General features: G+C 40.7%; 1 long non-coding RNA gene across 1 annotated transcript; it reads right to left on the bottom strand.

The window, feature by feature from the left end:
• Window positions 1-1,527: 1,527 nt before the first annotated feature.
• On the bottom strand, window positions 1,528-116,606 carry LOC110363080 (uncharacterized). The gene is made up of 14 exons (XR_010473361.1): window positions 113,967-116,606; window positions 109,906-113,482; window positions 101,669-102,892; window positions 98,991-99,140; window positions 89,879-96,396; window positions 86,009-89,266; window positions 83,471-83,638; window positions 79,053-79,163; window positions 41,618-55,502; window positions 40,483-40,608; window positions 29,786-39,650; window positions 7,530-25,012; window positions 2,919-4,961; window positions 1,528-1,857 (listed from the first exon to the last, which is right to left on the bottom strand). It is a non-coding gene; the product is annotated as an uncharacterized LOC110363080 (long non-coding RNA).
• Between the last annotated feature and the right edge of the window lie 11,328 nt (window positions 116,607-127,934).

Consider the following 127,934-nt stretch of genomic DNA (forward strand, 5'->3'; position numbering starts at 1 on the left):
AGGGATATGTTAAACATTTATTGTCCATGCCACAAATAGGATATGTGAAGAGATACAGATGGCATGAAAACTCAATCAATCCCAGTCTTTTTAATAATAGTTGAAGACTCCCATCAGCCTAGTGAGATCCACTTGGACTGAGATTATAGTATGAAAAGCAAAAAAAATGACCAAAATAATGGCTTTAAGAAGCAACATTTTCACCAGCTGTTTCCCCAGAAATTCTTAAGGGTGACAATTAGGAGATGCAATTACAGCACACCTGCCCATCAGCCAGCACTAACCTGGCTCAGGATACCAGGACAGACCAGGCTTCAAGGAGGACCCAGGACCTGCCTTGGGCACATGTGGCTGCTCCACATCTTGTGGAAGGTCAGCACATCCCCAGACACGAGGTAGCACGGAGGGGCTCAGTGTTTTCTGGGAGAGCTACTGTAAATGTCCTGGACTGTGGGTGCTGCTTTTTCTCAAATACTTCCAACTGTGGTTAAACGTCCAAAACAAGGGGAAGAGCTGCTGTGCAGTTTATCTGGAATCTGGTGCTGTCATCTCTCCCGGGGCACGTGTGCTTGCCAGGACCGCGAGAGCAGGCTGTTAACCCAGCCCTTGGAGGGGCGAGGAGTACTTCATGCTATATCCTTTTAGCAGAAAGGGGACCACATAAATGCCTTCTTAACTCCCAGTTAATCCACAACAACACTGCTGGTCCGTTTAAATCCACAAAAATGAAGACGTGTGAAACCATAAAACTGAGGTTCCTTGGCTGGTGGCGGGGTTGGAAATGGTTCAGAAGGACCGTGTGCTTTTTAAGTTATGTGTTTTCTGACCGTGCCCTTGGTGCTCCTCTGAGGAGACAGCCAGCCTGACCTCCCTGGAAGCTTTCGTGCAGACCCACCGTGCTCTTTCCCTTCCACAGGGAGTGGTTTGGCACTGAAAACCTGACGCCCAGCGAGCCAAATGGATCCCCAGCTATGTGCACAGCCACTATTATTTCCTTTGACTTGCTCCAGAGCTGTCCCAGGGGCACTATACTCTTGCCAAGAACCCATGACATCACTTATATTATTAATAATTACAATGTATTCACAGATGGATGGACAGATGGACACTCGTTGTGCTTAAAGTCAATACCTCTGCTTTCTCATCCCTCCTTCCCACACCCCCAGTTTTCCCATTTACTTATCTATTCCCTCCCAGGGAGGAAAGGTCAAAACCAGTAGTAGAATGAGTTAGGAATATTCTTCCTCTTAACTAAACAAAACCCACATTACTCAAATGACTCTTCACTTTTCACTCCAAGCTCACATTTGCTCACTGCACAACCCTTTCTTAGATTGTATGTTTTTAAGTTCTAACAGAAAGGAACTGCAAATCTTTGTTCCCTGCCCTGCTACACCACTTACAGAGGAAGAAAGATTCTGCAATGAAAGCTTTCCAAAGGGAAACACAGAGTAATAGCTACAGAGAGCCAGCCCCAGCCACCCTCCTCCTTGGCCTGTGTTATTTCACAGTGGCCAAAAGTTTGCTAAGCCTTTGCAGAGCAAACAAGCAGAAAGACCCGGGTCCCGATGGGTCGTAAAGAGCCTGGCTCCTATTTTTACGGCATGGAAAAGCATGGGGAGGGGAGGGCTGGAAGAAACGGGGAGTGATGGAGACAAAGTCATACCGTGAGTCAGCGCAGGGGTATGTGCTCACTTAGAAAGTTACGCTCTTTTGTTTCCCACTTCTCAGGGGCCTCCAGGAAAACGCTGTTTTTTCAGCAGAGTGGTGGTGCAGCATGTGGTTTCACACCCGGCTCAGGGTTTCTTTGCTGGATGTCACGGAGGAACGACTGTAGATTAACCCGGGGACTGTCACCTTCAGACACATAAAGGCAGTTAGCGAACAAAGAACAGCACAGTGCCTGCTCCTGGGGGGCTGACAGCATCTCGCACTGTTGCCTGCCCCAAGCACAGGTTGGTCCCGTCGCAGCTCCAGCTCAGAGGACATTTGGACTGAGCTCTGCTCCCCTGAGCACCCAAGGAAACTCAGCTCCATCCGTGGTAGGTAAGAAGCCATATGAATTGTCATTATGCCCCAGGGGTGCAGGGGTGCAGGGATGAGCCAAAACAACCCCCTACCCCAAGTAAAGGCTTGGTAATTGTTTCTTGACAAATCTCAGGTTTAGCACAGAATTTCACTCTAAGGAATTCAAATGGGGTTTTTTTTGTTAGAAATTACTTGAAAGATATATCGTTACATTATAGTTACATTTTTTGCACAACAGTTTCTATGCTGTCTCCTTCTCAGACACTATTCACACACACACACACATCCTCTCCTTAAAGTATGGATTAACATCCATAGTCTGCCTGCAGACCATTGCTCCATAGTTTCACCAATTAAAATTACCGTGTATATATCAAAGAAGAGCAGAAAACATGAAGCGTTCACAGAACCTTTACAAAGTACCATGACAAGACAACATCAACTGGTCAAATATCTGCAGCCACCTCATTTCTGGCCTGGAGTGTGCATTAACCCAGACCTAGGAGGCTTTGGAGGAAATACCTCTCCATAGATACATAGCAATAGTAGATGCCTGTGGGTGGGCATACACACTTGTGTGTTGTGGCCAAATACTTGTTCCAGTGCAAGGTTCCCAGCTCCCAAAGTCTGCACCACAACAAGTCAAGTCCCACTAGGTCTTGTACTGGCTCCCACGCTTGCGATGGAGAGCTCCATCTCAGGGAGACAATTAAAAAAAGCAGGCAATGAAGCAGATTACATCTTTGCTCATTAAAGAAAGAAAATTCCTGTAAACCTGCACAAGCTTATCATAAAAGAAGTATTTTCTTTCCCCTGACAGCTTTTGTTCTGAAAAAAAATAATGCCTTGCATACCTCAAAAGCAGACAAATAAACAAACATCTGAGTCACCTTGGGTTTTGGGGTGGTTGGTTCTTTTTTCTTTGCCGACTGCTAGGAGCCTTACGGTTTTCTCAGAGCATGAAAATAAAAATAATATTTTTTATTAAAAAAGGAGACAACTTCAGACTTGACAAAGCTCTTTTTCTTAGTATTGACAAGCAATCATCATCTATCTTACAAATGGGTACTTGCCTCACAGCACATTTGTGCGATCACTGGATTTCTGGTCCTTCGAGAACTGAGATAACAAACGAATCTTCACTGGCTTCAATGATTTCAAAGCTAATCAGAAGATAAAAAGGCTGGCAGGACAGCTGACAATACATTACTAACCAACAACAGATCTTTGCAGGACATTTATGTATTTAAATTCCGAGCCCGGGGAAGCTCGGACACAGGTTTATGAATACAAGGTGGCCAGAACAAAACAAAGCCAAGCAAGTAACAGCTCAGCATGGACACTTGTAAAGGCATCTGGGTGCTTCACCTGGACCCCACATGGTTGCACAAGGCTGTGCCACCATGATGGGACCCACAGAGTGATGCTGTCTGCCCCAGAGGAGGTGGCAGCTGCACCCATATGGGGATATTGCCCCCAAAACAGCCCCCTCAACACCAGTTTCTGAAGGAAGGCAAGAGAAGTAAGAGATGGCAAATCCCAGTCACCCCATCCAAGGGCTTCCAGAATTCCCTGAGAGAGAGAAAGAGCCCCAGGACCAACATACTCGCATGACACACCAGAGGAACAAAATATATGGCCCTTCCCATGGTCTGAGTAACCATGGGAGGAGGAAAATGTCTTACAGATAACAAAAAGAAACTTGGATAATATATTGACAACTCAGGTAATTTCTAATTTCATAGGGTATCTTCCTGAACTGTAACTTTCTCACAGGAATTCTTTTTCCATGCCAGTACCTGAGGCCTAATGTTCTCTGTTTGTTTGTACCATGCGGTGTGTAGATTTCAAACAAGGATAAGGGTTTAAGTCCTGATGCTTAATCAAGCACAGATTTTTATTTGTCATGGAAGCCCCAAATTACTCTGCATTAGGGTCAACAACCAAACTCCCATCAAAACTGGCTCTGCAAAAGGCAATGGGCTGAATGTCCACCATTCTGCCACTGTCTGTGTTAGGGACCCAGTTTTTGCCGGTAAAAAAGATCAATTTAGGTATTCCTTACAGAGCAAGGTGGACTATGGTCTGAGAAATACCTCTGCAGAATCTGCTGCTCTTTCTTTTACCTTTACGAGGACCCATAGCAGCAATGGGTCAACACAATGATCACGGAGGCCGATGGCAAATGTAAATGCTCCTTCAAGCTTTTACTGGGAAAACTTTTAAACCCACCGATAGCTCACTCTTCAAAAGACTTTGTTTTCCAAAGCAAGTGCCTCTGCATGTCTGACCTGAAATATGAGCATCTATATATAGACACCAGTCATCGAAAGTAATTACTCAAGTCTCCGTCCAGTCGAGGCGCTGCAAAAGGAATAGTCTGTATTCCCCAGCGACGGTGTCAGGAGGCTGCTGATAATCCTCATGACTTGGAAGGGGAGCCCAGTGAGAGGTGGTGAGGGCATTTGTCTCTGCCTTTGATGAGGGAACAGTTAGTGAAGACGAGCTACGATAACCTCCTGACTCTAGAAAAATGTTAAAATGTGGCTCAGCAAGAATTTCTGATTGTTTTACTTTACCTCCTGACTCTTGAGTTCAAAGCGGCGAAGCCGTTTCAAAGACAGATGAATATATTTAGATTTTTGGTGGCTGATTGCAAGTTTCCCAAAAGCTTACATATTCATCCCAATGGGGAAGAGATCGCTGAGGGCAGCTGTAATTGGTCCAGAGGTATTTGGATTATCTGCGGATTACCTGTTTCTTGATGCAAAGAAATACCTGTCAATTTGCTCGGCGGGGCTCGGGAGGAGTTTCGGTGGGAGACCAGATATCATGACAAGCTCTTCTTACACCAGACCTGCCCCATCACGTCTACTTAGAGCCACTCCGAGGGGCTGTCACACGGCTCCTCTTCCCTGACTAAATCTCAGCTACTGAAAAGAAAATAAATGGCATTCAAACTGTTTATTACCCACCTCAGCAGCCTCATGGTTCTCCTCGCAAGGGTTGGCACTGAGAACCTGCCAAAAAAGCGTCAGGAAAAGTACCACAGGGGCTGATGGGCCGGGGGGGAGCAGCCCTGTCTCCCACCTAACAGCTGCTCCAATTTATTACATTTTAGTCTTCGGTCAACTTGGAGAAAAAGGCTGAAGAGTGAGTTTCCATTACAACATCCATCATCTTATCAACCTTATTTTTTGCGATATTTTGTAAATTACAATAAATTTGCTTTCTTCTGAATATTCAGATGCTTCAAAAGGTACCCAAAGGATGCAATTAGACCCTAGGGAAATATGCTATTATGTGCACATATCATGTTTTGCATAGGCTTTCCAGCATCTACATAATTTATGTTTTTCTGCATAATTTCCCCTTTTTATGTTTCCTATGTGTTTGTGAGATAATGCAGAAGTCAGTTCTCTACCACCAAAAATACAGAAAGAACTTAAGTCTGTATTTTTACTTCACCCAATCTGCTTTACTTCCCACAAAACCCCTGGAAAAACCCCTGGAGAAATCCTTTCATATGCACCAAACATCAATGCCTGAGGAAAAACCCAGAAGGTCGAGGCAGCTCTCTGAAAGGAACCAGAACCTTGTCCACTCCCGTATTCATCTGGGCATTTGGAAGGGCCTCTGATGGATAACGTTGAAATGGTAAAGCTTTTAAACTGTTTATAATCCTCGTTTCACGTTTGAAACATACAAAAATAATTCTCCGAAACTTTCAAGTTGCTTTTTAGCTTTGCATGCCAGCCACTTGCATCCAAGCTTGCTTTAAATTAAAAAAAAAAAAAAGGAATAATAGTAATAAAAAGGAGAGTTTTCAGTCAAGATGAAGCTGAATTTGAAGCCTGCTCTTCTTTTTAAACTCTGTTGGTTGGAGTTTTTTGTTCGTGAATTTTTCATTTATTTTTTTTTAAAGGAAATAATACTGGGGGGGGAGAATTTTGCAGGTGAACCCACAAGCCAGTAGCCCCAGGCAAGCCTGGCCACAGGCTGAGCCTCCATCCTAGCTCCTAAATGTAGATCCTCCTCTTCCCTGGGATGCAATGAACAAATAGTCGACTGGAAAACATTGTTTAATATCTTCAGCTGGATTTTTGCTGCCCTCTCTCAGGTACCACCCAGGGATGATAATAATATCTGCCCCTCATCTTTCGCAATCTTATTTTTAAGTGTTTGGAAGAGTGAACCTTTCAGACTCAAACCCAAAAATTGTAAAACAAAGAAACACATAAATCACATATTCTCAAAAAAAAAAAAAAAGCCAAAAAACAAACCCTAGCCTAACACAAATAACCACTCCAGGCCCTGCATGTGAAACTGGGAGGAAAAGCCACACTTCCCTTTGTACCTTACTCAGAATATTATGGAGTATTCCACTTATTTAAAACTCGCTCCTAAGTCCATGTAAAATCAGTCATGGACCAGCAAGGAGACATTATAAGTATGTTTTCTTCTCTGCAAACCATGACAGCCTTCAAATTGCCAAGAAAATAATGTCCCATGCGAATAAAAGAAAATATTTATGTTGTGAAACCCACAGTGTGAAACAGCAGGAATAAAATAATCTGGTAAAATTTAAAGAATAAGATTCTTTGTAGAATACATAAGAGAACACCTGCTGCTTTCCTTATTTTTTATTTATTATAATTAATATGTTCAAACTAAGCAGTATGCAGATGTATAAAAACAAACAGCTGAAAAAAAATAATTAATACTTTTCATTAAAAAGTTCATTTGAAGTTGAGAAAATGTATGATTAATTAATCACAACAGAATCTGCTTACTTAAAAGCCTATTGACATATGTTTTAAAATCATTTGTGTAATTCAAGATAACTAGCAGCAAGGACCACGCACGGGATGTTCTCCTGAAGCCACCAGCCCCTGTGAGCGTGATAATCACTTGGTGGAATACAACTTATCTTAAGATTAAAAATACAGAAGTACGGAAAAATGTCTTTCAGAGAAGATTTCATTGTGCTTCAGCACCTCTATCTTCATTAATCAAACACAGTCCAAGCTCACCCACCCACTCCCCCTTCTCTATTTATGAGTAAGCACACAAATGCCATATAACCAACCCTTACTGATAATCAATTTCCTAATGAGATGAAGCTGAAAGTTTAGATGGTAAAATTCACCAAAGAGGAATGGTGAAACACACTATGCCAAGCCTACGTTTGCTGTGGTTATGATGAAGGGGAGGAAGATGAAGTAGTTAAAATGATATTTCTTGAGGAAACATATTACAGGTGGGACAGACCATGACGGGTGTGAAAGTGGGGTTCTGGAGGGGGCTCACAGACCTTTGCTCATGGCGTGCCCTTGGCCTCTGCATTTGCGTCCTCACCACATATTTTCCAAGCTATGAGTGGAGCAATTTTTTTAAATTGCCTCTCTTCACACGATGTGCAAGAAATATCCTACTTTTCAGCAGCACCTGGTATCTCAGGAGAGCAGAGAGCTGTTTATTCTAAAACTGTTTGGCCTCACCTTTGTACCACCGTAAGACGTGGAGCCTGTTCACGAAAGCATCGATCCCTTCTTGTTCCTGTGATATTGCTCTAATCTAGAAATACAAAGAGCCTCGTGTCATACATATATTGTATTGCGTTTCCCGGTGGAATAGGGAAATTAAAACAAAACCATGAGAACACCATGGGATGAACAGCGTCATATTCTCCACAGACAGAGGTGGGGGCTCAACATGGGGCTCAGCTGCCCAAGAGGTGTTGGGTGCCCCATCTGCTCCAAGGCTGGGACAACCCCCTGCTTGCCAACAGTCCCAGAGCAAAGCCGAACCGATCACCAACTGACCCTGAAGGTGCATAAATCAGAATTAATCTTCCTCAGGATGGGGTGAAAAATATAAAGTATGAATGAGAAGCTGGAAAGGAAGCACTTTCCTTCGCCCCTCTCCTTCCCAAAGCACTTCATTTCTGTCCTACCACAGTGTCAGCATCCAAACCAGACCTCAACTAATCATTGTCACGCCAGAAAATAAAAATCCCTTACAAATCCCTTCACGCAAAGTAAAACAAATTTCAAAACAAACTCTTTTGAGCAGCAACTGCCATGAATATTGGATGTAAAATCCCCACACACAAAAAAAAAGCACACAAAAAAACCCCAAACAAACCCTCCACACTCAATACAGACAAAACTAAATACAACAGCAGAGTCCTTCAGTCTCCCTGTGATTCAAAAAGAACTGTTTGGTTATCTGAAATACAGCTTAATTTTCAAAAGAATTCCAATCTGACACTTTCTACCATACCCCTTTTCAACTTTTTCCAGCATCACCAGCATGCTAAAGTACTTTCCCTTCTGAGGTGTCCAACAAACAAGGTGGATGAGAGGTATTTTCTCAAAAGTCAGGGCGATGCGAAATGAGAGAGAAAAGAGGAGCATTTCCACCAACACCAACCAGAAGAAGGGGAAGGTCCTCCTGTGAGCTCCATGCACCTTTCTTCCCGAGATGGAACATCCCCCAGGGCCAGTCCCATCCTGCTGCTACAGAAGCAATGCTAAAGCACCCATGGAGGCCTTAATATTTTGGTAGTGTTGTTTTGGTTTTTTTGGTGGGGTGTTTTTGTTTTTTCAGCAGAACTTCATTTCACTTGAGTTTGGTTTCCACTCGTAACTACTGGTGGAGACCATCAGTGTTCAGGAGGCCCCAGCATCACATACTTGTCACTCAATATCCCACCTCACCACCATGCTCATGGAGCACACTCCATGCATGCACACAGCCTCTCTCCTCACCATAAAAACCTCTTCACTAGAGCCTCACACACATTACCGGGTTGTTTCATTTATTACAACCCGCCACCGAAACTGCGCTCTTAAATAACAGCTTGTACAATAATTAAACGTAGTAGTAAGAACACTGTTAAAATCAATGACCCAGTGCATTAGCAGTTTAAACACACTTTAAGTTGACTGGATTATACCAACTGCAATCTGGGAGAAGTCGAGTAAGTGCGAATTGTGCGGATGAGTGCCCAGAAGCTGCATCTCCATAGGGCTCGGGGTCCCCCAGCAAAATCTTCACCACTTGAGTGTTGGTGGGATGTACTGGTTCTCCATCCACCTCCTGTGCCACTGCTCACAGGCTGGTATCAAAACCAGCTTGGATACACAATATTATCACCACAACGTTGAATATGTACCAAATACTATGACCATTAATGCCAACATTTTAAAGCCACAGAGGAGCAGCTCCTCTTTCCCTTCTGATGAGAGTGATGCTCTAAACATCCAAAATGAAAAGCGTGGAGGAATGAAATGCAATGAAAAGCATAGGAAGCTGTCACTACATTTTCTTCCGCAATCCTTTTTTCCCCAATTCAAATGTATTTGCCCCAGTTGAGACCACAATCTGTTCACTTTTTTCTCCTGAAATCACCAGAGTAAGAGGGTTTTAGGAATAGGGAGGATCTCAGAAAGTTCGGCTGAATTAAATGGAAATGGGGAAAAACAGAGACATGTGACAGGTAATTGGTGGGCTATATATCCAAATAAATGATAACAGAGCAACATAAAATAACACACGACTTCAAAGCAAAACTGTGGAGAATATGCAACAAACGTGAGCTCATTTAAAGCCGCTTGATGATAATTTTTCAGGTTAAAAAGTGAATAAACTCAAATATTCTTAATTCTTTCAAATAAGAATAAAGGCTGGAGAAGCAGAAACAAATTCTTCCCTACTCAGACAGCAAGAGAGCAGTTTCCTGTGTTACTGCGGAATTAGGAAAATAACAGAGAAAAAGTCTACAAAGGAAAAAAAATATATGTCCAGGATTATTTCTTTTCCTTTTTCAACAAGTTAACAGTATTAAACAAACAGAGAAAGTTGTTTAGAATCCAAAATTCTATCAAAACCTAGAAAAAGGACCTTTGGACCACTTCAACTCTTCCCTGAAGTGAGAAGATTTATCAAAACTGACCTCTTCTCATGGAAAACCCACTTCAATCAGCTGTAGGGTTTCGATCCAAAAGCATTTGCCAAAGATTCCCAGGCTAAAATCCCTAACCTTAAAGCACATATAGCTATATGTCAGCGTTAAGAAACAATAGCCAAGGGGTTTAACAGACAGATATTTCCCCCTGATTTTTTTGGCATATCGTAGTGAATAGGATTTACGATACATGGAGGAATACCTATGTATGTTTTATGTAATGTACACATAAAAATGTATTTCTTTGTTTCAGGCTGGTGGTGGAGAGATCCCAAGCAGTTCTGACCTCTGCTATTTACAGAGACCTTTGCTGGCAGAGCATGTGCTCCCAAGTACAGCAAAGAGATTATTTTCTCACTCAACATTTTTATTTATAATATTACAAAAATAAACGTGACATATTTAGGGGATGTGTCATATTTTAAACAGCTCAACCAAGGCACATTTAGGACTTTTTATTTTTAAGGTTTGCCCTTTTAAAAACAGAATTTCCTGAATAGTTTTCTACGTGTAAAAATCCATCACAATGCTCAGTTTTTGTATAACAGTTAGCATCTCCAAAAGCAAATTAATAGATGCCCATATTAAACTTATCGGAACCAAAAACAGTACTAAAATTCCCTTTTACAGCACAGAATCATGCAGCATCACTGAAACTGAGACCCAGCCAATCCAAAAAGGAGCTGAGCAAATGCACATTTTTCTCAGCAAGTTCTTACACCCATCCCCACCATAATGCATCAGCCAAAAAAAATCCTGTTTTTAAGTCCAACTTAGCTGCAAATAGTTCTTATGCTTTATAAGAAAAGGTGTCTCATTTACGTCTAAGGACCAGTGTCAGCGGCGCAGGGATACAGCAACCCTTCAAGTGCACAATGAATATTACGTTTGTATTTTGGCAGGTGCTGAAGAACATCAGCACTTCTTCTGCAACGGCAAGGGAGCAAATAGGAAACAGGTTTTGGAAACTGCATTTCCAAGAATCAGCGGGGTAAATTCCCCACAAACTGACAAGAAAGTGCTTCTCACAAATAGGCTGGACTAGGGCCACCCTTTTACCTCAAAACACCTTTCCTCGTTAGTTACATACCTCGTAACTAATGGTGTATAAAAGAGTTGACTATTTTTAAAGTATTTGTGTAAGCGGGTCTATGATCAGGTGTACTAAAGCCCATGAGTGTGTCTGCTTCACTCCCGTCCCTGCCTTTAAAAGCCACCAATGTTGACATTTTCACTTTTTTTCCTTGGAAACAAGGGTGGTTTAACAGCTCCTTGTGTCGATACTGGCAAACCAGGGCACGCGGGAGTTCGGGCTAAAGCCCTGCTGATGTTTCCTGATCCTGGTCTTTAAAATCATCAGTACGGACACGTTCAAGAGATACTCAATGTGTAATGATGACTGCCCAGAGAGGTGGTGGATGAACCATCCCTGGAGACATCCCAGGCCAGGCTGGACGGGGCTCTGAGCAACCTGAGCTGGTGAAGATGTCCCTGCTCATGGCAGGGGGGGCACTGGGTGATCTTTAAAGGTCCTTTCCAACCCAAACCATTCTATGATTCTAACTACCAGCCAAAATCATTCAGGCAGTATTGACATATCACATAGATGTGATATCTGACATACTCAGTGTTCTTAAAAAATGAAATAAATGTATTTATTACACTTTTTAAAATGTAGCAGTTTTCTAAAACCTAGGAAATGCAGAATCATGGTCTTCTCTGTTCACTGTCTTTCAGCAATTCTTGACTAAATTTGCACAGCGTCCAGCAAGGCAACGTCACCCTCTTGGCTTTTCCCGCCTGGCAGCCTCAACACTCAAGCTGGGACACGCGAGTCAGGATGGGTCCTTGTCTGGCTCATCCATCACCACTGGGAATGAGGATCCTGCAAACAGGCTCATTGCCAGCATCCAGTGCTCTGACAGAGGCCATTTTGATTGTGACAGAGAATTGCAAAGTCTTATACATCTACTTATTCAGTAAATCCTCATCTACATCCATGTGGTTGTCCATTGTTAATGACACACCTGATGGAGAGCAGCTCTGTGCAGTTGTGTATATGAGGCTCCACGATGACCATCGCTGTGCTCAGAAAGCCTGCGTGGTGCAAAATTACCCATCCTCCTCGCTGGTATCTTCAAAATCACTAAAAACCAAAAAATTAGTTTAAAAACAAAAATTCTAACAGATTATTTAGTGCAAAAAAAAAAAAAAAAGGAGGAAAACTATCACAGGTGGTGATGACAGATGTGAGAGCCCAGGACACCTGGCAAAATACGAAGTATATTTGATTACTGGTATGGATGCTTCTATGGTATTGACAGTTCAACTTCTACTAAGCTCTTTCAATAGTAAGAAGTTACATAGAATAATAAAAAATTTGAATTATAGATGATTTTTTTTTATTATCTAAATCACTGCAATGAATAGGAGCTGCTGTGAGGGATCAGCTGGCTAAGCAAGGCTGCAAAATTCCTTCAGTAAAACAATGGCAGCAATTAAATGTTTAAAAACTGACCATCACTGTCAGGTCTCAAAATGGATGCATAGCTGCATGAAAGACAACACCTATACATATCATAGTACAGGGCGAAAGATACTATATTTCCAGGCACTGATTTTAAGTGATATTATTACAGTTAATTAGTTAATGCTAACTAAGTTTTATGATATTTTTTTTTTCTCTTACCCGGTATTTGAAGATTTTTGCCTAGCAGAGTTTTAAGGAGAAGCTGGTGGTCCCCTGGCTGTGAAACCTCAATCTGGACAGACCCTTCGTCCTGAAGGTGCCACCACCCCCTCCAGCCTTTCAGATGTCCCATATGTCCCATTCCCACACAATTCAGGAAAGGAGATGGTTGTGATGACTTTGCTAACTCAATCTCACAAGCCAAGGAAGAACCACCACCGTCTCAGGATGCAAGTTAATGCCCGGTTTTGTGCAGAGGGAAGATGTGTGGTGACATGGATTTGCAGAGAGATGTTTTGGCACATACCAATGGCTAACAGGACCCTTGTTGGCTATTTTCAAGCCATAGAAAAATCACAGTTTCTTTTCCTCTGAACCCATGAATTAAAAACAAACAAACAAAAAGAAATAAAGAAATAAAATAAAAATAGGGTTGTGAGTGAATTCTGCAATTAATGCTTGGAAAACTGAACAAGCACTGAAAAATCTCACAACCTCCCCAGCAGCAGGAAAGCTCCGGCTGTTCAAAATGGTCATTTTTCCCCACCACCTTCCACTAAAGACAGTCCTCTGCGTCTATGAAAGAGGTGGACAGTCCACACTGACCTCTGAACAAAGTAGAAAAAAGCTCTTTATGGCAGCAAAGACATACAGAGACAGTAACTAAAAGCACGTAGCCCTTTTTTTGGCCAAGGAAGCCTTCCTCTATCATCTACACTGTGAATCTGGGAAGACAGTTTCTATCACTGTTGATAAAATTCCTGTCCATTGTGTTGCACACGTGGAAAGAAAAAATAACCAAAATAAACCAAGGCCATTGTTAAACCTTCCATGAGATGTATGGATAAAATAGGACAGAATGACAACCCAAACTAATTGCTTTCAGTACAAGCCTTTTCAAGGCCAGTATGTCCAGACAGATTAATTTATCCTGCATTTATATGTACCTGTAAGTAAAAATATGTAATCATTTGTAGGTGCCCCATCCCTGGAGACATCCCAGGCCAGGCTGGATGGGGCTCTGAGCACCCTGAGCTGGTGAAGATGTCCCTGCTCATGGCAGGGGGGGCACTGGGGGAGCTGGGATGGTCCCTTCAACCCCAACTATATTCTATCATTCTATGATCATGAAGGCTTTATGTTCAGAATACAAGCATCATCTCACAACACCAGTGCAATTACTATTTTTAGGAAGTTTTACCGATCTGCAGAGGGAAGAATCAAGGGTTTCATCCAGATAAGCACATGAGGAGGGTTTTTTTTTAAAGAAAAAAAGTGAAAGCCCCAGAAATTCTGCTCACCAGCTTCATCTGTCTGCACCTCTGTTAAGAGCAAACAAATTGTTCTTCATATAGCTCCAGTTTCACCCTTCACCTCCTGGAAGATCACAAAAGAAATATGCCATGGGTACCCAGGAAAACTCCCATAGCAGTTTATCCGTACCAGGTTCAACCTTTTATTTTACCTCTCTGAAATATAGACCAAATATGAGCCCTTGCCTCATACAAATCTTCTACAAATCTCCCTTTGTTCAGAGCCTTTAGACAACAGAGAAAATTTAACACAGTAAATCTCCAGGGAGGAAGGGCAGGTGGAATGGCCCCAAATCAACAGAAATAAAGGTATTTCCAGGTCACTTTTCTGCATCCATGTCCACCCTGTTGCCCCCAAGGGCTGCCCACCTGGGCCTGGAGGAGACCAGAGAGGAGGACGGACAGACAGGTGGACCAACCACCCTCCCGCATTGGCCTGGACATCAACAACCTCCAGCTCTCAAGCAATCCTCCCACTGCAAAGAACAGAACTAAAATGCGATATATTTCTACTTTAAAAAAATTAAAGCCCTTGAGCCATCCCTCCCTTTGCAAACCAGCAGGATGCTTTTCTCTTTTATGCTCTAGAGGGGTTTTTTTGTGTGCCATGAATTTGCATTTGTTTGTCAGCCTAATTCTAGCCAGATCTATTTGTTTGGTTTTTAATATGAAAACCCTGTGGTTGGTGGAAAAGTCAGGAAGAGAAGACATACTTCAATTCTTGTGGTGGTGTTGGCCCCTTGGAGAGTCATCTTCTGACTTGCTCTAAGTTCCTTTTCAAATAAGGAGGCAAAATGCTTCATTTTTACATCACTCATTTGACCCAAATTGTGCTTTACCTTATTTAATTCACAGGTTGACAAACACAACCCACCACTCACACTTAGCAGGGAAAACCCTCCTTCATTTTTATGCCACCACTTCTTCAATTAAGCCATAGAAGATGCTTCTAAACCCCGTCCTTTCCAGTCATTACCTTTTCCACCCAGAGACCAAATCCCTATCACAAAGGGACACTTGGAGGAGCTTGTCCCCTTCATCACCCACATCTCAAACTAGATCCCAGTGGAAAAAACACTGTTTTTTCCAAGTGTGGGTGGAGGTGATGGCACCTCCTGTAAATCAGAAATTATCTACTAATTCTGGAGCATCTTTTATTCTAGAAGCCATATGTCAACACAATGGATATGAAAGGTTAGCACGAGAGAGACAAATGCACAGAAAAACCATTTACAAACAAGGACTACAAAATTGCATTACCTATATTTCCCTTTATTTAAGTGCATTTGGAAACACTGGCCCCAAAAACAAGTGTGTTCAACAAGTCACTTTATTGCATCTGTCTCGTTCCTGCCAACATCCCACTTGCAACTCCATCTCACCCATGCACAGCCGTTCATCCAACAGAAAAACATCTTGTCATGCAAAAACAAGCTGTGATTTTTAAGCAATTTGGTAATAAGTATTTTCCAGGTACTAGATAGAGCCTCTGCGCAGAGGAACAGCCACTTTTTCACCATTCACTGACAGATGACATCAAATTAACAATAATCAAATCAGTGCTTCAGCTGGTGCCGAATTTTTAACTATACACCCATACTATACATTGCTAAAAGATGGCTGAAAAAGAGAAAAGGCAGAAAATAAGGAGAAAGTAAATAAATTAAACAAAAAAGGAAAAACTGCTAATTATCTCTGAATAAATAATTATTTTCTCATCAACCTACCCAGCACAAGTGTAAGCAATATGTATCCTATATTTTCACGTGGCCACGTTAAGCTAGTTGAATTGAACCTGCCACCACTATCTCCTTTGGTCAGCTTTCCTTCCCCAGCCATGAGATTTTCAGGATACCCACGGCTCAGCACACCTAATTTAGAGGTGGCAACAGCTACTGGGATAAATGTGTTTAGTAAGAAAAAATTATTGCCCTAAATTCAAACTTTTCTGCCTCTTGTTGTGCTTTTGATGCTGGAGGGGAAAAAATAAATAAACAGAATAAATAAAAAATAAAAATTAAAATAAAAAGGAGAGAGAGAAAAAGATCTTCTTTGCCTTGCAACCCAGAACTTGTCAGTTCTGCTGGTGCGTTTTCCTGTCTCAAGGACTCTGTTTGGGGAAAGATTCTCGTCATCGCCCCATAACTCTTCCTGCTGGCTGCTCACCCCAATTCTTTTCACGTTACCTTTACTAAACCCTTGGATGGATGAGCTGGAGTAATACACATCAACCTGGATGCTGACTTTTTCCAAGACAAATTCTCGTTTGATCTGTCGCGTGACCGTTTCGACTGATTTTTTCCCAATGTATTTGGGGGAATTGTGTCTCAGCTGATCAAAATTCCTCGGAGGTGGGTAACAACACACAAGACCATTAACAAACCACTGCTAGGAAGCCTCCAAAAGGATTTTAAATCCTTAGCACAAGGCTACAAAAAAAAAAGGCAACAACACCTGATTTTGAATTGCAGCCTCCCCAGATAAGCAATAAGGATTGTGCGTTGATTTTCCTGTAGCCGCAATGAAGAAAACCCTTGGTCTGCACTTCCCTGTGCAGGAACACAAAAACAGCACAAAACCAAAACCTAGGTATACGTAAGGGTTTATAACGACATTTGTCTTTTTCTTTCTTTTCCTTTTTTATTGCTGAAGTCAATACCGTTGTGTTTGCACCCACCAGCTCTGAACCGGGCTCGGGAAGATTTTACATAGGGAGTAGTTGTACCTCAAAAGGTTCCCTGCTGATGGCTGCAAGCAGAACTGAGAAAAAACTGGCAAGAAAAATATCTGCAAATATTTCAATGGTTGCCAAGTTTTGTAATGTTATAGCAAGTGTGACTGAGGCTGGAGATTTTCTTAAAACCTGTTTTCACAAGCAGAGATTAGAAGAAACTAGCAATTAAATGAGAATCAGAGCCTTCCTTCAGATTAACGAGAAAATCAGCAGTCCACATAGCTGCAAAAATTCCTAAAAACATGTTCCAAATACAATATATGGACTGAGAAACAGGAGACAAACATAAACAATAATCCCACAACCACGACCCAATTATTTGTTACTAACCTGATTTTTTTTTGTTCTATCAAATATTGTTGGTGGTTCTTTTCCTTTAATTTTTTTGTAAGCAGTTTGGCTTTTGTTTGCAATCTACAAGGATTCACATAAAAAAAATAACAATCAGCCCAAACACAGCAGTTGTTTTATAAAGAAACTTTTCCCCAAGAAGCAGAAATGAGGGATTTACATCTCCTATTTTCTTCTTTTGTGTACAAGGCTTGTGCTTTACAATTTATCAGATCTGTGTCTTTGAGGCGCTAGGATTTCATGACCTCTCCATTTGGTAAATGTGGAATATATCATCTTTGACCTGCATGCAAAGATAAAGCAATACTTGGAGCAAGTTAGAACTGTTTGACACAACAGAAAACTGTCAACAGTCGAGGAATATGCAATATCAGCAATTAGGACAATTTAATGCTCACAGAAAGAAAGGAAACACCACACACAGAAAAGTGAGATTTATCAGGCAGTTAATTGCCAACCATTTAAATTTAAGAGTTGGGAAACTGTCATTTTAATTGTTACTGCATTATCCTTCATACATTTTCACGCTCATGTAATGTAGGAATGGCAGAATGACATGACACATTTTAATTAAAACACAATTATTTGTTGATGACTAGATCTATTCAAATAGTGCCTACTTCTCAGTACCTTTTGCTGTTTTCTTCAATGGTGAACAGCAGCACATCAGAAAGAGGAATAGCTCTAATGTGGCATATCTTTTTTTTGATACATACTATTTCCTTCTCTTTATGAGTTTCCTTTCTTAAAGCTCTCTCTATATCTCTGTAATGCTGTAATTTGCTCTGCAGAGGGTGATGCAGTAACGATATTGTAAAGCCACTAAGTAATTCACGGCTCTCCTTTAGTTACTGTATAATTTGTGACTTTGTTTCCCTCTTTGCCAACCAAACAAGGAAAACTCACCCCAATCTTTCATTTGTTCAAACTGAGCACAAGAGCCACCATTAACTTTCCATAACTGCCATTACTTTTTTTCCAAGTCAAGCTTACCACTCTCAAACACGACATGAACTAATTCAAGCTTTAGCAGTAGACCAGCTTTGAGCCAAAACAAAAGAACCAGGTGGGTTCTGGAAAGATCTTTCTCCATATGAATGTACACGAACCATTCTGGTTGCCCTTTCTCACTTCCCTTGGTGGCTTCTTCCCTCCCTCCATTCAGAAATCAGCTTTAGATTTTCTTCATGAACAGATGAAAGGGTAACTTCAAAACTTAGCAGCAAAACTAACCAAAACAATTTTTAAACTATGTCCAAAACAATATATCTTCCTTGTTTCTGAGCTGTAAAGGCAGAGAAAAGGAGGAGCCATCAGAATTTTAAGCAGTTTTTTCTCACTTAATGTGTTATAGAGTGCTTAAAAGAACTTTAGTATAAAAATACAAATAAAGAAAAAAACTTACAGCGAGCAGACTTGAAATCCAACGTGCAAGCAACGACGTCTTTGATCCCCAAGGAAAGAAAAAGCTAACCTTAATCCTGTCCCCCATATTTTGAACCCACAAACCAAAACTCTTAATTTTGGTGAAAAACACATGCTTTTTTCCATTAAAATGTTATGGTTTGCCTATGATATATTGAAAGGAGCAAGAATAACAGTAATTATTTCCTCCTTTACCTCTTGCATTCAGAAGTCTCCCCAATGACAACAATACTTGAGTTCCATCCCTTCCATATTTGAGTGTATTAAACTCTAATTAAGGACTTGTTCCCCCTAATTAAGAAAGATACCACTACACTCTCCTAGTCAATCAGGGTAGTGAGCAGGTCCTACCCCTCTACGCAGAGAGCAGCACATCAGCGTCGGCACAAAAACCTCAACTCTTCTGGCTCTAAAGGGCTTCATTGCCACAAACTGGGAATTAATGGAGCGCACAGCACAAAACTGGGTACCAAAATGAGCATCAGCTATGGAGGGAGGTGGCATCCAAAATATTCATTGAGAAGGGAACACCAGCAGCACATGTTAGATCAGCAGACTGACAAGACGTACCTGAAACGCTGGTATAAGTCACACAGTTAAAGGTCTAGTGGGCAAGTGAGCTCCTCATCACAAATCCAGTGTCTACCAGATGTAGATATCCTGAGATATTTAGGAACTGGGAATTGAAACTTTACCGACTATGCAAAAACCCTGAAAATAGCAGCTGTGGAAAAACGTGACATTAATAAAATTTCCTCTAAACCCATAATATTTTCCTAATATTAGACTTTTTATCTGTTGACAATTTCAATATCCTTTCTTCATTTCATTGTTCTTTCAGTATGGTAACACGTTAGCCTGGCATGTTACTAGTATTTAAAAAAAAAAATAAAAGATTGCCTGTAAGAACTTTTGATCTCAGGAATAAAATTCCAAAGGAAAATTACTTAGGTGAAATATATATATATATATATATATATATATATATATTTGGAAGCTCACACTGGAATTTCATCCCATATATCTTTATTTTTGGATAATGAGATTTTTATTCCTTATATCATTCCTTATTTTGCACTTATTCCTCTTTTTACATGGTAATTTGCCGGATTCTTTGGTGATCAATGCCTGGAAAGCCACCCCAGGCAGCAGCACAGCAGCCTCCGCCCTGCGCTCCAACCTGATTCAAGAGCCAGAGTTATCCGACCTTCACATAAATTCAAGGTTTTCTCTGTAGGGAAAACATTTATGAATCTATAGAGCTATTCTGGGGTAAATGATAAAATATAACTTCCCAGTGACTCATATAATCTCTTTCAAACTTGTCCTAATTAGGAAACAGGTAATTGTATTTGCTTGAGAGGTGACAGCTGTACTATAAGGCAAAAAATGCAACTTTCTGCAGTGGCTGCAAACTATTTTCCCCTTCTGCTCCTGCTCTCCCAGAGAAAACTCAGGAAGCCACAAAACAGGTGTAAAAATGGAACATATGCACATTCCCAAGACCCAAAACGGGTCTTTTTCCAAGATGATCACAGGTCCACCGTGTACCTGGCAGCAAAAACCTGCAAAGGGAGCACAATGCTGCAGAAACCTCTAAAGGCATCGAGGAGAAGAAGCAGCAGTTTTCCAGGATGATTGGCAAGAGGCAGGTTATCTTCAAGCTGTTGCCAAGGACCGGGACATAATTAGATGTCAGGCGCGATTCAGCAAATGCCACCAGCTCCCCTTTCCACTCCAGCCCAGTGCTGGGGATCGTTCCGAGCATCGCGCAGGCACTGGTTGGGAAATTCTTTGCCTTTAGGCACTAATTTTAAACTCCTCTCACCAATCCCGTGTCCGGGGGTAGGCATGCAGAATTTAGGGCAAGGGGGGAAAAAATAAATAAATGGGACATGGGAGAAAGAGAGAGAAGCATATAGAATATATTAATTGTTGAGATTCACAAAGGGGAAGATAAGACTATACCCCAGCTGCTTTTAGTTATCAATACGGTTTTGCATTCTCCACGTGCCGGTTCGCCAAGGACTCTGTTTCCATGTGCAGAATACGCACCGAGAGATGATGTGTTTGCAGGGATGGCATTTCTTAAAGGAAGACAAAAGCAATCAGTGCTTAATATATAAAAGCCTGACAGTCTATATAGGGATAAAAAAAGAAACGACAGCTCCCAGTATGCAAAACCTGTGGAAAAGCTCTTAGTCTTACCAGCGTGAATGGACAGGTGTTGAATACTACCTAAAATCTGGTTATATACATTTACTTCAAGCTCCACTGAAAATTATCATGCAGGACATGCTCTTTTCCTGAGTTTATTTAATTTTAGTGTCTCTTCAGTCACTGATGTAAAACTTTCCCCGTATATTCAAAGAGCTGAATGGCTTGGCTGGGATCTGCAAGATTCCCTAGTACAAGTTCCATTATCCAGCTCTTTTGCAGGAGGAAAGGCTTCCTGCTGTAGTTGGGTGGCGTATTTTGGGGATATTTCCTAGTTTTCAGGCAATGAATCTAGGGTGCCTGAAAAGAAATGGTCACATAAATATCATCTGAGGATTAATGCCTAATAGGAGCATGCAGAAACACATGCCATTTTACCCAACGGAACATTTGTTTTTAAATTATGTTAAACTTCCTGTATTAGAAAAAAGGGATTACTGGAAAAAATACTTTTTTAACACTTCAGGAGGAAAATGGTTGTGCTAATTGGGATATTACATTGTATTTGTTTGGGAGGGATGTGATGTCACAGTTTCTCTTCATTACACCATACCATACTGTGAGCAACCCACTCACTGGTCGTGCTGCTGCCTAAATTATATCTCTTACTTGAAAAGAACATAAGATGTTACCTTTTACTTCATGCACGCTGTGCAAATGATCACAAAACTCTCTTTTGCAACCCACCTTGTGACAATTAATATGATTTGACTGAAGGTTCACCCAAGGTTACATGTTCTTTGCCCCTCTTTAATAGACATTTGAACTTCCGCTAAAAGATATCTAGGGTAATTCCCCTGCCAGCAATCTCCAGAGCTGTCTGGGGAGACCGGGGTCTCCTGCTGTACCATTTCGGATAATATTAGCCCCAACAAGGATGAGACACTGTTTAAATTCAAATGAAGAGATTATTAAAGACCCTGTTCTGCAGGGAAATGGGAAGAGGCATTCCAGCCCAACCAGTAGATGTGTTAGCTGGGACCACACAGGACACCGAGGCAGGAGACTCCACTGCTGCCTAGCTTTGTGTGCTGGGAAAAAAGGAAAAATAAGGGAGGGGAAAAATACCCACTTTCCTCCTCCCTGCCTCCATTTTGCCACCGATGAAGTGGATGAAATGACTCCTCTCTTTGTGCAGGACAGATGTTGGCCATAGCGTAATGGGCAGGAGGGAATGACCGGTGGTGCTGGTGGGGAGCAGAAGACCCCAGACCCACCGTAGACACCACTGAGGCTGTACATTGATTTTCACCCATCACTGACCTGCAGCAAATTGGGAGTTTTCCCCCTGTGCCTCCTCAGCAGCAGAATTCAGCCCTTTGTCTCTTTGGTATTAATTGGGTAAAAAAATAAAACCATACCTGAAAGGACTGGTTTGGTTCTCTCTCAGCATCCTCTGTGCTCCCTTTCGCACCCTTTTTGTCATCCATGTTGTCTCCACCGCCCTCACTTTGTGGTTTGTAGGGAAAATGGTTCGCTGTGGCACTAGTAGTCACAAATGCTTCAAGGAGACCGTGTCAATGGGGGGCTGTCAGACGCCTTTGGCAGCACCAACCATCTCCACCACTTCATCGAGACATCGCTGGAACCTCCTGGCCATGGAATGGGCTCCAAATCTCATGGATTTTCACCTAAACCATCCAGGTTCACTATTCAATACAAGTATGGGCAGGGGAGAGAGCAGAGATGATCATAATGCTTAAAATTAAAAAAAAAATCAAAAGCAGGAGTTGCTTATTTCTGACTATATTTAATTGAAAAGGAGAAATATGTCCAAATGATTCCCCCATCCCGTTTCTGTACTGGCTGAGGAAGGAGAACATCACCCCCAGTCACCTGATGGATAATGCCAAGGAATGTTGTACCTGAGCAAAATCTTTCAGAGAGGCTGGTAACTAGTCACAAGTTTTAGATTTTTCACTGTGCAACTGTGGATTTGACTGAGATCCTTCCAGTGGTTAAAAATGGTCTCTAAGCAACAAGCACTAAAATGTTTTCCAATCTTTTTATACTTGACCCAGGATTTGTGCTGAGTTGGATGAGTAAATACTGGCATGATGTGACATTCTTGTTATTTATGTTCCATCCAAATAAGTGGAAGATAACCTAGGCAAATTTCCATTATCTAATTATAAAAACCTTCTCATATTCCCATGAAACTAATTTTAATTTGATGAAAAACAGACAACTTGGAAATGGATTTCCTACGATTCGAGTGATAAGATTCTTTCTCAGTATGTTCTCAATTTACCAAAGATTCCAAAATTGGAGATCTCTATTAATAAACATGGCTGGTTGCTCATGCAGTGACTTTATGTTATCGCAAAATATATATATATATATATATATATATATAAAAGGGAAAACGATTTCTAGACTTTGTATCTTCTCTGCTGCATTTAGGGGAAGGAGGGAAAGACCACACTGTGCTTTATTTTCAAGAGGGAGCCAAAGCAGCTGAATTACCCCACACCGGCTCTTGCAGAAATCAGATGAAGATCCTGCTTTTTTAGAAGTTCCTCGTGCCGTGTGAGGGTCACACGTGTTTAAAACATTGATAAGAATTTGACAAAAAAAATTGTCTGTGGAGCACTAAGAAAGAAAATTACAGCAAACGCGTTATAATCGCGATAGGCAGGCAATGTACCGCAATGGAGAAAAATTGTGGTTTGATCCTTATTTCCCATTAAGGTCATAATCCTGCAATTCTTGACACGGGAAAATACCATAATAGAATGCATTGCACAAGCAAGAGTTACCATGCAGACTACCAGAGACTCTCCTGAAACTTCTGCCGTGAGACAATGTGTAAAAACAACACGGAAACCTCAGCTCTGTATCCAACACACAAGTTCAGACCCAGGTTTGACCGCTTTTCCTGACAACTAAGCCACACAACCCCCCGATTTCCTGCAAAATCTAAGAGGAAGATCAATTTAACTAATGATGTGGGGGTTCTGTGTCCCCACGGACTTCACACATATTATTTATAGAATGCATTAATATTTCATTTTTCCCATCCCTAAACAGTCTTTGAGGGTGAAAAAAAGAGATAGCTTGAGACAGGTAACATTTTAATTGAAATTAATGGGATTGGTTTGATTTCACCTCTGAGAATATAAAAATCATTCATTTCTTTTTTGTCATGAAAAGCTTCTTTAATTCTCACCAGTACCCTGACAAGTACGACGAACAGTGGGTCACACTGAGAATCCACCTCCTGCCTCTCACTAACCTGCGCTGCCCAGAGCATCACCCTCCGGTTCATGAGAAACTAACGCAGAAAAAATGCATAGATGATGAAAAGGTAGAACTAAACCCCTGCTTTTCCTTCCTTTTTTAATGTCGGTTATTGGTCTACATGGAGAACACCATCCCTTGGATCAGATGGTGCACGGGCAGCTGTGTTGCCATATTTTCAAGGCTGCCTGTCAATGACTTTAACCCCTGACCGGGAACAGTAAGTATAAGTAGTCTTTATGCTACCTCTGCGTTGGGCTAGACCTGGGCTGCTAAACATGCCAAATTAATGTGCTGTACAGATTGCTGTTCTCTAAAGGCTTCGCTGAAGTGTTGTTGGACCGTTTACAAGAGGTTTGCCAAATCGCTGCAAAACTGAGGTATTACCAAAACCGAGAGTGCCGGCCAGCGGCAGGAATCATTTCATTACTCTCCTTTTATTCATCCCCTAAATAGTTTCATGCTGCCAAAGTAGGCGCATGAACCTCTTTGCTTTAATTTATCTTATTACTATGTATTTTTTCTAGAAAGCGCTAGCATGGGACTGTGTTTCCTAAAGCACCTGAAGTTGCTTAGGCAAACAAATGCACCGGGGTTTGTGCTTTGAACTCATTTCTGTGTTTGAAAAGCTGAGTCAGTGGACCTCGTGCTCCTAAGTCACGTAAGAGCTTTGGAAACCTCACTAAATCCTTTCACAAGCTCAAAATGGAAAACAAATGGCCCACCACCCCTGAGCCCAGGTTACCTCGCAGCTCTGTCCTCATTTTCCTCCACATGCCCTTCTTCTCACTGTCCATTATGAAAAATTGTCCCCTTTTCCATGAAAATCTTCATACACTTTACAACCTTCATTCATACCACAGCCCCAAGGGCAAGAAGCCGCGTGGTGCCGTTGCTGAGTTGCACTGCACACGTGAATTCATTCCCAACGCAGAGGAAGGTCTTGAAATTGTTTCTATTCTACTGCGATTTGTGAATTATAAATGGGAAAGTGAAATCCAACTCATAGACAGAGGTGAGGAGCAAGTAAAATCCCGCAGAAGCTGGGAGTAAATAGACAAGTCAAATATGGTGTTCTGCCCTTAGAAAGTGTAAAGACGGCTGCAAGATTCACTTAAAATTTCATTTCATTGCCAGCAAATGACATTGAGTATAAATAGGAATCTTAAAGGATTTTCTGTTATCTTGTTTAGACCTCTTTTGTTTATTTCTTTGGGAAAACATTCGAAATACACATAAAAAAGATGTCAGGAATTACCTGTGAATATCAGCCTTTCAATTTCTCTGTCATTCTCACTCTGCTTGTTGGAGTCAGGTTGGACCCAGGACACAGCTCACAGCTTGTTACCCCAAAAAAACAAACTAAAATGATGGTACAAAGACCCTCAGCATAAGTTTTTCTGCTTAAGTCACAGACCAAGCTAAACTGGCTCCTTTCAAGGAATTAATAGATAATAACAATGAGATGCCTGCTTCTCATTGTGACCTATATTCAATAGGGAAATACTCATCCCGGTGACACGTGGAGTAGACACCGGCTTGAAAGGCTCTGCTACAGCTGTATTATTTTTCACCCAGGTGCCCAAAGGATCTTCCTTTCCTGCTCACACCCAGTGTGGGGCCACCCTTTGTTACATTAAAATCTGCTTAATATTGGTTTTTTATCATTTCACATCATGGCCATGGTAATTGCACCCTCAGGAACAAGGCTTCTTCCTGCGGATGCTTTTCAATATTATTGGCACCTTCCTCATTTGGGGACCCGAAATGATCCTTTTTGCATTTTCCCCGTGAAATGACAAACACGGCTGGTTGTGGCTCAAGCACTATTTGGAGCATGACCCTCTTGGCTCCTGGTGTTATCCAAATTAGATTTTGATCTTTGTCAATTAGGCTTTGCCACTGTGGACCTGCTGTGCCATTATCAGGAGAATCACTGTCAGGGTTGGTAAGTCAGTGAACTTTGGAAGCCTTTTTGCCACCTTCCAGGGATGCAGCATTGACAATTAACACTATTTAAAAAATAATAATAATTAAAAAAATTTAAAATGTCTGCTCGCAACCTTATTTTTGGGAATCTTTGCACTGTTTGTCATTAAACCAAGCATCACTTGCAGCACGGAGAGCTCTGCCTTCCCATGGAAAAAAAAAAAAAGAAAGAAAAAGCAATTTTAATTTCTGCAAGCAATTTGGCTTTCCTTTTGCTCCTTTTAACGTTCCTGGCTTTGTAACGTACCCTGCGATGTGTTTGTCTGGGGGCCAGTTTTGCTTCTGGGGGAAAAAGAATAAAAAGTGGCCAACTGAACAAAAAAAGATGAATGCCAGGAAATCTTCTCCAGTTGTCACACAGCAGGGCTGGGACGCTGCTCCAGCCCAAGTGTTTTGTCGGCTGGTTCGTCTGGAGCATTGAACTGGGCAATAAGTGGGGGAATGTTGGACGTGGCATTCGTACTGGCCTTGTATCTGGTCACCTCCCGCTGCACCACGTGCCTCAAGCACCGTTGCAAGTTGTTCAATATGAGCAGATCGACTGCCAAAAAAACTTAATTTTCATTCTCACATTTGAATTCTGGCTCAGCATCTCAGTAATGTGCGACTGTACTGAGTTGCACTGCTTGGGACATGGGATCCACTGCATGGTCTGAGGGGAGGGAGGTGCCTTCCTTGCACAGACAAAAGTGTCACATGCTTCCCAAAACAGAATTTTCCAGTGGGAAATGCCATTTCATAGGTTTTAACACCACTAAGAGCCACAATGATCATCAGGTCTGACCCTGTGAGCACCAAAGGTCGATGCTTTACTGAATCAGTACCTGTCTTGAATCACAGCATCTCAGAAAAGCTACTTATGAGCAAAACCTGCCCAGTTCCTACAGCAGTAGTAGCAAAAGTATAAAATCAACAGACAGAAATAATGTGCAAAAGTATAAAAACAACAGACAAATAATATACAAAAGGAGAAGAAGTTATGGGATAAACATGGAATGCAGGTAAAATCCAAAGCCTGGTAGTGAAAAGTGCATTCAGGAAAAAAAAACACAGAGGAAAGTATACCTAATAGTTTAAAAATAACATCATGGAAAGGTAGGAAGAGGTACAACTAACACAAAAGCTAGAAGTGTTACAGCGTGCAGAATGCAGCTCAAACAAGAGGAATATCAGTCGTTTTCAAACTCCAGAAAGATATACAATTCTCCAAACTTATCAAACTTACAGTGAAACACTGGGAAAAATACAAAACAGATATAGAAAAGTACATAAAACATCACAATATCACAAATACATAAAACAAATAAAAATAAATATGTCATATGACTATATTTACTTCCTAGTCCTTCTTATACTGGCTGGCTGAGTTGTAAATTGAATATGGATGAAAGAGAGGGTAACATATCCTCAGATTTCAAACATAAATATGTAGTTGTAAAACCAGAACAACCCAGAAGCACATATGCCATCCACCTGTCTACGAGAAGTGAATATGTCCTCAAAACACACATACTTTTAACACGAGACATGAAACATTTATAGCTTGCGAGGGGAAATGGTCCGAACCTTCCTTCTGGGGGCAGGACCTACATTTCCTTGTAGGACACTGGATTTTCACCCACAGGGCTCCTGAGTTTTGCTGTTTCTGACATAAAGGGCACGTTTTGGAGGTGGAGAAGTCATTCCCCAACTCCATGCCGATGAGTATGCCCATGTTGGGATAAAAACCCTCCAGCACATCTCTCTCCAACATCCAGGTGATGCAGCTTTTGGCAATTTTCCACTTCCAATAACAACGTGGGGGTTAAATGTAACATCAGCTTTCCTTTTCTTTTACCACAACCAATTCGAGGCCAGGCTGGACAGGACTCTGAGCAACCTGATCTGGTTGAAGATGTCCCTGCTTATTGCAGGGGGCTTGAACTAAACGACCTTTGAAGGGCCCTTCCAACCCAAAATATTCTATGATTCTATGATTACTTTTTCCAAGCTGGACCCAACCTTTCCCGCATGTTTTATATGCAAGAAGTAAAAGACAAGGTGGCTGGAGTAGAGGAACCATGTGCAGGCCCAGCAGCTCAGCTTCTTTCACAGCATCTTTCTTGGGGATGCTACTGTTATTTAATGATAGGAAAAAGAGACCATGCATGAATCATCCCTGAAGGGGTTTAAGAGACATATAGATGAGGTTCTTAGGGACATGGGTTAGTGCTAGAGTTAGGTTATGATTGGACTCAATGATCTTAAGGGTCTATTCCAACCAAAATGATTCTGTGATTCTATGAACTTGGTTGGGTTTGTCCCTTGCTGCCCCATTAACCAGCAGCACTGGGGGACTGAAAGGAGGAGGTCAGGCCCTCAACCTCTCCTCTGACCCACACACACAGCATTTGTGAGAGCAATGAGGATGGGAGAGTTTCTGATACCTGCCGGGTGGGAATTAAACGTGGGAAGAGCGCCGGGAACTTACACACAGGGAAGCTCTGGATAAACAAGCAGATGAAAAGGATGCTTGGAAAAACAGTTGCCTTGGATGGGAAGAATCAATTTGAGGAGGACTGTTTACAGGTGAGGTTGCAGGAACGGTTCGTGGTGGTTCGGGGTATTATCACCTCCTTGTCAGTCACTCGATTGTCTCAACCAAGCGAATTTAGCTTAAAGTTTCCCATATTTTGCCTTCAGTTTTAGTCAGAACAAAACCTGTTAATTTTTCTGCAGGCACAGAGAGCAACAAAACATTTTTTTCATGTTTTTTTGATACTAAAACCAAATTACCGGTTCTCAAAGACCCGCGCTTTAGAAGGTAAAAATTTCACATTACAGAAAATCTCATGAAAAGAGTAAAGCAAGGCCAGATTTTGAAGAAACCTGGTTTAAAATTGATCAGCTTATTAGGGTTTGATCCAGTGCACTTTGGCATTGAAAGGTTTTGGTCCAACCCTTTAAAATACACACTGCTCATAGTTTTCTATTTCTCAGCTTATTCAGCGCATTTAAGAACATGTACTAAGCTGGCTTGGCTACAAATTAGCTGGATAGAGAAAGCCAGCACTAGATTTTTAGGATGTTTTATTGTATAGCCTGTCTAAGAAGTGAGGCACAGATTCTGAAGTTCATATATCATTTTACAGGATTTATTTATTCCTTCTTGCCAACACAGCTCCAAAGCCCAGAGGTCAAATCCTACAGCTCTTGAAGTCCATAGTTTTGCCACTGACTTCACTGATGGCATAATTTCAGGCATGAAGACTAGGTTCTTGCTTGAGGTTTATTTTCTTGTTTTAGCTGTGCTTTTAGAACCCTTCCAAAAAAATCTCTATAAAAAAATATAATGAGTATTCATATAAATGGCATTCCCAACTCAAAAACCAACTAACTATCCAAAAAATGTACCCAAGGAAATGAACGGAAACATACATCCAAGCCTGAATTTGTCATCTCGTGCTCAAAGTTTATAGCATGGGTTTTCAAATCACCTAATGAACTATCGCAATACACTGCTGCACTTTGCATTCTTCAGTGTCACGAAAATGTGTCTTACCTTCCTGGCTTGCTCCAGCCAGCACAAGCAATTGCGTAGGATGACAACACGAGCCTTTTGTCCTTCTTAAATCCTATTTATGCCCCACATCATGCTCCAAAGTGACCAGCGGACCTTTTGCTGGCCCCATGCACAAGACCGCTGTCACCCAGCATAATTCCCACTAAACATCCCAGCCAAAATAGTATTTAAGGGGTGAATGTCTTTCCAGATATGGATATGGACAGATGAGAATAATAAATGCAGAGTACGACTCATTAAATGTAAAGCTTATTTTCTCACACACCTGCAAATACTTGCGTGGATCAGTTCTGGAGAACAAAGCCAAGTTAAAGGCAACTTCCAAATATCCAAGTGGAACTCATTAACGTGGAAGCCGAGACTTTGCCTATGGCATACAAATTGAAAGAAAAGCACCTCATTTAATGGAAATAATATTTTATTTTCATTTCACGTATGTTTAAGACATGTAGAGCTAAAAAGATATTGTCTGTTGCATAACAGAATCTAAATTAACTAATGTTACAAAATTAAGATTGAAGGACATTGGCTACTGTGGTTGGCCCTGAACCTCCTTCTAACTGGCTTTGAAAAATGCTGTAGAAAATTCTTTTAATGATGTTTGGCCTTAGGTATTGAAATACACACCATTTTATTCCTCACAGCATCCTGCACATGTATCCTGACCCCGATATAGCAGAGAGAAGGCGATGGCAATTTGCAAGGACAAACTCACATGTCCACATACACACACCCGTAACTCTGGGGCAGGATGAAAATGTTGTCATTATTTAAGGCCACCACAACTTCTACACAATTTCACACTTGCTACAGCAACTGAAGCTCTACAGCTGAATTCTACAAGAGCAGCATTTTCTGGCTGAACATAAACCACAGCCAGTGGCAGCAGATGACTTTGAAACACCAGCCCTGAATAGGTTCAAAACCCTCATTTCACCGCTACCAGTTCCATGGGAAATTTCTTGTCGCTAACGCTGGCAACGACCCACTGTCATCAGCCTCTTTTGTCACCTACCCTCAGTCTGCCCATCCGTAAAACGGAGACTAAAAGACCTACTTTTCTGGACATTTGTTCAAAGAATGCTTTGGATGCTAACATTTTAATGAGTCAAAAGTGATCGCTTTAGAAAAGGCAAGTTATTTTACACTTGCTTAAATCCCTGGTCTTCATTACTAAAATTCTTCTTTACAGGGTGCATACGCACACACATACTTATATGTGTTTATATACACTATCTATATGTCTGTGCACACTTAAAAATGCATATTCAGACCTCTGTTAATCTAGGACCATGCTAAAACATAGGATTAAGCTCCAGTTCTAATTCTTTTTCTGCATTTTGCTGATAAACAAAGCTGGATCTGCTTGTATCTGCTTGAACTCAATGGCAGCTCAGCAGCAAAACCAATTGTAGAAATGCAACATCACAGGCTACAACAAAACTAAAATGACCTAATCCTGTTCCCAGCAACTTCAAAAGACCGGATATTTATGGCCACATCCTGGCCCATGCTGGGTCAATAGGGATTTTGCCACTGACTGAAATGAAACCAAGATTTTGAAATAAGGACCTGATCCTCCGATTGATTTATGTGATCTACAGGAACAAATACCTCCTGAGAAGATAGGCTGATCTGACATCATAATCATAGCTATACAAATATATATATGTATATATATATGTATATATTTTCTCAAATGACTCTACAACCCACAGGATTTTTTCTTTTCTTTTTACTTAAATGGGAAGGAGAAAATCTATATCTTGGAGAGTGAAAAACAAATTAAAGGTTCTTGAAGGGTGTTTCTTAACATTTACCAGTTTTTTTCCCCACGGAAAAGATGAAAAATTAGCTTGAACCCTAGAGCTTTTGGTCTTTTGTAATCTTTTCCTTTTCTTTTTTTTTCCCCCACAATGAATATAGATTTTCAATCCTATATACAGAGATTTCACATATTTAGATTTGAAAGCTTTCTTATTGTTATATGAGGCTGTTTTAAATTAAAAATGCATATGGGACTTACCTGTATAACCAAAATACAGCTAGCGTTCAGGCATAAGCAAACACCATATGAATCTGAGTAATTTTTGGATATATATAACAAAATAATCCCGGCATCAAGAGAAATACTGTGCTGTCAGGCTCCCCGTGATAAGATAAGAATCTTTGCTGTCTACTTCTATTAGGCTACAGGCAGGAAAGCATCTGTGGTCATTAAGGGAGCTTTGCCGTCTCCCATCTGGGTCTCATCAGTGCCTTCCGTGTCACACGGGACCTCGGGAAGTGCAAGAGGACAAGATGCTCCATCCATTGGCTTATATATATATATATATATATATATATGTATATATATATTTTCTTATTTTACTGCTCTGTGCTACTCTTCCGAGTTGGAGTTTGCTTACCTTACCTTGGACTTGTCCCATCACTGTCTCGTTTATGATTTTTCAGGCATTCAGGTTTCCTTTCCCATTCCCAATTTCTGGGAGTTGTGCTCGCAGTGAATAAACTCCTTTCTTCACTTATACAAGGGCTACAACACCCAGAAACCTGGTGTTACCGCTGTACAACACCAGGAACAGGTGCTGCTTTCAATGGAACAAAACAGCAAATTCTAAAGGAAATATTGTATTTATCCATAACATATTCTAATAAGGCTATCATTTAAATGACTTCTGAAGTGCAATCTTAATATCAACAAGACAGAGAACTGAAACAACAACTGGTTAAAACAATTCCAATTATCAAACTGTAACAATTAAAGTAGCTAAAAATAACAAAATTTGTACTTAGATATTCACTGTTTACTTTTTCGCACATTCTTCAACACTCATTTCAAATACCTGTTTTGATGAGAATTCCTTTTAGAGGTTTTCTTGCAGGGCTACTTGTGGAAAATGAAGATCAAAAAGGTTAAAAATTTAGAAGAACCTATGAACATTTGTGAAAAAAATACTTTAATTACAGTATTGCAGCTACAGGTAAATAACTGAAAACCAAATACTCTATAAATAGTTAATGGAAGTATTGTTCTCTTAGGAAAAAATTGACAGATGTGTTTGCAATCCTAACTCGCCTGATTCACTCAAATATATTCATGGCTTTGGTGGTTTTGATATTTTCATAATTTTTGCTTTTGAGGAGTTCCTGTTGAAATTAAATGACTGTTTATGTGAGTTTTGCCCAATGATTCAAATATTTGAAGAGAGATACACCATATTCTTCCATTAATCCCCACAAACAACCTCCCAACCAGACCCACGTCCCACAAACACGCGAACCTGCAGCAGCGTTGATGCCGCTGCAAATCGTGTAAGATGAGACCTATATGAAAAGAAAGCAGATTTTTTCCCCTTTTTTTCTTCATGCATTATTAAAATCGAGATTTTAAAAATTAAAACTTTATTTTTTTCTCCTTTAAAAAATGCAACAGATGTGTGCGAAGACAAAGCCGGTGTCTGCACTACCTCGTGGAAGCCGTTTTATAGTTATGTTAAGCAGTTACCGGAGGAGAGCGCAATGGAATGACTGCATGGATCTGTCATATGTTAATTAGGGGAATCTGTATAGAGCTAAGTTTTATAACCTTGTTCAATTTTAAGAGGTTCTTACAGTTACTGAATGCATTAAAAACCAGAAAATGTTACAGGGATTGTCCATTGAATTCTACACACTGCAAAGCTCACTTGTTGGGCCTGTGGACAGCGCTGATTTAGTTTTGCTATATACCTATATGAGCACAACAAGCAAAACAACGGTATAAAGCTGTGCAAATCAGAGTCGGTGTAAACCACAAGACACTCAGCAATAAACCTTAATTTGACTGCAAAAAAGCAATTTCTAAAAGACAGCTCTTGACTGTCTCTGGTTCCTCTAATCACATCTAATTATGGATAGATATGTTTTGCATGTAAAGCATCAGGAGACATGTTGCATGTTCGGTGGTGAATCCTGGAGTTCTCACTTGGGCAAAATTCCCTCTTAAAGCCGGTTTGCATTTTGCCTCAGAACTGCAGGTCAAACCCTGAGAAAAAGAGCTCTTGGTGAAATTCCTTAGGTAAGCAGAGGGATTGCCCTGCGAGCAACAGCAGCAGAGAATGAAACACAGTACTTTTCATGTGGTGGTTTGGTGGCTACAGCAGAAGTGACCACATTCACTTTATTTTACTCAGAGGAGCCATCTAATTAGCTTCAACGTGGCTCCTGTCCCTGCAAGCCTGGGGAGGGTGTGCAAACCCTCTGTCTTCTGTCTGAGCCATTTCCCATGATGGTTGGCCCTGCAAAGGGCAAAGAGGAGCCACCACCACCACCACTGCACAGGGCAGCAGATCCCCCAGCACCCCTATGTACCTCCCCAAACCAGCTGAGGTGCCCGGCAGAGGCTGGAACAGTTTCTTTTCCACTGTTCCGCAACCAGGCATCCCAAATGATCGTTTAATTCCCAGCTGGAGACAGAGATTTCGCAAGGAAGCTGGAGGTCAGGGCAGAAGCAGGACCTTCTCCCCAGGATTGACTGCAGGATACTCTGACGAGCTGCAGGGGGACCTCGCTGGGTCTCCATGGCCAACAAGGCTGGAGGAGGCAAGAAGCAGCAGAAAGGAGAAGGTCAAACCTTGGGATTCACCACCCACCCCAAGGGACACCCAGAAGCGTGGGGTCAGTAGCAGCACATGCCACTGGTGAGGAGGGAGGTGGCCACAATGGGAATTATCACTGCGTAATTCCCAGAAAATATGAGTTAATAAAGACATGGCCTAATTAAATCCCATGCTTTGCTCCCTCCCTTCTCCAGACAGTGCAAATCCATGCAATTTTTAACTTCAGGGCAGGGAATCCTCGATACTTTTCCCAAAAAATAACCCCAAAACTTCCCATTGAAGCCTTTCTGCATTTCTGCAAGCTGGGGCCTGCAAGACCTTTAGGTGAAATGGTCTGAATAAGAAGATAAGATAACATCAAGCAAAATCAACCCATGATCAAAAATTTTTTGTCATGTAGTTACTTAATAATTATATCAGAAATGGGCCAGGTTGTCTGATTAACTGTTCAGACCAGAGCAACCAGACTTGAATGAGCACAATATGTTAAAATTAGTAGGGTTGAGTACACAGATCAGGATAGTGATTTGCTGTGGAAATTTCATATATCTGAAATACATTCTCACAACAAATACAACTAAGATTTGGCTCACCACCCTTATTTCGGGAGATTTAAAATGTAACAGCAACAAATAACATGTTTTCCACAAGAAAAATGTGAATCAGCAGCTTGATCTGTTCCCAGTTTTCACAAGCAAAGACCCGTCTATTATAATCTTGTTTTTCTCAGCCATAAACATAGTGTGAAAAGAAAAAAAAAAAAAAAAGGAGAAATTTATGTTGAATATGGTTATAGTTATTATTTCCCTTCTGGGGATTTATTAAGCATGTGTTAGGAGTTTAGGTATAAAATGAAATTGTTTTTGCACTACATGGATGTCTTCTGTGACTATCTGTAAAATTTCATTAAGGTGTTAGGCTTGATATTGCAGATCAAAGTAATCCCAAGAGATTAAGGAGACCCTGCTAATTGACTGAGGTCATGTACCGCACTTCCCACTGGCACTTTGGCCTCCATTGACAACAGAGGAGCAGCCCCATCTCAAAGGACCATTCTATAAAAATACCATTTTCTTTATCTGTAGTCCAGTTTTCACACTGCTATAATAACAAGGGATTTCATAAATCCAGGTGGACTGATTAGAGTTTTGAGTATGTAACTTTTTGAGTAAAAAAATATACATGATACTTTTGAACAATTTTGACATTTTCTCTTACCCTTTAAAACTCACGGGAACATATTGCACGTTAGGTGTTTAAGAATAAAAAGTGTCAGCATCTATAGCAAGTTCCATCATTCAAACTTGGCACTAAAGAGGATATTGAAAGCATTGCTGCAGACCATTAAAACCAGCTTAATTTACAACCAAAGACATTGTTGCATGAAGTGCCAACTTGGTCAATAATTAGGGCTTGGAATATATATCCAGCTATGACAAGAGATAGTTCCTAAAAACCTTTCCCTGTTGATCAAAACATACAATATATTACTCTCATTTGGACAGTCACCGTTAGCTGCATATTGTGATATTATTGAAAATTATGGACTATCGAGGGGGCGTGGTGAGGAATTATTACTGCTGTCAGCAGGATTCGTGAACGCGTTGCCGAGATATGTGCTCCCACTTGGATCCTACGCTTTGAAATGTGAGTGCCAGAAAACTTGGAGGGAATTCAGAGAAGAACTATCAGAAATGAAGCACAATTTGGAAAATATGGCTTTTTTCTGTCTACATCATGGGAGAAGTAAGGAACTCATAGCCAATTGACCAGAAGTTTAAGGGTAAGATTTACAGTTGCCCGGAAATAAACAGGGGAGATCAGATCATACAGCTCATTAATTTAGCAGACTATGAATAAAGACGACTGACAACAGCAAGTTGAGTGAGAAAGGTGCAAATTAGAAATTAGCTGCCATTTTTAACTCAGTAAGTTACATACCAAGTGATTTTGCCAATGTTCTTTCACTAAAAGGCTTAAAAGCAAATGATTTTCTTTTCTTAAAAAGAGTGCTTTTCCAAAAAGATTTTTAAGATCTGATTCAATGATTGTTTTTCCTCAAGTTTATCCAAGTTCTTCTTGAGAGGAAGATTCAAACTTGAGGCAATGTCATAAGCAACGAGTTTACTGGGTACATTTTAATGACATTAATGGATGTAACAACCACCCTTCCATTCACCGGATGAAATCCTCATCTAAGCGGAAGAATAGTAGAAGGCTTATGACATACATAAAATGTGTGTCGTTTGCATGGAGATGAATTTCAGACTTTAGAAGCCAACAGAATCACATTTTCCATTATGTTCACCCAGCAGAACGGATTTCATTAATCAGCCTATCATCAAGGGCTCAGTCCTACCACATTACTCACACTAAGTAATACCTAAGATGCAAATAGGTCCACTAAAGCAAAGGACGCATCTGGAGAAGTTGTGTCATTCTATAAGTAAAGGTGCTTTAATGGACTTTGAGAAATCCCTAGTTTCACAAATGAAATTCTCGTACCCTTTCAGCTCTTCAGAAAGGTCTTGAATAAATAAGCTATTCAACAGAAGCATTTAATCGCCTATAGCACCGGGGAACTATGAAAAAAGTTAAACTGTTGAATGATATACCTGATGAAAACAGGTAAAATTTACCATATACAACTTCTTTAGCTCAAACACACAGTTCAAAGTTCCTTTTCTTTCAAAACTTGATTTTGAACTCCTTAAGCCACTATTTTGAGTAAGACACAGGAAGCCTCAAGTCCTAGTAGTACGGGAAGACCTGGTGTAGATGAGGCTTTTTTACTCCTGATTCATTGGAATTCAACATTCTGCCAGTGCTTTGATGTTCCCTATACCCATTTAACCATCCTGTTTGGTGGGTAGGTTAATCCATGATAAGTAATACCTGTCCTTATATGGAATAAAATTTCTGTTTTCTATCTCATTAACAATTCCCTGAAGTTGGCTGGATGTTATATTTATATCCTAAACAGTACCACTAAGTTTAAATGACCAAACTGACTAAACAGAGCATGAGAAATCCCAACTTTTGTATCGGCATCACATTGCCCTTTGGTAAATTCCAGGAAGTTTTTGACCTACCTTTTCTCCAAATGCAAATGCAAACTAAAAAAAAACCTTATTCTTTCCACTGAATTGAGTACTTGCATATTATTCCTTGCAAAATGCCTAATAGATGACAGGTGGTTTCTGTGCCTTTTCATACAGGAGGCTTATTTGTTGTTTCTTATTGCGATCAGTGGCATGTGAATCATTTGAAAGACTCTTTGGGATAAAATGTGGAAAAAGAATGATATATTTGTTAATTGTTGTCGCCGTTCTTGCTATGATCTTTGGCAACACCTGCTGGTGGTAGTATGCAATGCTGTCACCATTCTGCATATATGCCTTCAACATATAGACCTTCATCAACTGGCCATGCAATCACTATCCAACTGCAAAGAGCACAGACTCCACGGGCTTAAAAATATCAGGTCAAGTTCACAAGAGCATTTGCATAGGCTTTACAGGCTCAAGCACTCTTTCATATTAAAATGTGCCTGATTTTGTTCATCAGTGCATCTGCTGAAATTTGTAAAAGTTGCCATTTTATGGAAACTTAATCCAAAGAGACTTTTGTACAGAATCTCCTCTGTACACTTTCTAGTAACAAGGAATTTTAAGCAGCAAGATAAATAACATTTAGGCATCTAATAAAAACTGTCTGGGTGGTTGTTTTTTTTTTTGGTCTCAAATCTTCTTTTTTACATAGTACAGCAGCAAAGCCTTGTATTGTAGGTGAAGGTCTGTAAATCTGCAGTAACTGAAAAATAACAGAAGGCGCAGCAGCATTCTTTATGTTAGTCTATATTGATCGGCTCTAATGAGCACCAGTGGAGCTGTAGCTAATGGTGGTATGTCTGGTGTTAAGGGCAAATGTGGGAGAAGATTATCAACCCAAGGGGTTTAACAGTTGCTGGACTGCCCTCAGCCCTCAGGGCAATGATGCACTTGAGAGGTCACTGTATCAAATGAGGGAAAAGATTCAGCTTGTGCTGCTGGAAGAAATGCAGCAGGAGCCGGATTTTAGCCGAGACTACAGGCATCAACAAAACACTTACACTTTGCCGTTCGCTTCCTCTCTTCTCCTTTCCCCAACCACCATCTACCTAGCGTTGCATTTCTAATTAAGAATCATAATAGAGGCGATCTGGTAGCAGAGAACCACTCCGAATTATTCAGGTTTGAACGTGCCCACGGACAAAGTGGGCACCTTGGCGCAATCAGTGCAAGGGACTCGCGCAGATGCCGAGGAGAATGACAAGTTATGGTGCAGAACAGTTCTACACCTGATGCCTGTTTATTACCTGGGGGGGGTCACGCTGCCATTTGATGTGAATTTGCTTGATTTTTCATTCACTATGTTGCTTGCCGCCCCCTTCCGAGATCTGAGAGGGACGAGATGAGTGACCACCAGAGCAGGGAAGGCCACTGGGCTTCAAGGGAAAGTTAACTGGCAGATACGAGAGAATGCTTGCAGTAAAATGTTAGTGCAGAAAGGAAGCTACAGGTATTCAAAAAGATAAAAATGAACTGAGAAATGCCTTGAGGTGTATGGCATGTTGCACATTCTATGCTTTAATAGCATAATGGAATAATTTTAACTATGTGAGGCTCCAAAACACACCAAGAAGGTCTGTTGAGAACCAAGCAGTGAGATTTCAAATATTTATCACTATAAATACTAACATATATATAAAACAAGAAACAGAATATATTACTTAATGTTGTAAATAAGCAAATTAAATATTACCTTAGTTCCATTATGCCACGGTACCCTGTGGTTATGGCAAATTATTTATTAGGTCTTTAAAAATTCTAAGACATGGATTCCACTTGTTCCTTAGGGACCAATGATGGGTCAGATTATTAAAAAAATCTTCACAGTTCTAATTTTTTTGCACTTTTAATATGCAATAAGGCTGAATCTCACATTCTTTGTTCCAGCCAGGGATTTTCAACCAGAGTTTTGCCTGAACAACAACAAAGCGAGTCAGGATTTGGTCAAAGGCGAAGAATATTTCCTACCACTGTCAGCAAAAATAAGGCTTTCAGACTGTTATCGGGATGTTGACACAAAAATACCTGAAATAAGTGGAGCAGGCACTAAAGCTGGCATTCACACTCACTGGGAGCAATGAGGCTGGAGACGCTAAGAAAGGTTTTCTGCAAAGAAGCAGGAGCTGACACATCCGACGCTCGCTGCCTGATGGGCTCCAGCTCTGGGGTTTTGTGTCTGCCGGCTCCCACCACTGTCCATTAGACAGGCACCCGCGCCAGGGATGCTGCAGCCACAAGTGACACTAATGTGCTCAGCTGTTGACACCGGGAACCCACAGAAAAATGTGTTCATACCTGTGGTTGCATGCATGGTTAAAATGTGAACCGGTCCGGCAAAACAGAATGAGGGAGCGCACATCCCTGCCGCTTCTTCTGTCCCCATCCTCACGCCTTGTTAATGCTGAAATTTCCAAATATCCTAGCAGGAAAAATAAAATAAAATAAAATAAATAAAAATAATAATATTTTTAAAGTACATCCTGAGAAGTATTTATGCATTTCCTGCTGTAGTTTGAATTCATACTTGGTTTTGGCAACACCACGCTGCTGCTTTACAATACAAACATGAGTGCAGACTGTGTGTCCAACTCACGACATTTATTTTCTGCAGACTTGAGTTCATAAGCAGCTTGAGCGGGCTTTCTAATTTACACAGTTATTGAGGTTTCTGCAGAGGAAAAGCGAGATTCCCAGCTCAAGATGAAGCAAAGAGCAAGATAGCATGTTTCAAGTGAGTGCTCACCCTCTTCAAATACGTTTTATCTCAAGATATTTAAGCATGTGCTTTTCTCCTGCTCATATTTCAGTCTGAAGAGCTCAGGTACCCATGTAGAATTGGATACCCAGAAACACAACAGACTATTCAAGTTTGAGAGGCGGGACCTTGTTTTCACTCATGGACTTCTCTAGTACTCTAAACCACTTTGCACTCTTTGTTATTGAATTTTAGTTTCGGACATATTTTAGCTTAAGGTCATAGGTAAAATTACAGATGCTGTTATTGTTCTAATGATAGAAGGCACAGTCAAATTCTCATCCATATAATAGCAAACTCTATAGTGTAGAAGGACTATATTCAAAACATATTAAAACAAATTACATTCTCTAGGCACTTAAGTGAAACATTTTGTCAAAATGTTTCTCTGAAAGAATAATGTGAATAATAGAACAAGAGCAGTTCTGTGATGACTTTTTTCTTAAGGAGACTTTGCAGTTTTGTAATACATTATTTAATTTATTTTGTTTCATACCTTTTGTTCTGAGTGTCTGCGATCTGAAATCAGCTTCTGCTGGTTTAGCTGAACTGGTGAGTAATATCCAGGTAAGAACCAAGCCTTGTTGAATCATTCGATGTTTTTCTTTCCACAGCTGTATCTCTTTGGTTTGGGGTAAGTTAGAGAGTTCATCAAAGAAGAAGAAAGTGGAAATGCACATCACAGCACTGGCAGGACAATGGGTCTATATGGGGCTCACGTGGGACTCTGCTATATTTACCCATATCATGGATGTTAACTCCAAAATCCATTTAGTCCCATTTCTGAGGATATGAAAGGGACTTTATGATAATACAGGCTAATTGGGACAACATAAGGGTAGGATCTTGCTCCGCAACAAAACTCCTTCAGAGTTTAATGATGCAGGAGTTCAGCTAAGGGACCTATCTCAGTTTTTTTGTTTTTTAATATTATTGACTAGTCATTTTGAAATGTTTGCTTTGAAAAGGACACGCTATTTATTTTTTCTTTCCATTTCAATATCAAAAATACAAGATCTCGCTCTAGTTCAAAACAATAATCCATACAATGAATAATCACTCTGTCATATAACAAGTTTCCCTCTCTCAAATGAAGAAATATTTCCAGCTCTGGAGATTAAGTAACCACAAAATCTACTCTTTTACCCATCAGTCTCAACAAATCCTACCAAGTCATTATAACCTAGGCAGTAAGTAAAATTTTGCTGGCATATTTTTTTCCACATGTATTTCAACCACTTAAATGAAATGCAGCTATTTCAGGGGTTTATAGGAAATGCACCTTATTTACTTTGCACTGGAGGTTTTCATTTCACAGTATCCCAGCCTTCACCCCTTAAAAACCACTAAATCCCATAAGTGATCCCAAGATGATGCTGTTTAGCATGGGACTATTCTTTTCGACGAAGCAGCAAGAACGGCTGCATAAGCACTTGAAAATGTGCGAGTCTTGCCAGGTTGTGAGAGTAACACAAAACTTGAACCTTTTAGAGGAAAAAAGAGGAAAAAACCTCCAAAATGAAAAAATTAAAACCACTCTAGAAATTAGCCTGTATTATCATAACATCTGTTTCATATCCACAGATCTGACGGAAATTCCCTCTTAAGGAAACAGCCCCTTTCCTACTTACTTATTGATGACTTCTCAAATAGTATTGGCTCTGCTCGCTGCATCCAAACATCTTCCTTACTCCTCCTGGGGAATCCAGTGCAAGGATCCTCCTGTAGACATCCCTTATGGAAACACATCCATAATCCACATCAGCCATGACGGGGTGAAGAAGTTTCCTGGTTCTGATTGTCCTGATTGGAACATTCTGCTGATGAATTAAAATAGGTAAAGTGGCAGTTAGACCATTGAAACTCAAAACAGCACAACTGGCTATAGCCAAGAGGAGCTTGGCTGAGCTTTCTGCATATTTCCCATATTACAAGGCTATCTGTGAGACAATCGAGTGATGGAAAAGTTCCAACCTTAAAAAGTTCTCACAGGTCATTAGAAGAATGTTTAATACCAACATTCTTTGTTTGCTATTAGGGTGAAAGAGCTAAAAAATGCCAAATTGTCCCAGTGAAACACGACCCAACCAACATGTTCAGCTTCTTGAGGTCTATAGGACTCTCTCCTATGTCTTTTTGATTCTATGCATCTTTCTGTCTCTGCAGTTCAAGACTGACTCAACACAGGAGTCTTCATACTGTGGTATTTCTTAGGTATCCAGACATTATATTTATAGGAATTTAGCAAAATCTGTCCTGGCCAAGTTCTCCTCACTGACTGATGGTTTCAGGCCAGGTCTGCAGTGGGTCTCAACCAGTTAACTTCAACAGAGCTTCACTGAATTATTTGAGCCAAATCTTAGGCTTCTTATTTCAACAAAGGTCCTAAATTGCTTGAGGATAATATAATGACATAGTGGAAAAGATGCATTTGCCTAACTATTCATTTACTGTCTTAAAGATCAAAATATTAAATGTGATCTCAGCTCTGACACTTCCAGGACTTGAGCCTTCAATGGATTGCATTATGCAACCAGACTTTTTGGTCAGAGGATGAGATACTCCTCTTTTCAGGAACATTTTCCGTTTTAACTTCTCATAGTCAAAAGGACAAGGTTTGGTGTATCTATTAAAGCTCGTTGTGCTGAACTCTGTCAACAGATCCATTAGATGAAATTACTACCACTAGCTCCCTCTACTAGTTTTGACCAATAGTTTTCCGTCTTCAAGATTTATTCCTAAATTTTTCCTTCCTAATTGTTTCTTTTTTTTCTTGGTGGACCATCCCTACAGTGCTTTAATCTCTGTTGATATCAACTCCATTTTTGCTTTTGCCCTTTCCTTTTGTCCTCTGCCATCATATTCTCAGAGAACAGCCCTCCCATGACTATTTACCTGCATTTCTTCAAGGTTTTTTAGCATCCAGGCTCTATACTTATGCCTACTGCTGCTTGGTTTGGTCATTAGGATACTGAGTTCAATTATCCATCAATCTATCTTTTTTTAAATGCTTCTTTCAAGAAATAACCTCACAACATTCAAGCATGGGCTTGATGCCTTCCAAGAACTGGTTCTCCAGTACAGAAATGTTGCTGTGCCTAAAATAGAAGGGTGATAGTTTCATATTGAAACAGTTCTCAACAGCAGCAGCACTAACAGTACCTTGACAAAGAAGATCGCAAAATCTGATTCAATCTGGAGAAAACTTTGTTGGTTGAAAAACAAAGAAACGTATCATTTCATTACCTCATCACATAAAAACATTAGCAGTAAAAGGACAGCAAGGAGAGAAAAATCAAGTGCTGAATCATGAAAAGACTCAGCAGATCAAGGTCTTTCTTCTAAAAAATCTTTAGCAGGGAAAAGAAGAAACTGTGGATATTATTTCCAATTATTTCTCAAATTGGAACAGAGAAAGGAAAATAAAAAATACACACACACACACAAAAAAAAAATTCCTGACTTGGTGCTACTGGAGTTTGTAGCTGGAAGGAAAGTCCTTGCTTATATTGAAGTAAAGTTCTGAAAATAAGCAAAGAACAGATTTATTGATTTTTGGTGAAGTCTGGGTGTAAAAAAGAGAAAGAATAAAGAAGTGCTCTTTGCCCGCTATGTCCAAATGACATCCCCAGTGGCCTTCTTAATGGTGGGGGAGGGGAGGGGGCAGGTGCCTACCCCGGCACATGGACACAACTGCCCTTAGGCTAGGGCTAATGGTATTGGCTGAGCCTGCTCTAAGCCTCTCTTTTCTAATAGCCAACTTTCTCTGTGCGAGAAGACAGACAGATATTGATTGGTCCAAATGCCCTTGAGTTGACAACATCTGAAATGAAAATCCACAAGGCTAGCACAAACTTTCTGCAAGTTCAATTTCTGGAATCTGATTATGAGGCTGGACTGCAGAAACCGGTCAGACATGTAAAAGGTCTCCTTTTGTCGCCGGCTTTATACGTGTAATTATCGGGAGGCAGGCAACTTCGTCAGATTTGCCAGACAAATGGCAATTTTAAGAGGCAATTTAAGGGTAATAGCGTTTTGATTAAAGGAAGAAAGCCAGCCACCTCCGTTGCAAAGTTTAACGACAAAGGATCTAATTCGCAAAGACACGGGTCGCATTTCCTAGCTCTAAGCAATAATTAGGTATAAATAAATAAAATATGCATTCTCTTTTCATCTGCTGCTATAAGGAGTGCTTTCAGAAGTTACTGAATTGTGTTAGAGAAAGCTACACCATTTAAAAGAGTTCACCTTTCAGGGAAGTTACTTCATCCACACAAAGTCTAAGGTTCAAACTCAAGTTGACTACAAGACTGGTTTTATTTTCTATTTACTTTGTTCACTGGAATTAAAATATTGAAGTTACAGCTTGAAAGTGCTAAGGATAGTGAACAGAGAAAGCTGGAAGAGTTTGTTTGTACCTTATTAAGCTTTCTTTTTTTATTCTACAAATTCCTTCTAAATCAATACATTGACTACTGTATAAACCTTAAATAAAGCATTATTAAAGTAGAAGCAGTGTTCCTGTCGTGGTGGGTTATTTAGAAGCATAAAAGATACACTCTTAAGAATCAGTCTCATGCTAGGTAAAGTACAGCTGGAATACACATTAAATTTATTCAGTCATTGATTTGTAATGTTGATCCTCCATGGCTTCATGTTTCTTTTCTCATTAATCTTAGTTAACCCTCTCAAAACAATGCCAACATTGTCGTTTGATGTATTGAAGATCCAACATGCAGAGGATGCTGCTTTCTGGACTATGATTCCTGCCATCAGTAGGGCTAAAGTCACAAAACCAGAAAATCTTTTTTGCTTGTTTTTGTATTAAAAATAAATATTAAAAAATAATTTAAAAAAATAATATTTCTCTCAGAGGGAGAAACAAAGGAAGAAAAAAGAAGTTGTCCTAAGACAGGGCATCTGAATCATTTGGTTGCAGAGTATTAATAGATCTGCTGGAGGTCTTCTATGGGGCAAGGAGCAAACTTCTATGGTCTTTCCACTAATAAAAAAATCATCTCCAGAAGAAAGTCGCTACAGCAAGAGGCAGAAAGCTGCAAAGAACAATCCTAATTTATTAACTAAGATCTCTGCCTATAAAATGCCATTAACTATTTTTAGTTTCTTCTCATCAAAATAATTCCATCTTCTACTTCCGACTCCTTCCTATCCACCCAACTATCAATGTTTTTATAAAGAAGCTGGTTGAAGAGGCGAGATCATTTTTGGAGGAACCATACATTTATCATCACATGTCACGATGCATGCGACAAATATCAGCTGTTCAGAATAAATGGCCCACTTCTGTCATATCTCACTGCAAAACCACAACTATGTTCATAGCCCTTCTTGAGGATGCAAGTGCTTTTGTTATTGATCAGCTCTATGAGCTTTGATTTTAGCATCTGGGTTTCTTTAAAACTCATCTGTCTTTTAATCATCATGTCCAAACTTTCCCATCTGAATTTTTAACAAGCTTTGAATACCAACAATATATTATCAATATAGGAAAAAAAATGAAAAAAAAACAAACTTCCCAAGCTTCCATTTTGCCCATAATTATTTACAGGCTGCAGAAGATCAAGCCACAGATGAAGAATGGACATGTCCTTTTGTATCCACAGAAGTTACATTCAGCATCAAGGGGGAAATGTTTTAGCAGGAGGCAGACTATGAGGTAAACAGCAGCAGCAAATGGGAGTCTTGTTTCAGTAAATCCATCCCTTGAAATTGTTTCTTCCTTCAGTACCAAGTAGTCTTTATAATCTTTTTGTTTTGTTTTGCTTTTTTCAGATAGCTGCGATAATATTAAAACCGTGTTTCGCAGCAAAGAGCATTTGTGGGATTTTCCTAAGAGATGTGGCTTTGGATAGGAAAGTGCAATTGAGTTAAAGCAGTAGGAGAGCCCGGAGTCAGTGGGGTTGTTGTGATCAGTTGACCACTTCCCAGTAGGCATCTCTGCAGCCACTGAGAATTACTAAACACCATTTCAAGGAATATAGGTAATTCAGTCAACCAAAAAAACAAACCAAATAACCCCAGCATAAAATACATTTTAAAAAACCCTACTGGCAAGTGAAAAGTGGAAATCCGTTGAACCGGCTTTGAATCGTTCCCAGTTTACTTAGCTAAATAAAAATCAGATAAAATTTCTTAGTGTGCACATGGATTAGAAAACAGATATTTCTGCAACCACTGAAATGTTTTTGAGATAGAGAAATGACCAAGCTGGCTTTCCCCCCCCCCCCAATACTTAGAACATATCACACCTTTCATGCAAGTATGTCACAACGCTTTACAGAGTAAACAAGAATACACTATTTGGTAGGACAATTTGGAGAAGACATTCCAACTGAAGACCTTCCTTGCGGTCAGATAAAAACATGGCTCTCTGTGGCCTGGCCGTGATTTTTGCTGAGGTGTCCAGAAAAATCCTTGTAATCTCCGCCATATTTTCATACCATTTTTCATGGTGGATTCAAGCTGGCTGGTAAAGCCAGGACAAATATCTGAGGAGCTCTCAGTGCAGCTCATGCAATTCTCAGTCTGTTGTCTTTTTACTTAGCATCCCCGATTTATCATCATCAAAACAAAAATAAAAAATTGTAAAAAGAAATCCTCAGCTGAACTTTCACAGCCACTATTGACGAGTAAACACATGTATATATGTCCATACAGATGTCACGCGCTTTTTCTATAGTACCGGCGCATGCAAAATTGAATGAACAATATCTGTTCGTATTTTATCATTATTGCACTTCTAAGACAATACTCTGCTACCTCTATAAAGAGTGATAGGACAGGCAGGCTGGAGTAGCTGCAGGGGATCCTGCGCCTGTTGACTGCCAAAGCTGCTCACTACTTAACAACTGATCAACTGGCCCCCAAGGCAACAGCTTAACAAGCCCCAGTAGAAGTGGACTCGAGATTTCTTCCTCAGCAAAGAAAATGAAACCATTTACCAGCTATGACCAATATCTAGAAATCAAGGGTAGCAGCACCAACACCACTTCAGCTCCACAGCTCTTTAGAAACAGCAAGGTATTTTAGGATGAATTCCTAAAGTCGAGCATGGCTTAAAAATATTGCAATAAGAGAGGGGAATGTGATCCAGGGCTGCTTTGTAGAGACAGAGCTTGGCTTGCTGAGCCTTGCACACTTACTGACTCCAACACCGCCGGCGAGGAGGGATGCTCGTGGGTGCTCCGGGGCAATTCAGTGTCATACGTGTGCGAGAGAGAGAAAAATAGAGAGAAAAGAGAGAGCTTGAGTACCGAAATGCAGCAATTCCTCTGGGGTGAGATGTGGCAGCTGTTTACCAGCACAAAGCAATTCTGTGCAGCAGTTTCGGAGAGGAAATGAAGAATACTGTACTCGGCTGAAACTACAGGGGGGATTTTAGGAAGGCAGAATTTAATTACCCAAGCTGGAATTTGGCCAGGACACCAGGGCTCACACCTCTGCTCTGGTGAAAAGTGCCAAGAGGTCTTTAACAGTAACGAACGGTCAAGATTTTGGGTTAGTGTTTCACCTGAACAACAACGCCTTCAATAAGGTTTTGCTCCTTACCAGCGTATTAACAAAACCTTATCCAAAAGTCCTTGTTTTTGCAGTAGAGTTACCATGAAGAACAGCTTTTCTTATGAAGTTGCTGTTTATCTCAGGATCATGTAGAAAAAGCCGCCTCGTAACACGTCTTCAGGTCCACTGCAGGAAATGAAAGGAATATTTGCCATTTTCAGGCAGGGTAGACCACAGAGACTGCCACCTAATATATCCAGATTAGCTGAATCAGTTCCATAACCTACCAATAGCCTGACGCATTTCCTAAAGCATCCATACTCTAGTCCTTCTATCCCTCAAGTCAGCAGTGTTCTTCTTAGGAGATTTTTTTTCTTTTTAGCAATTTATCAAAAGGGAACTTGAAGCCAGTGGGGGGGTTGGCATTTTTCAATTTGTTTCTACGGCTCGCTTTTTATGGATTTAATCCTGGAGCCATCAGGAGAGGTGTGAAGAAAACCTGCAAGGACAAACCTTATTTGAAAATTGAAACAGCCTGTTGACAGCCCACCTTCCCGCACACAGATTTATTAGCATATGTTATTATACTTGGTGCATTTACAGGACCGTGTTACTTGGGTGACTGGGTGAGGGTTCTCCACTTCAAATTTCTCCTCTGTTTTCATTTCTGACATTTCTTCCTTAGATATATTCTCCAAATTAAACTTGCAGTTTTTTAATGTTGTTTGAGTCCTACCTCCAACTCCTCATTTCTAGATCATTATTCACATTCTCACTATATTATATACTGAAGAACTTGACTATAATGAGGTTGCAGATTGCTGAAACTACCTTGTATTATGTTAACCAGTAACCATCACATCATTTCTTTGTATTTTCTGCTTGTACTAGACTGCTTTACGCTGAGATTGGAATGAGAACTGTTTTCTGCTCCATGCCTCTGCATTGTCCTCTGCAGAAGAGCTCACAAACATTTTTGTAATGACCACATTACTGCTATTAATGAAGAAGATGTCAGCTCCGGAAGCCTAGTAAGTGTCCAGACATGGCCATTTGCAAAACCTTCTTGGAAAAAGTGAGCGGCCAAAAACCCTGGCTAACTCTAAAATGTCTGTGGCAACTTCTAAGAAATTAAGTCCTCAAAGAGATGAAACTCTATAACCTGGAGGTCCTAAGTTTTTGGAAGAACATTGTCAGACTTTCAGAGGTAGCTTTTGGGTTTGTTTACCAGCAAGTACAAGTGTTTCTTAGGTATGCTCAAGCATATGTATTGTAATCAAACTTGCAAATGCTAATCTGTCATAAATTACAGTAGTCTCAATCTGTAGAGACAAGTAAGGATGGTCTTCAGAACCTGCATCAATAGAAATGGAGCATCGCCCAGTATCACATTCAACACAAGAGAATGGGTAACACGTCACACACAGATGACACGATCTCAGTGAAATAACCTAAGTACAAAATAGAGGAACAAAACAGTGTGGATTTACCTAACAAAAATAATAATAAAAAAACCCTTTAACTTGAAATTCTGGGCATGACTGCTCTTGTGATGCCGCCACCGGTATGTGAAATTTGAGCTCCATGTCTGCCAGCACCAGGAGGATTTCAATATCACAAGTCCTAATGATTTCTATTGCCTCATCGTAGCATCCTCTGAAAGAAAACAGAGGACTGGATCAATGTGGTCATTGACTGGCTCAGTGTACGGAGAGCTGATGCACATTAATACCGTCTACATTCAACCGGAGCATTCCTCGGAATTACAACTAAAGGTATAACAACGCAATCTTCGCTTTAAACTGAGCAATCCCGAATTGACTTTTGCAGCTCTGTTTTCAAGCAGACACTGCTGGCTCCATCGCAAGGCAGTGTCGCAAGCCCCCAAGCATCCTCTCCATAAAGAGTGGAGTGTCGTTAGGTGAATTAACCCTCACACACAAACCATCACAGCACACACCCGCACCATTTAAAAGTACTTTTCACTTCTAAAGCATCTCTGTAGTGTATGTTGATCTATAGGTGCTTTGTATATACTCTTAAAAACCTCACAGGAGATGGTGAGAGGTAAGAATCAATACTCTCATTTTATAGATGAGCAACCAGATTAAACAACATACCAAAGGCTACACAAATGTTTTTACCACATGTCCATGAACTGGAATCCTACTCCATTGCTGGGATGCATATAGGATTTTCTGTTAAGCTATAAAACTCATCTTTCTTTCAACCACAATGAACTTGCCCATAGTGTACAACTATCCTGACATTCTGCGGCCTCCTTTTTTCCACCTGTTTGTTTCACTGATGCAGTATCACCTCTGTAACATGGAAAAGCAGACAAACCATCAAGTCCTGCTTTCTGACATAGCAGAGCAAGAGGATTAAAGAATAACTGTTCAGCCTGTAAAATTAAATTACATATACTGTACACACCATACCCCATTTCATGTACTGCAGAAGAGATCTTGTCAGTGCAGCTGAGGTCTGAGCTGGGGCCAAGGTGCTACACTGTTTATTTCAACAAAAAAGTGACCAGAAGGAGGAAATCCCTATGACCAATAAAATTAACACTGTCGTTCACTGGTACCCAGAGACCAATGGCAAGCTGCAGGTTTTAGATGTTTTGGGGGATGAATACCTAACAACCAATAATTCACCCAGCCAAGACAACTATTAGGAGTAAAGAGAGTCCTGAATATAAGTTTTAAAAGAAATGAAGCCTTAGATATATTCTTTCCAAGTGTTCATCTTAAATTTTGATTTAGTTCAGTGTTTGGTCCATTTCTTTACACAGAAAAACTAGCAAAAGCTAACTCTGTGCCACAAGACTATTTTCAAAGAGAAAGAAGAGAAAATTCACAGAGCAAATATAATCTTTCAGAATCCAGAATCTCAAAAACAGGATTCGAAATTATGCTTGAGTGCGTTTCAGTTGCATTTTTGAATCCTAGTTTGATACATTTCAACAGAAAAACATCCTGTCTAATGAACTGAGAGAGTAAATTAGCAGAGCAATGTGAATCGTGATTACCCAGAGCACAACTACGAAAACAACTACAGTTGTATAATTTCTTATTTGGTATATATCTTCTATACTGATTGCTGATGTCATTCAGAAAATAATAAGTAAATGCCTCAAAATAATGTTAACTTTTGAATATTTGAAAAATACTTTTGAATGTTGGGGTTTTTGGTGTTGTTGTTTGGTTTGGGTTTGGTTTGCTTTTTTTGAGGGGGGAAGGGGGATTGGTTGGTTGTTTTTCTTTGTTCTTGGTTTTCCTGTAGGGAAACTGGCAATTCTAATGTCACCATTAGAAAACAGATCAGTCATGAGTGTTATTTCTACCGCTTAGTTAATTCAGCATGGACTAGTTCTAAACTTAAAGCAGAGAGACCATTACTTTTTCCGTGCCACACAAAGTCTACAAATTTTAAGCAAGAATATAAGATATAACTGTGACTTCTTGGAAATGAAACAAAATAAAACAAAACAAACTTCTCCATGTGATAACTTATTCAGCGTATAGTCAGCACAACTCATGTTTTCACGCAGGTACCATTTACCAGAGCCTGATAAATTAATAGTAAACACACAGTACAAACTTCAGCTCCATTATTCTGTATCAGGAATGCTGAGAAATAATTTCTCATTATCTCAGTGACAAAAGCTTTTGTTTCTTAAAAAAGTCTTCTCACACCCCTTAACTTCCTACCTGACATCATTTCAGAAGTTCTCAGGAACCATTCTCCAGTATTAGCAACTCTCAAATGAGATAAAGTGATATCACATGTATATAATCATGGTATCTACAAGGCTAAAATACAGATAAATATCTATTTATAGAGATGTTTACATGTTTGTTTCTGTATCTTCCTTCACAATGTAAAAATTCCAAAATACCTGTTGTTAAGTAGCCCAGGCAGATGTTGTATGTGTTGGAAACTTCTTGAAGGTTTTAATTCCAACCACTAAATAAATAGTTCATGAATATTTTCACATCTAAGACTACCAGCAATTTTTCTTTTCCAGCGAAAGAATTTCGCTTAACATCATGGGTCAATCAAGTGCTTTAGTCTCTGGAGAAAGTGGAAGAAATCACTTGAAAATGGCTGGAAAAAAATCTTAGTTCCAGAAGGAGTTTTGAAAAGGTGGACTCAAGGTCAGCAAAGTGCTAAACGCTGTTCCCAACTCTCGCCAATCCCTTGGTGATCCAGTTCATACGGCAAGTTGATTAGAACAAGCGGAGCTGACTGCCTTAAAGATGCCTTGTAATTGGCCACAGTGCATCTGTTAGACTTGTAAAAATGAGGTGTATTTTATGGAAAGCCAAGGTAGACTTGTGTACACATCTTAGAAGAGGAAGAACAGATGCTCAGTGCCTTAAAAGATATAAATACATATGCTGTGATTTAAGTTGTAAAGATGCATAAACACATATTTTCAAAAATCATTCTCAATTAACCTTAAAGATCTGAAGACCTGGGCAACTTTTATGTCTAATTGGAGCAGCCTTCATATGATAAAACTATTTTTCAGAACAGAACTTCACCACACAGCTGAAGCATTTCAGAGTTGGGTTAGTCCCATTTTGTTAAACCTGTATGTGTAAAGCACAATGATCAAATTAGTGAATGTCATAGCGTTTTGGAAGTGACTCTTCTGTCTAGAGAACAAATACTACTATTGACCTGAATCCCAATAAACTGACATTATTATGTGTCAGCCAGTCATTTTTATATTAAGAATAAGCCAGTGCATGTAGAATTGATTATAAAAGCTAAAGGCTCTTGGGATCCCCTACACTAAAATTAAGCTCAACAAGATCCTCAGAAAGCTAAACAAACTGTCCAAGCTTGTGGAGATTTGTTTTGGCTGGGAATACTGAAGAAAAAATAAATAAAATAAAATAAAATAAAATAAAATAAAATAAAATAAAATAAAATAAAATAAAATAAAATAAAATAAAATAAAATAAAATAAAATAAAATAAAATAAAATAAAATAAAATGGAAGAGAGGACTTTGTGATTTTGAATAGGTCTTCCAAAACTATCATCTCACTTATTAAAGCACCTGCTGGATCCCTTATTTACGAAGAGGTTTAGACTAATCAGTTTATTAATTTGATTTATTCAGAGCCAGCTCAGAACATTTTAGGCTGCAGTAGTTGACCTGGCAATCAGCTGACTCTATTAAGTCTATGACTTAAAAATCTATTTATCTTCTTGTTTAACTTAAAGGACGCTGGTTTTTCACATCTGTAGATCCTCAGAGGTTAATTCATGTACACGAGATTGTTAGAATAGAAAAGGCAAAATTTTTAAACTATAGTAACATAATGTAGAGTAATATAATTATATTCAAGAAGAAATCAGTACTTTTTTTTGCATACATTCACATAAATATTTTCTAGACACAATATGTATGTAGCTTTCAGGAATAATTTCAGAATTTTTTTCACTAATAATTTCAAAATGATTATTTTTGCCAAGTTTCACAATATATTAAGCATATCAAACACAGTAAAATTAAGTTCTTACCAAAACTGCAGCTGTATAAAGAAATTTCTAGTTTAACCAGCTGGACTCACTGGGATTTACCACATGAAAAATACGGTGGTTTATCAAAAGAATAAATTAACACTACTGCATTTTATAACTATTACTTTGAATTTAACAGTAATTCAGTAAAATTATTTACCCTACTTCGTAACACAGGTGTCTGCAAAGAACAAAGTCAAACCTCTGTTTGAAGTCAAAGTTGTTCTGTGATTGACATACCGTAAAAATAATACAACAGAGCTATCAGTACATTGGATGAACAAGCAAAACAGAATGTGGGCTGGAAATCAAGGTCATTTTTGTAACTTTGTCAGAATTTTGCAAAGAGCCTTATTTTGACTCTAACGGGAAAGACACTTTGATGCTTTCCTTTTTAGTAATATTAAAAATCACTTCAACAGGACTGCAAAAGATCGGGGAATAACTCCATAACCGTTGTACCTGTGCAAAACTTTTAATTCCACGCTCATTTAGAGCTTCCATATTTCTACAGATTTTCCATGTAACAAGATTACAAAGGTTATGAAGTCACTGTAAGCTTTTCAATTTGTATGGATTTCTTCTAAAAATCACAGTTGGATGCATGAATTACTTGGTGGAATTCCATGACCGCTTGTGCAGAAGGCCAGATTGGATGACCATAATAGTCCCTGTTGGTCTTAAAATCCATGAGTCAATTAATATATGAATCTGATATAATTTAGAGCCTTGTTTTCTTGGATCCACTTGAGATTAAATATAAACGGCTAAACTTTAATTATTTTAACATCTGATATTTGTCAAGCAAATTACTTCAAAAATCAAACCGTGGCTTTCCATCCTGGTGAAAACATTTAATTACACTAACTACTAGTAAAATTAGTTCAATCTGGTCTCAAATGCTTTTGGTTAGTGTTAAATACTGACATGTCTATTTATCATCCCTCCAGGTTCTGACATTAAGTAACATATTTCCCAATTCCATCAAGGAAAATATTTGTCTACTCACCTGCAACAGAGGCAACAAAAACAACTACCTGTGGCTGTGATCTAGTAATTGTTTCCAAAGACCTGAGGAGTAATAAATATCATTATTACTAATTATTATAAGAGCTAAAAATGTGGATTTTTGCATAAGGTTAAAAACTTTTTAAAAAAATCATTCAAAACAATAACTCTAGGTTAATAAAACATTTATCAGTGACAAGATACCTGCAAAGCCACCTATTCTGTTCCAGTAAAGGTGGCAACACTTGGGCACACAACCAACCAAAAATATTCTGATTACTGATAAATCACCTTTCTGCTGAGGACCTGACAATTTTTTGATATCAAGATTCACATAGAGAAGATGTTAGGACTGAAATAAATATATTTTTATGCATTCTTTGACCTATTTTGCTTGCTACATCTGCAAGTCTCTTCACTAAAATTCTTTTGCATCGCAATGATATTTTTGGAAGTGGGCCGACAGCAAGCTAAGCCAAGAAACAGAGGAAGCCAATTGTCTGCTTAGAGGCAGAGTGTTGTTTAAAAGTGAAAAGTTTGCAAACATCAGTGTTATGTTAAGTTTCACTTACGGATATTAATATGAGCGTGTCCACAATAAGCTGAGGTAGCAATATTATTTTCATTTGTTCATACTGTGCATTTTCATCATGACAGTAAAAAAACATTCCTCTGGAATCACTCTAGCACTGCAATAGCTGGGAGTAGTAAGGTGAAATATGGCAGAAAAATAACATTTGGCCAAGCAACGTGTTATCGAACACTGTGACAAAAAATGGCTCTGATTTCAACAAGGTCACATCTTTAAAAAAAAAAAAAAATCACACGTCTTGAATGCATAACAACTCATTCTTACACTCTGAGTTTCACTTACGAGGGAAGATGGCCTGCTAAAACCCATTTTAGATGCACTAACAGACAAAAATTAGTGCCATTGCTTTAACATGAAGAATTCTACAAGCCCAAACAAACCCTTCTCAAACCGCAGCATCACCTGAGTTGCTGAGTCGAAGTCTGGACAAACATTTGCGTGCTGGTGAAGAGTCAACTACAACCTATCAAATGACCTGAGGTGAGCAAGGCACATTGAGACAATTAAAATTATTTATACCCACTTGGAACTGAACAAAATTAAACATTAAAATGTTAAGATGGCTTGTGTTTGTCCAAAACCAGTATGAGATGACCTAACTTATGGTTTTACAGATCTGTTAAAATGTCTAAGGCTAGAGCTAAGGTTGCATATGTTACCTTACCTTGAGAACTTCTCTCTGCTGAGATTCGAGCAGAATTTTCACCCAACAACTTATATTTCCCTGTGTTGTTTTTTTCCTGGGATAATACACATGCACAGGTAGGAAGGTGTAGTCAAACACAAAACACACCTCAGCCTGGTAGTTCTGATCTCCTTTAATCTTCCTCTCTTGATTAACAGTAAGCGTTTCTGTGAAGGACATTTGACGTGGTGCAATAGGTCATTTTTCCGGTCTCAACCTTGGCAGTGTAATCAGATACACGGCATGCTTAATAGAGGTCAGTTAATGCAAAGATTAAAATTAACGGGAAGTCAATAAGGGAATAATAAAGGAAAATGATCACCTTGTTGCTCCCACTTCGTAAGAGTAAACCTCACATTGCAGGCCAGTAGTAAAAAGAACAAATTTAGTCGCAAACGATCCAATAGGCCTTCATAAGCCCTCCAGCAAACAATTTAATGATTTCAGGTACCCTTTAAACTAAGTGGCCAATCACTGTTAAATCCTTTGGTATTCATTGTAATAACATTGATCATGATGAACTCTTTTGGTATTAATGTGGATGTAATATATACCTTTTTAATTATAGAACAAGAAAATCCAATTACCCCTTTGCCTCATCAAAGTTCTTTGCTAGCTGCGACTATTTAAACATACATTATGAAACATTCAAACTGAAAGAGATTTTTGTGCAAAGCAAGGGCCAAATCCTGCCAGATGCTGACCCCTCTTAACTTGCAGCAATTTTGGGAGAAAACGAGCATGCTGAGCACCTCTGAGGAGATGCAAGGCTCTTTGCAGGATCAAGCCTTGATAGCACAGGGAAAGGTAGAGGATGTAGTCATCAGCTTCAGGAAGAGCCTGATTAAAAAGGCAGAAAACATTTATTTATATAAGGAAGTGGAAGCCGTTATGCACATTTAACAGGATTAGTAATTGGGACACAATTTACTCTGTCGAAACATGAATTAAAAATGATGAGCTGAGCAAACTGATTGACTCTGATTCCATGTGCCACCAGCCGAACTCTCCACAATTTTTCCCCTAGCTCCAGGAAACAAGTCACACTCCAGCCAAGTCAACTGGAAGGAGAAGCTCACGTCCTCTGATGCCACCAGCCTTCTTTGCAACCCAGGTGAACAGATATATCGTGCTGGTCTTTCTTACACGGGTAGAGATCTGCTTCCCACTCACGGCACCATGTGGGCAGGGACTATTTACACAAGTAAGACCACTGAGATTTTCCCCTGCATCAATAGCCAGAAAGGTTTATCTGAAGGAAAAATATAGCCTTCCCAAGAGTTCAAATCCCACTTTCTTATGCAGTTCCTGCTTTAGGAAAACTCTGAGAAGGTGACTATAGAGCTCAAAATTTAGCTATTGAGAGTTAATCCAAAAAAAACCAACAAAAGTTCTAGAATTAAGTAGTCCTTTTTGAGCTGATCATCTGCTGTAAATAAAACTAGCTTCAGAAATATATAATTACTCAGTGTATCAGTCAGGTTCCCCTATGTGGTGGGAGTCAACCTTTTTGAAGGATGAGATCAGCCCATGCCCGGTGATTACGCTTCATTATTTAATCAAAAATGGGGGTTTGCTCAAATACATTTGTTTTTGTCCCTTCCTAGCAACTGGCCAAGCAAACCTCATGTCAGAAATGTAATTAAAACATCTATTTTTGGCCACCCTGTCACTTCAGTCCCATAAAAGCAATACTTGCCGGAACAGCTCCAGCAGAACTTCATAACATCACCAAGAACACAAAACAGTGCAGAAACCTGCTATTGACGGGAACCCGTTGGGCATTTTCTCTTATTCCAGTTGAAAACCACCACAAAAATCACACACAGAAGAGAATTTTAATGACACCTCCAGTAGATTAATCTAGGCAGAGCTGTCCCAAATGGCAAGCTGTAACCGAGGCAGCAAGGTGTACTGTCTGACTGGGGAGCAGGGGGAGTTCTGTACCACGACGATATATAAATATACTTAAACAATACATGCTTTTACAGCAAAATGGCACTGTAATCATGTCAGGCTGTAATTTGTAAGATATCACCGAGAGTTTACGAGATAATTGCCTGATTTCTATAGCTCCGTTGCAACTAGAACCTGTTAATCTCAAAAGTAGCATTCAGAAAGAACAACACCAAGTTTTCATGATGCTTTAATGTTACATGAGGCAGTATAGGATTAATAAAGATATTGTAAATGTATTAAATATTGCTCTTTCTTTAAAAATTACATTATAAAAATTTTTCTTAAACATTATTTGAATAAAGCCTCATTACTCACAGTCCAAAGAAGTTCATTAGGAGAAGATCACTTTGGAAAGCATTCAACTAACTAGCCTTTCTTCTCAGCAGTGAATTACATTAGCTACTTCCTAGTTATTTAAATCTTGAAATAAAAGATGTAAACGCTACAGTGACATCTTAAGATCATTGGTAAGGCAGGTCTTGCATGCACAAAAATGCCCAGCTGGTCTGGAGATAAAACAGATTGATAATTAGTTGCAAAATGTAGCATTTCATCAGGAATATTTTGAATAATCCAATTTATCTTTGTCAGATACGCGGCGCTTTTTTTTTTTTTTTCTTTTCCTTCGGAGGCTCTTTGTTCTTTAACATAATATTATAATTTCAGCCTCCTAATTAAAGCGCCGGTCGGTGGGACCTGCCTTGATGTCACGCCGCGGACCGGGGGCTGACGGCACTGCGCGGAGATAAGGTGCCTGCCCTGAGCCACACGCCACTGCTAACTACCGCGGCGCCCGCTGCCTCCCACCATCCTACAGAGGCTGGAACTGGTTTGATACGGGGAAGATCAAAGCCGGCGGGTTGGCAGGGAGGAGGGCCCGGCTCTGCGGGCTGGTGGGCGCGAGCGCGGCCGGTTCGGCAGCTGGGCCCGCTGCGGCTGTGCGCTCTCGGAGCGCCGGCTCCCACCGCCTCGGCTTCCTAATTAACCCATGAAAATTCTCTGTCCCCCGCGCTTGCTGCCCCACATAGGACAAGGGGTGATGGTTTTTTACCAAAGGAGGGGAAATTCAGGCTGGACATGAGGAAGAAATTTTTGACCATTGATGGTGGTGAGAGCCTGTCCCAGGTTGGCCAGAGAGGTGGTAGATGAACCATCCCTGGAGATATCCCAGGCCAGGCTGGACAGGGCTCTGAGCAACCTGAGCTGGTGAAGATGTCCCTGCTCATGGCAGGGGTGGCACTGGGGGAGATTTGATTGCCCCTTCCCACCCAAACCATTCTATGATCACCCTTCTTGTCGTAACCTCATGCTTCACCCGTTGGAGAAGGGGCATTCTGTGTTTGCACTCCTTCACATTCATGATGCTTTTCCCAGGAGACCAGCATCTTCGAAAACAAGCTACAGCTGGACCAGCTGGTGGCGAGTGCGGTGGCACAGGGCAGGAGGGAGGTAGAACCAGCCACCTGGGTACCTGCTCCCGCTCTTCTCAGCGGTCCTTGTGCCTTGAGCGAGCAACACACGGGTGCAGAGACCATCCTGGCTCCACTGCAATCGCTGTCAGACACCCTCTGTCTTTCCCTGCTCCGAACTTCGGCCCTGATGCAGCAGCGTGTATTTCTTAAGCAAACACTGCGTAAACACCAGGTTTACCTCTGAGCTATCGAAGACAAAAAGAGACGCCTTTGGGACGGTCCTGCCCAGCACAGCCTCACTTCCCAGCCAAGATCTGCACATGCTGCAATCACAGAACAATTTAAAAACACAAGGAAGAGTTTCCAGCCAAATTTTAGCAAGGGTATTTTCTCAGAAGCAATACAATAACCAAATACCTCACCTGGCAGAGACAACTCTGAAAGGTTTTCAATTAGCTCTTGCAATACAACAGTCCTGCTCCTCCTCTGCTTTGCAATCCATTTACACTGGTGGGAAATAGATGCAAAGTGCTGCTGCCCCAGCCTTACACAACCAAGGACTGAACAAGCATTTGTGATCTGCAACAATAACAACTCCTGCCCAACCCATGCGCTTTAAATTGTTCATCATACTGTTGGCTATAACTTGCGCAATTCATGAAACAAACTCTCTTTCACATGCCATGCTTTGAATTTTTTAATTTCAGCTGATATCTATGAAGAAAATTAATTTGGGGACCTAGATTAAAGTTTCGTGCTCGTTCTTTGCCAAGCTGTCTTCAATAAGAGATGGAAGTCATGCAGTCTTATCAGACTGCACCTCTGATATGATAATGATATCTGTACCGCCCAGAAAGTAGGTCACAGTAATTCTTCATAGCAGTTTTTGTAACCTACTCAGGGACTACAAGGCCAGCTATTTTAAAGATAATTCTGAATTTCTTTAATAAGATTTTATTGGATTCAGATAATTGATCCGATTATTGAAACCTGGGGAAAGTGCTATTGACCTGAATATATACATCAGTAGTTCTCTTTTTTAAATGAATTTAGGTCATCCCAAGCTTATTGTCTCTGTTTAATGTCGGGCAAGGTACTCACCACAGGCCTGACGAACAGACACAGGTCCCACGTTCGTGCACTTCCCAGGGTCGTGTCCTGTGTCTGCACCTACTTCCCAAACTACATGGGCAGCTCCCTCCTCCCACGCTTCCGCTGGGTCGTGGGACTTGAAGCCTGAGTTAAGCACATTGAGACTGGTGTCACCTTGATGAGAAGAATCATGTATTTTACTTTCTTTAAGTCTTCTTTTTTTTCTTTTCTTTTTTTCTTTTCTCTTGGTAGGCAGCATCAGCTGATGTCTAAACCTCTACAGTTGCCCATCATCTTTTTTCTGGTACTCCAACTATTTCTGACCATTTAATGCGAGGCAACTCCAATTTATCTTCCATGTTGCTCTTTGCTTACTTCCCACACCATCATCTGTAAGACTTTTCCCCATAACCTTCGAAATACTTGTTTCCACAGAACCTAGCCCAACCTGCCGTCCCACACTCTTCTTGGAGAAGGAGAACCGCAGCTTGGAAGTCATTTCTAATTACATCTCATAGTCACTCTTGGTCGTTACCTTCCTTGCTGCCTGGTCTATTGCAGCGTGGTTAAGAGAAGACACCGACACCACCTCCACTATCTGGGTCCTCTTGCAGAACCAGAAGACTGCCCTGTGAGGTGATCATGGAGGAGATGGTCCATAGTGATCATTCCTGCCCCAGGTCGCTGGAAGAGCTCTGGAAGAGCTCCTTTTCCCCACCTGCTCAGTGCTGTGTAGACTCACACACACACACGAAGACTTTAACTAGGAAGGAAAAAAATGACATTTCTCCTCTTCTTGCAGTTTATCAGGTCTGAGTTCAGGGCAGTCACGCGGCTCTGATTGCCTGGGTACGCCCCACTGGCTGGGCTATTGCTCACCCTATTTCCTTGCTTTAATGCGATGCACTTGATTAGATCTCGCACACCAGACACAGCAGTGATGGGCATGATGGAAATACACACAGAGACAGAAACCTGGAACAGCCTCATTCCCACCGGTCACATACAATGTTACTGAAATTATTTGTACAGCCGTGTCGTGGACCTACCTCTATCATTCCGGATCAGTTCCTGATGACTGACCTTCCACAGCAGCGGCATGTTGTATTCAGGAGTTCGAAAATAAAAGTCTTTTTCTTTTATACTCCTCAGCTGTACAGTTCTCAAAACCAAACTTTTCCTTGACCTTAATAATCTCATCCTTAATTTGACTATGCAGAGTATTTCTTCTTTTTACTTGGATTTTGCTTTTCACAAGTATTTTGTTCTTTATTTTGTACAAACTCCAAGCCTCACTCATCCTACTCTGAGCATTTTTTCTTCAGATAGCTTCTGTCCTGGAGCAAAAGGTTTTCTCCAAATACCACAATTCTAGCTTGTTAGCAGCTCCAAGTTGGTGTCAGTATCACCCTTCCTTCTTCAATCAACCTTTTTGAATGACTTGCAACTCTGAAACAAGGCTTTGTCTATATTGGCATGAACACCAGGCTGTAAAGTATTAAGTAATTACCAAGTTTGAAATAAGGCAACTATTAGGTTTTATATTGCAAACCATTGGATGACACTCTCTAAAGCACGGTCCACAGCGGTCTTTCAGATCAGTCAGGAGTTTCTCTCTCAGCGGCACATGGTGATGGAGGAAATCTCTGCGCCAGATTCAGGTACCTGAGCAGGAGGTGACAAGTCCCATCAATGCTGGAGACCAGATGGTGACCACCAGTTGCTGAGCCAAAGCCATCCCAAGCTTTGAAGGTCCACCACAGCCTTCCTCTAGTCCTTGATAACCAACCTATATTTTTTTTAACGTTGTCGCTGCTCTTTATTTCTCTTTGCCTTGTTGTGGAATTACATGCTCTAATTACGTAAATAAACAGCCAGAACGAAAACCAAACCTCTGGGAGATCTGAGGGGTTTCCCTTCCCTGCAGACACACTGTCCATTTTAAGGTTCCTACTATCTTTGCTTTCTTCCTTTTTTTTTAACTTCTTGTGCTGCCTAGAGGGGGAAATTTGCCACTAAGCAAGAGCAAGTCTCTTAAACTTCTAAGAAAATCATAAACAGGCTGCAGTCCCTTATGAAAGCGAAGAAAACAAATGTGCGAACAGAAAAATCAACTATCTTTAATTTATTTATCATTGAAAAGCTAATTGCATTCCTTCTCAGAAGCATCAAAAAAGCCTCAAAGTGTTGCAAAACACGAGAGCGTTTAGGCCACCCCCTGGGATTATTCCAGGCGGCTCCTTTTACCCTCCGTCTGATACCAAAGGAGACAGTTCAACCCCACAGGCTTCATTCCCCCAAAGAGTCCCTCCTGGGGTGCAGGTCCCCATCCCCCTGAGGTCATTGGGTGACAGAGGCCTCGTTCCTCACTAAGTTCCCATAGAATATCATTATTTCTTTTCCCCAAGACACTGTGAGGTTAAATGTGAGAAAAAAGAAACATGTTCAACATCATGAGCAGGTTTGAGACTTTTCCAGATGAAATTTGCCCTTGGAGGAGTCCTGTGGCATTCAACAGGTGCAGCTCCAGAAAGTACCTAAATAAAAATAGACTCAAATCCTGCAGACATTGCTTAAAGAAGAACTGAACAGAAATGATAACGTTACCTGGGATTTTTATAAAAAATCAGATTTCTGCAGTAAGATAAAACTCTCAATTAAATTTTACAGTCTGGTATAAAAAGCACTATATAAAGGTTGTTATTTTCTATAAACAATAAGGTTTTTCTTTAAGGCTCAGCAGGATTTTTCTCGGGCCTGATTTGAAGCAGCCAGAGCTGAGGACCAAACCAGCAAGATTAATTTTGCTGAAAGTCAAGTGAAACGTCAGGTCAGAAGAAGAAGAGCATTGACGTATCAAGACGATAATTTTCCCTTTCCCTGTTTCAGGACACACCGCACATGGACATGGGAAAGCTGGACCTGTCTGTGGCTACTGCCAAGGGAAGAAGCTGATGCCCAATGTGAACGAATCCATATTTTGTACTCAAACAATTTGGAAAATGTAATAAAACACACTTAGTGTCTCACACAAATACCAGCATCCAACTGTGAAGGTTTTTGGGATTATTGCAAGTTCACAGAATCCTGTTTTCCTTGCGGAGCTTGGCAGTGAAAAAGTGTTAAATATATGCTGTACTAAAACAATATCTAATAAAATTAGCACAGAAATTGTATTTTTTGTTTTATCTCTATATTATTTTGCTGTAGACACACAAGGAAAATATCTATAAATCTCTAAATCTGAAACTTGGGCTTTTACTTTCTTTTTGTTGATCCTTTCCAGGGAAATAATTGCGAGTAAGTTTGTGTATAATCAATATTCTCCTGCCAGGTTAATGGGACATGTGATAACATAAAGACAGTCCCTCTCCAAAACATATTACTGACACCTACTATTCGTCATTTCTGAAGGTGTTTTTTTTTCTTCAAACCAGAAATAAGCAAGGAGTATGTTCTTTGTATGCACAATCATAAAGTGATCATTTGAGAGAGCTATAGATTATCTGTGTATAATTCAATCTTTCATCACAGGTTTATGTTGGATGGGCTGCAACATTTTATATAAACTGTAAATGGTATATAAGTCAGCTGCATGCTGAGATGTGCTGTTGAGTTTGCAGATTAACAAAGTAAATGTATGAGTAGAGGAAAATACACCTTTTTCACCAGACAGAGGCCATCATCTCGTCACAGACTGAATAAATATGCCATTTCCAATCTGAAAAACCACCATTTCAGTTAGTTTTCAGAGCACAAATAAGAAGACATCACTACAAAAAAACACCCGAAACATTGGGATGTCTTAGCAGTCCTCCCTTAAAAACATTTTTTACATTATTTTTACAAAAAAAGTTTCATCTACTTCAATAAAACCATACTTTAATTCATCCATTTAAGAAACAGGAAAGAAAATATTATTTGTGCCGAATGGAGCCGAGAAGAGGAAAAGGTAAGAGAGAAAACAACACCTGCATTAAAGAACTCTTTCTCTCCAGCAGTTTGGTCAGCAGCTCTGCCTGTCGTCAGGGGATAAATCAATTTGCAGCAGCTGCGGACAGCTATTTAAGTGTGAGCCCTGAAGAGCTTAATTGGGGAAGCGTGTGAAAAGTTGAAGGTGCAGAGTCACACCAAGTTCAGGGTACACGCGTGTGCACTTGGATGTGGTTTCTAAGCGAGTGTCTCGCTCTAAATTCTGGAGTCTGTACTCATTATACGCTTGTGTTGTTGTATTTTAACTTTTAAAGACATCTGGGCCTGTTTTCTCCTTGGAGGATGGTGGTGCTGGTGGGAAGGGGCACTCCCAGCTCCGGCAATAACTTCCAAAAAGCCTTGGAAAAGGTTCAAGAGACACCACAATGTGACAACGCAACTCCTGGGAAAGCCCTTCCTCAGCCCCAGCAGCTAATGGAGAGCGAGATTACACTACCCTTCCCTCATCTCATGCAAATATTGCCGTCCAAATCTCTAATTTCTCATTTTTCAAAACAATGGCCCTCCAAAATTCTTGGACTTTTGCGGCAATGAGTCTTACACCCCATCCACAAAATGTTCTCACCAGCCTGAGACACGATCCCAGCCACGTCCTTCGGCCGTTCCTCTATTCTTGCATTGGCAGAAAAGGGGGAGGAAAAAGGCATTCACAACAATTTCTGAGTGGTACTCATTATTTGATATCTATTTACCATTTTTATTCTTGATAGCCACAAAACCCATCTTCCAATCTTGACAGGCTCTCATCATACACGAATCTAGCCCTCTGTCTAATGATTTCCATCAACTGTCTATGAACTTTTCATATTTCAGCTGTACCTTTTTTGAAATGGAAATGAATACAGTGTTCAAGGCAAAGGCACATCACCCCTTTATGTAACAGTATTCAAATTTCATTACTATTTTCTCCACTGTATTTGCGTACATCCTATGCTGTGGCTTGCTTTGTATCCCAGAGAAAGTGGTCTCAATGAAGAGAGGGTGATGTGATGATGCTGAGTTGGGTTTGATGGAGAGAAGTTACCTGGTTCTCACTGCTTTGACCTGGGGTGGATCATCCATTTTCTCCACACTGTAATTTTACCCCCAAAGGTGACATGAAGATTAAATCTTGTTAGTAACGTACTCCGGACTCCTCTGATATTGGATACACTCAGCACAATTCCTAAGGGGTGTAAGTTACTCCATGTACCATCAGCACTTACCTTGATGTCCTTCGGGGAGGTGACCGGGTAAAGACCACAAGCCAAGGCTGCGTTATTTCTCAGTTCAAGCTCACACGACTCTAGTGTCCAAATGAACATACTGTATGGAGCACTGCAAGAAATTATTTACTCTATTCAAAAATATTAACTATATAGTATAAATAATACTCTTCTTGTTGGGAGACCATGCTTGCTCTGTCTAAATCAGTTTGCTTTTGCATGTTTAATAAAGGGACTTCAAAAGCTGTTTCTTTACTCATGAATGGAAGTGACAAAATGGTATTATTTTTCCAAATATTGGAACCTCGATAATATATCACGCTAATGTCCTAGCCACAAAGGTATTTTATAACTAAAGCAGGGTGTTTTTTATGGGTCAGATGTTGTTGTCCTACTGTACCACAGCTTGTATCCTCCTGATACCACACATGTTTGTTCTCTACTTAATTTTTAATGTATGAATTTGTTTTTATATTAAAATTCAATAAAATTTTAATTATAAAACATAATATATCACACTGAAGTATATATATCTGCAGAGATGCACATCTGCGGTTTTACAACAGATGCGTGTATCTCTGCAAATATTTAAGATGCAGATTTTATCATTAAAACGAGCACACATCCAGCTTGATTACAGTAAAAACTTTCAGGTAAGCCCAGGCTGAATGCACCTTAATGGGTCCCTGATCTCAGTGAAAGTGGAAAGTTGATAACTAGATACTGAATATCACCAGGGACCAGGAGGAAAAGGCAGAATTAGAGTCGTAAGAAGCCAGAAGAAGTGGAGAACATCTAACATGCTGAACTAGTTCTTCTACAAATGTGTTTTTATAGGTCTGAATGCTTTGTAATTCGTTTGGGTGTCGCTTGTTATCGTTCAGAACGCCTTTCACCCTGCCTTTTCTGAACCATAGATCTACTTCGCATTCACCAGCAAAGGAGACGTTTTCCTGTAGGTAACTCATGTAAAGTATGCACAGCGTATTTTGTGTGAGTGGCTCTTCGGCAGGACTCTGAACATGCAGAAATCCTCAATTTCCTTTTGATTTGTAAACCAGAATTGATTCTACTGCCATTGACATGAATGCATGTACATACCTGCCATGTCTGTTGTACTCTGTATGTTATTTCCTATAAGCATTTCACAGATAGAAGAGCAGAGCCTGATGTACAATTCGGAACAAATCTGGGACAAAAGGGAGGGGATGAAAATATTAATACATGATCAAAATTAAAGGCTGGCTTTGGTGCCTATTTAAAGTAGCCCACATTTTTGTATTTTTGCAATGGCCATGTCGGTATAAACCAAAAGTAGTCCCAGAGAAAAAATAAATTAGATGGGAGCACAAGAGGGCCCTGCGGAGAGTAGTAATGCAGAACTTTTCAGAGCAAAACTATATAAATATGTCTTTCTCAGCTTGAACACCAGTGTTCCCAGTTTTGCTGGTGCAATTTTGGAGCGGTTCTTCCGGAGATGATGGAGCACTCTGGATTCGCATTGACATAAGCAGGGGCTAAATTTGGTTCGTGACATTCAGGGAGCCCAAAGGTGAGCCCAAACCTCTACACCAGGTGTCAGAGCGGCTGCAACGAGCCCCAAATGCCCTCCAAAGCACAACGAGGTTTGAGGTCAACAGAAAACCATCATGGATCTGGGGTCTGGCCGGGACCAATGGGCCACTGGAAGTTCTTTTCTCAGCTCCTTTCTCTGCGTTATCTCACAGCAAACTTTCTGTTCCTCAGCTGACACTTTCAAAGGAGAACATGGAACATTTAAATCCTCATCTGAATAACAAACAAAAACAACTCCCCATGAATTATCCAGAGAAACCTACAACACCACTCTGCAACTGGCTTTGCAGTACCTTGTGCACATAAAAACACATAAATTGGCATCTTACACTTTGTTGCACTAAGAATTACCAGCATTTTCTTTAAAGACATATAAAATTCAGTTCCTGAAATGTAGCATATTTTCCCATTCATTGCCCACATCATAAGGTTGACCCACATAATTTTAAGCAAGAAGCTGAAATCTTAACCAAACTCCACAGAGATTACATGTGATATTGTTTTAACTGTTTGCTGAACTCTTTCTGCGATTATTTGTCCTTAATTTTGGTGAAATAAAGAAAATAAATAATCACGTTTCACCTGGGAGTATGAAATTCTAACAATGAGTTTTCAGCCATGAAACCATTTTTGGGGAGGGATAAGGGAGAAATCTGAGTCTGAGAGCAAGGTCTGCAGGTTGTCTACATGTTTAAAATATTAATCAGTTCGCAACCTTTCTCCTCTGCAACAAAAAAAAAAATAAAGAGAAGGAAAAAAAGACACATTACACAGAGCCAGTAACACTCATAACCTGAAAAACTGTAAGATGATCCTTTCCTCAGAAAAATCCATCACCAGTTTAATTCCTAAAACACAGTTAGTTGCTTTTTTTTAAAAAAACAAATGGAATAGCTGCTCGTTTTCTCAAAAGTAAGAAAAGGCTGAGACTAATGATGAGTTTCTGTCATAATTGCAGCAAGCTGTCATCAACAAGAAACTGCAGCTACGACCCCACGTTGGCAGAACTCTGGGGAAGTACAGAAAGAGAGTCAAATCTTCCACGTCAAACTTCTGCAGATGGTGCAGATTTATGCTGTCTATTAGACTTCAATATAACATGCTGGTTTTCACCTTTTTTTTTTTTTTCAAAAAAAAGCACTATTATTAATAATCTCCTTGGCATTTACTACTCTGTGATTTCCTATTTAAAATGATGACTCCAACTGAAGTTTTTAACACTGTAAATAAACTCAGACCTTTATGCTTCAAGAATGTCAATGCTGTTGGTGAGGCGCTTTCCTTCTCTTCTTGCCTTTCCCTTCTTTCAGAAAAAGCCTAAACGCACCATCTTCTTAGACTTTCAAATGTGACACACGGATCTATTTTTAAGCGTCTATTTTCAGATGCAGAAATAAACTCTTTCCTTATTCGTGTGTGTGTGTGCGTGTGTCCCCTTTTTTTTAAATATCATGGGAAAAATGCCTGATATTATGTTCCCTTCATTCTCAGCACTCCCAGTCAGCTTGGCTGTTGTTTATACTGGAGACACTGGGAACTCTGAATGTGCGATAAGAGCCCAAGTTCAGTCTCCCTCTGCCTTCTTAGACTAGAGATAACAAATTGGGTTTTGGCAGGGGATTTAGTCTTTTGATACTCCCTGTGTCACAGGTGCCACTGTTTTGTAAACCATCCACTTTACATTCCTTTTGCTTATAAGAATGAAAACTGGATCCTCAAAACCCTCTGTAATTCAGTCTAGCGGCTGTGAAAATACTAATATTTCCATAATCCGAGTACGAATTAAAAGTCAAATTACTTTATGGATTTATTTATATTTGTACACAAGGGACTTCATCAAAACAGACCTCAAGAGCTGGAAAACAATTTTTTTCTTAAGCGCAGCTTTTCTCTTTCAGTGCTGGGTTAACAAGTTCAACTTAGTGATATTGTAAAGCCAAAAGGGGAAAAGGAACTGTACTCTGTGGATTTAATGAACTTGCTACTAGTGGTACAAGGCATCTAAACATATGTGAAAGAAGCGTGAACATGTTACAACACTATTTGGGTGAAAATGCTCTTCTTGGAGTTGTCAGGACAAGCGTCTAAGTGAGATTTGCATGTGGCTGTGCCACATCCAGCCCAGTAAAAACCAGTGGCCATGCACCTTAAAGAGCTTGGTCCCAGTGCCACAGGGACTGAGAGGTCCGGATATGTTCCCCTTCTCTACTGTATAATGATGATGTGATTTTAATCATGGCTTTGTTGTGAGTTTGCTTCTTATTTTTTGTTTTTGATAGCTTGCCTTTCACTTTTGGGGAAATCTAGTCTTTTTACTGATTAAAATTTGGGATTCTGGAAAAAAAATAGTGACCTTTTGATGCAGACTACAAAGTACTCCCACTAAACAGGCAATAAGTGAATCTAATAGACACCCCAACCCACACCAAGTCCCATAAAATCAGGGTGTGAAGCATAAGGGAGAGAGGGATTCATATTAATAATTCATTCCAAGCAACCCCCTGGAGCAGTTTTACTATGATATGCTATGCAGAATGCTTCGACACACTAATTAATATTTTCAAAGTGTTCCGCGAGCCCCTTTTAAAAGCACTTTTGCCATTCATTGAGCATTCTGCATTTTCTAAGGAAAAGATCGGTTCTGGCCCGCAAACCAAGGGATGAACTGCCCCCTGCAACCCAGACCCGCAGAGCAGAGAAAAGCACCGCGAACAGCAACGCGTGCACCAAACAGTCCACACTCGCCAGATTAATAGTGCTGGCACATTTGTGCTTCTCAAATCCAAAATTAACTGGGATAAATGATTCTCCCTTTGCAATACATGTAACCGAAAATGCATGTTACTTCAAGAGGTACCTTATAATTGCAGGGAAGTGTCCCTGCCACACTCCCCTTTCGAGCTAATGCAGAAAGAAAAGCACCAGACGTAACTTGGTACTGACACAAAACTAACTTCCTACACACAAAGCTGTTGTTTAGTGCAATAAGTGAGAGCATTTCCGCTACATATTTACAAAACAGCCCAATTTCTTACTCCAATTAACAAGAAAATATAGCAAAGTTCTATTCAGCAATTAATAAAAGTGGAGTTTTATGAGTAATGGATTTAACCCAGAATTTCCACGTCAGTAGAAAAAATATATCTCTAACAATACCTCAGCATATGTCTCCATTGTATTTCTACTAAATGCACTATAACACTTTAAAAATAAAGAACCAGGGATGACGTGTGACCTGCTCATGCTCCCAAATCGTAACAAAAGAATTTATTTAGTAAGAATGAGGTAGAACTCTGTCCAAATGCTTGTTTCCTGGTTTGTACAAATAGTCTCTTGACTAATTAAGCGCTAAAGAATTCAAGGAGTGAATTAGTTTTAACCTCTGGAATGCTTGGTAAAAGTGGGGGGGCTTGTAAGAAAATGACCCAGGACTCAGTTCAGCAAAAATTGACTGGTTTGAGATGGAAAAGACGGAGAATTAAGCTGCCTATGCAGGGCATGTACAAGTTTCCCACACCCATCTAAAACACAGGACCTCCTCATCCTTTGAAGACCCAGTTTTCGCAGTCTATCTGCACAGGGCTCACCGTATCTCTCCTTCTGGGGCAAATGTCAGGATTTGACCGCAAAGAAGTGCCGTCAGCCAGCTACTAATACAGATTGCGTGTTAAACTGTCTTGACATTTATGAAGAAGCAAAAAAAAATAAGATCATCCACCATGCAGATGAATCAGCTGCTGCTCAACGGGCTCTGCGGACGTGCAGCAATAAGCAGTGCAGGGACTGTGCTTCTCCACACAAATCTACAGTAGTTCTGCCAATGCAAATATTAATAATCAAGATAATCGTGTTGATTTTGGACACTCCCTTGAGAATGCCCTCTAACCCCAGCTTGGCAATTTTCGAGAGATGTAATCTAGCACAGCTCTGAATCCGCTCTCTCCCCAACCGCTCTCAAAAGTGCCCCCGCGGGTGTTTGGCGATGCTGAGAACAGGACCCCGCAGCCCACAAACACCCGGAAAGTAGCAGAAATAGTCAATGAGAAGCCAAGATGACATGGGTTAGGAACCATTAGTCCCAGCTCCTGCCCTGCCACCCCAATATTCGTCAGTATACCAGACACCCCAGGAACAGGAGTGGACGTCTTCTGCCTGCAGAGATCCCAATGAGGTACCAGCCCCTCTCCTAATGTGCTGGCACCTTTAGGATGTGCATTATGCTCATACTTTAAGGATGTGTATTAAATTGGTACTTTTAGTATGTCCATCACACCAGCACCTGTAGGATGTGCCTTATATTGGTACCTTTAAGATATGCCTCACACTGATACCTTTAGGATGCGCCTCACACCGATACCTTTAGGATGCGCCTTATGTTGGCACCTTTAGGATGTGCCTTATGTTGGCACCTTTAGGATGCGCATCACGCTGGCACCTGAGAAGCATCCCCGCAAAGGGCTCATTTGGTGTGCAGGGGGTCAGAAATTTTTGCAACATGCCCTTGATTTTTCCCATGCAGCGACACTTTGCTCCTTAGTTTTAATAAGGGGTCGCGCACAGTTTTGCAAGATTAAATCCAACTCCAGCAGCACGGGCTGGTTGGTGTGGGAACGGCTGACACGGGGGTGATGCAAAGACCCTCTGAGCTTCATCCCTGATTCAGCTGCTGCCCTGCCTGGTGATGATATGGCCCTTTCATTTTTTTGAATCAATGAAATGGCAACACAAAACCCTTGAAAAATGGGTTGGCGTGCACTGCCCTAGCAGGAGCGGTGACATTAGGTGCTGGTGGTCAAGACCTGATACAGAAGTTTGAAGCTCCGGATCCAATAGGTAGATGGAGTGAAGCAATAAGCAGTGGAGGGACTGTGCTTCTCCACACAAATCTACAGTAGTTCTATAGATCAAGTGAAGAAGGGAACAAAGGAGCAAGGTCTTGGGTTTTTTTCCTTTCCAGGAAAACATATCAGGTCAGCAACCCGCACACAAACCCAGGGCGAGCTGCTGCCTGTGCAACCACCCTGTACCGTGAAGCTGCAGACCCAGAAAATCCCTCCAGACCCTCGACCACAAAACCCGCAAACCCACCCGGGCAGGCAGGGGTGAAAGGAGCAGAAATTGCTTCCATGGCTGCGCTGGTGTGCGGTGATTTGCTGACTTTTCCGACAGACACACACATACCTCCCAGCCAGGGCGATACAGCCATCGGGATAACTGCACCGTGAGGACAGGATCTGCCCCCACCACCCCTCCCACACGCGCTTTACCGAGTCAGTTTAGCACTCTTAGAATCTGCCAGATTGATAGCAATGAATTCTTCTCTTTGAAAGACACTTAATAGCTAAAACTGTTGGAAAAAACATCCCACACTCCTGACTTCAGTACACCTTAGGCTGTGTGAAATAAGCTACAAAACAAAAAAATATGACCTTTTTTCCCCCATAAATGTCCAAACACAAGCTTGTTCTTAGGCTGCAGTGTTTGCAGCCCCATTGACACTTTTTTAAACAGTTTTTTTTGGTGCATCTAAACCAGTGTTTCCAGCAGGTCTTCCTTGCCCTTCAGCCACTCAAGGCACTGAGCCCTGTTCCCTCCTGCAAAACAGGGAGCGCGGCAGGTGCGGGAGGATCCAGCCCGGGGTGGCCCTTGGGGTGCAGGGACACGTTGGGGTGGGCTGGGGACAACCTGGGACATTATTTCAAGGGGGGACTCCAAGTTTCACGTGCCGCATCCCCCTCCATCTCCTTCTCCTTTGCTTTTGATGGGGGAAACAAAATAGGCTTCTTATTAAATGCTGAGAGTTGGATGAAATCTTTTGAAAGCTTAAGAGTGCCATCGTGTGGATAAGGGACTCGGTGTCCCCGCTCCTGGCATGCACCGTCCCCAAAAAGCCATGGATGAGGGATTCAAACCCCGGCTGCCCCAACACGGGGATATTTCACTTGCAAAACAACACAACCCCTCCGTTTTCTCACTATTCCCACCCAGAACATTTCAGGGGTGGTGGGATTTGGTACCAGGCAAAAATCTCACCAAGGGCCAAAGAACAAGAGCCAGAGCATGGGATGAACCTTCCGAAACACCCAAGTGGTTTGTGAGCACAAACCTCAGCAGCTTCCAAGGGAGCTGGTCCACCAGGAAACACAGAAATGGTTCTAAAGCCTCTTCTTCCCCCACCAAACATGCATATCTCTAATTTCCTAATGAATATCTTATGTCTAATTTCCTAATGAATCTAATTTTGGGGTTCCACTGACTCGCTCACTCCACACTTGCAATATTCTTCACTCCTCCTTCAATCAATCATCATTTTTTTAATCATCATTTGTTGTTATCGTTGTTATTCGTATTGTCACTGCACTTTATTATTAGTTCATCCTTTTCTCTTTTTTGTTTCTAGAACACGCTTTGTCCTGGCACAAACCACAGGAAACCAAACACACCGTGGTACACAGAAGCAAGAAGAAAACAAACGGCTTCATCCTGAAGCTTTTCCCTTTGTGCTTTTGGGCTCTGGGGCTATTTGCATCTCTGAGTTTCATGTGTTACTTGATTTTAATTACCAAATTTTAAAAAACAAAAAGGTAAATTGCGATTTGTGCCTGTGGTTTAGTAATATGCAAAAGATCATCTTTCTGATATTAAAAACCTGTAAGGTTTTAAATTCCATACATCTTTCAGCAAAAAAATGGAAACAACTGAGATTTCCTAAAGCGGGCTACATATTCACACACACACACAAAAACCCCAAAAGGTAAGGATTTTTTATCTTTAGATTTGAATGGTCATGGGCAGGCAAAGACATTTTCTTTTTTGTTCAAGTAACTGATGTTAATTAATGAAATACTGTTAACAAGGTATTTAAAGACATGGGACTGATCCTTCTCTGAACTTGATGGCCTAATTCCTTCCAGCAGGTCTGGGCTAAATATCTGGGGGTATTTGTCAGCCAGTTTTTAATCCAGGTGCATTGAAGACAAGGGAATTACTCACATTGCCTTGATGAAGGTGTCTTCAAGCCCCTAGAGAACATATTTTTCTTTATATATATATATATATATATAAAATTAAACAATTTGAGCCCCAAATTTGACACGGCTGCCCTGAAACTGTTACACTCTACTAAAGAGCAGCCTCTGGATCCCAAGTATTTGCTTCTTTTTAAAAGAATTTGCAAATTCTTTTAAAAAATTGGGGGGGGGGGGGGGGGGTGTGATATTTTTAGTAAAAAACCCAAAGCCAGAAAACGAAGCAACATTTTACCCGAAATCCTGGTGGGGAGTTACACTCAGCATCGTGCCCAGGGCACACGGACCTGTGTATTACAATAACATGAAGCAACACAGAAAGTGGGAACATCAGGGCAGGAAATTGCATCTGATTTGTTTTAAATTCACAGAAGTCTTAATCTTTTGGGAGGTATTTTTACTTTACATATTTGTTAATGCGAAATGTTCTCTTTGCCAAATATGCTTAATATGCAAGTGGAAAGTGATTCTGTGTTTGCCTCCTTACGCTTCCTAAACGGAAAATAAATCTGCTTTTGCATTGCACAGATTTCCCTCATACGCCCGTCCTTTAAAATGCCAGCTGAGAAAGTACAAGCACAAATGTCACTGGGAGGGTGGGATTTTCCTTTGTTGTAAAAACACCTTTTGTCAGAAAATTCCTCCTTTTTGAACCAGATATTGTTGTGGATTTGGGAGAAATAGTACAAAGCCTTTAACCCAGGGCACATTTATTCCGAGTGTTAAATCTCAGCAACTCAGTGGCTCTTATAAACTTCATTTTAAAAGCAAACTAGATGTGGGCTATTACAGCCTTGAAATTGAATAATTCCTATTATTTGCAAACATTTAGGAAAGCTGCTGAACGCGAACGAATAAATATTTTGAAAAGTACTGAAATCTGTCCTTCAGCAACAGGGGGAAAGAGACGTGCCAGCAGCCAGGAAGAAAAGCATCTCTGTGTCAAACAAATTGCATTTTGCAGAAGTAAAGGACCAGTTTGAAGATCATCCACCCAGCTCTGCCAAATAAAAGTCCACCAAGAATTCCCCTCTGGATGATGCTAAATGAGTCGTCCGCCCCATCCAACCCAATTCAAACAGGGAAAACCCAAAAATAAGGGAAAATATTTCCCCAGGTAAAGGAACAACCTGCAGAAAATGCCCCAGTGACCCCCCCAAAAAAGCTTTAGTTGCGCAGACCAGTCCAAAGCGTGAAGCTATTTGGGGTCTGAAACAAGCCCCCTCTCATCGGCATTACTTCTATTACTGCCTTTGTCATCAGTCATATGATGGTAATAAAATTTGTAACTGTTTCACTTACACTAGTGCTGCGATTTACCTAGTCTAATAGACAATGCAAATGCTAAAAGGCACATATACATCTTCATTATATAAGCTTGTGCCTGAGTCATTTTCCTCCAGAGACAGTTTTATTCATTTTTATACAATTTGCCTACTGTACAGTGCAGATGGTTTCTATTAAGTAAAATATCTGTTTGCTTCCAAATTTTTAGTTTTCATGATTAAATTACTTTAAAATGATGGTACATTTTGTTATCCTCTTTCATGACTTCATTTAGTTGCAATAGCACAAGTATAAACTCTAAAACGCAGTTTCATCCACTCAGAAAATTGATATTTTGACCACATGCTGAGGATTCCCTAGGTCTGCTTGCTACATGCTGCAGCATTTTCCTGTAAGTCTTAACTATGAGAATTATTTACTACATATATATTTTAACAAAGGATTTAAACAAAAGCATTGGACAAGATGATGGGGGGGGAAAAAAGTGGGATTATTTTAGGACTGTGGAAAAGCGTCCGGTGATGAGCGCTCGGTGCAGCATCCTCAGCTGTGCTGCCATCGGCTGGAGGGCCGGGAAAGCTGCACGTTCCCACGGCGCTGCACAAAGCAGCTTGGAGGGACCATCACTCCCCAAAACCACTGCCACCATGTCCCTGCGAGTGGGGACACCTCCTCCTGCAGCAAGAACAGACATCTAGCTATTTACCCACCCGAATCACAACGCCCTGAAGTCGCATTTGCTGCCAAAGCATCCCCTTTGTACTTAAAAGCGACCTGTAAGAAAGATGGGGACAGACTTTCGAGCAGGGCCTGTTGTGATAAGAGAAGGGGTGATGGTTTTAAACTAAAAGAGGGAAGATTCAAGCTGGGCGTGAGGAAGGAATTTTTGCCCCTGAGGGTGGTGAGAGCCTGGCCCAGGTTGGCCAGAGAGGTGGTGGATGAACCATCCCTGGAGACATCCCAGGCCAGGCTGGACGGGGCTCTGAGCAACCTGAGCTGCTGAAGATGTCCCTGCTCATGGCAGGGGGTGGAACTGGGAGAACTTTGAAGATCCCTTCAACACAAACCATTCTGTGATTCTATTCTAACACAAGACTGGGTGTGGTTGTCCATACAGCAGCCCGGGGCTTTGCACAGGGCCACCCCACACACACAGGTTTACCATGACCTCTTGATCAGTCAGATCCTGCCAACACGTGCAGGAAGGGAATCACCAGTTCTTGTCGCAAGGATGGAGCCAGGCTCTTCTCAGTGACAACCAGTGATAGGACAAGGGGCAATGGGTTCAAACCGGAACACAAGAGGTTCCACTTAAATTTGAGAAGAAACTTGTTCCCGGTGAGGGTGGCAGAGCCTGGCCCAGGCTGCCCAGGGGGGTTGTGGAGTCTCCTTCTCTGCAGACATTCCAACCCGCCTGGACACCTTCCTGTGTAACCTCATCTGGGTGTTCCTGCTCCATGGGGGAATTGCACTGGATGAGCTTTCCAGGTCCCTTCCAACCCCTGACACTCTGGGATTCTGTGATTACCTAAATAGCAACTCTGGGGTGCAAATCTTCCATATTTCACTGCTTTTGAAACTCTTAGAAGCAGAAAGAGGTGCAGGAACCCACCTGCAGGGTGGGAATGGGGGACCCTATGCCCTGCCCAGGGTCCACTCCTGGGGCAAACACACCTGCACTGACTTTGGGGCAGCCGGAAACCCACTGGCATGAAAGGCTGGCACAAAGAAATTAAAAAAACAAGCTACAGGGTGTCTCTCAGCCAGTGTTTGGTGCCAAATGTGACCTAAAAATGAGCTAATAAAGCTTTCAGACCTATGTAGAACAAGGCAAACTGGTACGGGTGATCCAGTGTCATGGTCTGCAATGGCAATAAATGTTCCCTCACAGGGAATGGAGGAGAGAAGCAGATCCTCAAAAAGTGGCAAGCCCAAGAAAAGGTGGTAGACTTCTGGTGGCTCATACAAACAGGAGCATAAACCCTTTCTGTTCTCTTCCCAACCCAAAATGAAAGCTTGTTGTACTGGCCAGAATGCACAAATCTTCTGGAGGAAGATAAGAGAAAGAAAACTACATCTGTAACAAGTCTCTGCAACGTCAAGTAAAAATCCATTATCAGTCCAGATAATCTACTGGCAATGGCAACACATACCCATAAATCAGATAAAGCAAAATATTGCTTTCATATCCATTTGAGATGTTCAGGGAAATAAGGTTCTCATCTCTTCAGCTGACACAAAAATTATCTGTTACATCAGAAAAGGCGTTTTTTTTAATGTCAGCAAAAGCAACAAGAACATCTGTTATGTTCAGCTTGTCCACTGCCCTTGTCCTCAATAGCGGCCGGCAGAGAAAACCTTCCAGCAAGTAACAGCAGCTCCTGCTGCGGTCAGAGAGGGGCAAAAACCAAACATCTCACCAGAAAAGTCCTCAGAGCTCCCACTCCACATCCCTAAACACCATATTGAAGGGGACAAGAACACCCTGGCACCAACAGCAGAGCACTGGGCTCAAAACACCAACATTGACCAGAAATGCAACATACCACAGAAAAGCAAAACTGGAAGTCAAACCTTCACCTCTGCCTTCAAACCGGCAGGAAAAATGAGTGGGGAAAATGTGTAGATAAGTCTGGGTATCGTAGTCACGCAGAGTGGAAAGCAACCACAGAAGAACACATCATGATGTGGGTTGTAATCTCACCACTGTCTCATGCCTAAATTTAGAGATTTGTTGAAGATGGGAAGCAGGACATGAACATGAACAACATGCCAGGTATTACTGAAACACAAAATTCCCATTTTTCCATCTGCTATCTCTCAACAAGGTAAAGAAATTCCTCCTACAATGAATGAACATAGTTCATAGTTTTCTAATGGAAAACAAATAAAGTTTGAATTTATCAAAACCATCTTGAATAGCCTTTCAAAAGCCACCCTCTTCCTCAGAATTGCACCAGCTGCACCTAATCATGCCCAAATAATTCATTCACAGATACCCAGTGAGCCTCAGGAAGGAACCAGAGCAACCGCACTTCAAATCCATAGGATGATTATATGCGTTTGATAACACAGGGAAATATGGTTTCCAACTGAAATAATACTGCGAACAAATTGCAGGTAAGCAATTTAAGTAAAACCATCATTTTTTTTTTCGGAATTAAGTCCCATCATATAATAACCACAGAATAAAATCATTTCCTGGCTCCTAACACACAACCTCATTCTCCAGCAACACTGGATTTTTGCAAGTACAGCGCCTCAAATATGTGACTGTAAAGCTGCTGTCAGAAGGATGATGTTGCGACTTTAATGTTCCACGTGAACCACATCACTAAAGAGCAGCAGATTGTGCTGGGTTGATACGCAGTTTCCAAGAAGAAGCACTGACCTCAAATTCTGAAAACACCACTCCAAGACTTTAATTTTTGAGCTTGTGTGCTCTTAAAATACATCTCCATTAGCAATTTCATGTACTCCCAGGACAGGACAGAATTGCAGCGCTTTTGAAGGTCTCTGGTCCCTGGAGCCAGCAGCAGTTTGAATTGTAAGTTCATTGGGAAGTTTTGAACATACTAAGAAAATGGATCTTGCAGAATAAATGGAATGTACTGAGCTGTCACAGCAAAAGTACTAGAGCAAATTATGTGTTGAAATAGCACTACAAAGTACAAACAAAATCAAAGCCTTAATCTAGAGACCTTTCTGAGAAATATCCAATAATTTCTTAGGGCAAGTGATAGGGGAAGAAAGCAACATAGTGGTTTAAAAAGGTACACTGACTTCCAGATACAAATAAAATCTATGATGAATGAAGGAATTAGGACTATAAAAAGGTGCAGTGGGTGAAAGATGGTTATCCAGAGGGTCTCAGCTCTTCCAGGAGCCCAACACCACCAGCGTCCCTGGGTAAGGAACACCACAAGACCTCAGAATACAAGCATCGAGAGATGATTCATCTAGAAAAGAAAGATCATGTCTGTTCTGGAATCAACTTATCTCTTCAATATTAGAATACAGAATAAAACCTGATGGCAAAAGGGAATGATGTGGTCAAACCATGGGAAAAGCATCACATGAACACCCCAGTCATTCCTCTTCCCATGACAATGAGAGGACAGAGCCACTCACAAAAATCCAAAATTGGGATGGAAACAAGTTCTTACCCTGAGCGTGCCTTGGGCTTCCGAGCAGCTCCGAGTCCAGACAGACTGTAGGACAGAATCCAATTGAGCTTTAAATGACTCAAAATATCACCAAAGCAGAAACGCGCTCTCCTGCTCAGTTCAAAGGGCAGAGAACAAAATAATTGGTTGAGTGTTAGTGATATAAAACACAGTCACACCAATAAAACCTCCTACCAACAGAAACACAGTAAACAAAGTTGCCCTCATGGTCGCTGTCATTTCATTTGAAGTGTTTTTAATGTGCAATGATTATTATTACCTCAACGCGACAGGAAAGAGAAGGAATGTTGGGATTTAATGCTGTTCATTTTCAATCACATCAGAGTGGAAGTGCATCTTCTAAAGAAAAAGGAGCAATTTTGGTTGAAACCTCAATGCCAATAACAGTTGCTCATAGGTGATCACAGATCAAGGTCAGTAGACCATTAGATCAGTTCTGCTCTCACATTCAGGAAAGTAAATATACACCTTTGTTCACTGAAGTAAATCCAGATTTATATATCTTGTAATCAAAATCATGGTTTTCAGCCAGGTGGCCGGTCCAGCCAGCCTATTTTCTGTATCTTGTAAGTAGTCATTAAAATTAATGATGGACTAACAGTTCCAACAGTAAAGAACTTGCCTCGTCTGCTGAATATCTCAGGTTCTAGTAAAACAAGTGGATCCATCCTGGCTGCAAGCCAGCCAAGAAGTAGAAAGATTTATGAAAACTCTCAAGAAAACATTTCAAACAGCTGTAATAGAAAGGAAATCCATGCAACATCTGAATCGCAGAATTATTACCCTGCTACTCCATACAGTATTACCAGGGTCCCTCCAGCAACTACATTATTTAATAGACCATTTAATAGACTATTACGAATCCAGTTGTCTTCATTACAGCAAACAGGCAAATGCACAGATAATGGAGCTATTTTGTGAGTGGAACAACTGCTTGGAACTAAAGGTGAAACAACACACTGATAAACAGAGAAGTCTCACAACTAGCAGAAGAACGCGTTATATGGGCTAAAACCCAAAAATTCAGATACTAAGCATCTTCATTCTTATGCTATCTTAACAAGCAAAAATAAATACATCAATAAATATGAATGGGAGTGGGGAGGCATGTGGTGCTAATTACCTGAGATATATCACATTTTAAAGTGCTTGCACAGATGTTGAACATTTTTTAGGGTGAGTCAAGACACTGACTGTTTCTACAGGACAACCCCACCATCTGCAAACAATCAAGATGGAGACAAGGTCCAGCATTTCACATCGTTCTTACAGCACACGATGATTTAATATTTGCAGGGTCATGATTCAATTCCAAAACAGACTGAGTGTGGATGAGCCACACGGTGTCTGATCCGAGGAGGTACCGAACGCATGAAAGAGAACAGAGAAATGTGTGTTCAGGAACATGAAGGAGTGCTCAGCACCTTGTACTATCAGTTCCTAAATCAGCCCTAACCACCATACGGCAGGCAGCAAGGTACTCTGAAAACTGTTTGCCGTGATGCAAAAACTTCAGGATTAAATATAAAAATAAAAATAAATAAATAGATAGACAAAAGAAAGGGGAGGGGAAAGAAGGAGGACAAGGAGGACAAGGAGGACAAGGAGGACAAGGAGGACAAGGAGGACAAGGAGGACAAGGAGGACAAGGAGGACAAGGAGGACAAGGAGGACAAGGAGGACAAGGAGGACAAGGAGGACAAGGAGGACAAGGAGGACAAGGAGGACAAGGAGGACAAGGAGGACAAGGAGGACAAGGAGGACAAGGAGGACAAGGAGGACAAGGAGGACAAGGAGGACAAGGAGGACAAGGAGGACAAGGAGGACAAGGAGGACAAGGAGGACAAGGAGGACAAGGAGGACAAGGAGGAGAAAGAGAGAGAGAGAGAAATAAACTTCAAATACTAAACTTGCAGCACTTTCCACAGTGAGAGTTTTAAAGAGTCGCCAGTTAAGAAAATACATACTAAAATAAAAATTTACAAATAACTACCTCCTTCACAGTTTCCTACACCACTCAGTTTAAATAATGACTTAGCAAAGAACCCCATGTTAGGAGCAGCTGTTCCGGAGCTGGAGTCTCAGAGCAGCAAGACATTCCCTGTCTCCTCCTTGGGATAACTAAGAAAAACAGACATCTCCCATTTTGGGGTGAACAGCTCTCTCCTCTGTGCCGTCTGCCAAGGCTGCAGAGCAGTGTGGAGGACTGCGAGGGCTCTTGCGAGAGATCCCAGGAGGAAATATCAGATAGTATTTCTCTCCCCGTTGGCTTCCTTGGACAGACAGGTCAGAGCTGTGCAGCCACTCGTCGTGGTCTTCACTCTGCTATGGTTGCGCATCCCTTACTTGAAACTCAGATCCCGGGTATCTGCAACGTTACTCAGATCCCATGTATCTTCAACGTTACTTCTTGAGAAATCTTAATGGTTAACCAAATAGTAATTTGCCCAATTTTGTCTGTTTGTTTTTGGCTTAGCACTTTATAAACCAATTTAAGATTATCTCGGTATTTTCTACACTTCAATGAAGCAAAATTCATGGAACTTATAAAACTTACTTGTTCCCACAACAAATAATATAACCTCTTTTTTCCCAGATCTAAAGCATTCACACGCTTTAAGTCTGAACTCTCAAGCCTTTCCAAATCTGGGAGTGACTGCGGGTTTAACTAGGATCCCCCCTCAGGTTTTTATATTGAAGTTCATGAGGGGTGCAGATGAGCCCAGATGTCCTGGGGCCACTTCCAGTGTCCCACACTTGGGGACAAAGCAGATTATTTTTATTGTTTCTTTTAAAAATAGCATTTCAAATTAATTCCAAACAGTTATGTATTGCTAGAATAAAATAAGCCCCTAATCTTGCTTTTCTAGTCTACACGGTGTAAATTAAAGCTGCTCCAAGACAGTTTCCTTCAAAAAAGCTACTGGTGGGAGCAACAAGCCATTTACAGCCTTGAACCTGAAATAAACAATTTGGACGTTTTGATTCTCCACACACTTCAGCTTGAAAGGAAAGTAAAAGAAGCATGTGGGCTTGCAGCTCTGCCCATGTGCAAACAATTTTAAAGACAATTAACCTTTCAGTTATAAGACTAAAATACAGCAGCATGTTGGAGCAACCTCTTGTGTCAGTGCTTGGGATGCACCACATCCAGTAGCTCTCACTTCGGGAGATAACTTGGGGAAAAAGCGAGTTCACTTTTCCAGAGATCCTGAAACAAACAGGGATCCACTATTATTCGCATTAAATATGCTAATATAATCTAAACAGAAAATTGGATCACTAGGAAAAATACATTCAAACATGAAAATTTTACCAGAGCCATCATTAACACAGATCAGGGTGTCTAATGTAAAGCGTGTGCTCCAGTGGTCTTAAATACAAGAAAAAGTATGTCTTGGTAAATTAGTTCTCTAGAGGCCAAAGTTGAGAATGGAATAAGAGCATATCTTCATTTTCAGCAAACATCAATTCTTTTTCATGGTAATATCATTAAACAATCCTGTCAGTGCAAAATTTCTCTGGGAGTGTTCCAGGACAAAAAGTACTTTTTCCACCGGGATTTTTATCATGCCAAGTAATCAATATTTTAGCAATGTTTCACCCATTTAAGTGCAAGCCTTGCCACAGCAGGAACATGATAACATGTTTATCTCTGGCTGAGTCTGATGCCTTTCCAGGGTGGGTTGTTGTCACCTGCAATGGGGACACAGGGTTTGGCTTTCACTTTGGGAAAGATAGAGTGCCAAAATGGGATATATATGATGCACATGGATTTTAATTTAGGTTATGGAAAGTTTCAGCTCCATCAGCCTCCCTGGAAGGACTGGGCTTGGTGGTCGGTTCCCGATGAGGACTGGTGGGTATGGCATGACCATGTCCACTGGAGAGATGGGAAACCAGGGCTCGGAGCCAGATCTCACCATCGAACCAGGAAAGCATGTTCCCATCTGGATAGAAGGCAAGGAAGCAGACTTCTGTTGTGAACGAAACCAACATCCAGATTTTCCTGCGCCAGCCAGATTAACTAAATTTTGCTTTTTTCTAACTTTACAAAACATCAAAACAGATGAAAGATTATCTAAATTACCAACACAAAATTGTAACCTGCCCTTGAGCTGATGACAAGGCCCTATAATTCCCCAGGAAAACACGTTTCACCAAAGTGATAACTGAGAAAATGCTGTATCTGTACCAGCAATTTTAGCAGCATCGCAGGTGCCAGCACCGCCTCGTGGAGAGAGCAATGAGAGGAGAAAATGGAAAGTTTTCTTACTTTGCGGCTGGGCTTCAACCTTCACCAAGAGAAAATAATTTCTAGAGATGGGCTTTGAAAAATATATAAAACTAAATTAAAAGGTGTCACCACCTCCACGTAACTAAATGAACTTGCTTACCTTGTGGTGCCCAATAAACGCTACAACTTTGGCTTTTATTTTTCCCAGTTGTACTCCATGGAGTGCTACCACATTTCTCCAACATCTGGGACTCATCTTCTCTCTCCTAATGCCTCACTGGTCTGCAGCAAAGACATGCTGAGGCGCAGATGTGCGGTGTCACGCAGGCTTAACGGCATGCGGAGGGAACAAATAAAAAGGTACGTGTTAACGATTAAAGGGGTAAGCGAGGATTTACATGGGGAGCGCGGAGGCAGCCGGCAAAGAGGCGCAATCAAGAGCAAAGAGGCCTGACTTTCTCACTTAGGCAGGGTTATTAGGCTGGGTTCTGCTGCAGGCTAATGGGCTTCATTAGGGAGAGGAGCAGCTCAAGTTCTCAAAGTCTTCTCTCCCTTCTCCACACCACCAATCGGCATGTGGCTGATTTTGGGGTAAGGCAGAGGATGAGGTGGATATTTATAAGACATTTGTCGTTATGGCATGAAGGGACACATCAGTCGAATACTTTTTGTGCTTTAAGAAAAGGCAGACTTCTACAGTGGTTCTCTAAGAGAAATCTGACTTTGTCGAAGACATGCATCTTTAAACCATGCCACCAGAGAAAAGCTATTTCAACAAGTACATCTGTTATAATAAATACAAGGAGATCCACAACCAGAAAGGAAATTGTATTTAGGAATAAATTTGTGTTAGAATTTTATTACTAATTCATTACATTCTTAATCTGAAAAATCCTGAAGCAGCACAACTACTTTAAAATTATCATTAATAATTACACTGATACTGAATTCTTTTATGCAAATAGTACAGTAGACTTAGAGATAGGACTCTTTGTAAACCTCCTGAGTGTTTGCAGGAAGTTTAATTCATTTCATATCTCCTTTAGTTTGCAAATGAGGTGTGAAACAATTGTCTGTTTCTAGAAGGTGTCAGTGTTCAAGTGCCACGTATGGTATGTAGCTCTGGTAAATTAATGGATTGGCATATTCTGTCACCCATGATAACCAAAGTCATGTGGTCATCGGGTGAGGTCATCCAGATCCTGTTAATTATTACCATTTATTGAGTGCCAACAGGGTGCTTGGGATCGTGACGATGGCCAAGGTCACTTTGCAGCCTGTCCCAGGTCTGTCAGTCCCCATGGGCCCCACTGTGAGAGAAGACGATGGGACAGGATCGCCAGGGGATGCCGGGCTGGGCAGAACAACACTGGGACCCAGCGGATAAACCATGGGAAATCTCCAGCCCATCATTAGGAGCTCCTCTGCTTCCCCAAGGAGGAAAGAGCTCCCAAGCACGTAAACATCAGGACGGCTCATTAATGAGATGCTGTAACCTCCCAGATACTTTTTTTTTGCTTTTTAAAGGAAGACATGCTGTTGCCAAATATTTCTGTGAAGGAAACAAAACAATTTTGCTAAAGAGATTTCATCTGAATATGTTGTGTCTGAGCCTCATCCTGGAGTATCTCAGCTTTCGTATCGGTCTCTGCTAATGAGTTTAGCTCCCTGGGTAGTATGTGTCTGGTAAATTTTTCAAGAACTGATCATTAGCAATGTTTTGTATATTTTATTTTCTTGTTTTCACTATATATAGAGTTGTCATTTTTAATTCATTGCCCACTGGAATTTTACAACGGAAAACTTACATTCTCTTAAAAATAATATGAGCACATTGGCACAGATTTTAATAGATGCATGCTATGCTGCAGGTGAAATTTTCCGATTCTAATACAAGTACGTGAGAAAAAAGGCAACACGAACCATGCTGAGAAGGCACAATGGTTATAGAGATAAGAAACATGCTCTTCCCATGGCAGGAGGAGTAGAGCACTGATAGCATAGAAAAAAAGTCCTAATTCTTCCATGTACATAATACAGCAATTGCCATTTCTGAAGTGCATCACTACTCCTGGCCTCTGGCTTGAGATTAGACAATTTGAGCTCAGCAAATTGGGGATTTTGTTGGCACAAAAACCTGAGAATGCAAGTTTAATCCTGACTTATGGGGAGGGGGGTAACATAATCTTCTTACTTTATGGCATTTAAAAGCGCGTAGCAGAATCAAGTGGTTTAGCCTAATTTAACTGTTTTTCTATTAGATTTCCAAAACAAGACAAAATAAAATTTGCGTGTCCGTACACAGAACTTCTTTAAATAATGGCTAGAGAATGATTCTGGCAAAGCAACTCCTATACTGTAGTACAGCGCTACAATGTAATACAGTGCTCATGGTTAACGTGCTCTTATTTTTTAGTTTACTACACAATTATGACATTATCACACCGGCATTTTTCCATATTATGTCACACAGAAGTTGATTTGCACTTTGCTGCAGTGTCTTCTGCTCTGTCCAGGACCGTCACAGCTGAACCTGCAGCTCAGTGCGGGCTGTGCATCCTGGAAATGCAGCCACAAGGCTTCATTATCCCCTCCATAAAATTAACTCTGTTTTCTAGTCATTTTTTCCACGATTGAGGAGCAGGGACTTCTACTGCAGATCTGCCCCTTTAAATCAGGGTTAAAACAAGACACTCACAGTTCTCCAAAGCCTGTTGTAATGTGAAGCTTTCCCCTCTCCTCTGCTTTCTTCACCCATATGGCCTGCAAAAAAACACTGAGCTCCACGGAAGTATGAAGCACTCCAACCCCAACTTGTTTCCACAGAATGGAAGATCAGAGAGAAGTCCTGCTAATGAATCCTATGTCTATAAAGCTCAGAAGCTGGTGGGACTTGATAGTATCTCCCTCCCATCAATCAAATGTCATAGAATTGGTTTGGTTGGAAAAGACCTTTAAGGTCATCAAGTTCAACCGTTAACCCAACACTGCCAAGTCCACCTCTAACTCATGTCCCTGAGAACCTCATCTCCATCTGTTCAACCCCTCCAGGAATGGTGACTCCACCACTGCCCTGGGCAGCCTGTTCCAATGCCCAACAACACTTTCCAAGAAGGAATTTTTCTTCATTTCCAATCTAAACCTCCCCTGGTTCAACTTGAGGCCATTTCCTTTTGTCCTATCGCTTGTTCCTTGGGAGAAGTGACCACCACCCTCCACGCTACAACCTCCTTTCAGCAAAGTTCAGAGTGTCCTCTGAGGGCAAATTTCTCTGTTCATGGAGAGCAAAAATTCCTACCGTATCTATAAAAATGACCTCAGAAACACAATGACATGAGTGAGTCATTTAGCGGCCATCATTGAATTTGAAAACCAATATACAAACCATTTTCTGTCTCCACACAGCAAGCGAGAGCGTGGCCTGGACTGGGGATGTCACTACCCAAAGTGTTCTCATAGTGCAGTGCCAATCCGCTCATATCGCATCCCATCCAAACATCTTCCCAGCATAAAGAATCCAGGTTTTGTATCTCTCGAAGCACCACAAATTAAAACAAAATCAAGCACAACCTCACGCACATCATGTCCTGATTTCTACTCGAAATCACAACCACGTTTGCTATGATGCTCATTGATCACGAGGCTCAGCATTTAAAATATTGCAAAAAAACATACTGACAACTCCAGTGTCTCTCAAGGAACATATAGAGCAGAACAATAGGGACATTTTGCAGAAAGCCGTGCATATTAAATGAGAGTATATTTATCTGCTTTTGTTCATCCTTTGCAAACACGTTTTATTGTGGCTAAAGAAGATGGATAGGCAGAATAAGTTATTGGGTAACTAAGCCCAGGTATCAGAGGACAAGGAAATATTTGACATCTTAGTGGTAATTTTTAATCAGAAAATCTACACAAAAAAGAAGCAAATATATAATGAAATGATTCCACAGGAGAAAAATGTATGACTTCAGCCTTACCTATACCCTTATAAATGGATTTTGTCAGCTCGCAGTCTTACAAGGCTCGTCGATAGTAAATTAAATTTGGTCAGTTTATAAAGGTATTGCTTTCATGTTTCTCTCATAAGATCTTACACTCCTCCGAGGTTTGGAATCACCTTGCTTCTCCTAGCTTGTCTTCTGTCTTCTATTCTTCATTACACAACAGATGACCTATCAGATATTTTTCTTCTACTCCAACAGATTTCCCGTTGCCAACCTTCAATGAGAATAAAGCCTGCAAACCTTTTTATCTTCATTCCGCTGCTGTTTCCGTCTCTTTTTTTTCCCTTTTTCTTTTCCTTTTTTTTCTTTCCTAAAGATCGTTTGCCAGCGTTGCTTTCTCGGTGTTACCCAGTGGAACAAGCAGTGTCTTCTGAACTGACAATTCTGACTTTTTGCTGCTTGTGATTTTTGTAAAGCGTGACAACTACTTGCATGAAGACACGGCAAACCTTTTCAGATAAGGAACTCAAAAAAAGAACGGCTTTTCAAAGAACATTAGTAGTTGCTGTAGAATGAAACAAGTCTCCCATGTATTAATTTAATTCAGTCGTACCTTTTCCATGGCAAGAACAATTAGGATCATGACTTTTTAACACTATATATATGTGTATATATATATATATATATATATATATATTTAGAAAAAGTGTATTATTACACTGAGAAATTTTTAGCAATATAAAAAAAATCTTACTAATCTTTGACATATTTCATTCTTTATAAGAAATATAAACAGAAATACATAGAAAATGGGTCACTGCCACTCTGTTACAGGTAAAGACAGGTCTAAGGCAATATTAAAAAATACAAACAACCTATCCACTGCCCACATCTCATTTTCCAATTTGCAAATTAATTATTGGTTTATGGGTAGTCATAGGAGGGTGCAGACAGATGCAATGTTTTTAGTGGCTGTTGTGTATTTTTGGCAATTGAGCATTAAAAGGTTGACAAAGACCCAGCAGCACATTCCAGATGCAGGAATGGGTGAAGCCGCAGAAATCAAATCCGTCCGCCCCCAGGTACAGGCGTTTCTCTTACCAAATACTCAGTGATGCCCACCCCACAGGCTGAAGTATTGGGACAACCAAGCCTTCTGCATGTGGCATGGCAGAACACATTTGGGTTTAATGCTCTTTTAGCAAAACCTTAGAGACTTTTCCCTCCTGCTTTTAAAGAGTGGTGACACAAGCTCTCTAGCACATCAGAAGGGCACAGTGTCTATTCTTTACCCAAAACCAAGGAGGATTAGCTGAAAAACACTCTGAATGAAAGAAAAGGGTTCTTGAGCACATGCCTAGGAACCACGTCTTGAATGATCTTGGCCTGACTAATTAGTGATTGGACTGATTAGTGAGGCCAGGAATGGAGCAGGGGCATGGAGAAAGGGTGCTGGACCTGAGACCATGGGGATGCCTAAGGTAACTGTTTCTTCTCATATTTAAGTGGAACCTCCTGTGTTCCAATTTGTACCCATTGTCCCTTGTCCTGTCACTGGTTGTCACTGAGAAGAGCCTGGCTCCATCCTCCTGACACTCCCCCTTTCCATATTGATCCCCAGGAATGAGTCCCCCCTCAGTCTCCTCTTGTCCAGCTCCAGAGCCCCAGCTCCCTCAGCCTTTCCTCACACGGGAGATGCTCCACTCCCTTCAGCATCTTGGTGGCTGCGCTGGACTCTCTCCAGCAGTTCCCTGTCCTGCTGGAACTGAGGGGCCAGAGCTGCACACAATATTCCAGATGCAGTCACAAGACCAACTTACAGTAAGAAATGACACAAATCAGCAGTTCTCAGGTCCGCAGGTCAGTCTGGATGCTCTGATGAAGTCTCTGCCGTGCAGACAGCGAGCGGTGGCAGAGCTCACATGCGGGTGATGTGGCTGGAGGGGACTCAGGCGGTGCTGATGGAGGCAGAGGTGCTGCCAGGAGAAGACTTACTCAGGGGTTGCAGTCTGAGGATTGCAAAAGAATGATTAATGTTGATGCTAGAGATAGCGGTTGTTTTGTACAAGCCTTAATACAGTTCATAGAAGTTCAAGGATTCTTTTTTAGAGCGAAAGGCATTACCCACACCGTTATCTCTGCTCTTCAGAGGGAGTTTTCATCAATACTCCACCTGGGTGAAACGCTATTAAGACATACAGACTGAGGACAGCAACTGCTATAAATGTGGCCGAGGAGAATAAGTCAATAGATCCTTACACACAGAAACAAAACTATTTTATCCCTCTTCCATAATGGATTTGGAGAACAGCTATCAGGTTATATTATCTTATTGTAAATGTGAATGGAGGCTAATAGCCTTCTCCAGCGCTAAATTAAAAAGGAGGATTGAATCAATATATGCGAGAAGATGAATCAAGTGTCCATTTCCTTGAGCTGATAGCAAAAATAATGTGATAATGCATGAGAAGCCCTACTGTAACACTGCCAGCGTGTAACTGTAGAGTTTTCACTCAATGGCAGGGAGAGAATGAGGCTCTTCTGACTTGGGAAGTCAAAAATGAGACTTGATGTAAAATGCATTGCAAAAAGAAACAAGCACCGTGAATTCAGCTACTTACCAATAACTTTTGCTCAGCAGCAAATCTGTCAACTCATTTGTTTTTCACTCCTGCTAGATTGGAAGCAGTGCAGAACAGATCCTTTAAAATCATTTATTATCATATCCTCTCTTGTTTGCTCGTGCTGGCAGAATCTCCACCGTAAGTGATGGTCCTGTAACGACTCCAAATTGGCTTTAGGAGTTATTTTGCAAAACTAAAAGGCAGCAATCAGAAATACATCACCTGCTCTCTGCTGACTTTTCCAGGGCCAGGAAAGAGAGTTTAAAGTAGAGAGGGCACATGATAAGACTCAATGGCACCCACCTCCTCACGGAGCATCTTCTTTATGCCATCAGCACCACTCATCATCTTTAATTTTAGAGACAACTGGGCTACAGTTGCTATTACAACTGCCATTATGTTTTCAGCAGTACTGATTAATCTCACAAGTTTTTTTTAACAGCATAGCATGTTCATCACTGAGGTAATGTGCAAGAGAAAAAGAGATAAAGGAGAAATGGTCATTGACGTTATTAATATATTGATTGGAGTAAAGAGCCTGGATTCTGTTTCCAGCTCTGTCACACTTTCGATTGGCCTTGAGCTTCTCCCTTTCTTCATCCCATTTCCTCACCTGTGCAATTAGGACAATAATAATTCCTCACCCCTCACATTTGTGCAGTGACGGGTGACAGAGGTTATCTTTTGACAGCATTAAAGCACCTTTTCTGAACCCACTTTGGTAGGATGTAATACAAATATAACCTTTTCCTACACTGCAAAATCATTTTCCTCAAAAGATAATTAAAAACCTGTATGAGTATGGCTCAGAAGCTGCTGAGGATTTTAAATCACCTTACCATATATTATTGGTATCTGCAAGAGCCATACAATAATTGAGGTTGGAAAGGATCTCTGAGGTGGTCTGATCCACCCAGAGAAACAGTTTGACACTTTTATTCCCAGATAGTAAAACTGCACAATACATTTGTCTGTTCATTAATCAGAGATACAACCCAGAGCAGCTGAAGACGAGACCATCCTGCTGCACACCAGTGAGAAGACCTCTGTTCTCAGGGAAATTAAGGTGAGTTGTCTAGTTCCATCAATAATTATTATCTTTGTTTCAATTCTTTTTCAGCAGCCTTTACTCATCCTTTAACTAAACCCCAGGACTCTTGAGCCTTTCTGGAAATTTTTGCTTCTTTTACTCTTCCCCTTCAGCATCACTTTCCTCCTTTGCCTTCATCTTCTTCTGCAGAACATCCTACAATGGACCTTCAACTTCTGACAATGAGGTCAATGGTTGAGCAGCTTATCCACATAGACAGTTTAATGTCTGTTTTTATACAAATAACTCGCAAATCTACCTCTCCGGTCACAATTTGTCTCCTTTCATTCAGCCTTGTCTTTCACTCTCTCTGTTGACACCTATTCCTGAATGTCTTGGTGCAAATTCTAATTTAAAGTGACCAAAATTGGATCCTGATCTTTCCTCTTAAGACATCCTCCTTTCCAAATTCCCTGTCAGCCCTGTCAATACTCTCATCTTTCCTGTCATTCAGAACTGTAAATGAAGGGGTCACCCATGATGACATCCTACCTTTACAATTTTAGCCAATTAATGGTGAATAGGGTGACAGAGAAATGAAGATAATGAGTAGCTGTGCTAATATTTGTAAATATATCTGTGAACTTTGGTTTTTATCAGTAAAAAGTGTTATCTTAGTACAGTTGCTTAGCCTTATACCTAGATGAGCTAAATCTACTATAAAATCTGGAAATAAAACCTAGAAACCATTACAGATTTTATCTAACTTCTCCAGAAAAAAAAAAATGTCAGATATTAGCAAGAAAGGTTTTAAAAAGGTCCCTAATTAGGAGAGGGTGCTAATGGATAGTTTATAAGGTGAAACATAAGAGTTTATATGTTTGATTTGGACTTTTAGAAAGGCAATGCATTCACAATAACCACACGTACATCTAACTCTTTCCCAGAAGAGGATATAAATTCCAAGTTGTATTATGGGTAAGAATGAAACTCCTATAAATTTATACACCCTATAGCAACAGGGACCTCATCAAGGTCATATATGTGCTTCCACTATACTAAATTAACACAAATACCGTTAACCAGGACCTGTCTGGTGATACTGGTTTGCAGGGAGGGGTGCGGGCAGAGCGCAGGTAGGGAGCTCGGCGGAGGGCTCAGCGCCGCGTCCGTCGACAGAGCATCTGTTCACGCACCGCAGGATCCCAGCAGTCGGCATGTTCTTCCCTGATCCGTGCCCAGGTGGTGTTGTCAGGCAGAGAGATGGGGGGAAAGAAAAACTAATAAATCAGACAAGCGCAGGGAAGGGAATGTCAGGCAGCGCGAGGCCAGAACGCGGCTCTTCCCACAGAAGGAAATCGGTGGAAGGACTCATAAAAGGATGAGACTCTCAAGTTCTGATGCCGCCGTCCCCTCACAACAACCCCTTTCCTGGTTATTAGTGCAGGGCAAAGGGCACAAATTCTTGTGAAAACTCTCATTTAAACATTTTTTTTTTTAAATCTAATATCTCCAAGGTTTTCTGCTTCCATTCCTACTTGCTACAGCAGCTTTTTAAACATAATAATTCCTGACTGAGACTGCCAGGCTCTGTCATGTGGAGAAGCTCCACGGTGCTGGTCCCGCTGCACCTCACACATGCCTCCTGGCTGTAGATGCTTTCAAGATCCCCCAAAGGCCCCTCCACTCTGTCAGAAAATAAGTGAGCATCTTGTTTCTGTGCATGTTGTTTTCTAACTTGCTTTTTTTTTTTAATATAAGTTCTGGAACAAACTAAGACATCGCCTTGAAATGGGAAAAAAATGTGCACTCTGCTGACTGCCAGGCCGTGCAGATATTTGAGGAGCGTCAACTGAAGTTCTCCTGGCTGAGCGGTACTTTGAATCAGATAAGAGTGTTCAAAGCTCATGACAAGCATGAAACTACAAACAGCTTTGCAGAGGTGGTTTTGGTCCTGCAAAGATACTTAACATAGATCAGACAAATCAAAGTCTTACACAACCTGAGCTGGCTCGTTTAACTTGATGTAAATGCATCTTGAAACTCAAGATGATGCTGAGTGCTTGGATAAAAAGAAAGCAGGCGCTTCCTAGATACCACAAAGGAAAATTAAGAGTAGATCTGCACAATCTTTTCCAATCAAAGACTCATTTTGGATTCTACCAAAGTGCAAAGGAAAGCAAGGTTTGTCATATTTTTCACAAAACAGAGAGCATACCCCAGCGTTGCCTGTTGCTAAATCATCACGATGTTCATGTGAGTGCAGAGACTTGAGTTTCTCCCTGTGATCTGTGGTGAAATTTCCTACATCCGAGATGAATAATCTGACCACATTGCAATTTTTGCACTTTCATACATTGAACATCCTGAAATTGAGACTTGTCTTGGCACAGAAGTTTTATCAAAATGGGAAGTTTGGTCTTTTCTAGCAGATGCACCTTTACCAGGGCACAAAGGGAAAGGAACAAAACTGTTCCAGGCAGGCCAGCTCAAGGAGGTGTAAATCATAAAATAAAGCAACTTCAATATGTATCTTCCATCACTTAGAATCTGTAATAGTCTGTGAGACTTCTCTAAACAGGTACTGCTCTTCGCATTGCACATATATGCCTTTTCCATTGCCCTGGTAGGACCACCTCATCATCACCACCAGTATTGAGCATTTCTGTAAAAGTTACACTTAATTCGTATTAAAAAAAAATAAAAATAATGCAGAAATAAAAAGAATTCAAGTCCCATGCAGTGCACTGGCTCTGGTTAGCCTGGGGCAGAGGCAAGAAGTGGCCTCGTGGGTTCAGCCCCTCCACTCTTGGCTCTGCTGGAGCTGGATGAAGCAATGGGCACCATCAAGGCAGCAGAACACCTGTCTGCCATCTTTCCATAAATCAAAAACTGGACACAGAAAAGCTGTGGTATCACTTGTAAAACTTGTAAGAAGCAGCTAAGGATCAATATCAGCTCAATCATTTAAAAAACCAACCAACTAACCAACCCACCAAACCAAAAACCAAAATCAAAGAAGAGGGAACAATCTGCCCTGAGGCAATGCTGCATTTTGTCAGGAGCAGATCTGCCTTTGCAGCCTTTTGTCAGCAACTTACTTCACACCTAGTTTTGGTGAAATTTGCATTAAAAGCAACAGCTTCACACCTTGACTCGGCCTCACCAGCACCAGTCCTGAGTCTTGCCTTCACCAGCACAAACCCAACGAGGACGGGTCGATGTCACTGTTGCCTGTGTCCCCTCTGGCACCCAGGAATGGGGACAAGAAGCTGTCACCCTCCTTCTGTGTCCTTGGCGTTTCCCCAAATTTTGTCCCCTTTGTCCTGGCAGAGAAGCGTGTCCACAGCAGCAGGACCACATCACCCAGAGCAGGGGCTTGTTTTGTCTTACTTTGCCAGCTTTTAGTAGCTGATGCCTAAAATCACATATCTGCCCTATGTGCTAAAGAAACCCTTGAATTTGTTTGCATCAGGGCTGCTGCTGGTTGCTGCTATGCCCCGGAGTGGGTGGGATGCTCTACAAGAGCAGCGTATAAATACACACTAGCAGTTTATTCCATATCAAAGCACTTTGATTTACTTAGGAAATAAAGTACCTTCTCTCGCTCCATTCAAATGTTATATACAGATTTAATCACAAACCCCATGATACTCAGCATTCCCCACAAAGCTGTGCTTTTCTACATCTCATATTCCTTTCCTTTTCCTTTTTTTTTAAGTACCCATAAGGTTTAAAGAAAATAAAAACAACACAAACAAACAAAACCCACAAAACAACAACAACCAGAAGGCAAATACGAGGATGCCAATGACATTTTTCTTCCTATAATCTTATTCTTAAACCAAAAGACACAATCTGGGAGACTCACCTCAATTCCTGAATGGCTGGGATCGCTTGTGCATTATGAGACATGCTCCATCAATGGCATATTGCACATTATAAAGAATTGAATGCCACAAGCGACTTGAAATTGCAGCAGCAAAAAGGTGCACAGTCTGCTGGGGTAAAAAGGGTAAAACGAGCAGGAAGGGAACAGAAGCAAGGTCCTGGATTCAATTTAGGAGAAGAAAGGGGTCCCATGAAAGCAATAAAAGCTCAGGAAAAGGAGTATAGAGAAAAAGAGGAAAAAAGAGAAGGCTGAAACAAAGATACTTATGTGAACCACCAAAGCTTTGTCAGGATCGAACTTTGGAACTTTCTGAGGTTCCAAATGAATCATTCAATCCCGGACTCCAACCACATCCCCACGCTCCCTCCTCCTCCTCTCCAGCCCTTCTTCACTGTTCTCTCCCCAAAAGCCCTTTCTCAGTCCCCAGGTAAGGGAGCTGCGATTCAGCTTGGTCCCTGCTCCTGGGTCTCCAGGATTTAGCGTGGAGAGACCTTTGGAACGGGTCCGAGCTCAAGAGGCAGCAGAAGGAAAAGCAGGTGCAGCAGCTGAGCAAAAATCTGTTCAGCCCTCTCTGCTTGACTAGATACAGTATATTTAAGAGAGATTGCACTTACTGCCTCTCTTGTTCTTAAAAACATACTGTTTTATATATGCACACACATATTCTAAAAGCATGTGGGATAATTCATGCAAAAGACACAGTATCAGAAGAAGTTCTCGCATGTATTTGGTATGATTCTGGCAAAATTCCTCCCTCAGTTCCACTTCTGAATGGCACAAAGCACTTATTGTTGATTATTGAGCAGATAAAGAGATAAAAGCAATAGCAAACCTTGGCCTTTCTTTTCAGAAACACCTTTGAGTGTGTTTCTCTTTGCTGGGGGTTGTCTCTAAGCACCTTACCAAGGTTCCCTAATGGCTTGGGGTCATTCTTAGATAGTCCAACATCAACACCTTCTGGTTTATTGGAATACAAGTTTTCTTCAGTAGTTTCAAAAGTTCTCAATCTTTGGAAACCGTACTGACCGCATCCTATATTAGCATATCCTCTGATCTTGGTTAATTACTCGTTTTCTCCATAAATATTGTCAGGGAATTCTCACTTAAAACAGACTACACCTCTGAGCTCTTGTTTTAAGTGTCATTCAGCCACTGGCATTACAGTTTCCAAAAGCATCCTTGGTAGTCATTAGCAGTGAGGCCCTTGAAAACTTCTCACTCCCTCTTCTTTACATCTTGTTTACATTTCTTGAATCACTTTTTTTTTGTGATTTTCTTGCCTCCCACGTCAACAGCGGGGAGTTTGAGAGCAGATGTAGGAACAAGCGACAGCAGGTTGTGACAGAGGGGTGAAATAACCATTAAGCAACTCAAGATCAAAACGCAGACGTAGCCTTTAAATTTGACTACAAGTAATATACAGAACGTACCTGTTATTTTAAGCAGTTTTCTCTTTCTTGAATGTCTGGTGGCAGGCAAATTTTGTAGTCAGAATTCAGCGTTGCTTTAATTCGCATGTTGTTTACCCATACATTTGTTTCTCCACACGCCGTGCTTGCTGCTAAATGTCTATTCCTAAACCAGTAATCACAGCTGTAAGGGGGGAAAAAAAATAATAATAATTAAAAAATTACAATTTATACCTTATGCCCATGATTTTTCCCAAGATGATGTACATTCCCTTTACCCAGCCCTGGCAATCATCACCCTTGCACTTTTGAGGAAGAGTTAGCCTGGATTGCCTGATTTCCAGGTCAAATCTATGTCTATTAGACAAAAACTGACACTCAAATTACCATCAAAATCAAAGCTGGCAGTAGGCTGGGAATTGTTAGAGCCAGGGAGAGACTGATCCAGCGCCAAGGGATGTCTCTGGGAATTAGCACATTGCCGTCAATACGTTAGAATCACGGGATGGTTTGGGTTGGAGAGACGTTCCCAGCTCCCCCAGTGCCCCCCCTGCCATGAGCAGGGACATCTTCAGCAGCTCAGGTTGCTCAGAGCCCCGTCCAGCCTGGCCTGGGATGTCTCCAGGGATGGTTCATCCACCACCTCTCTGGCCAACCTGGGCCAGGCTCTCACCACCCTCAGGGCCAACAATTCCTTCTTCATGTCCAACCTAGGGGTACAGCACCCTCAACCATCTTGTGATGAGCAGTGCCTTTGATGCAAGAATACAGTCATCTTGTGAAAAATGAGCAGTAATTTATTATAACGCCCTTCAACAAAGGCATTACATGAAGAATATACTGGATCGTTGACAAATGTGTCAAAAAAGACCAGACACCAAACTCGGCTTAAGTCTCTTCTCTGTATTTCCTGGGATGAGAGATCGACCCTACCACTAACCCCTGGCGCATGATAGAGGGAAAGGCGAGAACTTCCATGCCTGCAAAGGTTTCTGCTTAGAACACGGCCACACAATAAAGGCGGGTTCAAGGTATGAAAAAAGAAGCCAAGGATTTAAAACTTTGCTCATATATATTCTTCAAGTGGTGTTTAATACCGCTCCTTTTGTTTGTTTTGACAATGGATCTTATCTTTTGGTAAGGGCTGTGTTCAGGACTATTATTACCCTCTATAAAAGCCTCATAGTCTTTCTTTCCACTTGTTCAGCACACCAGAGTGGCATAGCAAATTTAATCGAAGAACGCAGCTCCAGGGAGAGCCTTTGGAGACTCTCCCCTTTTTCATAAAGCTGTTATCTCCCCTTCCTTGTGTTGGGGATGCATAAAAATCACAAAAAAGTCATTCTGAGTATATTCTTCCTGATAATTATTGTCAGACTCCGAGATAAGTACCCTACGTGATGTAATGTGTGTTAGACCCGGCTCTCTGAATGCAAATCCTGCAACACTTATAGGCCCAAACAATGGTCGCCCTAAACACTAGGGCCTGGTATTTTGCCACAGACAAGAGAGAGCTTTGATTTTTTGTGTTTCGATAAGGCGCAATCTGGGTGCCTTTATCTCAGCTGTTATATTTAAAGATGACATTCTAGCCTTGCAGCCTCGCCTATTGTTTTGACCCTGATTATCTCCAAATGTTGTTGTTTAGTCAAACTCACCGGTTTAATGAAAGGCCTGCTCCCAATTTAAGGAAAATTATTTAAATGCAGAGTATCCTATACACGGTGGCTTCGAAAAGAACTAGGCGGTTAATCAAAAGTTAATTGTATAATTCTCATGCAGATTAGGGCCTCTTGCAAATGAATCCCAGGTTGTGATTATTAAAAAAAGGGAAAGTGCTGGAGTAATGCACAAGGGTCTCCAGTCTGGTAAACAATCAGCTAAGGTTTAATTTGTGGTAAACAAAGTGCTGATACACTAGGGGTCTCCAAAGGAGACAAAAAGGTGAAAATAAATTAAAAAACAACATCCAGATATGATCTTTTTGTTTTTAGGCATCTTTCAAAAACACAGGCTAAATGAATAAAAAGTAATCCATTAATATTTACTGGCAGCATCCTGGCAAAATGCAAATGATAGCAATTCTATAATTATACTCCAGCCCTTGGACAGGGACCCTGATCACGCAATGTCACCACCACCTCCAATAAACATCTATGTGGTGCTCCTGCGTAAAATAAATGGCTATAATGAACAGTTTCATTAATCACAAACTGTTTCTCTATATGCCAATAAACAACCTTGGCAGAAAAGGGCACGAGCGGTACATTTAAAGCCTCTACGTGGGCTTTAAAATTATCCGTTTGAGCAAAGGAATAAAGTAGTAGTGCTTTCCATGCCAAAAAAAATCATTGTCGAGTTAAAAAAAATAGAGTTGTTGCTCAAGTCAATCTTTATATTGAAGTGGTGAAAATTATAGCAAGTTGTTTTCCCCAGTTATAGCTACTTATGATGAAAAGTGAAAGTGATGTGAACACAGTTCGGGGAAGGTCATATGTGACTGCAAAGCCCACTGCTGTCATGGGGGATAGTGAGAAGCAGCAACACTTGTCTGGCTGCCCAGAATTAGTCTATTATTAGCGTTATTTGTTTACTGATGACAATATGCTGGGTCCTGTCAAAACCAGGAAGCAGCAGCATCCCCCGGTGAAGACACGAGCTGCTGTTAAACCCTTGTCCCATAGCAGCTCCATCCCGGGATGCAGGCGCTTGGTCCTCAACCTTCACAGGACGGTTGGGGTCGAAAGGGACCTCTGGAGATCATCTGGTCCAACCCACCTTCTCGCTTTTCACTTGGTAGAGTGAATCTGAGCTGTAATTTTTCTCTGCAGACTCATCCTTTTAGCTGTTAATTAAGAACAGGAGCCTCAGCCAAACATGGGTCATTTAAGCAAAAGCTTCATAGATGGTCACACTCTGGGTAATATCCTAAAAGAGGAAAGAATTATATTGGAGAGTTATATTTATATACCCACAGGCACAAAAATACATACACATCTATAAACAGATAAATAACACATATGGATATATATGTATGAATTAAACCATAAAAATAATTTAAGGTATTCTACGCAAAGCAGATTTTCGGGGAGAAACAGCACTGCTATGACAGCGGTCACTGTCAGATCAGCAATTGAACATTAGCAGAACATGCTGAGGTTTTACCAGGATTTGGCCCAGTTTCTGAATGCGTGAAATTAAATATGGAAGCAGGGATGTAAACAGCGAATAACTGCAAGAATCTCTCGTTCTGCCTTCAGTTATAAAATGCTATCATCAACTACAGTTTCAAGAGGAAATGGATACAACTCATTTCTAAATACTCAGAAATGTTTAAAAATATGATAATCTGCAACGCACAAGGATTCAACAGTAACCATCGCAAATTTTAAAGAGGCTATTTATATAAAAGATAACCACCAAAAACAGCAAAGCTGTCTGTAACTCATGTTGCAGCCTTCATCTGGAGGTGAAGGGAACGCTACGTGACAGTAATTAGTAATTAAAGGCAAACATGTTTAGTTGCCAGTAAATTTTTAAAGATTACTAAGAATCAACAAAATTTGTCTCTAAAGGGAGCTCACTTTGTTTGTTTGTCTTTTACACTATCATTCTTACTTAAAACATTTTATTTCAAAGGAAAAGAAAAATGTTGCTTCACAAATAAAAGCCCAGGATGTATTAATTGCACTTTACTAACTTTACAAAAATATTCAATGCCATATATATGTATTATCGTAATAATTTTCCAGGGAGCTGAATTCTGTCTGAAAATATTTCCGAGCTCCACTGCAATATTAATATGTGCATCTATGGGTACCCTTGAAATATAGGACAAGTAAATAACTCTGCCGCAAAAATCTGCTGTGTTGGGTCCTTTGCATGGAGTTTATTTCTCAATAACCTCTGCAACCACATCTGCAAGTCACCTGCGACCATCTGCCCCCTTATTATTATTATTATTTGCAGGGGTTTTCTCCGTGTTCATAAGAGCAAAAGCAAAGGAGATTTCCTACAAAAAGCCAAAAACCCAGAGCCATGATAGCGGCTCCCAGAGCGGCAGGTGGGAGCCCTGAGGCTGTACCAGGGGGTAGTTTTAAAAGACCAGGGAACATATATAGAGATATATATACATATAAACATTTATAAACTGTGCATTGCTCCAGACGGGCAACACACCACAAAGAGTTTGTAATTATTATTTCTTTTAACAGAGGAAGCCCAGAACAACAGAGACCTTTAAATAGCACTGCCCAGGGTGCAGGTAAGGGTAACGTTGACTTTTCAAATATTTCAATCAGACCATCGCAGATACCTAATAAATCTTACATCAGAGAAAGACTTCTGAAACGAAATTGTTCAGTAATATGCATTTTCGATCAAAACACAGGGGAGACTTTAAAAATTTACTGTGCATAAATAAAATATTTGATCTTTCTGATTCTTATTTCCCAAACCCTCACAGACACTTCATACTAATATTGACATTTAACTCTGATATTGATGTCGGAATGATAAAACAGAACGGCACGCTCTAAATATTTTAACAGGATGCAGTGGGATGTTTCCACAACAATATGTGTTTTCTAAGGGTTTTTTGGGATAACTTCTCCACCAGTGCAATATGTGAGTGTATTGGGGCTGTTCCACGCCTGAGGAGGTGACGGCAGCTGGTGAAGTGGATGGAGCACAAGTGTGATGGAGCGGCTGAGGGACCTGGGGGGTTCAGCTGGAGAACAGGAGCTGAGGGGAGACCTTCTGATCTCTGAACTGCCTGAAAGGAGCTTGGAGCCAGGGGGGTCGGGCTCTGCTCCCCAGGAACAAGCGCCAGGAGCAGAGGAAACGGCCTCAAGTTGCGCCAGGGGAGGTTGAGGTTGGATGTGGGGAACAATTTCTTCCCCAAAGGGCTGTGGGGCATTGGAACAGGCTGCCCAGGGCAGTGCTGGAGTCACCATCCCTGGAGGCGTTGGACAGACACGGGGATGAAGTTCTCAGGGACACGTTTTATAGAATTACAGAATCATTTTGTTTGGAAGAGATCCTTAAAATCATCGAGCCCAACAGTTAACCCAACCCTGGCACTAACCCATGTCCCTGAGAACCTCATCTACATGTCTGTTCAACACCTCCAGGGATGGTGACTCCATTGCTGCCCTGGGCAGCCTGTTCCGCTGATTCGCAACTCCATGATTCTTATTTCCCAAACCCTTGCAGACACTTCATACTAATATTGACATTAAACTCTGATATTGATGTTGGAATGATAAAACAGAACTGCAGGCTCCAAATATTTTAACAGGAGGCCATGAAGAAATGTTCCTAATAACCAATCTGATAGTGGTGAACTTTGCAGTGGTGAGTTAACAGATGGACTTGATGACCTTAAAAGGTCTTTTTCAGCATCGGGTTTAGGGGCAATGTTTGCAAAAGTCACCGAGAACTGAGATGGCTCCTACCTCACCCACAGTGTTCATGGTCCTCTGCTGCTGTCTGGGTCCAGGTGAGTCTGGAGAGATGCTCCAAGGGTCCTTGGCCAACTGTTCAAAGGTTCGGTCTTCTCCTTAATGGCAGCACCCACGGCAGATCCTGGGAGCACAGAAATTCAAAATGCCCTGCAGATGCACGTCTCCGGTGGGGTCTGGTTCCATGCACCACGTCCTTATGGATCAGGTGAGCTGAGAAATCTACAGAAAGCCACAATTCTTGCTAAAGCACATTAGATGACTGCTTAGGGCAACAACTAAAAGCACAGTCTCCATGGCATGTCTTCCTGTTTCTACAAGAACATTACACACTTTGTTGAATTTTATTTTCTTAAAAAGTTATTTACATTTCAGCATGTTCTCTTTTCATTGTGAAGGAAAAAGTAAGCGACCAGAGCCAACATCAAAATATAGTATCTAATCTACTTTAAAAATCAGAAAAAAATGTCAAATAATTAGAGCCAGGTTGCACGGGAATCGTTACAGAAATCAATGTCCAACATCAGGAAAGTATCTACAAAGCAGCAGATGGTCACTAGTAAAATAAAGAACATGAGAACTAAAATACTGTCTGTCAGGGGGAAAAAAAAAGAGATTGTGAATTTTCCTCAGGGGAAGAAAAAACTAATCAAAATTAGATTTTTCAATTTTGTTATAAGCTTGTTCTGCTAATCCATATCTGAGCACAAAGGTGAGCTGCAGGGTCAGCAGCGTGTCCTGGCCAGTGTGCCCATGTCCCAAGAGCTCCTCCTGCCTCCACATGACCAGAGGCACCTGGTTCTGAGCTACACAGCCAGCAAATCCAAAGCAAAAATTTCTCAAAATACATGTTTGAAAAGAATGTAACATAAGGAGTGAAGGAAGGAATCACAGTCTCACTGGTGCACCTGCCCTGGCCAGGACCAAGCCACCAGCACCCTTTGGTTGTGCCATCTCTGGAGCTCAGACACTTTTCCAGGTGGAGCAGGGCCAACTGAGTGACCTGGATGGTTTCTCCTCATCGTACTTGGCATTTTCACCACTCTTCAACACGTGGCTGACTTTATGGGGTCTTCTTTTCCAGGGCAGGAAGGCTGGGAGGTCTTTGCAAAGCCATGTGGCGTTTCTCTGGTTTTCTCACTTGGTCACATCTCCAACACGCACTTTGGGTCACGCATAGAGCGTACAAAATTCTGGATTCAGCCCAGTGATGGGAAACTAGGAACAAATAAACACGTTTTAAAAAAATCAATTCAGTAAAGCACAGAGTTAAACTAGAAAATACAACTCATATCTTATCAGTAACCAAAGGGTCATTTTTAATTGTTCAAAACCAATTTGTGACTTAGGGGAGAAGCCTTTTACTACCTGTGACCTCATTTACAGGGGATCACGCACAAACACGATCAGTTTGGCAGAAATTTTTGGTTGGTTTTGTTTGTATCTGGATATCCCTTTGATCTGTGTGAACCAGCCACTATTCCTGTTATTTCAACTAAGGAATAACTCCATTACCTGGAAATTAATGGCTGGACAAATGGAATCCTAAGCACTCTCAGTATGAATTTGGCATATCTATAAAGCAGTGAGATCATTTTCTTGATTTGATATTTATGTTGAGTTTTAAGACACTGAGGTCACCTATGCAAATCCCCCTACTGGCAGCTTAAGTGCAGATAATATGCAGAGGTATTAATTTGGTAATTTATACTCTTCCATGAATCAGTCATAGAAACAGTCGATGGTTCTATTCCTGAACGCCAAGGCTGTAGAAAAGCAGGTTAGACAGCAAATATAAATCAAAATTAGAAAGCATGCAATGATAAATATCTTGAAGATCCTGTTTTGCGTTGTACTTTATTTCTCCCATCTATTAGATACCAGATCAGTATTTCTGCTTTTGCAACAAAACCTGAAATAGTTGTAAGTTCATACAAAATGAATTTGGCCATATAGCTTCATGGGTGCTACACTTTGTGCAACAACCTATGGAGGAGTCGTAATTCATCTTTAATTCATTTAAAATAAAGTGACTGCATGACATCACTCTGACATCTCCTGAGATAGTAAGAGCTAGCTGATGTCACACACATTCTAAGTAAATGTGTCAAAATATATTAGCGATAGATTTTTATCTGGCCAGCTACCAAATTAAGTCAACAGACAACAAACCGGGTTGAAAGCAAACATTTCCATTTTTACAGTCAGTCTCAAAAGGGAAAGAACAAATTATTTATAACGCTGCAATTTTTACATGCAGGCAAGACCTTTCTGTTAAGGCTTTAGGAAAAAGAAAACAAGGACCGTATTACAAGCAAGCTTATTTTCAAGTCTGCACAAATTCCAATTTCTTAGGTGTACAAGGCAGCATTCCCAGAAGACCATGATTCATAATTCTGTCTAGAAATGGGCTAAGTATCACTTGCTGGCTTAATGTGAACATTGTGAGAGCTTGGGAAAAAGACCAGATTTTTCTTTTGGTTTTTGGTGGTTGTTTTTACAGAGACAGACACAGTTTCCGTCTCTCTCATCCCAGCCCTGCTGTGAATCACACACACAAATTCTGGCACCTCTCAAATTTGCATTTCACCCAACCCTAAAAGGCAAATGGCAGTGGCTTCGCAAGCCTGGAGAGACTAATTCCAAAGAGTCTGAACCTCTGTCACGCAGCTTGCTGCAGCTTTAAATAATAAATAACTTGGTTTCCACATTATTGACCCATTTGTCATACAAGCCGATGGTAGCAGAGCGCGGTGCCCGTCTCCGTCCCCACAAACTCCGTGTCCCCGTCCCCACATGTTGCATGGCAGAGAGATTTAACACCAAACCCAGCATCAGATGGAAAGCACCTATCTTGGTTTTACCTCCAGTATATCGTTAGCTTCATGCCTGTGTTTTTTCCCAGAGATAAAGCGTACCAGAGTCCTTCAGCAGGAATATCTGATAGCACAGATTGCAGCAGAGGTGACATCTCAAGCTGCGCCACCCCGGTGACTCCAGCCCCCAAACCCACTTGCTCTTAATTTGCTCGAATTCCTGTGGGGCTGAAATTTTCCATGTTCGCTCTCTCCGCCCAGAGGCAAACACTTACCTCTCAAAGAGTCAACACAACCTATTTTGCTCTCTGCGAATGGTTACCAAAAAGTTTGCTTTAGTCCCTCAATCAAGAAACGTTCACCTGCAGTTCGGTGGCTGAGTGGTTTCGACCACTCCCCAGACATTAATGGCTTTGAGGAGCAAATAAAGTTTGAAGGAAATGATCTTGCTGGGTTGGGAACTCCAATTCTCCCAAATTTTGTCAGAAAGCTCATTTGCAGTATTGGATTTTTAGCTAGGATTTTAATTTAGATCACTGCTGTGGGCACTGGTTATTCAGAAACTCGTTTAAAATTGTTCAACTCAATGTATTTTTTTAGAGAACGCCATATAGACCAAAGCCTTTCCTGCTCTGTAGACATTATGGAGCACATGGTGTGTTTTGTAGAAGGGATTTGTAGAACTGTCCTTGTGTTAAATATCTTTATTGCCCGTTTTTGGGCAGAATCCTGCATATCAGTGAGATCTCGCTGTCTGCACCCAGAAATGGTCGTGTCTAGATTTGTTTGTACTAGGTAAGTAAAGAGGAAAGAAAATGTTATTGTGCTAAACTTTGCTAAAATTGTATTGGAGTAAATGCTGGTGAACTGAATTTTATACTAAGGGGAAAATCCCCTAGAAAATAGATGAAGCTTAAATGACACTGAAAGAGAATGACTGTTAGTTAAACAAACCGGCGCAAACACAAATTTTACTTAATAGAAATGTGTTTATCTAGTGCCAAGGAGTTAACCAGGTATTAAATAAGCAGAAATTATCCAGCCTTTAAATACACTCTGCCAAATAAAGATTAAGAGATTTCCTGGGTACCCAAGAGAGTTTGGTCGCAGGGAACCGGTTTCAGAAACATCAAACTGAACAGCTCTGGAAGTTTCAGCGTTAATTTTCGTGTTCCTCTTTAATCGAGAAAAATGTTGTGCAAAACATTTAACTGGATTTAGAGTTTGAAAACAGAGCTAGTTGGTGGTCAGGAATTTAAGAGGAAAGGTTCTTCTTACACCACCAAGCTCTTCCCTTTTCTTATGGTTTGTTTTCTTGGGTTTTGGTGGTTTGAATTGCCTCTGCTGGATATAGTCTCTCTTGATATGGCAAATGCTCTGTTAAATAATACGAGCATAATCATTCATCATCATGTACGATGCAAATGTGTTCACGAATTGTACTTTCTAACCACACTTGTGTAAAATCCCTTATTTTCACCGGGACAACCCAAAAAATGCCAACCGTGGGTGGATAGTTCTGAATTCCCCTCAAAAATGGCTGTTTGTAGTGTCACAACTTTGAAAGATTTGAACTAAATGGGGAATGATGACCAAAACAGTATGAGAATTCAATTTTTTCTTGCCATAGGTCAACAGCCACACATGACATCGGTATCGCTTTCTGCATTTTTTGCAGTTGTTTTTCACCAAATGCTTCTGATTTTGAACATCTGCAGTAATGGCTTTTCGCACGGGCCAGCACGGCCCTGGCACACACGTTTTGCCCCGTTTAAGAATTGTGTGTATGCCCCATGAGTGATGCTGAACGTCACATTTGCCTTGGTTGTATTTCAGTTATCCCTGGTCATTCGGTATATTTTAACTATATATATTACCAGGAGCTCATTTTATAGAAGGACACAATGACACTATGTATGGAAACAATTCCAGAGCAGTGTTTAATGACTGTAATTGTCCTGATCTCATGGCCGTGCAGAGGAACAGTGATGATGGTTTTCACTTTAGATATTTTTTTACATCAGAACTCAGCTACCACTTCAATTCCATGTACTGCTTTAGTGTCCCAATGCTGCTCCACTGTTGCTATTTCCTACAAAGTTTTGTCACTGATCGTGCCACATTTTGAGAGAGCAAAGCTTATCTATAGGTCTTTATATAAATCTGTAAGGCTGTTCAAGGCTCTTTTCATAGGGGAGAGTCTGAAACAAGGCCCAGCTTTCGCATGTTAAGCTCAGACTAAACCATCAAGCCATGCAGACACCTGTCCTTGTACAGCTGTCCTCTTTGTGTGCAGCAAAACATTTGATAAAATCTGATTGTCACCTGGCATAACGGACAAAATCACCAATATTTTCAAGCTTTTCTGGGCCCCCATGTTAGTACAGAGGTTTACAAAAGCCTTTTCCTCTATTGATAACCAAGGCTTTATCTAACACAGCAAAGCTCACAAGTAAGACCGAGAACCAAACTGACTTTCTGGAGGACTCTTTGCAAGCAGCCTCACTAACAAATGAACAAGGTGATTTTTTTTTTCCAGTAAAGGTTTTCTTTCAGTGGAAAGTTACAATAAAACATAATGTGTAATAGTAGAAGTGCAACAAAACAAATATTTTTCCTAACGCTTTAAGAATGCTACTCCAAATTGTATATATACAATAGACATAAACTTACGAGCTTGATTGCACATAAATGCACATTTCAAAAGCTGCTACAAACACTCGTCTATGTTACGGGTTCCCCATGAAACAAATGTCCTCATTCAGTCTTTCTGCTGTGGAATGTGCTGGGATTTTATGGGTCGGGTCCAAAGCCTCCTGGAAGTCAATCCATTGACTTCATGTTGCTTTGAATTAAACTCATCTTGACCTAAAGCACCAACTCCTTCTGTGGGTTGAGACCTGGAAATACATGCTATTTTGTCCTCTAACCCCAAATAAATTGATTCCTAGTTGTGTATAAAGTCCCAGCTCTCTGTCCCAATTTTTCCATTTGCTGGTACATTTTTACCATTGTGTTAGAGACAACGGACAGCATCGAGGGGATCGCAACTACTACATAAAGACAGGAACCTCCACAAAAGTAAATGAGAGTCCAAATCCTGGACTGTTTCCTTTTCTGGCCCTTTTTTTGGGTCTTCAGCACGTGAAGGTTTTGCTCAAGAAGCGACAATCGTACCCTAGATTAACCATAGATGGGGCCTGAACAGGATCGTTGTAATGAAAAAGTAGAACAGGGGTTGGTAACGGTGTCCAAATATTACAGCAGGAAACTGGGCATGTCTGTCCAGCTTGAATATAAACCTGTACACCAGTTTTCATGCCACATTTATTTGAACATAATCCTGAAGAATCACTTTCTGATACTCACAAGCACAAGATCAAGCTATTCTGATGAGAGTAAAAAGTGTTCATCAAGGTCTGCTGCTATTTTTTAATGGGACTGCTCAGGATTAATGGAAGATACCCTCTGAAGTCGAACTATGTAATATTTTCTTGAAACTTCAATAAACTATATAACATTCAGGTCAAGAAATCTGACAGTTAATGCCTTAACATAGTCCGGCTGCACAACATTTCACAGGTTCACACTTCATCTGATATAAACAAACACAGACCCGTCATTCCAAGTGGAACAACACGACCACATTGACCTCGATCAGATGCCAACTTAGTTCTACAACACCACTAAAACACATGCTGTTGTGGAAACTTTTGAGTCCACAACACTATAAACACATACATTTTTTGCTCTCTGTTCCTCACAAAAATTTAGTTCTACTCATTGTAACAACCCTACCAAGCACGTCACGTTATTCAGGAGTTCCCATGCTCATTTCTTCAAAGAAAAATGAATTCTATGTAAAACAAACTTATTCATTGACAATTATGTCTACATTATTTTAGTAGTTCAAGCTAGTTAAATTGTACTTGAAGACGTCAGACCAAGATCTTAGCAGATTTGCATGTATAGCAGCTTGGAGAGATCTGTTTAGACAGATCGAGCTACTTCCTTCTATTTATCTTTTTGCTCTGTAGAACGTTATTCCTCCATGTCGTGCTTTATTTCCTGGCACTTTCAAACACCATGTAACAGCATTCTGTAGGTCAGAGCTTGCTAGATATAGCACAAAGGTTCAAGACCCAAGGAGCACAGAGTCACCAAACGAGCACAACGCATTAAATGCCAACGCCACATTGCAGGAGGGCAGGAAGAACGTTGAGCTGACAAAACACAAGTTGGGGAGAAATATTCCAGAGAGAGATATTTTAATTATGCTGAGGAGAGCACAGCTGGTGGCAAATCTGTCCTGTAAGTGATCTCAACCTTGACCCACCTTTTGTCTCCCATTTCTTTCTGGGCAGCACTTTGGGCATCATCCTCAAAGCCACATGGTCTCTAGTTTATCTGCTTTTCCTCAGTCACCACTACACGATATGATTGGATGCAACACATCGGAACAGAAAAGTCTCCATAATAACCAGTTATGATAGTAAAACCTTTGACTGACTCCTGATGACTAAATAATTTTGTATAGTTGCAAAGACTTAAGTCATCGGGTCTAATTCTCATTTAGGTGAACGTGAAAACACTATCTTTTTTTCCCTTTTGAGCACAAGAAAACTAAAGCACGTTTTTAAAAATTACACTCCTGGGTGACAAATATTTTTGAATGTTTAAAGAAACATAGCCTCTAGATAAAACAAAATGATTTTAAATCAAGTTCTGGCCACAGGAAGTATCGCAGTTCATTTTTGCTACTGTTTTTGAATGAGCACCAAAGTGCAGCTCCCTGGAGACGTGTACTCAATATGTGCTCAGAATCAATTTGTGGCACATCGCAGTGACAGACTGGACTGGAGCAGCTACGGTCTGTTGTGTCAATGTATATTTTGGGCAGGCTTTAATCTGAAGAGACACTCGAGTGTTGTGTAACTATGTACATTAAACTCATTACATTTTTGATAAAATACAGTAACTCCCTATTCACAGCAGCCACTTTTCAAAACTGTGACTTGACTATTTAATTTTTTTAATAGCAAGGATGCATAGTCTGCATCAGAGACTGACAGTATTCAAAATCATCATATAAAGTAATTTTAAATAACAACTGTCCTTTGAAAATACTCTGTAGCCTGAAAATACTGTGTATGTCATTATTACTTCTTTTATCCCTTGCATATATACTTAAAAACATAAATACCATAGAGAAAGTGGGTTGTTTTTTACAGTTAATTAAACCAATTTGTTACGCATTTGTACTTTAAAAGGCCAAACATTTGCAAATATTGACAAACAAGGGGCAATGGAGAGAGAATGATTGACTCGTGTTGAGAGAGACAAACAGGACATCATTGGCGACCTGACCCCATCTTCATGTTGGCTTTCCAAGACAGCAGCTAATGTTCTACTTACTCTTTGGATCCTGCATCGACCTGTGATTCCTCCCTTTGCTTTGTCCAGTGGTTACACCCTCTGCACAAGTCCTCAAGGAAAAGAAATGGAGTTAAGAAACCTCTGCAAGGAAAAGGGAAGATGTGGTTATTTGCCAAGCCTGACTGAAACGCCTCTTCCTACCCCCTTCCCCGGAGTCAACATGCTGTTCTCAGAATTAACTTTCCTTCTAAGTGATCCTTTGCTCCTGGAACACAAAGAGTTCAGACTCTTTATGAATCCCCATATCCACTGTGGCTGCAGCTGATAGTCTTCAGCCTTTCTCGACTGCTAAGAGCAAGGCTAGGGAGGAGCCACCGCAGCGATCCGTCAATCCCCTGTTACTGAAATAAAAACCTACCAGCAGAAATTCCATTTAGAAGGGATAAAAGACAGATAGGAGAAGCTGTATTAGCAACCCCATTCAACGGCAGCTCTGGGTTTTCTCTTTCTCTGAACTATAACCGGCGTTGAACGGTAGACAGGGCACCTGGTACCTCCCCAGAGAAACACAACCAATGTCCCCTGAAGATGCTCGGAGTTGGCTTTGACCTGGATGAACCAGACTTAGAATTGGGCTCTGAGGGCACCTGGCTTCAGCATTCTCTCAAAACTTGTTCTGAATGAAAAACCTGCTAGGAATACGCAACGTGATGTGCTCATTTGTGTGAACCACCTACTCCTCAAATAAAACACATACCCAAACATCACCAATGTAACTCAGAAAACCAAAGATGCACGCGAAAATAACTTCAGAAAAGCCTTGGCCCACATCAGCCAAAGGGAGGGAAAGATCATATAAGATCAAAATATCACAGAGGAGATTAAAATAATCATAAATGAGGTAATAACAAGGTCTAGGAGACAAAAGACAACATCACCAGCTACAAATTTGCAATGCTTTCTCTCTTTTGCTGGGCATTTCAGAGGAAACAGGGCATGAGACAGGCACTTGGCAATGTACCTCTGCCAAGTATAAGGAGAGGCATAATAAGATATCAGCATCCCTCAAACACACAGCAATGCTTTTAAAAAATTACCTAGGAATGCTTCTGACACGCAAAATACTGTAGTGCAAATTTGCATGTGAATGTTGAACCTCCGGGTGACAAAGGTGATTTATGGATAGACAGAAATTGATGTGATAAACATATATACATATACAATACAAAGATACTGAATGTAGCTAAACCTCAGAAAAAAAAGATTAAATGGTTGAAGAGATTCTGAACAGCTCATAATTACTGAAACCCCTTTAGAGAACAGATAAGCTGAGCCACTTGATGGATTCCTTCAGCACTGAAGTCAAGGTGAGGAAGGGAGCCCCGCCAGCTGGATGTCCTATGTCCTGACTGGTCTCTCTGTCTCCCAAGCGGTCCTTGGCAAACATTCAAGCTCAATGTCTAGAAGTGGGGTTCAGGGTGTAACATCTGTCTGCAGCGCTGTCATGGGAGTTCGGCAAAAAATGAAAGGATGATGAGTCGATTGTCGGAGGAATTTGTCACTTTTGGAATCTGTACCGCTCGTCCCGAGCTGGGTTATCAAAATGATGTGGCCTGAGACCCGCGTGAGGCTCCCAACGGTCCTGGAGATTATAAGAACTGGAAAGAAGACATAAAACAATAGCAGGGCCTAAGACAGGGTAACATCATTTGGCAGCAAGCCTGGACTTGCTTCCTCCCTAGAGAAGATGTGTTGGCACTTGTACTGGAAAGTGATGAGCAAGTTTCTGCTTGTGCAGCATTTCCAGGATGGAGGGATTGAGAAACCGTTCTACAGAAAGGAATCACTATGGGGTGTGTTTTGGAGCGCCAGAAGGGACAGTGGTTTAGATGTGATGTAAAACTGAATTTACCAAGGCACAGACAAATCATATTCTAGCAAAGTGACAACCTTGCTCCTTCCTTCCCTACCTATTGCTGTAGTACTAACGTGTCAGTGAAAGAACCTACAGTCTGTGATTTTAAGGGGAATTATTCTGCCCCAGGGGGTAACTATAGCAAACTTTCTGCTGCAAGGTAACAGTAGTTATCAAGCCTAAAGAGAAATCCCCAGCTTCCACTTGAGATATCTGTTACAACAGTCATAGGTGACAGAAAATGTACTTTATTTCAAGAACATTCTATTAAAAAGGGTAGGAACTCTGGTAACACCGCAGCTGCTCTTCCCATAGGTAACTGCACAAATTTCTGCTCCCGATGGAGCTGGAGATGATGGAGTTTGACCACTATGCAATCCAGGACATTGTTCTTGGATGTCAGAGTCCCCACACACTTGGAAACTTCACCCGGCTGGAGTGTCAGCCTGTTCAAAGGCACAGCAGTCGTGCTGGGATGAGAATTATCGTCAAGTGTTTTCGGCAAGTTAATTTATGCCACAGAGACACATACTCGTGTTCACGCCTCATACAAGGCAGCTGGAAATTGACTTTCCAACAGAAGTCTCTGCCTTGCTCTGAGAAAACACACTCTGTTTCTGAAGTGTCAAAATATATTTAAAGCTAAATCTATTCAGTAAATCTGAAGACTTGAAAATTAGTCCGGCCAAATCGTATCTCTCCTACTTGTTTGGAAATTTATTGCTAGTAACCTGGTATGGCTGATATTATAAAAATATCTGCTTTTCATTCTCTTGCCGTTCTCTCTGTGGGACTGTATTCAGTTCTCTTTCCCTCTGGGATGTTGTCCAAATATTTCCTACTTCATTCAAATCGCACTTTACCATTCACCATAGGAGAAGAGTACAAGAAGGAAGATGGTCCTCTGCACTCTGTGGACGTTATTAGACCAGAATGTTGCCGTGGGAAGAAGATTCTCCACTGAGTTGCAGGCCATCCAGCCCCTGTGGAGTTAGGACCATGCTCATACAGGTGGTCTGAACAGCTCTGCTATGGTGACGTTCAGTCAGAATCATAGAATCATTTTGGTTGGAAGAGACCCTCAAAATCACCAAGACCAACCATGATGTAATTCTAGCACTAAACCATGTCCCTGAGAACCTCATCCCCATCTATTCAACTCCTCCAGGGACAGTGACTCCAGCACTGCCCTGGGCAGCCTGTTCCAATGCCCCACAGCCCTTTGGGGAAGAAATTGTTCCCAGATCCAACCTCAACCTCCCCTGGTGCAATTTGAGGCCGTTTCCTCTGCTCCTGGTGCTTGTTCCTGGGGAGCAGAGCCCGACCCCCCTGGCTCCAAGCTCCTTTCAGGCAGTTCAGAGATCAGAAGGTCTCCCCTCAGCTCCTGTTCTCCAGCTGAACCCCCCAGGTCCCTCAGCCGCTCCATCACACTTGTGCTCCAGCCCCTCACCAGCTCCGTTCCCTTCTCTCCACTTGCTCCAGCACCTCAAGGGCTTTCCTGGTGTGAAGGGTCCAACACTGACCCCAGAATTCAAGGTAGGTCCTCACCAGAACCTCTGCTAAGCTGGATGTGGTGCTCAGCACTGCTGGCATCCCCAGCTCTTGAAGGTACTCACGATAAGGATGCTCCCAGAGCCCAGGTTGCCCTTTGAAGACTTAGGTGAATATAATTTAGACTCTTGTCATTGCTGGGGATATTGTCTGCAAAATAATCAAGGAATTGATTAAGCAATAGAATAATCTTAAACCAAAAAATGGCATAGGTAGGAATTTGCGTTACAGAGATCGAAACTCCCGTGCATGCAGCATTAAAGAAATGATGATAATTACAAAGAAAAACAAAACAAAAAAAAAAAGAGGAGCATGTGTAGCCAAGCATATGAAGAAGAAATAACCAGGCTCAGGCATCCCTGCTGTTTTCTCTCATTTTCTTCTGAGCAGAGGGAGATCTTTTCAACTCTTCCCACATTACAGGAGGAGAAAAGTAAAGAAACACAGTCAACCTCCTTCCCAGTCCAGGTGCTTTATGCTGAGCAGAATCAGAGATAACCATGAGATGGGATGGCCCTGGAGACACGTGGTGTCTCCAATCAGTCAATGTACGTGATGTACAAACACAGGGTGAATGACCAACGGAACAGCTCAAGGATGAAAGCGCTGGGTGGAAAACCCAAGGGCTGCTCACCTGGAGAAGGCGAACTGTCCTCGTCGAAGCTCTGAAAGTCATATGAGAAGATCCAATAGGCGATCGTAGCATTAAGGAGGAAAACCAACACTTTACTGAAGGTAAATTAACAATTTGTGGGGAAAGGAGTCAGGCCAAACACTCAATATTTGGAGTTGAGCTCTGCCCTGGCTCACCATTTAGGAATACTCTGAATTTTCACTTCTCTGAAATAAAAAGAATCCAAATAGTAAAGCCTGGGTTTTGATGAGGAAGAGTATGTCTATCTAAAGTTTAATACAAAAAAAGGGAACGTATTATGTTTGAACATTACAAATGTTGGCAGCTGCACAGCTGCTGATTAATTTATAACCACAACTTTCTATATCGCAGGCTCAACCCACTTCCGTTTGACATCTGCTAAATGACAAAGATCTCCTGTTTCTCATTTTGTTTACACATTGGTATTTTCTTTAAGGTATGTTCACCATAAAACCTGACTTGCGTTTCTGTCATTTCCACTTCTATCAAAATTCAAGTTAATTTACTGCATAAATGGATGCAACTTTGGAACCTAATACATTAAAAATGGAACTGATAAACTTAAGGTTTCATTTGGTACCTATATGAAATATTCAACAAAAAAGGTCAGAAATCCTATTTGCAGATGAAGAAACTTCAGGGGTGGATTTCTGTAGGCAAGAGTAAATGCTTTTCATTGACACATAATTAATTGCAGGAGGAAGTATATCTATATAAATTCAAGCATGTGTATTTTTAATAAAGAGACCTTAAAAGCACAGAGGAAGTAAGATCACCTCAATATTTCAAAATCAAAATTATCAAAGGTTTAATTCTATTTCTGCTTATACAAGGCACCTGCTTCATTGGGTGATGTGTCTCTTGACATCGGATACACATGAAACTGAGGGAAAAAAATCAGGAGAACAGTAACATAATCTAAATAAGTGTTTAAAGAGCAACGTTTGTGTATGTTTTCTTTTGCTACTCCATCAATACTTCAAGCAAACCAAAAAGGTTGTTTGAGTTTCATTTTTAATTTTTAAGTCTTTAATTGTATTACTTGTCTTACTTTGTTTTATTGGTTTTACTTAGTTGATTGTCCCAGTTTTGTTAAAAACAAGTTTCTCTTTTAGTGATTTTGCCTGTCAGCTAAAGCCTTCATGTTGGCTGCGTTTTCCTGGAGAACCAGACACATGTTTTGGTAAACCTAGCAATGGAATGCAAACTTATTGATAAACATGGATGGAGGGCGACGAGAAACAAGTGACCAAGAAACTGACCAACTGTGTATAACATTCCATTCACGTAGACACTTCATATAAAAGTGGGAGATCGCGAGGATCTCGTCCCTTTTTTCCCTCTTTTCTTCTGCTCATGGCCGACATTAGGAGAGGACCTTGCTAGTCGTCCCTGCAAACTGAGGCCTAGTGACAGACTGAATCCAGCTCCGGTTGGCTGCAGAGTCCAGTCCAGGACTTTGGTTGCCGGCTCTGCAGTTGCTGAGACTTTCAAGATTGGTTTTGTATATTTTGTATTATTTTCTCTATTCTTATTATTAGCATTAGTAAAACATTGTTAATTTTTCCAACTCTCTTCTCTCTGTCCTTCTGTCCCTCCCAATCGCCTGTGCTGAGTGGGAAGTGGGGAGAGGGAGGGGCAAAAGGGGGAGGCAGGGGGGGAGAGGAGGTTAACAATACATCTGCCAGGGTTTTATCGTCACCCCGCAATCTAAACCCTCCACGTTGATTTTACTACTAGTTTATAGCAGGACAGTTTTCATCTATGTCTGGTTTACATCCAAAAGCAATTAAACTGCTAATACTCAGGTATTTACAAAATCACATACAGATGATATGTAACAACTGCTGATGCCAGAAAATAACCTGAAACAGGAGAACGATGAGTCCTGGTAAACACGAAGTTACTAAAGAGATTAATCTAAGAGCAGTAATTTATGTGATCTAATGCTATATTTTCAAAATTCATCACTAGGACAAGGATGAGACCAATTTCTTTTACATCTCATTCACATTTTCAGCCTTCTTCATACACAAGTATTTATCTTAACATGTATTTATCTTAACAAGTATTTATCTTAACATGATTTCTTTTCGTTCTGAAAAGGCATTCACGTAAACCATTCAAACAAAGTCATGCATCTCTATAAAAATAAGATAAATGCTTCAATTCTGGGCAACCAATTAATCTCCAAAGCAGAATCACAGCTGTGCAAGGTGCTGCTGGACACTCAACTTCCACCAAATTCAGTGGGCAATCAAGAGGCCCAGCACCTCGGGGTTTCAACCCAAAACCTTTTCTCTGCACAGCAAAACACGTATCAATTACATACACGACAGGTACATCCTCCTAAACACAAGGGACAACTGAAACAAGAAATATTTCTTCTGAAAATATGCAATACTGTTTGTTTATCGGCTGTTTTCCACCTCTACGACACCTTCGATAAACAGCAGTGCATCGATATTTAGTCACGAGCAATAATTTAGTTGCCTTGTTGTCAGAGTACATTATACTGAAATACACATATTTTGAGAAGGCACTGGGGAGAAAGAAGAAGGGGAGAAAGAAGAAGGGGAGAAAGAAGAAGGGGAGAAAGAAGAAGGGGAGAAAGAAGAAGGGGAGAAAGAAGAAGGGGAGAAAGAAGAAGGGGAGAAAGAAGAAGGGGAGAAAGAAGAAGGGGAGAAAGAAGAAGGGGAGAAAGAAGAAGGGGAGAAAGAAGAAGGGGAGAAAGAAGAAGGGGAGAAAGAAGAAGGGGAGAAAGAAGAAGGGGAGAAAGAAGAAGGGGAGAAAGAAGAAGGGGAGAAAGAAGAAGGGGAGAAAGAAGAAGGGGAGAAAGAAGAAGGGGAGAAAGAAGAAGGGGAGAAAGAAGAAGGGGAGAAAGAAGAAGGGGAGAAAGAAGAAGGGGAGAAAGAAGAAGGGAGACACACGGAACTTTCTCTTTCCTCCTTCGGTTTTGCATGCTAATGAATCTCGTAGAGCTGAGGAATTCCATCAGGCCTGGCAGGGCTGGCAAGGCCCTTCATGCTGGTTTTGCCCTCCCAGCCCCTGCCCTCTCCTGAGCAGATGCTGCCAATCGTGCTAAATTGGGTAGTGGTTTTGGAAGCGAACAAATTGGGACTAGAAAAAGACCCCAAGCTCATTTTCAATTTTGTTCCGAGCTCCTCTTTGAACTCGAGCAGTTAGGAAAGCAATAAATAGGCCAGGGCCATAGGGGAACAGCACTTGATGTACATTTGGGTCAGGGGCTACCACTAGGATTTCTTTCGAAATCCAGATGATATTATATTTTTTAAAAAAATAAAGCCACCAATAAAGTTTTGCATGGAACACTGGGGCTGGTCACACACACAATATTTACTTAGCCACCAGAAAAACAGGGCAATCTGCACTGCAAAATAGATAGGAATGATATTTAGAACAAAGTTTATTTTACCCAGTCGCACATTGTAAACTTCCTGAAATGTCACAGTTCTATTTTAAAGTGGGTATTCTACAATTACAAATAATTACTATAAGAAAGTAACTGATGGAGGTCCTACACTTTTAGCAAAATCTGTATTTTAGTCTGTAATAAGTCAATAATAATTTAATAGCAAAATTTCAGTCATCATGTTATCTAAATTTATTACAGTTGCATAATTAAACAAAATAATGAATCTATCTGCCCTTTTTTTGTTCTTCTGCCTTGTCCTTCAGCCTCCTACCAAGGAACACCTATGGATATCAAGTTGAGTTTTCTTTAAACGGAAACTTGAATGACCAGTCAGAGTTTGGTGGGTTATTATTGAGTTCAAGTTTGCTTTACTCTTCTCATACACAGGGTGTAAACTTATGTTAGAACGGGTAAGGCTGAAGATGCTCGGACTGAAGGCGATTCAGGTTCTGGAGCAAACATGTTCCCTGGCAGCAAAGCCCATGGGGTGGCAATTCAGTAGATTTGCTCCCACAGAAACTTCTTCACTAAATTTTAATGAAAAATATTGAAAACATAACCTTAAGATCTTCAGTTGAAACTATTGGAGCCTCAAGGACCAGACTCAAGCCTCCTCTTCAACAGAATACAAAAATGTTGCTATCACAGATGGGACAAGGCAATAGATGGTCTAATATTCCATATTCTAGACATGGGGTGAGCCAAAGAACAGGATACAAGTTTTTATTTTATCTTCGCAGAGCTATTAGAACCTCTTTATTTTAATGGGGTCCCTTTGCTTCTTTTTTAAGGATCTTCTAAGGACAATGCACAGTTATTAGTATCTAGAACACCTCGGTGTTCATTACACTATTATCACTCACTTCAGAGCAAGAGAAAAATCATACAATTGTTCTTCTAATGGAATGAAGCTTTCGAAGAAATGACAAATAAAGAAGAAACATCCACATTTGCTATTGTGAAGACCAAGTCCCTCTCCTTTTACCCTTCAGGTGTTTCTCACTAACCCTAAATTTACTTCCAGGAAGAAAACAAATCTCAAATTGTTTACAAAATTCATAAAAATTAGTAAAATCAGTGGCATAAAAACTAATTGGAGGAGCTTATTCTCTTTTTCTTTCCGAGCCTGTTTCTATCACTTTAGCAGTCTGCTTGCAGCCCATTCAATGGTACAAAACATGAACATTGAATCAGAAATAAATTAGAAAAACAGTTTAGGAAATAAGGACGACCAAGCTTGGAGCTACATTGTTAAACAAGGCCAGCAAGCTTGGTTCCAAAAATGTGATTTTTAACAGTAATGTGATAGATGATACCAAGTGGATTGCGTGATGGGTTGTCACCTTGGTGCATAGGGAGAAAACTGTGGAAAGACATAATAGTAGTGAGGATATATAAGTTAAATGCTCCATAGGCAGTTCATACCACTAAACTTAAATATCAGGGTGAACCTCATGACCCTTGAAATACATCTAAAAAGTCATCTGCCAAGGAATTGACTACATCTTCCTTCAGAAAAGGGCCATGAAGTTGGAAGAGCCTGTCGGTATCTGCATCAATATTATCTGTTGGCATTCAAAAAGTCAAAGGGGACCCTAGAAAAATTACGATCTCTTGTCCATACAGTCCCAGCCACTTTGGGTTTAGATCTGCATGCAACCCTTTGATCTAAATAGAAAGTTTTAATTACGTTGAAAGTGGAAGAGCATCAGGTTATTAAGTCCAGAATGTCGATTTAATGATGGGTTTCACTCATGTTTATTCCAGTGAAACAAGATCTCCTAAAATTATGACTTCATTTTTCTTATAAGAAAAGCAATTAGTCAGAAATATTTGGCCGGGTTCTTTATGGATGGTAGAAAACTGGCCAAGGTTGGTAACTTGTTCCTAGCGATGGTCCTAGTGGCATGGCTGGGGACAAGCGGCCGAAACGAGACCTGCTGTGTGCTCCCTTCATAACAAACATAAGAGTATATCTACAAAATGGTAAAAAAAATAGCATAATGGTATGAAATATAGTCAGTGGTTAAGCAGAAACGGTTTGGAAGTCACACCTTCAAACAATTAAGAGCGCACTGGTAAACATTAAACATTTTCAAGTAGTACTATCGAGTTCTGATAATAACAAGACAGAAAAATTTGGAGGAGAAAAGGAGAAATGAAGACTTCGTTAACAGTTACTACAGTTGTTTTCTGCTTCTCTGCATGTGAGAACTCTTCGTTTTTCTCTTTCCGTGTTTTAATTTAAGTTTCAGTCTCAGCTAATTTAGAAAAAATGGGTAAAAACTAGTAGCTGCTAATCAATTGATCTTCTCTAAACATGGGCATTTATTCACTTGACACTAATTTACTTGCAATCAGGTTACGCGATGGAAAACATCAAAACTGCATCTCTAAGTGTCCTGCTCTCAATGCAGTTGTGGGACTGAGCAGCATTCAAATGAATTAAACCATTTCAGTTTAACAAACCATTACAAATAGCATCTACAAGTAAATATCAGCTGAGTGGTTACCCAGCGCGTATCTAAGTGACTTGGGCGGAATTTACTCTCATTTTTTCTCAAACACGCTGTTTGAAATGATTTCTAGTAAGGGCTATTGTGTGGTGCTGAACCAGCTTAATATAAGTGTATTTTGCACACTGAAAAAAGACTTTCCTATCTTCATCCCCCAAGGTAAATATAGTTTCTTTTTCCTTCCTGCTTTCACAAGGAATGTTATTTTCAAAACATTAAAAAGAACCAACCAACCAGAAAAACACGGACCTGGAAAAAGTATCTCACTTGCAGGGAGATATCGGAAAGTTTTAACATGTTTAATAACTTTTCTTAATTACTAAATCATCTGCTTCATCTTTTTGTTTTACATCTATATACAGGTATAAGAACACGACAAAGCTCATAAAGCCCAACCAAACTCTTTTCGGTTTGGAATTTAACACGGGAAGAAAATACGATGCCAAAGTCGACCAAGCAGCCGGAGCTGGTTCTTCCTCGTGCAGTAGCAACATTTAACCTGGTATTTTAAAAGACGATGCTTGCAAACACAGTGAAGTTGTGGATTCAATTCTGCTCAACTACTGGTGTGAAATTTTAATCAAAAAAAAAAAAAAAAAAAAAAAACAAACTAGGGAGCTCATTCAAAAAAGAAATTAGTGAAAAAACTTTGGTCGTCTCTCATCAGTGAAAACTGATTTAGTTATGCAAATTACTGCTATGAATATTAAACCACTGATGAAAGGTTTTTAATGAAGGGATCTTTTGTTTTGGAAATGCAAGGGTATATGCTTTAATTTCTTGCTAATTTACTGTTCTTTGATAATGTTCGCATTTTCCCCAAAGTGACTTCACTGATGGGTTTAATACTGTGAATAGAACTACAGGCCAACAATACTGGTTTTGACAAGCCTTCCCCTGTGTAACTATAGATCATGATTTGCAGCCCCTTATGCACAATTCTATTAGGGTGAATTTTGTCTACAGGGCTTTCCATGAAATGAATTCTCATTTTAATGTTAGCCTCCTGCAGTTTTTAATTTTTAATCTGTAATATGAAATTGCAAATTTTACAAACATCATTTGAAAAAGCCACTAGGACAGAACCGAATGCCAAAGTTTACATATTGCCTAATTAGACTGTTATGAGAAGCAGCTTATCAATGTCAAGCCAAAGATCATCAAAAAATCCAATTACTAATTTGAAAAACACATATATTTATAGGTTCATTTTGTTTAATTTGCATCCGATTAGCTTAATAATTGTTTAAAAATTGTATTAAGGTTAATAATTTTGGTTCACTTAGCAACACACCTGGGCTGCCCAAGCGGTTTAGCAAATTAGTCGGCTACCCTACCTAAAATAAAACCTCCATTGTAATCTTTGCCATCACAAGGCACAGAGAACTCATTACTCAAATGACAAGGCAAGTTGAAATATGAAAAGGTATTAAATCCATGTTCAAGCCGTCTCTCCTTACAGCTAAATTACTGGTCAAATGCTGAGGAAGGAGCTGGTCCGGGTGGTCCCTCCCAAACCTTTCTGAAGGATGCACCTCATTTTACAACGTGGTCTGTTGTAAAGAGACAGCCAAGATCTGCTTTAACACCCTGACACAGGGCAGGAGGGTTTGGCCTTTTAAAAGTTGGCTTTAAAAGGGGAATGACAACAAGAGAAGAGGTTTTTTTTCTATTAGTCCACTTCAAAAGTTTACATTTATAATTATAGCAATGGGTAGATCTGTGAAACAAGTCTTAGGGTTGGGCTCGATGATCTTAGAGGTCTTTCCCAACCTGGATGATTCTGTGAAATAGGTGTCCCGCCCAGCGTTACTTCAATATTTTAATTTGCGTGAAAGGTTCATCACTCCCTGATCTTGCATTGGTGGGGCCAGGGGTGTCCACTTGCCAAGAAGGAACTGTAGAGCCCATGGACAATACTGATATTGTGGATGCCCGAAACTCCGAAATCAAACTCGCTCTATGACTTTCTTTATGAAAACAAGAGTGTGGTTGGGAAGGGCCATCTTTTGCCTGGGGATGTTCGTCTTTCCCTTTAGTTAACGGAAAGAATTCAGCTTCCCTAGAGGGCGAATGAGAAGCCGAAAGCCAAGCTGGAGCGCCCGGGAGGAACCGCGCGTCTCTGCTGACTACGCAGGGACCTGGGGAGGCAAGTCTCCAGATGATCCAATTAGTCCTCGTGCCAGCCCCATTCCCTAATTGCATTAAGTACACCAACTAATGAACAACGTGGAACGTCAGAAAGGAAAAGGAGAAAAATTAGCTGGTGTTAATTGGTGGTCTTGACATTACTGAGAGTAACCACACACGTTGGAAGAGGAGGGCTACAAAGTCATGCACACGCTCTGAAAGACCCTACAGTGTATATATATATTCATATATATACATACACATTTAATGATTATACAACTATTTTTTGGTAAATTGACAGACTCAAACTTCAACAGACAAAATTTGATGGCTTCTCACCTGGTCCAGCAACCAGATTAGACTGATTGGAGTCTCAGTTTTAAACTTAGTCGTGGACTTTGACTTGAAACATGCTCTCGGTGGCTTCATTTAAAATGGATTTGGCCCTTAACCTGTCTTATGGATGATTTCTGACAAAATGATCTGGCTGACCCTCCTAGAGGGTTTTCTCATTTTCCATTACTTAAAAATAGGTCATTCGGAGCTTTATGAGCACATGCAATATATTAATTACAAAGTTAATGCAGCACAGTTTGGGTTAGTTTGCAGAATATCTTCTCTCTCAAAGAAAAGCAAGGATTTATGAGTGTGCTTTGCTTCAGAGATTTACATGGTAAATGCTCTGAAGTGGTTAAGAAGAGCCTCATCTTTAAATATAATTTACAGCTCTAACGAGCTGGATTTTTAGGAAAATTTGACCTCCTTAAGGGCAACAAAATCTGCATTTTTGCCTGGTATTCACAAACATGGCATTTAAAAATACTTCTGGAGCCGCAAAACTAAATATATTAGAGACGTAGCTCCAGCTCCCTCTGAAACCAGAAGAGAAGAACATGAGCTCATTTCTATGCCATACAGTGGCCTATATACACGCATATATAGATATATATTCTTCCATACTTACACAGCCACCTGGCAACTGCTCTTCATTGCATAACATCCCAGTTTCCATGCCACCATGCGAGCACTTCTAAAACAATGGCTTTTCCTCCAAAATGTGATCTTCTCGCTGAAGGAAATAATACTGGGAAGGTGAAAGAGAAAACCTAAATATTAGAATGAAATTGTTTTGTGAGAAGCAAACTTATCTTTAGAAACAATCTTCAGACGGCTGCAAATCTGTGCAGTCCTTTTATCTCCTACCACTAATGGCAAAAAACAGACGTTTCTGGAAATCATATTTAAGATTTTGTTAAATGAAAGAGTTTCTTTATCACACCCTTATTAAGTTTGTCTTGCAGTGGAAAAACTTATAGCTTAAAACAAATACTGTGCCTGTTCAAGCCTCCAAACCTGATTAAACTTGTCTTTCCAAGTATTGCGGTTCAGTGATCCCACACCTCTCCTAACACCTCGATGTTTGTGGTGAAGAATTAGTATCAGGAGCATATTTTAAGCTGCTGTTCTGAAGTCAGAATAGGATTTTTTTATTCCAAAATTAACACTTAACTGTGATGTTTCTCTCACGTGGGTTTTGTTTGAAACATCTGTACGTCTTGGGGAGGTAAAACAAGCCACGAGATATTTTTTGCCAAGATTTTTGTTTTGATTTCTTAATCTTAGTATCATACTCTAAGCTATAAAACATGGTATTTTCATTCATGTGATTCCAATAGTAGCATTAGAATTAGTGTTAAAAATGCTGATCTGTTGGCAATGTTTCTTCTTTAATATACGCAGACACAGGATTAACTGTCTCAAAGTGCTTGGATTTCTTCTGGCTTTGCCTAAAATGTTTCCATACAATCTAGAGTGACCTGGACAAGCTGATCCCGAATTATGATGCTCAGACTCAGATGTGACTGGGTATCAAAGTACTTTTCTCCCTCCCCATGTTCATACGCTATGAAGAAATGCGGTTTGTAACAACTTACGATCGCATTTGCAACAGGTTTAAAATTCTTCTGTTCAAACTGGTTAGATATTGAAATATTTCATATCCATTTCATGTTAAAACTGATACTTCCCAGTGGAAGTAGAAGGTTTTACTCATTGATGTTTCTGCCATCTATTCTGTAGTGGATGCCAAACATCAGTTTTGGCCTACGGGGCTGTATTTTAGCAGCACACTATCCTGCATTCTGCTGCAATTTAAAAGTTCCTTCTTGAAAAAACTGTATTACATTAATATGGACAACTAGCTTGAATGCCTTAAGAATAAAAAATTAAAGATTGAATTTATAATACTAAAAATGGGATGAGTATTTTTTCAACACACTGATGTCTTTCCAATTTTGAGGGTTAATATCTACTGCTATTTCTTTTATCGTAGAGATCATTTAGTGAGCAAAAGTCATGACAGGGCCAATCACCGATTGACAGGTACTCAATACCAGCCAGGAACAGGTACCCCTCTGAAGAATAGAAATGCACTGATGTCTGTCCTGAGCACCATAAAGAGCTCACAGCTGAACCAACACACCTCACGTTTTAAATACTAATTGGGTTTTCATTCTTTCTTTAGTACTAGAAAATGAAAGGTTACTTCATGAGATGTTCTTCAGGTTTATTCCCATCACAAATTTACACCTTCAAAGTGCACGTCTCTTTAGTCACAAGCCTGAGAATATTCACTAATAATGACTTTTGGAGTCGCATGTAACCTCACGTGCAATATTTAAAAAAGGGTGCAAGTTGTTTGTTTGTTTGCTATTTCCTCTGAGTACCAGCCAGAAATTATATTCTAAAGAAGAAAAGAAGCTGAAGTGGGAATCTATGGAGACAACATCCTTAAAGAACGTCAATTACCTGATACCTTTTAATTGTTGAAAATTGGCTCCATCACATCTCAGCCTTTGGGAAATCAAACCTGACAGTGTTTACAACTCGGCATCAAGGTCAACAGCTCCATCCACTGATCTCTCCAAACAGCATCACCGGTCAGGGTCAAGTCAGGAGAGGAATGACACAGAAAGGTGCAAACGCAGAACAATTCAAGGTTTCTTTCCATACCTCATGTAATTAAGCAGCTGATCTGGCTGTCAAGCAACTTTCTCAAGCCAAGAGGAAAGTTGGATATCAAGGAGAATGACAAGGTCAGACAGAATCACGGCATTGATTACAATGCAGGTTTGTTGTCAGGATTTTTTGAAGGGTTTGAAACCCTCCATGACAATCAAGTTGCTTTTTCAACCATATTAATGGAATGGAAGTAGAAAGTCCATTCAATTTAAAGCATATATGTAGGTTCCAACAGTGAACTAATGTGGACCAGTGACAACAGTACAGCAGCAAAAACGTAATCAGAAGATGTTCCTGCTAACATTCCAAGGAAAATAACATTTTCTGCTTAAATAATAAATACCCTGGAGGTATTTGATAGACACAGAGATGTGGCCCTTAGGGATGCGGTTCAGCGGTGGACGTGGCAGCGCTGGCTCTCGTTGATCATAAAGGTCTTTTCCAACCAAAATTATCAACAACAGTCAAACTCTATTGAAAACAAGGTTTAAAATATTAATTTCTTCTTTACTACTAGTTGAAGATCACTTAAGAAATCTGAATACTGAGTTGACTAAAAGTCCAAGCTTAGAAGGTAATAGTTTTGTGACTACATTTAATAAGGTGTGACCATGCTCTTAAACACAAAGCCAGTGACTATTCTGACAGAACATTGTTTATCTTACTATATCCATTTAATATTTCATTTAAATGTCATACAAAGTAACAGCCTTTTAAAGGGTGTATATTATACCATTCCTGATAAATTTGCTGATCTTCTATTAGCACACTTGCTGGTATTTCTGGAATATTATTGTTTCTTTTGAAAAGAAAAAAAAAGCAGGTTTAGTCTTTCATAATGCAATATTCAAATATATCAAACAAACTCTGCACTATTTGGCACCATTTAGTTTCTTATGCTGTTCTTTTTTTCCCCCTCTTTGGTCTAAACCAAAGAAGCTGCTGAGAAAAAGGCTGGTTTGGGGGTTTTGGGGTTTTTCATGTTACTTGACCATTGATATTCACCACCACCCTTCATACCCAGTTACTTACTATTTATTCTCTATTATCTTTTTCCATGGATAATCATCTTTCAAATAGATTTGTAAATCTAAAGATATTTAGATATATATAAACACGTAAATGCAAACACAGCCATGGATAACTCTACACACAATTCTACACATCCCTGAAACCTAAAGTCATGATAAAAAACATGAAAAGTCAAGTTTTCTAGGACCAAGGCATTAAAAGCAGTGAGGCATATGTAGAAAATTAATGACATTCTTTCAGAGTTCACAATCAAAACATCCTAGTCCCGTGCATTAGCAACACTCTATCCAGGATGGCAACGTGTTCCTGCGGACAAGCACATTACAGCAACATCTGCCTGACCCTTTGATCCTTCCTGATCTTTGGAATTGCAAAAATTCACCCAACACTGAAGGTCAGCTGTTTATCCATCTTTAATTTTCACTTCGTGCCCCTTCAAAATTATATAAATGTTTCTTTAGATGAAATACAAACTGTGTTCTTCCAACGGTCCACTTAAAACTTAGTTGCATCTTTGCTGCAATCACCTACAGCTCGTGCTTTGGCACAGAAAATGACACAGCCCAAAGGCAAATAAATTGAGGTAGCAGAGAGTTATAAATATCTCCTCGCAGGATATTTTACAATATACAACAAGTGTGACCACTGTAGCATCTTTGAACTCTTTTAATGTAGTTTGTATTTCAGCTTTCACAATATTTCTATTTCGAGTCCAGAAGTTGTGCAAATGGACTTTCATCTTTCCCTTATGATAAGACTTGGAGTAACATCCCATTTTTCAGAAGACATTTTGGCATAACAAAAAATAATTGTGATTTGCATTCTTTAAAGATTCCACCACCTATTTGGGGTTCATTTTCTGATTCCTGAGGAGTTTCATAGAAAAGAAAACATCACAAATGTTTTACCTGATTTTTGTATCAGCCCAGCTGGTTTCATCTTCTGATCATCAAAAGTGAGCGTTTCAGAAAAATCAAAATCCCCACCAGAAACAAACTTGAAAGAGAAAGAGTGAAATAGAAATATTATAGTGTGGGAATTATTTTGTCAGCTGTTTCACAGCTCCACCGTGCTTTTTAAACAAGGCATTCAGTTTCCTGAACAAGCAAAAACATCTGGCCATTAGTAGCATTTATATAGACACATATCTATATACACAAACAGAGGGTATATTTTCTGGAAATACAAAAATTTTCCCTGAAAGGAACTGAGTAGACGTGTAAATTCACCAGGATGCTGGTGGCCTTTCTGGCCACCTTATTCAGTCTCTGTCAATTGACACCCCCAGATCTTCTTTTGCTGGGCAGTTTTCCAGCTGTTCTTCCCCAAGTGTTTAACATTGCGTGGGGTTGTTGCGACCCCAGTGCAGGACCCGGCACTTGGACTTGTTGCACCTCAGACAATTGGCCTCAGCCCATCAATCCAACTGGTCCAAAAGCTTCTTCTCTTTACCTTCCTCCGCCCTGGATGTATCTCCATGTGCAGGTATATGCACAATGGCTTTTTTGCATATCCTGTAAGGCCATCGAGCAAATACATCGGGTCGCCTCATCTCGCTGACAATTCTGCACAAAAACCCAACACATTCTACATTCATAAACCGCAGAGCACTCTCAAGTACTCTCTACTTTAACCCACTGTTGCTCAGGCGGCTGTCTCTAATTAATCACAGCTCGTTTTTACACTGAACGTGCAACAGATAACCCCATATTCAGAATTACTTGCAATAGTCTAGCCACCCAGGTTGCCACCACACTATTTACTGCTGCAGCAGGAGGGCTGAATACTTTTTACCTAAATTAGAGAAGATAG

The sequence above is a fragment of the Columba livia genome, chromosome 6 (genome assembly GCF_036013475.1).
Source record: "Columba livia isolate bColLiv1 breed racing homer chromosome 6, bColLiv1.pat.W.v2, whole genome shotgun sequence".
Classification (NCBI taxonomy): domain Eukaryota; kingdom Metazoa; phylum Chordata; class Aves; order Columbiformes; family Columbidae; genus Columba; species Columba livia.